This window comes from Rousettus aegyptiacus, unplaced genomic scaffold (genome assembly GCF_014176215.1).
Source record: "Rousettus aegyptiacus isolate mRouAeg1 unplaced genomic scaffold, mRouAeg1.p scaffold_m13_p_12, whole genome shotgun sequence".
Lineage (NCBI taxonomy): Eukaryota > Metazoa > Chordata > Mammalia > Chiroptera > Pteropodidae > Rousettus > Rousettus aegyptiacus.
Window position 1 is genome coordinate 92,732,912 of NW_023416287.1, and position 121,896 is coordinate 92,854,807.

The 121,896-nt window shown below is 58.3% G+C and overlaps 1 protein-coding gene, 2 long non-coding RNA genes and 1 pseudogene across 11 annotated transcripts; 2 read left to right on the forward strand and 2 right to left on the reverse strand.

The window, feature by feature from the left end:
* Positions 1–26,993: 26,993 nt before the first annotated feature.
* ZNF516 (zinc finger protein 516) lies at positions 26,994–100,063 on the reverse strand. Of its 9 annotated transcripts, XM_036230151.1 has the most exons (6): positions 97,106–97,171; positions 67,037–68,869; positions 40,052–41,347; positions 35,648–35,774; positions 34,965–35,007; positions 26,994–30,980 (listed from the first exon to the last, which is right to left on the reverse strand). In XM_036230151.1, exons 2-6 carry the CDS (start codon positions 68,748–68,750, stop codon positions 30,672–30,674), a joined length of 3,489 nt encoding a protein of 1,162 aa, XP_036086044.1. In that variant the 5' UTR covers positions 68,751–68,869; positions 97,106–97,171; the 3' UTR covers positions 26,994–30,671. The 9 variants fall into 9 exon arrangements, with proteins under 9 accessions (XP_036086044.1, XP_036086039.1, XP_036086038.1 ...); XM_036230146.1 differs by lacking the exons at positions 34,965–35,007; positions 97,106–97,171 and adding an exon at positions 99,986–100,063 and having other exon boundaries at positions 35,670–35,774; XM_036230145.1 differs by lacking the exons at positions 34,965–35,007; positions 97,106–97,171 and adding an exon at positions 99,793–99,876 and having other exon boundaries at positions 35,670–35,774.
* On the forward strand, positions 97,243–98,559 carry LOC118610061. Its single transcript, XR_004953781.1, has 2 exons — positions 97,243–97,367; positions 97,577–98,559. It is a non-coding gene; the product is annotated as an uncharacterized LOC118610061 (long non-coding RNA).
* A 7,178-nt stretch (positions 100,064–107,241) lies between the features above and the next one.
* On the forward strand, positions 107,242–107,360 carry LOC118610480 (annotated as a pseudogene).
* Positions 107,361–109,254: 1,894 nt separating this feature from the next.
* On the reverse strand, positions 109,255–114,380 carry LOC118610062. The gene is made up of 3 exons (XR_004953782.1): positions 112,329–114,380; positions 111,031–111,261; positions 109,255–109,820 (listed from the first exon to the last, which is right to left on the reverse strand). It is a non-coding gene; the product is annotated as an uncharacterized LOC118610062 (long non-coding RNA).
* Positions 114,381–121,896: the final 7,516 nt, after the last annotated feature.

Sequence of the window (121,896 nt, forward strand, 5' to 3'; positions counted from 1 at the left end):
CAGGGGACAGCGGAAGTCCGTACCCTCTTCACCCGGCTGCCCTCGGGTCACCGGGCGCCACAGCATGCCGGGGCCCCGCCACCTGCTGACTGCGCTGCAGGCGGGCACTCTTTGGGGATCGCTTTGAGGCAGAGGGAGCGCGCCAGGTCTGAGACACGCTGGCCTGCAGAACGATTTGGCGGTGGCCTGCAGGCTGCCGTGAGGACGGCAGCCCCGGCAAGACGATGCAGGAGGCGTCACCCACGACGGCCGCCCCTGGTCGGACACTCTCGGGGTGCTCGGCCACGCAGCTCGTGAGACGCTGGAGTCCCGTGGGCTGTCGTCACAGGCTCAGCGTCTCATTCTACTCTTGCCGCAGTCACTGGTGGACGGTGCCGCCATCGAAGGCCGAGCACGTCAGGCCCGGAAATACCTACAGGGGTTCGAAGACACGGAGCAGCGCCCACGCAGAGGGCACCCCGACCCGTCTCTAACCAGCGCTGAGCCACTCGCGGTGGCCGCGAAGGGGCTGCGTGTTCCACTGGACGACCGTCCCCGCAGAGCGCATTAACATCCTCAGAAAAGAAAAGCGTAGCCAAGTAAAAATTTATTTTATAGCCCCGATAGTTTGGTGAATTTTAGTAAGACTATGCTGCCTAAGGATTTAACCCAGAAAAATAGAGACTTTGTAATTGAATAGTATTTTGACGTACATTTTACATAGCTCCCCCACCCCCCATTTGGAAAGCCATGACACGACCCCTTGACATGACACTGCCCTCAACGTCTTGCCCACCGCCATGTGACCCTGTGGGCCTGGACGCCCCCTTACCTGAAGAGATGTGCAGGTAAGTGTGGGCCATTTTTTCCCCCAAAGTTTATCTGCTGTGCCAAGGCCGTCCGTTTAAAAGGCGGACCTGAAAGTCTGGCTCGGCTGTGAGTGCAAAGGAGGACGGGGCTCTGGCGGTGGCCGCAGGAAGGACATGAAGAGGAGCCACCGCTGGGGCCCAGGCCTCCACCACCCACCGCCACCCACTGGCACCCAGCCCCGCGGGCGCACCTGCCAGGGTCCCTCCGAACGCCCGGCACTGGGCTGGCGCAGAACTCCCCTTGACACGTCCCAGACGCGGGCTTGAGCGACGTTGCTCCCGGTGACCCCTGGGGCCCAGATACGCCGGGGTGCCACGCAGGGGGGGGGGGCGGCAGGGAGGGGCCTGAGAAAGCAGACGAAGGGCCCGGATGCTGAAGTGAGGGGGGGGGGGGTTGCCGGCGCCTCCAACGGAGGAAAGGCTCCTGCCACTCAGAACCCGACCGCGGAGTCCTGTCTCATTTCCACGGAGATTCAGCGTATAAACAGCGATGACACGACTCTGCGACCCGCCGGTGCGACAGACGTCCATCCCCTGCAAACGCTCCACTGCTGAACACGCACAGCACCCGAAGCCACTGGGAGACGGCGTGGCCCGGATGTCGCCGCCGAGCACGTACGACGCGGGGACTCGCGCGCTGTGCACGGCGCGTCCTGGCCCGCGTGGCGGTTTGCCCCGCCCCACTCGTCCGTCTCGGTTTCTAGGTGTCGAGGAATTCCTACACGATACTGTGACTCACGGACTCACGTGGATTTAGACAAGAAAAGGGGTCCCCTCCGCCCCCTGAGTCGTCGTCACCTTCAGTGAAGATGCTCTAGAACTATGTGTAAAAATCAAAGGCGACCCGGCTCATGCTGGGAGCAGGGGTGGCTGCAGACGCCCACGGCCAAGGAGCAGTTCTAGTGACATCTAGTGGCTGGAGCCGGCGACAGCCCCTCCCCACGCCTTCACCGCCAGGGCACAAGCTGTCACAACCTTCGAGGGCTGTCATTCCTCAGACATCAGCAGAAAGACTCGGGTCCGGTAACTGCTGCCAGGCCCCGCTAATGCCCCTGCTGGAAGCTTCTCTTCCCCGGGGGCGGAGCCTCTCCCCCCATCTGCCAGCCCCTCCCCCACCCAAAGCCCTTGAGTGATTTGTTTGCTGTTAAATCACAGTTCTGCCCTCTGGTTAAGTCACATAAAAGTCCTTTGCCCGGTAGCTGTAGGCATTCCTCGCGAGCGCTGCGCCGAGGCGGCACCCAGAAACTCCAGGGGGAGACGCCAGCCGGCGGCGCGGAAGGGGCGCCCTCAGAGCTCCGCGGGAGCTGGACTTTGCCCAGGCGCAGGGTGACACGGGGACGGCAGGGGACGGCGGCGCGACAGACGCCAGTGGACGTGCATCCGTGGGCCGCCCAGTTCGCACCGTTTGTCAGGAGCTGGGCTTCCCCAGAGAGGGACACGGGGCTTGCAAGAGGGGAGGCGTCCGCCTTGACCCCCGCAGAGGGCGGCGCAGGCTGCGGCTGCACGTGGCGGCGGTCCCGACCCCTGGGCTATGCAGGTGGCGCCCCCGTCGACGGCAGCTTCCGGGTGTGTGTGACGCCCTGCACGTCTGCCTGCCGGCCTGGGGCCTGGGGACAGGCGCGGCGGGACCCCTCTTCCTGGCACCTCCGCGGCCGGCCTACGGCGCTGGCTCCCAAGCAGAGGAGGAAGGGAGTCGGACCGCGGGCGTCTCCAGGGAACTCACCTCGAGTTTCCGAAGACAGTGAGAACCCAAAAGGCAGGATTCGAAAGGAGAAAACGTCCAGGTAACGGCCTGGAGTCTGGGGACTGCACCGTGCGACAGTCTCGTGCAGAGGCACACTCCAGCGCCCGGTGCCACGCACAGGCAAGGTGTGCGCCAGAGTCACCGAGAACCACCGGTCCGAGTCTGCGCAGCTGCTACCTGACGTCTGACAGGCAAGAAAAGTTGGGTGTTTCATGGAAAGGTCTGCTCGGAGCCGACTACGGGGCCGTCTCGTCACAGCGCCCAAACGAATTCCAATCTACATCCGAAAGAAACCGCCCGACTAGTCCAGCACGTCCATGGCTTCTGCGGGCGGTCCGTCCCCACAGCCTGCTGTCCTGTGGCCGGCGGTGGCGTTGCAGCAATATTTTTATTTTTATTTTTTGGTTCTGACCTCAGTGCTTCATGAATTGACAACAGACCCTGAATTAGTTGGTGATTTAATTTCTTCTACTCCCTGGATGTAAACTCAGTAACAAGCTGGGATGGCTCCCTGGGTAAAGCGCTGTGAGCCAGGCCTGGGGCGGCTCCTTGGGGCGGGGTGGGGGAGGGGTGGGGTGCGCTCAGCGGCATGTTGTGCGTGCAGAGAACTTCCCAGGCCTTAAACAGGTGGTGAACTGCACGAACCAGGACCCCTCCTGCAAACAAGCAGAATATTCATTTTTCTAACTAAAAGGATTCCATTCAAATGGTAGCTGAGTAATTTCCCTATAGATAGTCAAACAGCACAAAGAAAACGTTTTCAGTAAATAATTTAAATCTCTCTGTTCCACTATCAGTTCCAATAAAGATGGCAACTCAAGAAAAATGGCACGCAATCCTCACGCGCCAAAATTCTCAGTTCTTCTCAATGCATTCGTGTTCGATTAGTGGCCTATGAGAACTAGTGGACACCCCTCCCTCCTTTCCTGCTGGGGCTGGCACCCCTTCCTAATCCAAATTCTCTTTCTCAACAACCCGAGGGCCATCTAGTTCACAATATTTGTCAGTATTTTAGCAGAACGGGCGCTAAAATACTGACCAAAATTGAAACGATACACTCATTGCTATCAAAAAGCTTAAAATCAGGAGGAAGACAATAAACACATGGACGTTTTAAGTAGGACTGACAGTGAAAAGCGGGCATGACCACGAAGCAGAGCGACAGAACACGGCACCGTGACCAAATTCGGAGAACGTGGCGCTTCGGAGAACAGGAGACGCCTTCTCCAGCCCCCTCCCCGCCTCGCCCAAGGGCCCCGCAGCTGCTGCCGGAGCTAAGGAGCGCCGAGGGGAGAAGGCGAGCGAACCTAAAAGGCTCCTGATTCGCACGTTCTCAACAAAGGACGGATCTATTTTCTTCCTTCAAATGAAGGTTAACGTGAAAAAAACCGAGCTCGGAGCGCTGCGCGTCGACCTCCCCGGCGCCCCGTTGCTGCATTTCATAAAACTAACCGAATGATCGATGGTGAAGTCACTTGGGCCGTCGCCAGTAGCTATCTCCTTCTGTTCTGAGACCTGCATCCAAATTTGAGCCTGTAAAATGGCTTGGGTGATCTTAATTTGACAGTTGTCAACATTTCAAAATCATTGCCAAGTTCAACCAAATGGAAGTCTTTGATCAGGCCCGGCTCTCCGCGTGTGTGTGTGCGCGTGTGTGCGCCTGTGTTGTGTGTATCAGAGAGTTGCCAGTCTGAGCCCGAACAACACACCTGTGCACCCGTCCTCAGTCATGTCTCATTAGCGTCTCTCCACCTGACGGGTTCCGTGGGTGGGGGAGGGGAGCGGCACTTCCCCTTCAATAAGTTTGGCCCAAGAAGGAGCAAAATCTGCAGACGAAAATTTGAGGGTAGTGGATTCAATTAATGAAACATTAAAATCTGAAAATGAGAAAATTATAGCCCAGAATAGAAACTTTCACATAAAAAGGAAAGAGGCCGGAGCGGGGGCAAACGGCTCACAGCAACGGTGCAGATTTAGTGCCTGTATTTTTTCAGCACAAACATCTCAGTCTCAGCTGAATCTGAGGACAGTTGAACTGATTCGACATCAGCCAAAAAGCAATAACAAAGGAATGAGAATCATCATGAAAACAACAAGACGTTTCTGAGATTTGCCACGTACGAGATACCTGATTTGACAATGAAACTATCGGCCAACATGGAATCGCCGTGGGGAAGCTACGGGAATGAACACAGAAACCCGTCGGCGCTCCGCGCAGGGCGCGCGTCTCTGCGTTCGCGAAGGTCTTTATTCCATAACGCGCACTCACACCGGCCGAGCGCCAAGGACGGCCAGAAGGTAAAAGATATGTTTTGAGAATGTTTGTCCTTTTTATCCAGTTTCAACATTTTGGGAGGACTGTTTCTCAAAAATTCAAGTCTCCCACAGGAGGGTAGATGCCTACGTCAGAAGCCTTGTTAGATAACCGGGGGTCTAAACAGCAGGAGAGTATCTGACCGACGTTTGCGGAACACGTAAACAGCTGGTCAGTGCGCAGGAACAAAGCCATGGAGAAATACTGCTCTTAAAAGCCGAGATATGATTCTTGGTTAATACTGTATTTCCAAAACTATCACCAGCTAAATTGTACTGAGTTCATAAGTCATGAAGATATTGTCAGTTGACTTTAATGTCCTATAACCAGCTCACTGGAACAGTAACCAAGCAAAAGTCTGTGGAAGGTTCTAGATCTTGTGACGTAATCACCACCAGAGCGGTGAAGAGCTCAGTCTCCCTGGTCACACACTCTGCCATGTGTTGGCAAAGCGGGGTGCATCTGTGAAGACAGCGTAGACTCCCCCTCCCCCCTCCCCTGCCTTTTACACGAGGCCTCACGCAGGTGAGCCAAGGGCCCGGATGCCCCGGGGCCCCGCCCCATGGTGGGAGTGCAGCCCGCCTCGTGCAACGGGCAGGGGCGGCTTCGTGGGGCTGAGACGCCTGTGGACGGCTCCAACCGTTCCGAGAAGCACAGGGTCTCTGCACGTTTCCTGTGGACGGTGAATGTCTGTTTGAGGGCCTGTGACCATGATAGGCTTTCAAGACGTCTGTCGGCAACAAGAAAAGATTGTCCCCAGACACCCACGGCTGCTGCTGTCCCCGCTGGAAGCTCAGCTGTCAGGAAGAGAAGGGACCTCAGACTCTGCACTATTAAACTTGCAAAGTTGTATTCCAACATTTTCGTTGTTGTTGTTTTTAATTAAACCCTTTATTTTGAGATTATTGTGGATTTTCATGCAGTTGCAAGAAAGCATACAGAGGCCCAGCGCCCTTTGTCAGTTTCCCCACAGCACGGTGGCACGAGCAGGACACGGACACCGATTCGGTGAAGACACAGAGCCCGCTGTCCCCACCAGGACGCTCGCGAGGCGGTGGCGCAGCCACGCCCACCCTGCCTCGCCCCGCCCCACGCGCCTTTGCGAGGACCCAGACTAGGACTATAAGTCTGTCTGTATTTTCTCAGATCCACCCATGTTGTCACAAACGGCAGTATTTTGTCTTTTCTTACGCTGAGTAGTATTCCGCTGTTTAGATGCACCACGGCTTCTTTATCCAATCATCTGCCGTAAGACACTTCAGCTGTTTCCGTGTCTGGGCCCCTGTGAATAATGCTGCTATGGACATTGGGGTGCATATATCTTTACAGTCCGATAAGGGGCTAATATCCGAAATATATGAAGAACTCATACACCTCATCAATTACAAAAAAAAAATTTCAATTAAAAAATGGGCAGAGGATCCGAACAGACACTTCTTCCAAGAAGCCATATAAACAGCCAATCGCCATACGAAAAGGTGCTCAACCTCACTAGCTAGTCAGGAAACGCGAATCAAAAGCACCATGAGATACCACCTCATATCTGTTAGAATGGCTAATATCAACAGGACAAGTCATGACAAGCGTTGGAGAGGCCGTGAGGGAAAAGGAACCTTCCTTCACACACTGCTGGTGGGATTGTGAGTTGGTACAGCCATTTTGAAAACCAGTATGGAGGTTCCTCAAAAAACTAAAAATAGAATTACCATATGTCCCAGCAATCCCTCTTCTGGATATCTACCCCCAAAAATTTGAAAACATTTATCCATAAAGACATATGCACTGCGACGTTCCTTGAGGCCCAGCTTAAATGAGAGGCCTAAGCTGTTTGGTGTGTGAGTCAGGATTCGGCCAGAAAAACAGCTCCAGTAAAAGAGCCGGACAAACGGACGGTAGATAGATGATGATGATGATGATGATGATGATGATGATGATGATAACAGATAGATAGATAGATAGATATAGATAGATGATAGATAGATAGATAGATATAGATGATAGATAGATAGATGATAGATAGATAGATATAGATAGATGATAGATAGATAGATAGATAGATAGATAGATAGATAGATAGATAGATATAGATGATAGATAGATAGATAGATGATAGATAGATAGATAGATAGATAGATAGATAGATAGATAGATAGATAGAGATAGGTAGATGATAGACGATACACAAGTACGTACACAGATGAGAGAGAGAGAAGACGTACGAGCACACGGGACAGGACTTGCCTTCCATGACTGCGGAGCGGGGCACAGTCTGCAGGGCAAGCAGCCAGAAAGGCCCTGCAGGTGTGCACCTCGCTGCTGTTTGGAGTGTGGCTCAAGACTACCTGAGGCTACCTGAGGTGTCTTCTACCTGACTTCCATCCAGTGAGCCAGAGCCACCAGGACAATTCCCTTTACTTAAAGTCGACTGACGAAGGCGCCCCACGTGGCTGACGGGCCCGGAGCTCGGTGTGGACCTCGTGACACGGCTTCCCGGGGCGCGCAGCGTGAGGCCACCCAATGGCACGAGTTAAATGCTCGCGGAACTGGTCGGCCGATGGGCTTGGCAGCCCCGACCCCTCTCCCCACGTGGAGCTGCTCCCCAACACCTAGAGCAGCTGTCCCAGGTGCCCGGGAAGTCACAGTGTTTTTCAAAGATCCCCGGGGGTGGTGGTCGCTGGAGGGGGAGGCGGGGTTCTGTCCTTCCCCTTGGTAGCACATTTCCAATTTTACTCACACTCAAGATTCCACGATTATCTTCCTATTTCTCCCTTTTCCACTAAGTTTTTGTTTGTTGGTTTTATTTATCAAAACTTTTTATGATTATTATTATTATTATGGGAAAACATTGCAACTATCCCAGCCAGTTCACAAACGAAAGAAGTTATCCCAGGTTATTCTCAAAACTGCTCACCCAACTGTCACTCATGAAGACTTTTCATGCCAATAGCCTGTGGTCCTTTGAAGGAGGTAGAGTGAAAAATATTTTCTTGACTCTGGGAGAGGAACTTTAAGAAATCAGTGTTATATTAATGAAGAGTGGTTTTCCTTTTTCTACAAATAACTGTTTGTGTACATATCCTTCAAATAGCAGACCCAGATATGTAAATAACTGCACCTGTGAGAGGTTATTTACAGAAAAACATCTGTTCTATCTGGGGTCAAGATACAGAAGGAAAGTTAATTCACTTCCTAGTGTTTATACGCAGCAAAAAAAAAAAAAAAAGTCCTTTCTAAAACCTTTATAAGCTAGGGGCTTTATTTGCCATCTTTAATTCACAACAACAACCCTGCGAATCAGTCAATTTTGATCCCATTTTACCAAGAAGCTGAGGCTGGACCTCGGTGGCACCCTGCCCTTTGTTTGACAGACAAATGCACCAGTTACCCCCAGGGGGGTGGGCCACACATTGACAGAAGTGCGGATTATTGTATTTGAATATAAATGCTTGAACGTCTTTCTGATATGAGACTTCTTCCACTTAGTGACCTTGAGCCTTCCTAGAGAAAGTCTGTGTGTACGTGTGTGTGTCTTATTTTCTGAAACTGCTCAAAGTGAGTGTTTATTTAAGACCAGAAAAACCAAGTACGTGAAGCTGCTGTAGGGTTTAACTTTACCTCTTTGTTCAGATTCTCAAACTGGCTGTATGTTAGACTCGCCTAAGAGTACTCCCAAAAAAGCATTTCCTGGGCACCATCCCCAGACATTTAATTCAGTAAAAAATAATGCAAACATATGAGAAATGCAAAGCAAATTCCCTCTTAACTCCGCCCCCCCCCACACCATTTCCCAATAAAATCAAGACTAAATAGATATAGATGCCATTACCGCCACGTTCAACGCAGGTTTTTTAGTCAATGTAGTGAAATAGGAAAAAAGGAGATACAGAAAGGGGGGGGGGGGGAGTCAGAGTTTCCTTATTAGTAAATCCAAAATGATAAATCGAAAAAATCATTGACTTGGTTCTGCTACCTGGTAATACAAAAATCAATATTTATTAGCAAAATAAAAACAGGAAATGTAAAAAAGAGGAAGAAGATTCACTTCTTAATACAACAGAAACTACCAATTCCTGGGAATAGTACTAATAAGAAATACCTATATTCAAGAAAATATAAGCTTTACTGATAGATGTAAAAGAAAGTGTAAATAAATGGAAAAGCACTTTTATGATGACTCTATTTTTAAATATGCTTTTTTCCTGAATGAATTAATGCATTCCATAAATTTCCAATTGATATCTTAAGAGAATTTAAGTAAAATCTGGTTAGCTGATTCCAAATTACATCTAAAGTGAAAATTCACAAGACAACTATTGGATTTGAAGTGACCAAATATAATTTCTGCTCAAATTCTTAGCCAATTTATATATATGCAGGGGAAACTTCAGGAAAATCAGTGGAAAACAGGAGTTAAGAGGTGAGATTTTAGCAGGTGCCTATATCGGAGAAGACAAATTTGGAGTTTGAGTCTAGCCAGGTTAGTTGACTGCTAGAACATTCTTCAAAGGAATAGAATAAAATGCAGAGTCTCTGCAATATAATACCCACACTCTTAAGTACATAACTAAAAATTAGTAGACAAAAAAAATAGCCTAAAAAACGACCATGATCTAGCAAGAAAGCAGTCACTAAAAATCAGCTCCAAGATGACCTAGATATTTGAATTAGCAGAAAATGATTTTAAATCAGAGAGTACAAGTACGTTCCTAACCTTGAGGGAAAAACAGCCACGGTGAATGGGCGAAGGTGGATAACAGCAGAGAAAGAAAACTATCAAAACAACCAGACGGAACTACACAGCTACAAACGACATCGACTGGAATAAAAACTGACTTTAAATAAATAAGTAAATAAGTCAATAAATAAACTGCTGAGTCAAATAAATGAATAATAAAAAAAATAAAACTTTATGAATATAATCAGAACAAAATTTCAGTAAACTAAAAATGGATTCGTTCACTAAGGCAATCTGAATAACAGAAAATATCAAGTGATCTAACACACGTGTAACTGGAATCCCGGAGGGAAAAGCAAGAAATCTAAGAAATAATGGGCGAGATTTTCCCAATTTATTGAAAAATATCAACTTAATTATCCAAGTCTGTATCTCTGGAGAACACCAATAGGACTAAATGCAAATATAAAAAGAAATTAGAAAATTTTTTCAACTGAATGGTAATTTTAAAAAAATATCAAAAATTATTAGCTGAATTTAAAGCAGTGCTGAGAGGAAAATTTATAGATTTAAATGTTTTTACTAGAAAAAAAGAAATGTTTAAAAATAAACGATCTAAGTTTTCACTTTAAGAAGCTATAACGGAACAAATTAAACATAAAATAGGTAGGATTCAATTCTTCTGTGAACCTAAAACTGCTTTAAAAATAATCCATTCAAAAAAGGTCTCAAATAAAAAAAATTTTATGCCAATAAATCAGATAACATAGATGAACCGAACGAGGTCCTTGATGAGCACAGCTGACCCAAAGGAGCACAGAGGAAATCGAATATCTGAATAGACCTAGATGAATTTTAAAACGGCATTCATTATTGAGTAGGAAAACTCATTTCTCCTCTGTCTTTCTCCTTTACCCTCACCCACTACCACACTCACAGGACTTCTGACAGCAGCTATTGGGGGCAGGGGTGTCCCCACAAGGAGCACTTCTGTGATGCTTGGGTGTTCTGTCCTTTAACTCAGTTCGGCCCACGGCCACGCCACCCTGACCGGGCCTGATCGCGTCTGATCTCGGAAGCTAAGCAGGGTTGGGCCTGGTTAACAAACAAACCCAACCCTCAGTTGTGACACGCTCTGCCTGGAGAGATCCCACAGGCCGCGGGCTCAGTCCCACGAGACTGCCCCACTTCAGATGCCCCTCCCAGGTCCAGACTGTCGCTCGTGCTCCTGAGCGATGGGCCACACACCAGAGGTTCCCTCGCCCCCTCCTCAGGTTCGCTTAATTTCCTAGCGCATTTCACAGACTCGGGGGAACTGCTTACTTACTGTTCACTCGATAATTGCAAAAGGCGATGGTAGAGGATGCAGATAAACAGCCAGATGGAAGAGATGCGGAGCGCAGGCGCGTGGGAAGGGCCGTGGCGCGGCTGTGCCCTCCACGCGCCACTACTCCCATCGGTGCCGCTCACCTATCGGCAGGAGCTGAAGCCCGCGCTTGGAGACGGAACGGAGGCTCACCACGCACGCAGGAATCAGGTGTGGACTCCGCGTCCAGCCCCTGTCCCTGTCTGCAGAACGGAGGGCGGGGCCAGCACAACCGAGCTCCTAATCACGCTGCGTCTTCTGCTGGCCAGGCCCCCATGCAGGAGCCACCAGAGTCACCTTGCTAGAACCAGACACTGCCAACCCCCAGGAGAGTCCAAAGGGTCGAGGAGCTTCATATCAGGGACCGGCGCCAAAGACCAAGTCTTAGGACAAAAGATGCTCCTAGTGCCACTGTCACTGAGGAAGTCACAGGGTTTCAGGAGCCAGGAACGGAGCAGAGCCATCTATACTCATACACACGTCACGGGCTGATGACAGATGGTAGATCGATGATGATAGATGGTAGGTAGGTAGGTAGATAGACAGATAGGTGATGGATGGATGGGTGGGCGGATGGATGGATGAATGATGGTAGGTAGGAAGTCAGATAGAAAATAGATGTACTCTCATAATTATCAAAACTTCATATAAAGAAAATTTCAGGCCCAGATTGTTTCGCCAGTGAATTCCACCGAACACTTGAGAAAGCATTTCCAGCACGCGCTTTCAAACACAGTCGGGAGGTTGTTTCCCGAAGCGTTCTGTGAGGCCCGGATAATCATAACACAACTGGAACGACGTACTGAGAGAAAAAATGACACATCGCTCTCTTTCATAAACATGGACACAAAAAAGGGTTAGCACAGTACAAGTGAATTAAATCCAGAAATACATAAAACGTAGAGATATGCAATGTTCGCAAATTAGAATACTCAATATTGTTAAGATTTGATTCTCCACAAAGTGATATATGATTCAGTTCATTCCTGACAATGACGCCAGCATGCTTTCCAACAGAAATTTACAAACTGATCCTAAAATGTACAAAAAATGCAAAGGACCCAAAAGATGCAAAAAAAAAAAAAATTGAAAAAAAAAGAACAAACCTGATTTTCACACTACCTGACTTTAAATTATAAAGTTACAGTAATCAAAAGAATAATAAATATCACTATAAAGTTATAATAACCAAGGTATTGGCATAAAGAGAGAAAAAGAGGTTACATTTTTTAAAAATCGATTGATTCCAGAAATAGACCCACAATTCCGTGATCGACTTATTATTTAAAAAACATCAGACCAGTGAAATGGCAAAAAGACAAGTCTTTTTTTTTAATGCTTCTGCAGAAATTGGATATACATGTGGAAGAAAACACTCAACTTCTACCTTACATGCTACTCAAAAATTAGTTTGTGTAGCTCATGACTAATCATAAGAGCTAATACTATAAAGCATCTGGAAGAAGACAGAGGAAAACGCCCTCGGGATCTGAAGAAAGAGGAAGAATGTTTACACTGGGCAAGAGCGATGTGCAGAAGCCCGGATTCCCTGTCCTGAGGTTGCTGTTTACTGGTTTCGTAGCAGATTCACCAACAAAATGAAGTTTTGTTGAAGCTAATGGTCAAGTTGGCTTGCACTGCTCCAAAACAAAAACCCCAAAGTTCGCAGGAACACGAAACTTCGGGCTGGAATAAACAGCATATTGTGCAAGTGCCCACGGGAAGCGGATCCGTGTGCAGGCGAAGAATCTGATCGCAACTTATTTTCTCAAAACGGTCTCAGACTGAAATTCTTAACAGTCTCAAATATGTAACTTTGGAATATTATGCATTGTGACGTCCTATCAATAAATGATAGGACGTTTTAAAAAATGGAACTAATAAAATGCAAAGAGGGATTCACTATGAAAGACTCTGCTGAGGTTACATCAAAGTGTAAACATTTTCTTAGCATGATTTTAGCTATTTTTCTTTACCCACAGTATCAAGAATCAGTGATTCAGCTTCACAAGAGCCAGAAGTTCATGCCTCGGCCACTCGAAGGGGCCTGGTCTGGTGCCAGCCAGGCCAGAGTCTCTGTGAAAATGCTCACTGACTCTCAGGGGGCTCAAGACAAGGTCTCTGAGCGCACAGGGCACATGGCACACCAGTGTTCACGCCTCCCAGAGGGCGGAAGCCACCTGGAAGGTCCCCCAGGTGTCCCACAGAGAAGTCCTGTCCCCGAAACGCAGAGGCCACAACACACAGATGCCTCTGTGGCTTCTGACCTGCCAGGGGAGAGGCCTGCGTCTCACTCCTCACCTGCATCCAAGTCGATTGGTCGGAAAAGGGGGGAAAAGGGTTTTGGCAGAAGGTTTAAGAGGAGTCGAGTTGAGTTAAATATTTAAACGGCACTGTCTGATTCCGTATAAACTGGGACGATAACAGAGCCTGTGTGATCTTCCCGTTTGTTTTGACATTTACTTTCTGCCCCACTCTACCGGCTCATGCTGGGAAATTTTTCAAAGGTCTCAGAATCAAAAAGTAAAATTCAAATAAATGGGGGGGGGGGGATGGTTGATTTTTATTTACATTGTTTAGGATCTAGTTGCTAAGAAAAATAGGCCAAGAGAAAATCCACCCAAATTTGCTTTGAAAGGTAGAAGTGTCACCCGCCGTCTGCCAAGCCTGACAATGTCACCGAAAGCCAGAGCAGAAAAGGAATTTGAATAAGCCCAAGGGAGCACAAGGCTCAGGGGGGGGAAAATCAGGCGCTCGGGCCGCCCCCCCCCCCCCCCCCGCCCCGGAAACGGCAAGCACCCTGCGGTCTTACGGATGTCACCCGTTTGTTTTACTTGCATGGCGACCTGTGTTCTTCGAGCGTCCTATGTCAGGACAGCTGGGTGGCGCCGCTCGGGTCACAGACACGTGGGAGGAGATGGGCGTGGGCTATGCCTGGGGTGGCCGGACACGGCACAGGGCCCAGGTGGGTGGGACTCGGGACAGTCCCCAGGCGGGGCACAGGGCGGGACAGGGCAGCTCATGACAGCTGCCGTAGAGGGACCGCGCTGCACCCATTCCCTGCGCAGGCCGCTGAACCACCCGGGTCCCCAGACCGATGCCCGCAGGGCGGCGGGTGCGCCCTGCAGACACCGCGCGTGCGCACGGGCCGCCGGGATGGCCCCGGGGTGTGCAGGGGGCTCTGGGACAGCGGGCCGGTGCCACTGGGTTGGCCATGTTCCTGCGCTGTGGCAGTCGGGCTCGCTCCGGAGCCTCGCGGAGGGAGGGTGTCTCGTCAGGGTGACCGCGCGGCAGGTGTGCGGAGCTTGTGCAGGGGACCGGGCGGCAGTTGAAGGGCTGCTCAGGCGGGCGGGGACCCGGGAGGATGGCGGCTCCTGGGCCCAGGGGGCAGCTGGGGGTGGGGAGGAGCGGATGTCTCCCTGCTGCGCCTCTGCCGCTCCCCTCTCCGTCCTTCACACCCCTCAGGTCTCCAGTCCCGATTTAAATCCAAAAGTCCCCAGTGTCCCGACGGCCCGCGCCGCAGGCCGCATCACTGTGCTCCCGCAAGCATTCTCAGACCAGGGCCCGGAGAGGGCCTCAGGCAAGGAAGTGCACGTGACCTTGTCCTAAACACAGAGGAGGCCGCGTTGCGTTTCAAGAGTGACATCGAGGAAGCACAATGGCAGCCCAAAGGCGCGAGTGGCAAGTGTGGGAGCATCTCCGCCCCAGAGGGAGGACGGCGCGGAGGCCCCGAGGCGCAGGGGGCGGGGCCGCGTCCGAGGCCACGCGGCGGGAGCGCAGAGCAGGCACTGCGCGGAGCCCCGAGTCACCCGCACTGGACCGGCCAGCGCGCAGGAAATGTCACAGGGGCGTAACCGGCGGTGGGCCGATTTGTAAAGAAAACCTCTGGCCAAACACCCTAAGATATTTCCTCAGAACCTCCAGATGTGACCACCGCCCAGGGCAGTGTCCCAGCCTTAAATTCACCGAGACCAAAGCAACTCAACCGAATGACTTCGGCCACAACAAGCAAATGGAACAGACCCTCGACTGACCCGAGCTGAGATTACCGTGATTTAAAAACTAGATAGTATGGGAGGACCCCCTGGCCCTGCGGGGAGGGGAGGGGCGGAGCTCTGTTGTTTAAGGGGACGCGTTGCTCTTTGATCCCGCTGGAATCCGGGACAGCAACGGAGCTTTCTGTGCCTGCAGACACCGCCCCCGGGCGAGCACGACCTCTTGGCGGGGAGTCCGAGGCGCTGGAACAGCCCGTCCCCCGGAACAGCCGCAGCTCCGAGGGGCCGAAGGCCGCGATCCGAGGAAGACGGTTTTATCGCATTCCAAGGGATTCCACACGCCCTCCACCGGGCGGGGCGGATTCTTTAGGAAATGAAACACTCGTTTTAACAACTTTGCATGTGTTTGCATTTCTTTCTCTCATACTTGGAGAACAGAGAAATCGGAGAAATCGGATAAGTTCTCTGCTCTTCCGTCGCCCCGTGTGCGGGCGACGCCGGGAGGGGCTCCCATCCGCTTGGGGGTGAACAGCCCCGGGTGTGTGGGAAGCGCCCCCTCCCGTTCATTACTGTCACGGATTTGAAAAGAAAAAAGCAGAGGTCATTTATTAGAGGTTATTTTTCATGCGAAACACCCCGTGTTAGCTGTCACTCAGAAGCAGTTCGTGGACGCCCTCCCTCGCGTGTTAGCAGGGCTTTGGGTCACAGCCTTTTCCGGCACTTGGAGTCACCAAACCTCTGATTAGGGCAGTATTCACACACCGCTGTGCAAGTGCTCCCTGCGGGCCCCGCGGAAGGCACGAAGTGTCGTGAATTCGTTTGGCCTTTAGTCCAGACTAAGCCTGAACCCTGATTCCGAAGCAGCCTGCGTTGACCTCTATGACTTTGTCTCGTGGAGGCTTCCGGGTAAGGGGACACCAGGGAACCCTGCAGACGGGCTCGGCCTTCCAGCCGGGAGCCCCAAGCAAGGGAGGACTTCCCGGTGACCTCGCTGGGTGCCACCCATGCGAGCTACTTTGACCGACCGATGCCATTTACGTTTCTGCGTAAGACGTTTCCACGTCCACTCAGGCCCTGGTGTCATGGCCTTGGCAGGGTCTGCAATGGGGAGTGGGAGGGGGTCGGGAGAAGTGTTAGGAAGACCGCTGGACTGCCACACCATCGCCACACGGAGGGACCGCTCCGAGGTCGCCCCTGGCGATGAAGCGGCTCCGTCTGGCAGCGCAGGCTCGGCTGCCGCTTTTGCTTTGCCAAATCCCTGCCCCACCTCCCGAGACACCTGCGCTGACCTCCGCCCGGCTGTGGCTTTAGCCGCTGGCTGGGACTGCCATACTCCAGCGTGGCCGGACCCACGAACTCGATGTCGGTTTGAGGAGTGATTGGTTTTTTACTAAAACGTCACCTAGGAGAGACGCAGGTGAGCTGTGGCAGATGGAGCCCCCTCCCAGGGACCCCGAGGAAGAGGCCGTGCCTTCGCGGGAACAGAGTCACGAACGCCCCGTAGCCTGAGACTCGAGCCACGCTGTGGCTTGGAGGAGACAGATGTGCTGGTAACGGCCCATCTCCCGGGGACCCGCACTGTGGGGCGCCCGGCGTGACTTCCGGCTTCTCCCACGTTCCCTGGCAACATTCGAGGCCCCGCAAGTCTCGGCGTGGTCCCCTTCTGGGGACACCTTCCTGGAGAGGTTGGCTGACTCTGGTGACACCTTCTGCCCCCGTCTACACAGCACGACATGCGCCTGCCGACCAGGACGCTGGGCTCCGGGGTCGGAAACCACGTCTTTCTTACTTTTGTACTCAGCGTCTCAATGAAGGGACGGGGCCAGCTGTCCACCGCCTGCCGGCGCCGGACACTCTGTCCCCGACGTCAGGCCGGCCCGCGGCGGGCGGGACACACTCGGAGAGGCCATGGGCGGGACGCCTGGCTCAGGACACGGCTCACGACGGGCACATTTATGCATGGTGCCTGTGTCGTCTGGGACCCCACCTGTGGCCAGCGGACATCGCACGCCACCGGGGGAGACGCCAGTGGTCTACACGGTGGTGGCTGAGGCACCCACAGCGCTGGACCAACGGGCGCCACTGTGCGGACAGTGAGCCCTCGGAGCCAGATGGACCCCGGTCCAAACCCCGCCCTGTCACGTGTTACAGACCCCCAGTCCATACGGCGCCCCGTCACGTGCTACAGACCACAGTACAAACCCTGCCCCGTCACGTGTTACAGACCATGATTCAAACCCCGCCCTGTCACGTGTTACAGACCATGATTCAAACCCCACCCCGTCATGTGTCACAGACCCCCGTCCAAACCCCGCCCCGTCACGCGTTAGCCGGGGAACATCTGCGGAGTTCATTAACCTGTCTCAGCGGGGCTGCTGGAATCTTTACACGCCGAAGTGCAAACAACGAATTCATCCTTAAGAGGTGGTTGGTGGATATAAATAAGATGAGCCTCTGAAGAACACAACAATATGTTTCCGACTAAAATAACTCATTAAAATGCCATGAAAAGCAAGGGTGAGGGGGAAGAGGAGAGAATGAAATCTTCGAACTTGGTGAGAGGGAAAAATTCAGAAGACATTTAGTGATTCAGCTACACTATTATTAATGTTATTATTTATAAAGCGTGTTAAGTGAGTAAGACGTTTCACCAAAACAGACAATACCATGGTCTCTATTTTTACTTCACAGCCGCAGAGACGTGCGACCCGCCCCCTAACGGTCTGACAAAGTGCGACGTTCCGGTCGCATTTCAGAGCACGTGAGGGATTCACGCTGCGCTCCCGCTGTGTGCTACTTACGTTTGCGAAGTCAGTCGCTACAGACACCCTCCAAAAGCCATGAAGACGCATTAAAAGAGAGAGACGTGTTGTTGGCTTATCTTTATCCCATGACTTAAAAAAAATGATTTTAGAAGATTCCAATCAAAGCTAGAAGGACACTAGAAGGGTCAAGAAATAAAAATAAAATAATGAAATTATCTTCCAGAAGAAATTACTAGAAACACTAGTAAGTATATACCTTAGTTCTAAAGCCAAGTGTGGGCTGAGCTACGTGGGGCGACCTTCGAAGCTTGTCCCACCGCCGTCCCTCGCCCCACGGCACCCCCTGGCAGTGGACGCCGCCCTCGGACTCATCCTCGGAGGACGATGGCGTTGGAACTCAATGACCCCAAGGCGTGTCCTCCTTCGACCCCACTGTCCTCTCCCGGGACCCTGTGCGTCCAGACGGCGAGGCGGTCGGTGCTCCACGTTTCACTGCTCATGACAGACAGGCGGTCACCTTGGCTCCGCCCCCATCGAAATCAGAGCATGGACCGTCTGGTAAACGGGGCGTTTGTAAGGAGCCCTTCGGCTGAATTTCAAATTGTCAAAAATTATAAAACAGCCATTTTGTAAGTCACAGCACCACCGAGCTAATTGCAGGGACCATTTTATATTATGACACGTTCGTGACACAACACGATGGTGCCACATGCGCCTGTCAAAACAAATAAACTTTTTTTTTTTTTTAATGCAGCCTATTGCAGAGAGAGCTACGCGGATTACGGGGTGGAGGCTCTCACCTGTGGGGACGTCGCTACCTGGAGGGAAAACGGCGGAAACTTTCGGGAACTGACCGGGGAGTCAGTTGCGTGTAGACGAAAAGTCGCACCACGGAGGAGAGGGAGCCAGGTGGCCCGGGGGCCGAGGCCCAGACCCCGCCCCCAGCGCCCCTCGCCCCGCGGCCCGCAATCAGCTGTGCAGAGTCTAAGGACAGGCGTCCGAGTGGCAAAGCAACGGTCCACAGGCCCCGGCTGGATCCATTCGAGGTCACTGAAGGCGGGGATCGCCTTGGCACCCAATCATTCCCCTCTCGATTTTAACCGGCGGTAAGACAATTGGCCCCAAACCAGAATGGCAAGTAGTCAATAAACGATGCAGCCAATAACAAACAAACAAACAAACAAACAAACAAAGGGGCGGCCTGCTTTAAAAGTGTTTGGGGACACCCGCGGCGTGGCTGCGGGCCCCCGCCCTCCGCGGCGGCAGGCGCTGGCAGAGCCCTGCGGGGTCCCTGGATGAGCGTCCTCCACGGCCGCGCCCTGCAGTTCGTGTTCTCTGGGAGTCGGCTAAGGACGCTCACGACACCCCTGACAATTCGCCTCGTTCCAGAGAGACCTCCTCCCACAGATGTGGCACTAGATCACTTTCAACGTGGTAGGAAAGACCAAGCAACTTGTGACGATACAGAAAGGACACTCTGTTTTCACGCCGAGGACACGGGGCGGAGACGATCGTTCTACGTGATCTCTCGCCTTTCGGCTCTTCGCGATGGTTTCGGGCGAAGGCCTCGCGAGGACACACGAGGCACGGTGACCCTCCCTCCGGGTGGGGAGAGGCGGGTGACAGCAGACATGTGACTCCTCGTCGGAGCCTCAGATGCCCGGCCCCCCGTTAGCCCCTGGGACACCAGCGGAGCCCGCCAGTTCCTGCGGGGGCCTCGGGGACAGTGGCGTGCCCCGCTGGAAGCGAGTGCGCACTGTAAGGACCGAGCAGCGACGTGGGGGAGGAGGGCGCTGGGACCCGCCCGCCCAGGCTCCGCAAGGGCTCGGCAGCAAAGCACACCCGCCCACGCGGCCAGGCCCCAAACCGTAAAACAGGGGTACTGCCCCACCCCCGCACCTCCGGGGCCCAGCGACAGCCCATGAGAGGGACGGACCCGAGGTCCGAGGCACTTGCCCCAGTGAACACGTGCCTGACGTGCTGAGGCGGACAGCATCAGACCCTCGTCGCGACCTCCGCCTCCATTAGGGTATTTCTATCGTTAGTGAAACCTCATTTTGTGGACAGACTCAGCTTTTATCTAGAAAAATACTTAAATCTGAAAACGTAGGGAAGTCTCACGGTTTAATTACCTACATCTGACTTGTCCATCCAGAGCTGTTTTCCAGTGTCTTCCCATGATTTTGCTGCTTAACGAAGTAAAGAAACCCACAGTTGTCTGGAGTATTCATGGCAGACTAAGGTTTATGCAAAGGGCAGGCTGTGTCCTGCCCCCTGACCTCCCACCACCGTCCTGGGAGTATGGCTCGGAGACGTCAGCTGCCTTCCCGCCAGGCCTTAGCAAATTCCGAGGGACTTCCAGCCTTTCACGTAGCCTGCACTGCCCCGTCCTGGGGGCCGGCCAGAGCTGGGTGGACAGGGCCAGCGGGGTGGGCTGAGCAAACCCTCACGGCCTGGCCTGCTCTTGGCTGGAGATCTTTGAAAATAAGATCAGTTCTCGTCTTTCCACCTTTAAGACACTTCATTAACTCACACTTCCTCCACGACAGGACTGAAGATCAAGTGTGCCGACTGCCCCCCCCCCACCGCCCGCCCCAGTCTGGCCCGAGAGGCCAGCACCAGCTCTGCGCCCGCTCACACTGGCCAGCTCCCTGCTGGTTTCTACCCTTCCAGGGATAGTGAGGCCCGAGGGCCGCCTTGCGGCCTGGACCTGCACGTCTGCCCCCAGGTCCCCTCTGACTGTCCCCGGGCTGTGTCCAGCACGGCCATCCTCCTCCCCAGCCTCCTCTCCAGTGACAGTCACTACGACAGACTGGACTGTGGCCCCCAAACCCACAGCTTGGAGCCGTAATGCCCGACAGGCGGTGTGTGGGCGTGGGGCCCCCAGCCCGAGCCCTCTGCCGCCGCGGGGCCTCACGGGTGCCAGTGGCCGCGCCCACACAGAGGCTTCCCCGCCAGCCCGGTCCTCGTCTCCCCGTGGCTGCCGGGCACTCACCCCTCTGGTCTGGGGAGACGCCGCCCGGAGGCCCTGGCTGCGATCCAAAGGTCCCCCCCACGCGACTCCCAGCCTGCTCGCCACGCTCATCTCGCTGAGACCCCCCCCCCCGTGTGTGTGTGTTCACCTGACCGCCCTGTGCGGCCCCCAGAGAAACGTGTCCTCGAAAGGCCTAATGAGGCTGGCGTCCCAGGTGCCTGGACCGAGGGGGACACAGCAAGAGCTCGCGCCCGCCGGAGGGCAGCGCCCAGCACGCGTCTGCTGAGGAGAGCGGGGAGCCAACGAGCGGACTCCACACTGCCGCTTCGCCTGCATGTCCGGCCACCGTCTGCCACCTAGTGCCGCGACATGGCAACTTCAGTAGGAGCCGCTTCTGCAGGAGAAGCCAGCGCAGCTGCTGCGTTCAGGGCTCCACGGCCCCGCCCTCGCGTGGGGACACTGAGGGTCCTGCCGCGGGGGAGGGGGAGGGGGAAGGAAACCCCGGCACACAGCGCAGGCGCACGCTCCGGGGCCGGCTGGCTGGGCACGGCGCGCTTCCGGTCACACCTGTATGTCAGAGGACACCTGTCTGTCACTCCTACCCTCCACGGGAAGGTCCTGGGACAGAGCTATCTTCTGTCTCTGCCGGGGACCAGGCACGTAGAGAAGCTCTAACTGAAGAATACGCGATGACTGTGCCGCACCTCTCCTGGGCAATCCCTGAGGTCATTCGGGGAAAGTTAAAATGCATCGAGAGGACGTGACGCAGGGCACAGAAACCGCAGAGATGCCCGAAGCACGAAGCCTGGGAGGGAAACGCAACACTTACGCCCCAATGTCACAAAAACAGCGAGCCCGCAGCCGGTCACCCAGCACTGTGAGCCGCAGAGGGTCCCGGGACCCCTCAGACCTGTTTCCACCCGTGTGGACGAGAACTCCGGAGGGTGTGGTCTCTATGGGGTTTTCCAAACTCCAAGTTTTGTAACCGTCTAATTTTAAAATTAATTTAAGGCAAGTTCCTAACCAAACCGTAATGTGTGTTCACAGCAGGTATGCAGCTTTTAGGTATTTCCTTGAATTACTGTTTTCTTTCTATAGGGGGTCGTCTCAAACTGCAGGACAGAGGTCGCGAGGAAAAGCAGACACGATTCATCAACACGCTGGCCTGCACCAAGGTCACGTGAAACCCTAACCGTGCCATCACTCACACGTGTCCTGGTGAGGGCACCGCGGACCAGGCTGCCTCCCGAGGGGGCCCTGGCCCCCCGGCGGCCTGTGCCGCTCGCTGTTCTGCCGTAGCTGTGGAGTCATGGTGCGAACCGCACGGCGCCCTCTTCCTCCTCGTCAGTCTGCGGAGGTCTCGGCCCTGCGGCTGTGAGACGGCTGCCGACCATTTCTGCTGGTCAAGAATTCTCGTTGAACAGGGGACAGCAAGTCACTTTCAGAGTGTCAGATGAGCAGGGAGAGCTTCCAGGCTCCCAGAGACCGAGCGGCTGGAAGGGGCGTGGAGCGGCTTAGCTGCAGCCGGTTTCCCGCCAGGCCCCGCCTTGTAGTCAGGTTCCGCCTTGACGTTTACAAAACGCGGCCTGTGATGCCATTTGCCACGTTCTCCCTGGGAGGGACATGGGGTCCCACTGTGTGGCTGAGGGACCTGAGGCCGCACCGTGTCACGGGTCCGTCCTGGGGGCCTGGCTCTAACACGGCGCGTGGACTCGGAGCATGACGTCTCGCGCTCCCAGCTCAGAGCCCGCGGGGGGAGCAGAGGGGCCGGTTTACACTCGGGTGCTGTGACAGGTGCCTCCCGGGGACCCCAGCACACGGGCGCCTGGGGACGGGCGGGATGCGGCCAGCGAGGCTTGGGGGGAGGGCAGTCCCGACTGGGGTCTCATTGGAAGGAAGGCGCGGAAGGCGCAGTCACGGCGCCTCCAGAAGCGCGCAGGGCGGTTCTGCACGAGGACGTGTGAGGCACCGGTCTGCGCTCGGCATTTTCAAACAGTGACCGACAGTCAAGTCGCCGAGGAGCAGTCACCAGAGCGGAGAGCCAACAGGTGTCCCAGAGCCCGGGGGTCAGGCGAGGGCGTGAACGGGAGGGGACGTACCCCGAGGCCGTCCCCAGGGCTCGCGGGGGAGGGAGGCCCAGGCTGGAGCCGCGGGTGGGGGAGCTGAGCTGCCCCTCGGGGTGGGCAGGTGTGTGGCCGAGGAGGGAGGGGCTGCTCCTCCATAACGCAGCGCGGCTGGTGGCGCTGTCGCCGTTGCTGTGACGACCCCTGGGGCAGGACGCGGGGAGGTGTGCGGCGCCTGACGCTCTCCGCCCGGGACGGAGGCCACGCGCGTCCGCTCTCCCGAGGACAGGGGAGAGACACGCGAAGGACAGTGCAGCCGAACGGAATGCCCGAGGGCGGCGGGCGCGGGTGGCGCGGGCCCGGGAAGTCTCCGCGCACGTGCAGCGCTCGGGGCGGCGCCGAGGCCTCAGCGGTCAAAGCGTCGTGAGGTCTGGGAATTACCGAATCGGAACGGCCGTAGCGACAGAGGAAAAGCGGCAGCAAAACTTGGCCGAACGTAGCTGCCGAGCCTGATGATGGACATGTGGATGCGCACGCGCGATTTTCCACAGGAACAAAGTTGAAATGCAGAATAAAAGGGGAAATAATTACGACATCCAACCTCAGCATGAGACGCCTCTGTCCAGGGGGTGGTGGCCTCAAAGCCAGAGTGGGGAGGGGTCGCCGGGGGGTCCCCAGGGACCACTGGTTTAGGAAGAATGACTTCAACAGGAAGGACAGGACGGGACACAGCCGACGGGGCAGAGGGCCACAGGAAGCCGCCACCGGGCGGTGTTCTCCGGGGGAGGATGTCTCACGGGTGACAGACAGACCGCGGCGGGAGGCTAGGCCGACGGGGAGGCGCTGGCCACCAGGCGCATGCCGCCTGCACGACACGCCTGGAAGGCACGTGGGGCTTCACCATCCCCCCCCACCCGCCCCGCCCCGCCCCGCCCCACCCCACCCCGCCCCGCCCCGCCAGGCACGTTGGCTCTTAACTTACAGGTCAACCAACCAAGAGAACCCTCAGGGCCCTGAAATGAGAGATCAGAAACTCACCGGCCCACCCCTACCAGCGGAGGCCCCGCCCACCTCCTGACTGGCAGGGCGGAGGCCACGCCCCCACCTGCAGCGCCGCACGTGGCCCAAGGGAACGCGCGTCCAGGTGCTTTAGAAGATGCCACGAGTCCCACGAAGGTTGCCGTCACCGCTGGCCTGCACGCCCTCGGGGACAAGCCAACGTCCCCAACAATGGCGTGACCCCGCGTTCCCGCTGCGTCACTTTGGGGAAGCTGTCCGCCTTGTCTTTCGTCACCTGTAAAGGAGTTAATAACGCCTACCTGGAGGAGTGCTGTGCGCTGTGAATGAGGCCGCGCGGATGGCACCCCAGCTCCGGGCTCACGGGCAGCCGTCCCTTCCTGCCGGCAACCCGAGTTCACCTCTCACACTGAAAGGTGCGTCGCCTGGATGTAGACTAAGGCTCTCTGTACCAATCCTCGGCGTGACCATGTCCCTCCCGGCCTCCGTCTGTCCTACAGAAAGGACTCCCCTTGCGCCTCCGGTTGCGCTGCCCCTTGACCACTGCCTGACCCCGCTGGCATGGGTCTTGCTCTTTGAGCTTTGACGACGAGAGATGCACACAGTCACTCAGGAATGGGGCGCACACCTCTGCACAACGCAGCTGTTTTGTTGATGGGTTTTTTGTCACAGTATCTTGCCTGCTGACATACGTTGTTGATCTCTTTGCCTGAAGCCTCACTTTGAGTTAATGTCATCAAAGACTAATTGACAGTGATCTCGGTCCCTTTTCTGTGTCAGATCTGACAGCTCGCAGTATGTTCTGGATGTGGCGGGGGGGATTTCCCAGCAACGATGTCCTTAGGCAATTCCTCGCTGATGCTCACATGTCACTTTTCTCTCCCATGTCAAGATCTTCTCAGAGATTACCCGAGTCAACTAACGGTTTGATAGCAGCTGCGAATTGTTTTAATTTTCAGCCATTACCCCAATCGTTTTTTGAAACTGTTTCAGAACTTTGGGGCCAGTGGTTCTGCTCAGAGACACATGGCCATCCAGGAGGTCCTGTAGCTTGCTGGTCTCCCCTCCCCTCCCCCGGCAGCCCCCAGCGTCCTCCCTCAGCATTGGGAGAGCCCGTGTGTACGTGGAAGGAACGTGCTCGGACATCGTCCCCCCTCCTCCTCCAGGCAGGCGGCCAGGATTGGCTGAATATATTTCCAATGTCAAAAGCTTTCTGTACAATTTTTACAGTTTCTAAGAGGCCTGAAACCTGGGCTCAGACGAGGCCCGCATGCTGCCTGGTTCCGACTGGCCCCTTGGTGCAGGGGCCCCAGCGCCGACTGCCTCGGGAACGAGCGTCCAGCCCCTGCTTGACCTCCCCAGGGCCGGGCTTTGTCAGTTCCCGGGGCAGCTGGCCCCACACCACATGGCCCGGTCCTTGGGTCATCCCACGCACGACAGCACCCTGCTCCTCCCACGCCCAAGCTCCAACCTGCGTGTTCTCACGGTGCCGCTTCCCGGTCTTCGAGGGGCCCTCTCCCCCGCGAGGCCCCGGGCGCCTGTCCTGGAACCACTTGCATGTCCGCACTGCTCTCAACATGACTCCGGGACTGGAGGACGTGGCATCGGAGGCTGGGACCTCCAAGTCGGATGGGAACGATGCTTCTTGTGACCTGGGCTCTGCTCTTCTTCTGGCAAATCCGGGCGCAGGAGAGGGGAGACTGCGCTGCCCCGTCCTCGCCGGACCTGCCAGCGCCCAAGCTGAGGCCAGTCGGGCGGCCTCCGCAGACCCTGCCCGCCTCGGGGGCCCGGGCGGACTCCACACGACACTGCCTCCCACTGAAAACGGGGAACAGAGCGCCTTCTCGTCACAACCCCGTTTCACTCTGCCTTCCTCGTCCCTACAGGACAGTGACTGAGGGGCGTGTGCCTCTCATGAGCTTCCCGGTTCCACCCGCCTCCCCCAGCGTGCTGGCCCCTGGCGGGCTGCGTGTCAGTGGGCAGCGAGGAAATGAGACAGTCCAGGGACTTGTCGCACAAAGACCAGAGCACATCACGTTTCTTGCAGGAATTTTACCGATCTCGATAGTAACTCACCTGTAAGACCCGAGAACACGAATCTCGCAGGTCGGGAGTGGACCGTGTGTCCTCCAGGAGCAGGAGAGTGGGGGGGGAGCGTCTTGACGGGGGCCTCGTCCCCAGGTCTCGCGCGGTGTGCACGGCCACGCTGGCTCTTGCATCCGGCATGGTGCGTGACATGTCACAGACACAGCGAATGTGCCCTCGTCCTGCCCAACCCCCAACGGCCCAGGGAACCCCGGCATGTGGCAAGACGAGTGTGCGCCATCTGGTGACCAAGGGGTGGACAGAGGATGCACGCGGCTCCCTGGGGAAGCAGCACAGCCACCCCCGGGCCCCCGAGGCCGAGGCAAGGTGTCCGTCTGGGGCTGGGACACACGAGCATCACAGGCCGTCACCTGGAATTCCCCACCTCGGGTGACACACGGAGATGTTTTGTCACAGCTCAAGTGTGACCAGCTTTTCAGTTACATGTCACTACCCGTTAAAGAGGTGGGGTCACCACGGCCTCATCAGCCACGCAGCAGGAAGGGGCCACAACCCACCGCGTCTCAGAAGCCGCCTCTGAGGTGGTCTGCTCTGTGGGCCCCCAGCTCCTCAGGCCTGGCCACGGAGCGTGGACGGGACCAACTCGCAGCCCGCGGGGGTGCGTGGGCCCGGCCGGCCGCGGCCTATGCTGCCCGCCCACTCCCAGCAGCCGAGACACAGGCACGCCGCCCAAGTTGAAATTCCATCGGTCACCTGGGGCCCCCAGCCCGGTTTCTGCCGTCCAATCTCCAGACCCTCCGATCCGACGCTTTGATACGGCTACTCCACGTGATCCGGGATTCCTTTCGCGCCCATTCCTGGACACCCCCTGTGGCTTATACGGCAAGATGAGCTTGTGTCGGGTGCGGAGATATGACATGGGAGGGAAAAAACCCCACAAAATCACCTTCAAAAAAAAGTGTGTGTGTGTCCTGGAGTCCACAGAGGATATGGGGCACGGGACGCCCAGGCCATCTCGGCCTCCGTTCCGATGAACCACCCTGACTCACCCGAAACGCTCTGACGCCCGCAGAGTTAAAGCGCCCCCCACTTCGGTTTGCGTTCGGCCAGCAAAAATAAACACAGACCGAGAGGAGCTGTGACAGGGCTGAAGCCGCCGCCTGGAACGGGAGAAAGGTCCTACGCATTTCGACAACTCCAAGATGTTTTTATTGATTTCAAATTCCAATAGAATGAATATGCTTTATCTAAATATTTTATCACACAACTGAAACATTGAATATTTTTTCAGAAATAGTTAAATACATCAATCTAGTTACAAATTCTAATATAAAGAGTACAAAATATAATGTTATAAACTGTATTTAAAAAAAGAAATACAAATTCTATGGTCTTTTGCATTTTACTGCCTCGAAGTAGAATTAGCAAGATTGGTGAAGAATGAACCCCCTGGTCACCGCGCACGGGCCCTGGCCTGTCGTCCTTCTTTGCTCAGCGAACACCGTGCCCGTGACGAGATCCCAGCAGAGCTGCGGGCGGGGAAATGACACCGGCCTGCGGCCAGGCAGATGCCGGCGTGGGGAGGCGAGGCTGCACGGACCCCCCGCCCCCGCCCCGTGTGCGTCACTGGAACCTCTCGGGGTTTGGGGGTGCTACCTTGTCTTGTTTCCGAGGAGGAATGTGGGTGAAGAGAGCCTGGCCGCGAACACCCGGGAGGTGTGGTCTTGCTCACACGCCCCGAGAACCGCGGCCACCGCGGGCGACGCAGACGGCACGTGTCGGGGGCGGAGAGGCAGCCCGCCACCCGCGCACCCATGGCCCGCCGCACGCGAGTGCCGTCGCTAAGCCTGCCTGCGTGTGCGCCCTCGCGAGGTGCTCATGGAACGTTCTAGAACCTGTGGCAGGGCGGCCGAATTTGAACACGGCTCTTGATATGCCTTTACCTCGCCAAGTGGCCGAACGTAATTCCCAGTGCGATTTTCACGAAAACCTTCGGGAAACCAGTGTCTTTCTTGGTTTAAAAAATAAATAACTACGATGAGTGGGGCAGCCTCTTAAAGCGCTCAATACTTTTCACAACCCGAAACAGCAAACTCCTCCTAGCTTGAAAATGGGCACCGCGCGTGACCAAGGTGACGGTCACCACCCGCGACTGCCACGAGACCTCCCGGGGAGCGGGCACGTGACCAAGGTGACGGTCACCACCCGCGACTGCCACGAGACCTCCCGGGGAGCGGGCACGTGACCAAGGTGACGGTCACCACCCACGACTGCCACGAGACCCCTCGGGGAGCGGGCAGCCGAGCGACAGAACAGCGGACGAGTCCCCAGAGGAGCCGCCCAACGGCTGGCTTTTCAGAGAACGTGAACGTTCATTCTTCAAATTAAGGAGTATGAGTGAATAACCTGAAAGATTTCTACAAGCTTGTTACGTGTTACTTGGCTTAGTCGGGGGAGAGGCGAGCGGGGGGAGGACGGGGCGGGGACAGCTGCCCGGGAGCGGCACGGGCGGGGCGGGGGGGGGGGCACGCAGAGGAGCTGCAGCGTGGACAGCCAGACCCTTTACTGTCTAAATCACATTAGACGCCAACACTGTAAAAACCCCGTCGAGAATCGCGGGCACAGCAGACAGGCAGAGGTAGTAGAAACCGTGACACTCAGAGGTGACCTACAGGACAGATGGTGCAGAAACTACCATTCGGAGAAAAGCAATCAAAACATACTGGCTAAATAAATAAGAAAACACAGATCGCAGTAAATACTATGATCGAGCTGACGCTAACGCATTGGCAAGCCGTCGGGATGCTGGTGATCGCGGTGGAAGGGCCCGTCGGCCCCGGGAAGCCGGCTCTTGGCGGGCGCGGCTCCCCGGGGCCCCTCCGTCTGTTTTGCTAAGCGGAAGCCTGAGTCCACACTCAACACAGCTCACGGGGATCTGAACTGACTCGGGCGGCCCTCTCTCGGCCAGCTCCCCGGAGAGGGGTGCGGGAGGTCAACCCCCGCCCTGGATGTCACAGGGCTGCCACAGCCTGCTTCAGGGACAGGAGTGGACACGACACCTCCGTGTCACTCTGGGCACAGAATTTCCTTCAATAACTAAAACACAGGAAAGCAGCCAGGCCCGAGTCCCTAGTCCCGGGTGTTCCCAAGCTGTCACCGCTTTCAGCCAAGAAACTAAAAGCCAGAAAACACAGAAAGTATCGCTTTGCGGAAATGACAGAAATGCTCAAACGTGAGTCCACGGGAAGGCATCTGATTTCTAAGGTGAACAGAGGAATGTATCTGCAACTTTGCTCAAAAGAACTTTCCGGATCAGTATGTCGCTCAGCAGTATCTGCAAGGACCCCCCCACGCACACCACCACGGCAGGTTGCTCTGGTGTGCAGCCGGTGTGAGAACATCGGGGGACACCGAGCAAGAACTGGGTGTGTACACACACACACACACACACGGATGTGTGTACGTGAGAGAGAGTGTATGTGTGTCTGCGTGTGTACATAAGCTAGCCGGTTACATTGCATTGTTTGCAAGTGTCGCAAAGTAACCTGAACCGTCAAGTAATTTAAACTCAGTAACAAGTAGAATCCAGAACCAAACATTAACTAACAATAACAATAATAATAAAATAATTCAATGAATCGTCAGAACAAAAAAAAACCACACTCTAGGGTGTGTGTGTGGGTGTGTGTTTAAACACGTCTTTGTATCAGAAGCCCATTTTCTACAAAAACTGCGTAACCTATCACTGCATCGAGTAAACTGTCGCTCTCACCAGTATTAAAGGTTAAGATAATTTCTGTACATGTAAAATTATTGCTTTTTTAAAAAATATATTTAGCATGCTTATTTTAATCCATTTCCTGCCTTTACAAAATTTCACAATTAAAAAAAAACCTAGTAAAGCTTTTGCAAAAAATTTCACAGAACATTTTCATTCAAGGCAGCAGTAACTTTTGATAATGCATAAAATCATATGTGCAAAAATCTGAAACTCTCAGAAATATTACCGTCACACATAGTGTCACGGTGCTAGGACAAGAAAACATTTGTATCTGTGGAATACAACGTTCACTGCGTACACCGCAAGGTTTAAGATCCTTTGTTTGGGGCCTTAATCCCCACCACAGAAACTTGCATTTGCGTGACTGAGGAAGAGGTATATGCGGCCACCGGCTCCCAGGGCCTGGGGGCCTCCACGCTCTGGGAGCAGAGGTGCCCCACCTGTGGAGGGCGCCAGGCCCGCAAAGGACACACACCTGCTCACCGAGGTGCTGCCGGGACGGAGGGACAGAGGGACTGGGCGGGGGTGGTGGGGGTGGGGGGAGGCAGAAGAGTCCAGAGCCTCGGCACCCTGGTGTTCTGGGGCCAAGTCCGCCCAGGGACTCTCCCGCCGTGACTGAAATGGGCCCAGGCCCAGGGGTGCAGTGGCCGGGTGGCCTGGAGACAGGTGTCCCCTTTGTGCGTGGCCTGCAGGTGCAGCCCTGTCGCGAAGGCCCTGAGAACAGACAGCGCCCCTGACCGCCAGCTCTGGCCAGCGCCGTCCCCCCGCCCCCCACAGAGAGCAGCACCCCCAGCCTCAGCCGAGTCACCGGGCACAGGGTGAGCTGCGGGTGGAGCATGTAGGGAATGCGATAGGCCCCGGGGGACGGGGACGCGATCGAACCACGAACCACGGACTAGTGAGGGTCTTGCCGTCGGCCCCCCGCCCCAGCCTGGCCTGCACGGCAGCGAACGCACCCCGGTCCCCGCTCAGGGCGTAAACACCCGCCGGCAGGGCCCCGGACAGCCCCGCGCGCCAGCGGCTTCGCCCACAGCGCCTCGGGCCGCTTGCTGTCCCCCACACACAGAGCCCTGTTCCAGTGTCTCACACTTGTCCTGACCACACGGACGCCCCGTGCTCCTGCCGCGCCTGCCGGCACCACGCGGGGCGTCTGCTCGGAGCTCCGGGCGCGGCGTCCGTGCACGCTCCGGCGCTGGCCACAGAGCCCCCCGGTGCCCGCTCTGGGGCGGCGGTGTCTGGTCGGGAGTGTTCCCGCTGCTCCTCGGGGGGCGGGCAGGGTCGCTGCTGTCTGTCGGGACGGCCGGGTGGGCGGCTCTCGGCCGGCGCGGGGCCTGAGGTCCCCTTCCTGAGAGGCTCTGTGTGGACGGCGTCTGTGCTAGCACGGTCTCTCCCCTGGATGAGAAAAGCAGACAGCAGGAAAGGTCAGGGCTGCTTTCCGGGCCCAGGGGCAACGTCCCCCACCGACGCCCGCCTGAGACCGCACATGGCGGCCGCACAGCGGCTCCCACCCCAGACGCAGCCTCGCCTGGCCGTTCCCGGAGCTCGAGGGTGTCCACGCGCCCGCCCACTCCCCCTCCCAGGACGGCCGCCGGCAGCGTCTGCCCCGGCTCTGCAGGAACAGCGACCGAGGTAGTGAGACGGGCTGGCAGGGCTCAGAGACGCACACGTCCGGCGGGGCAGGTGACAGTTCCAGAGCAAGGCTGACTTTGGGGCCCAGCAAAGAAAGCACATCTCCACTGCCCGCCAGAACCGGGAGCACGCACCGACCTGCCTCACCCCTGCGGTGGGGAAACGGGGGCCCCCCAAAGTCAGGCAGACAACGAGATAAAAGGGAGGGGAAGTGTGAGCCCGCGGCTTTCAGGAGACGCCTGCGCACGGCACCTGGAGCATCGCGGCCTGAGCAGCGGCATTCACAGTCTGAGAACAGGGAAGATGAATCTTACTTAACTGCATTAACCTTTAGCTGAAGTCTTGATGACATGCAACCGGCCACTTGAGATGAACATGCACAAAAAAGAACCTTCGCGGAAAATTCTAGCTGGTTTCCAGCTACGCCCACAGGACCCCAGAAAGGCGGGTGGAGGGCCTGCTTGGCATAGCGAATTAAGTGCCTCTCTTCCATTAACCGTTTCGGAAAATCCCTATTTAAAATTAGCGCTGTGCTCACGACCCCCCCCCCCCATCCCCGTTAGCAGACCCGCGTGTCGACATCGAGCGGACGCCGGAATGATAAACGACGGGATCCCAGGGGGGCTGGGTGGGCGCAGCGGCACGGATGGCAGCTCACTTGAAACGCAGGGGTCAGTAACCAAACGGGCAGGGTGGGAGGACGCGGTGCAGTCCGGCAGCCAACTGAAGGGGGCTTCCACTTCCGCACGGCGGCGTCACAGAGTGGGGAGCCCCGCCGGGCGCGGGGCTCACTCAGGACCGCTGCCAGACGTCGGCACGGTGGGGACGGCCGTGCGCCGACAGAACGGGGCGCGTCGCTGCCGGGCGCCGGGCCCCGACGGTCCCCCGGACGTGGCCGAGAGGGCGCCGGGCCCCGACGGTCCCCAGGACGTGGCCGAGAGGGCCCCAGGCCCCGACGGTCCCCCGGACGTGGCCGAGAGGGCGCCGGGCCCCGACGGTCCCCAGGACGTGGCCGAGAGGGCGCCGGGCCCCGACGGTCCCCAGGACGTGGCTGAGAGCAGCGTGACACGCCGTGCGGCGACCCCGAGAGGCGGGCGGGCACGGGCATGCGTGTACCACGCGACGCACAAAGCCTCCCCGGGGACCCGCCCGCGGGTCTCTCCTGGACCAGGAAACACAAACGTGCGCTTGGCAGAGTGGAAAGGACCGGAGAGTGACGGGCTGCGGCCCTCTCCACAGAGGGCGCAGCTGTAAGTTACAGGGCTCGGAGAGTTTTTACAACTTGCTTAAAGGGACCGCGCGACCTGGACGACCCGGATGAGGGTGCTCAGTCCGTACATCCAGACGCAGAGGTGCCTCCTTCATAACTGAGGGGTGTGCGACAGCATCCTGCCTTTTAAGCCATTTTCGCTTACCGATTCGCTGGGGCGAACGTGCTCTATCCGACACAGCAGTCCCGCAAGGCTTTTGAGAACTGGATGAGATCCACCTGAGAAACCGGGGGTGGGGGGCGGACACAGCCGTGGGACGCAAGAGCCACAGAAATGCTCGAGCAGGGTGGACGCCTGGTATTTGGGCACACGCACGCTGTTTTTTCGCCCTCCGACAATGAAAAAGTCGTGAGACGATGAGAATGCTTCTAGAAAGCGTGGCTTTGCTTTTTTGCAGCTGTGTGAATTGCGGGCTTTGCGGTAATGCTGAAGGAAGTTATGACCTTTCTCTGAACATTTTAACGTTTATGGATGGACAGTGACTTCTGGAACTTATGGGGCCTGCTCGCCCCCCTTTCGTCTCTATAAGGGGTCTGTCTGAGCTGGAGTGGGGGCTGGTGGCATCTTCACGAGCAGCGCCTGCACCCCCAGGACGCAGGGACCCCTCGGCCTTCGGAGGCTGCCGCGGGTGCGGCGAGGCCGGCAGGGGCACACGTGGCGTGACACGCCCTGCTCACTCGTGCTCCCGCAACCGCCGGGGCCTCTGGAGGTGCGTCGCCTCGGAGAAAGGGCCGCCGTGCTTCGAGGTGCTGGGTGTGACGCGGGAGACGCGAGCCGAGCTTCGGGATTCGATCTGTGATGCCGAGACCCCGGGCGTGGCGCTGGGAAGGACGCGCCTGTCCTGAGCCCGCCGCCACGTGGCCCCGTCGTGGGCCGCGCCGCGCCCACAGCTCCCGCGAGGCCCGTCAGGCTGCATTTGCTCTCATGTGGCCTGTTCCTCTGATTAATGGGATTGTTTCTCCAGCTCAACTATTTTAAAATGACATTCAGAATAGTGAGAAACAAACTATTAATCGTTGTCTTTAAATCTTTGCAAAAAAAAAAAAATCAAAACTCCAGTTTTCATATTTCAGCAAATTGTCTTCTTTTAAATCCAGAAATGGGGGTTGAGGGAAAGCGTTCATTGTTCTCAGTTTTGAACTTTATTGTAAATTCTTTTAACCACACAATGGCAAAAGTTTCTCAACACCAAAACAGCCTGTTTTCTTTCTAACACCCCCAGGACAACGATACCCTATTTTCAAAAAATGTCCTTTCTAACGAGAATTTTGATGATTAGAAGAAATTAAACATTTACTCAACTGCACCAAGTCACTGTCACTGAAAACGACGACGTGCATGAAGCCCTCGCGGGTAGCAGTGCCTTGGCCCTGGGCTCCGCTGATGGCCAGGATCCTCCTCAGACGCGCGCACGGGCGGCGCGCGCCCCCGTCGCCCCCAACGCCCCGCGGCTGGACCGCGCCCGCAGCGGGGACGCCTCCGGGCCTCACGCTCCGCCACAGATGCGGAGGGACGAGACGCCGGGACCGGCCACCCGCGGCGCGCGCCTCCCCGCCCCCGCCTCGCCCTGTCGGAGGCGGCGGCGGCGGCAGGGCCCGCCTGACGCGCGCGGAGGGGCCTCACGCCCACGCTGCCCTCGCCGGCTCCCACCGGTTTCTGCCCACGGACCCGGACCTCGCACCCGCTGACCCGTCTCGCGGAGACGCAGCGGGGCACGTCACGGAGCGTCACAGCCACCCAGCCCGGGACAGCCACGCGGGAGGGCGGCGCACGCCCCGCCCCCGGCCAGGCGCCCCGCAAGGGGGACGCGGTGCCCGCGCGGGCGGCTGGCGGCGTCTTGCCCGGTCCCTGACGCCACGCGAGACCCTGCGCGCACAGCCAGGCACCGGGAACCTCGGCTCCCCGGCAGGTGCCAGCGACGGCCAAGTCCGCGCAGGCGTGTTCACACGCGCGCACACCTCACGCACGCCGCCGTGGCCCTGGGTCTCCTCTCGTCATTAAGGGCGACTGTTTAGTTACTGACAACAGCTAATTACCCGAAGTGTGCCACGCGCGGCCCGCTGTCCGGTTCGTTCTCACAGCAGAGGCGGGCGGTGCTGCCGCCACCCACGTTCCACAGACGGGGAACTCGGGGAGGCCATGAGCCTCCCGCGGTCAGAGCCGGGGCCACCCGCTCACGGCCACCTCTTCACAGGGCAACGCGGGACTCAGTGGGGCCAGTGCCCTCGGTGGATTGAAACGCTGACAGCTCTTAACACAGGGTTTTCTTCCAGGACTCTCCGCCTCTGCTCCCAACCTCGCGGTAACCTGCCTGGTGGACACTTCCCCTCGGGGCCCCAGAGGCATGCACCTCTCACGTGGGTCCCGGTGACGGAACAGGCTCGGGGAACGGGGCATGGAGCCCGCCTGCCCGGGGCGCAGCCGCTGAAGCTCGGTGACCAGGCCGGGGCCCGATCCGCCACCTGCTCAGACCTGCGTGGTTGGGGCCGTCGGCGGAGGGGGCCAGGGCGTCAGCACTACTGCAGGGACCCGAGCACCCTCAGACCAGCCCCGGCCGGTGCGGGACGCCGACGCCCCGCCACGCTCGTCCTGTGAAGAAGCCGCGCCGAGGACGTGATCAGCAGCGTGACGGGACCGTCCCGCGTGTCACTTACCACCGGGCCTGTCGCCCTGCGGCAGGCCGCTTCCCGCGACCCTTCACACTCCCGAGATAGAAGCCTCTGGCCTCCCCGTGGGTGCCGTGTGGGTCGCGCCCACCGCCCTCAGCCCGACACGGCCTCAGGCAGAGCTTTATGGAGAGGCGGGGACCCGCGTCCACCTCCAACCGGCCCAGAGGGGCCCAGGCGCTCGGCGCGGGGCCACGCAGGGCCCGCGGGGGAAGCGGAGCCGTGAGCGGGTTCGGCGGGGGCGGCGCACTCGTGTGTGAGGGGCCCGCTCCCCGGTGACGGGAGGACACTGGCCCACGGGCTCCTCGTCCTCACGCCGCACGGCACGTGCGTGCGGAGAAAACCCACCTCGGATGTGGGACCCCGGAGCGTCCAGTGCGTGGTCAGAGGGCGCGTCACCCACGCACGGCCTGCAGGGCCCGGGGCCTCGACCTGCTGGGGGCTGTGGAAGGCTAGGCCAGCGCGGAGGTCACCCCGCCCCGGGCAGGCGGACGGCGGGGACGGCCGGGAGGTACCTGAGTGAGCCCGCATGTGGGCGCGGAGGTGGCTGGGCTGGTGGAAGCGCTTCCCGCACTCCGTGCACACGAAGTCTCCCGGGCGGGCCTGCGTCCGGGGCGGACCTGCGCGGCGGTGGCCGGGGTGGGGGAGAGGAAAACACGGTTAGTCCGTCTGACGCGTCGTGACCGGACGTGCCCTCGGGCCCCGGGCGACGCTGTCGGCCTCCCGCCAGGCTCCGCTGGCGGCCCGGGCACACGCACGGCCGTGAGCGAGCGTCGATCACAGCGAATCGAAGCCTGTCCCTGTGACTCGCCCGCGGCACGCCCGTGCTGCTCCCACGTGTGCGGGCTCCGAGTGGCTGGATGCTCGGCCGGCCATCGCGGGCCCCGTCAGCGGCACGGCAGGCAGATCGAGTGGCACGGCGTGGCCGCACCGGGCACAGGGACACGGAGCCAGCAGGGCCGAGCCACCGACAGCCACCCACCAGGCCCTTGCTGTGGCCCCCACGCTGTCCCACGGGGCCAAGAGGCAACCCCCGGGAACGAGCCCTACTCAGTGCACCGGCCTCACGTGCCTTCTGCTAACCCGCTCGGCTTCGCTGGAAAGCGGACGCCGACGCCGCGGGCCTATCTGCCCGCTTCTCGCTCCCGGCCTCCGAGGAGAAGGCCGCGCTTCACGGGCGCCTCCCCCCCACCCCCCGAGGCTGCCCCGGGCCCAGGCTGCACAGGCGGGTCCACAGTAACGCCACTCAGCGAACGAACGAGAAACACAACACCGAGGAGACGCGGCAGGGGCCTTGACGCGCGTGGGGTGCTCGCCGGGCCGGGCGCTGGGGACCTGAGCCCCACGTCTGAAGGCAAAGCGCACACGGGTGACAGAGGTCCCCGTCTGAGCGGCTCCTCCCTGCCCTGATCCTGACGCCTCGGCAGGTGAAAAGCGCCTCCTCACCGTCGCGCCCGGCGGGGAAGGGGACGCACACACGGCCCGGCAGGTGTCAGAGCACCTGCCCGCAACGTCCTCAGGCCCCCCCGGCCCGCGCGGGACACGCGTGGTCGGGACACGTTCCGGCCGACACCGTCCCAGTGTCACCGCCGGGAACCCGCCAGGTGTCTTCCAGGGACACCTCCCTCCCCCTCGCGCCCTCGCAGGAAAATCCCGGCTTTAGAAGCGGCTGGTCCCCGGGCCCCACGGACACCAGGCCTGACAGCGCCGGGCCTGCGGGGCTCCCCGCCCGCCCACATCCGGAGCAGAGCCTAACGGCAGCCGCACAGGACACTCACGACGATGGCAACAGACTGCAGGGCACCCGGGTCGAGCGTTCAAAAACTAAATCGTCATAATGCTGTTTTTTAAGAAATTCTTTCAGCGATTTCCTGTCCAAACTAGCACCAGAACGTAGCACTTCTACTCACGCGTTATTGCCTTGAGCTAAGTCTGCACCGGTGTGGGCGCCGCGCCCCGCTCCCCACGCACGCACAGAGCACCCCTGCATTCCACCACCTCGTTTACTCTTGAGACCCTTGACCCTCGTGGCCGGTAACACCGTGCCCACACTTGAGCTACTGCGGAGGCCGCACGCTGGGTGTGAGCTGGACACGGGCGGGCGAACGCCCCCGACACGCCGGCCTGGGAGCCCGAGGTGCGTGGCAGGTGCGCCCGGCAGCGGGGACGGGGCCTGGGCGAAGCTCCGGGGGCCCGCCAGCCCCCTCCTGTGCGAAGGCCCCACGGGGCCCAAGAAGGGCCCCCGTGCCGCGGTGCTGACGCGCCCCCGCGCCCCGGCCGGGAGTGGTCTCCGCCTCGACACGACCGGACGCGCAGCGCTCGCGCCACCTGCCGCCGGCCCGTCCCGTCGCCCCCCGGCTTTTGTCCTGAAGCCCGCACCGACCACAGAGCCCGCAAACACGGGGGACTGTTTGTCACCGCTCTACGCTCACACCGTTTCCAGACTGAGCCACACGAACAACTACGGACAACGCAGCGCTGCTCGTCCCTCGAGGGCGAGTCGCGGCCCTCAGCGACGTGACAACAGGCCTCCCCGCGTCACTCCCTCAGGCAGGACCTCCAGCTTACTCGTGTCTACGTGAACATCACTCAGCGAGCGCGCGTGTGTGCAAAAGGTCTCCGAATTATCTGACACCTTCTGGAAAACCCGGCATGTCAGGGGCGTCTGCGAATCCTCCGTTCAACAGAACACGCAGTGCCACGGCAGGGGGGCCCGCCCAGCCCCGCACGCTCGCGCACACTCAGGGCCGCCGTCCGCCGGGAGAGTCTCTTCCCCACATCTGACCCCCGCCCCCACCCTGCGGGGAGGGGACAGTGACGCCTGAGCCAGGGGCCTGGCCGGAAGTGACCCTCACTCTGCAGATGGTGCCAGGACACGGAGCGCGTGCGCATCTGACAATGAAAACCCGAAAAGTGCGGGCGGGTTCGTGGGAGAAAGGCCAAGAACGGCTCTGAACAGCAGCAGATTAGAGGAGGCCCTGGAGGCGCGAGGCAGAACCCGAGTGACCACGCGCTCGAGCAGGAGCAGGCGCCGCACGCGGGGGGCACGACCGCTCGGGAACGCGTCCACGAGGCCAGGTCCGGCCGCGCGGGGTGCCCAGGCTGGCAGCAGGACCCGAGGCCCGTGACGGAGCGTCCGCTCTCGGCCCTGCCGCGGCTGCCGGGCCCCTCACGCGCAGAGTGCCATCTCCACGCCTCCGACGCGGGTGGAGGGGACCGGCGAGGCCCCGGAGGCCCCGGGCCGGACCGCACAGGGCCAGGGGCTCAAGCGGCAGTGGGGACCCAGGGAAGCCGGACAGCCGTGGAGTCTCCCGGCTAGCTCCGAGCGGCCACCGCCATGAGACAGGGCCAGCGAGAGGGCTGTCTGGGGGAGGGGTCCCTCCGGGGTCGGTCAAGCCACGTGGCCGCCTCGCGGGGGCCGACAAGGGTTTCAGACAAGCTGATCTCGGCCCTCACTAAACACGTCCAGGGCGACGCTAACGGCTCCCGCCCACGGACGGGGACTCCGCGACCGCTGCCCGCCACCTGCCGTCTCGAGGGCACAGTGCAGAAGGGTGAACAGAGCCTAGAGCACGCGCCTGCTTCACGGACTGGGCCCTCGCCACCTGCAACACGAGCACCTAACCCCTGCTCGGAAAATCCAAGTCTCAGAACCGTCCATTTTAAAACTTTCCAAGAAAACATTCCAAGCTACTCTAGTTCAGTTCCTGTCACCCTAACTTCGAACGCGGTTCTTTTGGGGGGGAACCAGCAGGCGGGACACTCGCCGGGTATGAGCCCGCGCGGCACGTCTGTGCGATCCCTGCAGGACCAGGGCGCGACCACCCGCGGCCCAAGCCCAGCGCCCTGAGGAGGGGCGCCGCCACGACTGGCGCGAACGTGCAGCCCGCTGGCCGGGGCGCCGCCGCGGGGAGGGCCCGGGTGGGAGGCCGCCGGCCACCAGGCACACAGGCACCGCTGGCACTCACCTGTCGCCTCGCCTGTCATCTCATGGCTGAAACTTCCCAGCTTTGCAGTTTGAGAAAGTGCCACCTAAGAACTGAGACTGGCTCCTGCCCCGCGGGGACACCCGCCACACCTGCGCCCCATTTCCTAGCAGACAGCCTGCTCGAGACCCGGGACCCAGGCCGGCCCCAAACGCGGACGCCGCCAGCACCGTCCCGATGGCTGGGGAACGCCCGAGTTCTCTCCCAGCCAAAAGCCACCTCGTTGTTCTCTAAGGGTGGCTGAGCTGGCTCCAGGTCTCCGTGGGCGCAGGCGAGGTCCCAGGGGAAGACCAGGGACTTGGCAAGGGACCTGCACTTGTCTGCCCGGATGTCGCACGTGGTGGATTTGGGTGCCTCTCCACGGACAACGGCCCCTGAACCCGGCCCGCGGCCCCCAAAGTGCTGCCAGCGTCCTGGGCTTTGACCTGGATCTGAGGCCACCGCAGCGGGTGACCTGCTGGAGGAAGCACAGGGGCACGTGTCCGGGCTGTCCACGGCCAGTCAGGACACCCGGGGGGGGGGAGCTCACGGCCCGAGCCCCCGGGAAACACCCGGCTCTCCCGGTGGGCCTGGGGTGACATGCGGACCATGAACAAGGGCATCGCGGCCGCCGCGCCAACACCGAGGTGCTGGCGGGAGAGGGGGGCGGAGCGTCAACCAAAATCAGCCCCCACACTTCACGTGGGGGGGGTCACGACCCCCGAGGCCTCGCTGATAGTGGCTGTGTGAGAAACCGAAACTTAGCCACTCCCAACGAATGGTCACGTTTCCTGGACCCAAGAGGCAACGTGCGTGCCCCGAGCAAACTGCCAGCACGGCCACCCGCTCCTGTCACAGGTCAGCGAGCAAGAGGGACCCACGCCCCACGCGGACATGGGCTGTGGGCCCGGACGGGCGGCGCCACGGCTTACCTCTGTGCTCCCGCGCGGAGCCGCTGGTGCCCCAGCTCTGGTAGAGCGCGGCGAAGTCCCTGGGGACGCACGTCTTGAAAACGCTGAGGATGTCCACGTGTTTCTCCTGGCCCCCGGGCAGCTCCTGCCGCGTGGCCTGCGGGGTGGGTGGGGCCTGCAGAGCCGCGTCCCCCCTGCAGCCCGGGCTGGCCGTGGAGGGGGGGAGGGCCAGGCCATCACCTTTCACATGCAGCTGACCCGGAGGCTGAGGGCTGAATCTGGCTTTCAGTGGTTCCGGGGCGCTGTGCTTACTTGGGGGGCCAGCGCCGGTCCCCGCCGGCGGGACAACATACTTGTCCCCCAGCCGGCAGGGGGCTGGGGGCTGGGAGCCCGCATGGGCGATGACAGTGGGTGTGGGCGTGGCACTTCTGCTGAAGCCACCGCCGCCCGCGGACCCGGGTCTGGGGCCGGCCTCCTGCTTGGGCCTGTGTGTGGGCAGCTGGGCTGGGGAGCCGGGCTGCTCGGGGCCGTGGCCGGACTTGGTCTGCCGAGACCCCTCGGGGCCGGCTGCCCAGAGTGCGCAGGGGCCCCCAGGGTGGCCCTCCCTGCTCCGAGGCGTGCCGGTGGCCCGCGCGGCCCCGGGCGTGGGTGAGCAGCTGCCGCTGGGCCCCGGCGCCCCGGCCGGCCCCTGAGTGCGCGTGAAGCGGGCGATGGGCAGCGGCTGGCACTCTTTGCCCCCGAGGGCGGGCGGGGGGCCGGTGCGTCCGCTGCGGACGAGGAACACCAGGTTGTTCCTGATGCTCCTGTGGCCATTGGGCTGGACCCACTGGGGGGCCACGGAGGTGCAGCTGATCCGGTGCCAGACACGCTGGTGCAGCCACAGCACCTCGGGGTAGTAGGTCTTGTGGCTGCAGTAGGGACACAGGTGGACGGCCAGGGCCGCCTGCAAGGAGGCGGCCAGGTCCTTGTGGCCGGGGTCGCCCCGCGTCGACAGGTGGCTGAGGTCCAGCGGGGCCAGGTCTGCAGGACGCCCGCGGCTGTGCGCGTCCCCAGGCTCCTCCCCTTCCCGGAAGGTCTGCTCTGAGCGTGAAGGGGACGCGGCGGGGCCCCTCAGGCCGGGGACGTCCCGCCGGGAACGAGCCGCTGGCGTCTTCGAGTCCACGGGGAGCCCCGCACGGCCGTCCTCCAACAGGCACACGCAGGCCGCCCCGGTGCCGTGGTGCGGCGGGCCACCGCGGCGGACGCGACTCTGGTCCCCGTTGCAGAGCACAGGCGAGGCCACGCCCTCGGAGCGGCAGCAGCGGTGTGGCTGTCCCCCTGGAGGGTCAAACGTAAAACGTGAAGTTACCACCTCGGGAGAACAGCACCAGGCCCAGCAGCGCCCCGGGCCCGTCTCTGCGGCCACAGCCCTCCTGAGTCTGGCGGGCCCTCCACGCGGCCCCGCGAAGAGCTGGCCGCACTGACCGGCCATGACGACGTGTGGAGGGCAGGAGGGGGGCTTCTTGCTTCAACTGACTGAAATGAGTCACGACCGCACAGCCAGTGGCCTGTGGGCACGCGCCCCAGCCAGCAGGGGGCGACGGCTGCTCCCGGGCCCCCGAGACGTCTCTGGAACAGTGCAAGGCTTTCCAGCGCTTGCGAAGGGCCCTCCAATGCAGGCCCCCTGGGCTCCCGTGGCGTGTCCGTCACCCGACCATTTCAAGGTAAGGAGACCCCGAGAGGCGGCTACGAGGCCCGTGGCCATGAACATAGCTCACTCTGCCTGGGGACCCCCCGCTGCCCCTGAAACAGCCACAGAGCAATGGGCCTGACCCCCAAAGGTGCCTACGACTCTCTAAAGAGGTCCAACGTTCGAGTCCAAAACACCAACGTCTCCGCTGGAGACGGGACAGGGAAGGGGTGGTGGAGCCAGTCGCCAGGCCCTTCCCGGCAGGCACAGCGGATGTGGCCCCAGCCTCTGCCTGTGGCACGTCCTGCCTGGGGGACAGCGGTGGCCTGGTACATGGGAGTCTGCCTGCCTCAGGAGAGCTATGTGATGGGACCAGGCCCTTCCCAGGTGAATGCCGCGTGCCGGTGACCGGGCCCGACCCTCCCAGCCAAGGTTCACAGCTTCTGCCAAGTCAGGCTAGACGGCCACCCAGTGCATTCAACAGGACTTCAGGAAAATTCCTTTTCACATCTGCACTGACGACCTTGGGTTTCCTTAAATCCAGCAGCCAAAACCTGGGTGGTTTACAAATGTTTCTGGTTCTCACACCTTCGTCATCGATACGCTCCGGGGAGAACTCTCTCGTCACGGCTGCCTCACAGTGAGGACACGTTAAGAAGTTAGCTTCGCAGTAATATTTTTTTTGGAGACGATAACACACCTAGGAACACAGGCACCTGTTCGCCTCCTTCCTAAGCACGTCGGGACCCGGGAGTCCCGGCCCATTCCGAAGGGACCCCCCGGAGAGCGTCCGTCGCAGGAGGCACGGTCCGCGGGGCTGGTCCGGTGAGGCGGCGCGGCCACGTCTCCCGACCGCTCTGACGGCGCGTCAGGGACGCTCGTCTGTCCCGCACGGTGCCCCGTGTCACTCGGAGGGCGGCCCGGCTGCCCTGGAGAGCCCCGCGGATGTAAAGGGCACTTCGCCTGGGACTGGGGGACGTCGCGGCCTTTCACTAACCAGACTGACGTTCGCTAGGTAGGTCAAGTCACTTTCAAACTTCCGTAGCGAGCGGCTTTGGGGCTGGGGACCTGGCGCTTCCCGAACTGAAGACAGATCTATGACAGCGCGTGGCACAGGCGGCGGGCGGCGTCCTCGTGCTGCTCCAGATGGCCTGCGCCCCCTGACGCCGCACGTCTGGGGGTGCTCAGAGCACCTGGCCAAGTCCCCGAGCGCCACGTTCCCAAGAAGGGTCATCAAATAGCACAGAACACTCAGCGCCTCTGATCACGGCACAAGGTAAGAAAGCGGGAGCAAAGGCCATCCCGAGCTACCGACATCACCCACGGGGCTGGGCAGAGCTGTCGCCTGAGAAACTGGCACCAAGAAACAGTACGGCACTGGCTTCCCGCGTCCTCCCGACTCTGGGGACAGTCAGCGTGGGGCCGCGCGATCACGCGAGGTCAACAGGAGGGCGACGGGAACCAGGGGCTTCTGCATGTGACCCCAGGAGCCCTCCCCAGCGGACGGTCTTCAGTTCACAGGTCTCCTGAACTTGAACTTCAAAAACAGGCCCCGGGTTGACTCAGATGTGCCCGGAGGCCCTTCCCGCCGCCCGGAACAAACCCGCGAAGCGGGGGCGAAGGGCTGCCAAGGACCTGTCCAGCTTCAGCGCGTCCAGGCCCGGACCGCGACAGGGCCTCACTGGTGGCCCCAGAGGGCATGGGCCTCAAGCCTCCGCCCCCCGCTCTTCGGAGCTGTTTCCGACGTCACTCACCAGGGCACTCCTCCTGCAGCGCGAACGTCCCGAGGACTGAGCTCCCCCCACCACGTCCGCCGACACGGCCCTCGCCCGCCACTGCCCCTGCCGCCGGCCGCCCGCACTCCCTGGACACGCAGCGCCTCAGAAGCAGCGGGCACCGCGTCACGCCACAGCCGACGGGCACTGTGAGCACCGTGGCATTCGACCGGGCCGGGAGGCCGAGTGGCGGGAGGTGAGCGCCCCGAGGCTCAGGTGGCGCGGGGCGCTCAGACCTGACGTCCGGCGCTGCCCAGGTGCTGCAGCGCGCGGGGGCCCGGGGGCCCGGGGGCCGCCCAGCCATCCCGGCTCGGCGCAGCACACGCGTGTGAGCCCGCACACACCCCACGGCCTGCTCGCCCATCGGCCCGAGCGCTCACGTGCAGGACCCGCACGCACCCGCGTTCCCGGCCGTGGCTCTCACGCTGCAGCACTGACGGCCACACGTCCCACGCGTGGGGCTGCCAGGCTCTGCACGCGCCTCACCGCAGGACCCGCGGCCCGAAGGCCAGAGGTGCGACCGGGGACGTACACGTGTAGGCCCCCGAGACGACGCCGCCAGCACACGCGAGCACGCCAGCAGCCCCACGCACGGCCCGGGCCCCGCTCCGCGGCCTCGCTTCGCGCCCGCCCTTACAGCCCCCGATCCTCAGCGCCCAGCATGCCAAACACAGACACGTGGGGCCCCGTCCCCCCGCCCGGCCCGTCACAGGGTCCCCGGCGGGGCGTGGCCATGGCGCCAGCTCTCCTCCTCACTGGCACACAGGAAGGGGAGCTGCATTTGTGGGGGGCCAGGGACCCCTCGCACGGCTCACGTGCACCTGGCAGCCCGGCCGCCGCCTCTACGAGCTGAGATTCCGCTTCGGCAGACGGCGCCCCGCGGCTGGTCCCGCTCGGCCGGGACGCCTATCCCCAGCCCCCAGCGGGGCCCTGGCTGCTCCTCCTGCAGCCTGCCCCTTCCCGCCCCCTCCGCTCTGCCTCCTGAAGGTTATCACTCACACCCACGAGAAAGGATTCGAGGTGTTAATTCCATAAACGTACAGGTTCTCCTGTCACCAAGCCCCTCCAGGTTCCCAGGGAGCTTGGGAACACCCCATCCGGAACTCGGGCTCTGGCAGGAGCTGGTGACAGGCAGGGCCGCTCGCCGTGGGAACGCTGAGGTCTGCGTGCTGGCTGCAGCTCTGAGCCCGTCTGCCATCATCAGTTCATAGCATCACACTGAGCTCTCGAAAGCAGGGGCTGTCCCCGACACCCGCGGGAACGGAGAGGTGAACGACAGGGAACTGCAAACACTGTTCACGGTGACGTCTGCGATCGAACTCAAACCGACAAGGTGAGTGGGGGGTGGGGGTGGCACCGTCTGAAAGGTTAAGAGGGGGGGAGAGTTCAGAGCCACTAAAATCACACAGGGAAGAGAGCTTGAGCTAGCAACGAGATTCTTAGAAAGAAAAAGTCAGTGAAGTTACCTTAATTCAAAGGAGCTTTGGGAACACGATTTCCTCCTCCCACCCCCCCAAATGGCTTCATCGGCGTCACCATGAAGTGGTCCTTGAAGCGTTTATCTGGCTTCGAATTTTTCGACTTTGTATCGCTCTCATTTTCTTTCTCAGAGGTAAACTAAGAGCTCGGGATTTGGTATTTTCCACTGTTGGTCCACAACCAAGACTCCCCACATGCGACGTCACATTTATGCAGCCGAGCGTCTTACATGTTTTATTAGACAAGTCTGGAGACCACAACCCAACTGCACAGACTTCTGGACGCTGTCCACCCCTTCTTTCTACAGGATGAAGGAGCAGAAATCGCCGAGGGCATCTGGACCCTGTGACTCAGGTTCTCAAGGGACTTACCACCCAGGCGGCCCTGCTCCTGGGACTCAGACCTGGGGCGAGGTGACCAGGGACCCAGAGGGGACACGGCAAGACCTGCCAGCACCCCTTCGCCTGAGTCCAGCAAGCGCAGGTCAAACGCACTCGTTCGGGAGTAAACGTGCTCTTCCCGCGGGGCCCTCCGCCACGTAACAGCACGTGGGACACGCAGCCGCACCTAAGGGTCGCTCGGCGCCCCGCACGCCGAATTGCGCACCGCGCCTCGCCTACCGCCCCGCACACGGCATGAACTCGCCCGGAACGGCGAGGGACGTCACGTGCGGAAACCTGAGCTCGTCCTCCGCATCAGCACGCTGGCGTCTTTTCCAAGCGACCTGACTTGGCAGATTAGACCAGCTCTGTGCGCCATGCTGCTCTGGTTTATGAAACAGGAACGAATGTGTCAAAAAGGCGGGGAATTGAGGGACACGGCCTTGGCGTCTGGGTACGGCCCCGGGAAGACGGCCCAGCTGGGGGAACCCCCGAAGCGGGAGCTCCGGTCCTCGTGAACCGCGCTCAAGCAGGAGGGCGTCCCCGGAAGAAGCTGTGGGTGTGAAGTGGCTAAAAGCCCGCGGGGCTTTTCACTCGGCACACGGACTCACGCCCTCTGTGCAGGGAAACAGAGGAGTGCTGGACGCCGCTGCCCCGGGCGGGCTCCGTCGGGACGGCCCCCTTCTGGAGGAACAAAGAGAAACAGCCAAGAGCCAAAGATCAACTCGGTGTCACGCAGAGGGCCGCAGGAGGCTCGTCCCCCAGGGACCTACTTCAGGGGCCGACTGACCAAGGAGGGTTCCAGCCCATGAGGAGGTCCCGAGGCTCCCTAGACCAGAGACATCAATGCCACCAAAGTGACAGTAACGGCTCAGCCTCGCTCCACTCTTCAGGAAAGGACAGCTTCGGTTTCCACAGGGGATGGTAAAAAATTGCTCCTGGCAATCCGGTATCTGTCAAGGACAGTTCAGTCCAATGGCCAGAAGTTTCTTTTAAAGAAGTGTTTCAAAGCTCTCCCACGTATCACGCATGCGATGAGAACCACCGAAATGACAAGAAAAGTCCAAATGGCGAGGGCACTGACAGGACTAGAATGAGGAGTCACTTGCGAAATTGTAACTTATTTACCTTAAGGGAAAAACATGTAAGTATGTCAGCACGTTAGAAACTACATTTTGATTTCTCAGGAAAAACAGTTACAGATTAAATACACAGTTTATGACAAAACAAAGTAACCATGTTACACAAGAAAACCTAAGGCTTAAAATCTGGGGAAGATTTTTTCTGAAAGCTTTCCTATTCGGTGATGACAAAATCAACAATTTAAAGGTTAATCAAATACCTCCAGTTCCGCCCACGCTTCCGGTCACTAGCCAGTCGTTTGCTACATCGTAAAATATAATCTCGAAACCCAGAACTGTTTCCTCATGCCCTGGACCATAAAAACGGGGTTCTCGTGGTGGTTTCTGTTGTTTTTGAATCTACTCCATGCTGAAGTGAAAGAATTCGAGTGCATCTTTGATGATGCTGTACTGTTCGTCCACCCTCCACCTCCAACTTCTAAGAGCAAACTCTAACTTATCTGTTCGGGAAAAATGCAAGGAAAAGAAAAATGAAAAGAACCATCACTCGAAGCTTCCCAAACCACGCTCTGAATCAACGTTTCCACTTCACACAGGTGAGAAGCAGCTCGACCAAACGTCACAAGGAACAGTCCAGGCGGGTGGTGAAGAGAAGGCGCTTGCGCCACATTGAGATTTTAGAAAGTCGGCGGGCAGGACCCAAGCAGAAGACTGGGCGGGAGCGAGCACCCCACGCTCGTTTCCTGCCCCCCTCCAGCCTCCCCCCTCCTCGAGCAGGGGTTCCGGAATCGGGCGCCATCGAGACTGCGCTGAACTTAAGCCGCCTGTGTTTTCTCCCTCGCAGGCAGCATTTTAAGAGATGTGAGGCAGCGTGAGACTCTGGAAGACAAGCAACGCTGTTAGCTTCCAGTGTGACAACAGACGGGGCCTACCGTTAATGTGGTTCAGAAGTTTTACTGCAGCTTAATCATCCTAAAATGCAAAGCCCAAAGTCTGCGCATTTATGAGGAAATTATAATGATGCTTAAAAAAATTTTTTTTTTTTATAAAAACAAAACAGATTTACCAGCACAGTCTTCAGATTGAAAGGCAAGCAGGCACGTGTCTGACTGCAGAAGAAAGGCCACCTCGCCGCCCGGGCCCTCCCCAGCAGCTCCCTCAGGCTCCAGGCGGGAGCCGCCATGCGGCACGCCACCGCTAGGTGGCAGCTGCTCCCAATTTATAACCCCCTCCCTGGCCTGCGCCCATGTGGCCCTGGGATAGCAGAGAAGGGGTTTAAGAGGCACCTACTTTTAAACGACGGGTACTCGTTAGCAAAAGACGCACACCGAGAAGTTGCTTTGAGAGCCTGCCCACCGTGCATTACCTCTCCGTGCCCTCGGCCACGGGTCAGGTGATGCGGCAGCTCATCGAAGGGTCTTTGAAGCGCATTCCGTGTGTGTGCATCCATCAACATTCAGAGGGTTAAATCGTGGAAGGCTCTGGATTGGTGATGTATGAGAATTACTTGGCAAAAGTACGTTCAGAGGAACTACTACTCCTACATGCACTTGACATGGGGGTCATGTTACAGCCTGCCTTACGGTGCACCTTCAAACGTCTATGATTTTTTTAAAAATTTACTCAATCTAATATTTGGCAATTGGCTTACAATATTTTAGTAATTTAGTGCCGGATCTGAAAACGTTTTACAGTAGGTATTTATTTTCACCTTGGATTCAAAGTTAAAACACAGGCATGTTCCAGTCCAGCGGTCCCCCACCTTTCTGGCACCGGGACCCGGCGCTCCCGTGAGAATCTAACACCTGACGATCTGAGGCGGAGCTGAGGCGGTGACGCTGGCGCTGGGGGGCGGCGGCGGACACAGAGGGCGCTTCGCTGGCCGGCCTGCCGCTCCCCTCCTGCTGGGCGGCTTGGCTCCTAACAGGCCCGGGGCTTGGGGACCCCTGCTGTAGGGAGTGTGGACGCTGTATCGAGGCTGAGAAGGTGGGCCCACTGTCTCTCACCTGGACGCTCAAGTCTGGAGGTCTGAGGCCTAGGCCCTGGGCCACCTCCGACACAGTCTAACGTGGAAAACGCCGTCATCCGGGTGAAGCCCGCCAGGGGTAACGCCTCTTCATGGGCGAGTGAGGTCCGCATGCCCAGCTCGGGACACGGCGGCCCTCCCAGGGCTTCAGGTCGGAAGGCCAGAGCGCGAGCCAGGGCGGAGCACAAGGGAGCGGGGGTCAATTGGCAACCCCCGGTGGGCGGTCCCCTCCGGTCTGCGTGGACAGGGAGTCCTGCAAGGGCATGTCTCACACGTGCGAGGCGTGCGTGGTCCTGCCCTTTCGCGCGCAGAGCTGTCAAAGTCAGTCACGGTCGCTCCTCGAGTATCACCATGTGTCCCCGACAAGGTGGACGGGGAGGTCTAGAAACAGCGCTTCCTGAGCGCTGGCGGGGGTCCGCGGCCTGCAAGCCCACGGATCGAACGCTAGCATCACGAAGCCAACCACAGGAAACAGGTGTCCCGCCCACCACCGCCTGGCCGCACGGCCCCCTCGGGGCTGCGGCTGACCCGGCGCCGAGCACGGGGTGGGCTGCGAGGCAGAGGCAGGCGGCCGGGGGACTGGGGACTGCGCGGGCAGCGGCTAGTCCGGCTGGCGGGCGCGTCCACACCAGAAGGCCGGGCGCGGTGACCACACAGCCCTCATTACAGACGTGTGAGTGAGCACGAAACACGGACTGTGTCTCCCACGCGAAGACTTCAAATTGTCCCGTGAACGTTAACTCTCAAAAGCTCCGCTCCACCAGAGACACGTGGTGGAAAGCACCGCTCTGTACCCTAATGATTCGAGCAGCTCCCCCCAAGTCCCGCCACTAGGTCGCCTCTGCGACGTCGGGCAGGCCGGTGAGGCCGTCCGCCGAAACGTGACACGCCGTGGTCACGGGCGCGTGGAGCAGCCGCAGCTCCCACTGCTCCCCTCTGCCGAGCGGCTTCGGCTTTACTCCTCACTTACAGCTCGGCGCCAACTTACCCAGTTTTTAAAAAGTCAAGACGAAGATCACACGCCCGGGGCCCACGCCGCCTCCCGGAGCTCTCTGGCAGGCCCCGGTTACTCGCGTGCGTCTCCTCACTCGGTCACGCTTCTATTTTGAGAAGTCGTTGCAAAGTCTCGTTTCTGTGACTGTTTCCCAGGAGTTCTTGGATCCGTGAATCACAAACACGGAAAGCCGAGCAGAGGGTTTGCCCCTCAAGTCAATGAGCTGGACGGCAAGAAGGTGCCCCCGGCCCGGCGCCCCTTCCCGGGCTGGCTGAGAAGGCCCTGCAGCTGCCAGGATACCCGGGGCCATAGGCGAGGGGTACGGGGGGAGAGGGGACGCGGCTGGTCCCCAGACTCTTCCCCCAGCCGGGGACGCTTCTCCACTGCCCCTTGCTACCTAGGACCGTGAAGGGTCCTGAAGAGCGACACTGGAAACGAGGATTCTCGAGCACTGACCACGCGCAGGCAGCGTCCAGACAGTGATGTGTGTGAGCGCGTGTGCTCACGTGTGGGTGCACGTGGGGGGCGATGTGCGTGTGTGCACACGTGTGGGAGGTGACGGCAGCCATCCCGGGGGGTGGGCACGGCATTGAGGACAGTCTGAGGACACAAGTCACAGCTCAGCCCCGTGCCTCCCCCTCGTGAAAGCTGTCACCCTGGCCAGCACTACCTAATTTCCTCACGGTAACCGAAGCTTCACATGTCACTGCAACGCCTGACGTGCGTTCCGCGGGGACAGCGGCGTGTCCGGCCGTTCGCGCCAGTCTCCGTCCAGGGCATCTCCGTTCGCAGGGGCCTGTGGCCCCCTCGGCCCCGGGGGGTGGCCTCAGGGACAGAGCCCGTGTCCGCGCAGGCTTGATGGGGGGGGCTTGAGCGCTGTGGCCGGGCTGAGTGTGTCCCCTGTCACCTAGAGTCACTTTACCCCCAGCAGCCGCCTGTCAAGACTCTCGCTGCTTCACTGGGACCTGGACGACGCCCTCGCCAGGCTGCCGGGTTTCTGACGCCTCCACTTACAACCTCCATTTCCCTCGAAACGCCGGCTGCTCACAACCTCACACAGAACTGAAAAACACCCGCAGGGTCGAGGGCCACACGCGACACTCAACAACGGCTGTGCTCACGGACGTTGGTGACCCATGGTGGTGCTGAGTCGGCGGTCACTGCCCTGGCGGTCGTCAGGCCAAAGCTGTGCCCCGAGCCATCAGCGGCACCTGCCTGTGGCTCCTGGGCCTCACTTCTTCACAGCCTGTGCATGTACACGCCTGGCCACACACACGTGCAGTCACGGGTGCGCACGCATGCAGTGCACACGCCTTGCAGTCACGCAGTGTCCCACAGAAGCACGGTGGCTGGGCTGGCGGGGGGCAGCAGGGGCAGCCACCGTCCAGCCAGATGGCTACGCACGAGCCTGAGCCCGGAGCGCTCCCTCGCTCCCCCACCCAGACGATTACGAAGTCCAGCACTTAAACTCAAAGGACACGCCACTCTTTAAAAGGAGGAAATGTGTCGCATGTGTCTACACCAAGGCTATTTTTAAGAGCTGGAAGCATCTGTCCATACCCTTAAAACAAAGTGACGAATTCCACGCCGCCATGAGCCGCGAGCTTAGCAGCAGGAACACGGGAGCCGTCTTTCCCGTGTTCCCAGACATCTGTCAACTTTACGATCACTAAGACAAGCACCAAAACTATAACATGAAGCAGCAAAACAAAACAAAACAAAAAAACACCATGGTTATAGTCGGAATCTAAGAAAAATTTCATCACACGCAATGTCTTCGAAAGCACCACTCCTCCGCCGAGGACCCAGGCGGGCAAGGCGCAGGCCCCTGGGGGGTGGTGGACGCCCCGGAGCCACTCGCTGAGCCAGCCCCGGGCAGCGGTCAGGACAGGGCCAGCGGCCAGGCGTCGAGGGCGAGGCCCGCGGCTGCCCGCTCCTGCCTGACGGCCTCCGCGAAGGCCCCGGGCGCAGGGACGGGTGCTGAGGAGCAGCCCAGAGAGCGCGGCGTGGCCAGGCCAGTCGCCTGTCCCCCGGCAGGGCCGGGAGCGCACCCCTCACATGGGACCCCGCGGCAAGCGTCCCTACTTGCCCCCCCCGTGTGCGGTCACCACCGTGTGTGCGTGTTTGTGTGCAGGGGTCGGTGCGAACGCCCGCAAGGTACCGCCTTTCCCTGCGGAGACGCGAGGCCCACGCCAGGCCCAGAGCGCGGGCCCGGGACAAACGGACAGCTGGATGCGACCCTCCTCGAACGCGCCCAACGGACCCGCTCCCCTGAGCTAAGGCAGCGACACAGCCCGTCGGGGGACACGGGCGCAGCTCCCTAGAACGGCCTCTGCCCAGGCGCCGCGGACAGAAGACGGCGTGACGGCAGCGTGCCCCGCGCCGCGCCCCGCGCCACCAGGCCCCCACTTGTCTTTCAGACACTCACTCACACCCCGACCACACCAGCAGGACCTAGACAGCTCGTTTCGCCACTCGAGGAGCGTGTGCGACAGCTAATCTACGTGACGACTTAAGATTTTCAGTAGAAAGTAAAAAATGCTCAAAAAAACTACAAAATACCAAATAATCTGCAGAAGGCTTCGACGTTGTCAAGAGGTTCTCAGAAACACTCCACTGAGAACACGTGTAAGGAGACCAGAGGCCGAGGGGCCACACGAGCGCTGCGCGTCCACGGCACGTTCCGGGCGCGGAACCACCACCGCACCCCCGAGGGACCCCGGAACGCCTCCCGGGCCCAGCGGTGGAGTGAGCGAGAGCCGTCCGCCCACGCAGGAAAACGCACGGCGCCGTCCTCCAGCCCCGGGGCGTGGGCGGCGGGCCCCTCGGCGGACGGGACGCCCTCGCGCACCCCCCGGGACAACGCGGACACGCCAGGTCACTGACTGCACCTCGCTGGGCCGGGGCAGGAACCCGGAGAAAGCAGACAGACGTGGCGGAGCGTGCGGGCCCCACGCAGACCCCGGCCCGGCCGGACGCGATCACTTTCCCCGTCAACGTTTAAGGCGCTGGCCTTGGACAAAACTGTTATTCGAGGACCCACGGGACAGCCCACGTGAGCAGAGGCCAGCTCCGCACTGGCATGAAGGATGGTGGAGAGCCGCGTGCGAGCCTGTTTCTCCTCTGTAACATGGGTTACGCCCACTTCGCGTGCAGCAGCCAAGCCGCCTGGGACCGCTGAGTGTCACCCCGGCATGCTGCCACCTCCCTAATTCTTCTAGGTTTTTCACAGTAAGACGAATTACAGATTCAGGAAACTTGTAAAACCAGAGCACGGCTTAATAAGTGGCTGTAAGGGGGGCACTTTCAGCTACGTGCATGGCGAGACGCTGCCGCCCCCAGGATCCCCTCCACGTGGCCGCAGCCCCCGCCCCCCACGAGGCCGCTCAGCGACCGCTCCGGCGTCCAAGCCTCCGTGCCCAACTCAAGCACCAGCAGGCCGCCCCGGGCCCGCGGCCTGGCCGCGTGATTGAGTACCAGTGCGTCTTTGCACCCCTGTGGCCTGCAGGGCCCCAAGCCACGTCTTCCCAACACTTTATTTCTAGATCACAGCCCTCGGCATGTGGGCTTCCCACAGGCTGATCCCGCCCACCCGCTACAGGGAGGCTGGTGCCTCTGACGAGGCGGCCGAGCCGCCGTTTCTAGAAAGCAGCCCTTTTCCCCAGCGGGTGATGCGGGAGGAAGCACCTCGGCCAACCCGCAACGAGGCTGCTGCATTCCGGAGGTGAGCGGGGACCTGGAACTCGGGACAAAACTGGCAGGAACAGGGGCGCCCGCCCGAGAGGAACGTGCCTCCTGACGGACCACGACTCTGTGACTACCAGGACGCTGAGCTGGCAGCAGAGTGACCGCGGCCGAGGGGCGCTGCCGGCACTGCCCCGCAGAACCTCCCCCAATGACCTTGACACTCTGCCCGTGTCCGCGGTCCCACAGGGCAGCCCCACGCGGCCACGAGATCAGTGTGGGGCACAACGTGTCCTGAGAAACACAGGTCTCGCCCCCCTAACACGTACGACACCCGACAGCCCATCAGCTACAGGCAGATCTCCTCCCTCCCGACTCTGGACGCATCTCTCCCAAAACACGGCCGGCAACGGCCTGCCCCGAGACACCACGTTCTGGACAAGAACACTTCCACGCAGCAGCGCGCGGGGCATCGCTTAGACCAAGTCCTTCTCAGCCGCCGGGGACGCGTGGAGCCGGAACGCTTCGCGTGGGATCACGGGCCGCAACATCCAGGAAAACGCAGCCAAGTGGCGGACAAAGCAAAACCGTGAGCAATCGGTGTGTCACACGCTGCTAACCCGCCACAAGGATGGAAAGTCAGAAGGAAAGGGTTGGCAAATGCAATAAAAAGCTACTGAACACGAAAACCGAAAGCGCCCAGCACAGCTGGTGAGGGAACGGTGCCTGGCCGCGGAGACCCGGCACCTGCTCTGCATCCAGTTTTTCGCGTATAAATGAGAAGCCCGCCCCACGCTCCGTCACCTGCCGGCACCGAGCACAGGGCGCGGCCGCAACACCAGGTGTGCTCACTCGGGCAGAGCGCGAAGCGCCCGGGCTCCCGTGCTCCTCCTGCACGCGCCTCCTGCAGGGCGGTTTAAATTGCGCCTTTTATTGTCATCAGGTGCTTACGTGAGGAAACGCGCAAAGCGTGCAGGTCGCCTCCGCTGCAAAACGAAACTGTCAGAACCCCAAGGGGAAGCGACCCCGAGAGCTCGCGATGAGCTGCTTGGAGGCCGCCGCGCGGGGTGGGGACCGAGGCGGCTGCGGGCGGTGGCACCAGCCGCTTCTGGAGGAAAGTGGGCCCGAGGCGGCAACTGGCGCTTCCGCTTTCCTCGGGTTGCTTTACCAGTTTGTGCAGCCATCACGTAGTTTAAGGGATTTCCCGTAACTTTTATTTTTAAATAGTTAAACACAAAGAGGTTTGAGAAACTCTGATGCCATCAGAACCACATTATCTTCTGCCCTTCCTCTGAACGAATTCACGGTGAAGTATTTATAGACACGTACGTTCCTAGGCATTTAAACTTTAAAAGCTGAATCGCTCATTACCGTTACTGTTTGCGATCCTGCTGCGAAAACCTTGTTATTCTGAAACGTCATTTTTTTTCCTCGCACTTAGCGTACTAGCACGTACTTATGATTTAACTGAAATCATCTCACCTGAAGCTGGCGTACTAGCTGATTCTCTTCAATCAGGTATTTTTTTTTCTTTTGGAAGTTTGCATCCTTAAAGTTTAACATAAGGTTTTAAAGGGGGGCTGACGGCCGGGTGGGCATCCTATCACACAACATGCACCGCCAGACAGTGGGGGCCAGGGTGGAGGCAGACACACGCCACAGAGCTGGTGGCTTCAAAGGGGGCACAGTGCTGACTCACAAGTCACTCGAACCCCCGCAGCACTGTCCGCCAGAGTCCAGTCTGCCTCTTATGCTTTTTCTCAGCTTTTCTCACCCAGAAGAGTTACCTACTCCATTGGCCGTGGAGCCGGGCAAAGGACTCATCTCCCCGCAAACTGGCTTGCTTAGGGCAATTCTGTGAAAGGTAAAACAAGTCAGTTACTCTGACTTTAGTCTCAAATTGTGGCCTTTAAAATCTTAAAATGGCAGGTCAGGAGGAGGGCCACGTAGAAGCCCACCTGCCACTCACGTCCCCAAACAGCTGACAGTGAGTCTGGCTTCCCACCTTTTAAATGAAGCGACGTGTGTACACATACACACGCACACGGACACTCAGGAGGTCACACCGACACGTGCTCACTCGCACCGCTCACCAGCCTACCATTCTCACCCCCCCACGTGTGCGCATACTCACATGCTGTCACACTCACACACACACACACGTACTCACCCTCCCAAGTGGCCACCTCCCTGCAGTGTGACTGTGTGACCCAGCACGAGAAGACAATTCCGAGCCCCGCAGAGGAACCTTTTCGCAGCAGAGCTGATGACGAATTTCAGAACTGCAGCTCTCCAAACTGCAGTCACAGAGGCCACCTTATCGGTGCACGCAAGGGTCACTGCACCCCGACAGCAGTGACAACGCACCCGGCTCAGACGCGGGCGCGTAGCTGACCCCGCCGAACGCCGGTCCTCCCTTCTCGGCACCGCTGCTCTGGACTGTCATGGGTCCCTTCATCGCCGAGGGACCGCGGTGACGAAGTCGAGGGGAAGCAGTGCAGAGGCCCGTCCACCCATGTGTCCTTCCAGGCCCGTGGCGGGTCCCCAGCACCCCAACCCGTGGGTTCTGAAGCAAGGCCAGCCTCAGCAGGGGACAGGCGCACAGGAAACATGGCCGTGACAGGAACAGCCTCCCGGGCACCGGAGTGCTGAGCTGCACCACCCCGTGCTTCTGCACGGCTCCCAGAGTGACACTCCGCTCGCAGCCACCACACAGAGAACCTGGCTGGGGGAGCCCCAGAAACACAGGCTCCAACATCCCGAGGGCAGGGCCCTCCCAGAGCTCCTGCCGGCAGCCCGGACTCCACGCTCGGCTTCCACATGGCGTGAACGCAGCCTGAGGCCTGACCACAGGCTCCTTGGAAAATGAGCACCCGGCCACCTAAAAAGGCGCAGCTTTAAATAGTCCCTCACGACCAATGAGCTCAGTTTGCAAATGAGCCCACACCTGGCAGCCACGTTTCCCTTAATGACTGGAAATTAGCTCCACTAACCATGCCGCAGGGTCAGTCTCTGCCGGCGGGTCCTCCCATGCGAGACACGCACCCACTGTGCATCCGAGGCCGGCTGCGAGCACCGCACGGCCGCTGCGTCTCGCGGAGAGCGAGGGAAAGCACGGGGCACCGCACTCCGCGGAAGCGGCAAAACCTTTGCAGCTGGAAGGCGGAGCTCACCCCGCCGGGGGAGGCCCGGGCCACGGGCGGCTCGGCCTCTCGTGCCTCACGCTCCAGGGAAGAGCCACGCGCCCCACTCTCCCACAGAGGCGAAGCAGGTGGCACTGCCCAAGCCCGTTATCACGCCGGGACGTGGCCTCGGGCACGGCCACGGTGGAACGCGCGGCACACGTGAGATGATGTCGAAGCCGCAAAGTGCCCATTAACGGCCCGAAACGAGAAAACTAAGTTACCCAAACTTACTGTTTAGAGATTTTGGTTTTTAATCTGCTGTTTAATCCAATTTCACATCATAAAACTTAATCCAAACTCGAAGGCCAGACGAGGACATGCAGCTGGTAACCTCAAAGGCAGTCACCTGTGGCGCCCACGGCACTGGCCTCACGGGCTCACGTGGAACGTGAGCGCGAGGCCCGCTTCACTAAGCGACCACCCCCCCATGTCCGTGGTAACCGAGACCAGCGTGTAACGAGGCACGTGACTCGCTGAGTCTCCATTGCTGGCAAAAACACGTGCATCTGGAAATACACGCTTCCCTCCTTCCCTGGTCGACTTAATTAACGAAAACTGACTCCGTTTCTGACTCTCCTTCCTCCAAATTAAGGGGGGAGCCGTGTCCATCTCGAATCACAGCTGTCAATGATCAGACCAAGAGGGAAGGAGGAGGGAGGCTGGCTGGGCCTCCATAAACAACACGGGAAACGCGAGGACGGAGGGCTGGGCCGCCCCACACCGAGAAACCGGCGGACTCGCACAGCGCCTCCCAACGGCGCCCACTCGCCGCCGGCCACCTTCATGGCCCGAGCCGGGACCGGCAGGCGGGCTCCGGGGCTGCCCCCGCCCCGTCCGGCTGCGTACCGAGGGCCGGGGACTTGCGTGCCCGTCCCCCACGCCCCGCCACAGAGCGGACGCACACCCTTCGGGCTGGGCACACGTCTGGGAGCACGCTCGGGCCCTGCCCCTGTCCGTCTACACACCTCCCGGCTCTCAACACTTCATTCCCCACAGCCGTGGGGACGACTCCGGGGACCGAGAAACGTTCAAATGTGGAAACGCCTCTGCCCGCACCCAACCTGAAAAAGCAAAAAGTAATCCCAAAAAGGAACGCCCCAGATTCTCAGTGATCGTCACTGTCATTTTAGATGAAGCTACATTTCCTCGAGCGGTTTAAAGTGAATCCCAGTGAAATCCAGCCATGTCGTGCGGTCACGCGCCATGGAACGAATGACATTCCAGGCGGCCACGGCCCCACAGGCGACAGTGGTCCCGCGGGTTACCACGGAGCCGAAAGCTTCCCGGGGCCCAGCGCCTGGGGGTGGGGGTGGCGCTGCTGTCTGCGCGCTCACGCCGGGGCCGCCCGTCCTGCCAAAGCGCGGCGCACGTGACGCACGTGACGCACGCGGGCGCACAGGACTTGACGACGGGCAGCGCGCTCCCGGCTGTGCGCGCCACGTCACGCTCCGCGTGCACGCCACGCTCGCGGCTATGCGTGCCACGTCACGCTCCCGGCTGCGCACGTCGCGCTCCCGGCTGCGCATGTCACGCTCCCGGCTGCGCGCGCCACATCACGCTCCCGGCTGCGCATGTCACACTCGCGGCTGCGCGCGCCCCACGTCATGCTCCCACCTGTGCACGTCTCGCTGCTGGCTGCGCATGTCCTACTCCGGCTCCTGCGCGCTCCACGTCGCGCTCCTCGTCATTCTCCTAGAGAACTCTACTTAGAAACAAACGTTTGCTGTGACCCAGGAGCCGCGGGGGCCGGCAGCGGCCTCAGGCCTCTCGGGCTCACCTGCCTCTCGGCGGCAATGTTTTCTCTCGTGCTTGACTCAAGCACGTGTTGTCCTGTCGGGTAACGGCTGTCCAGGCCACTAGCTCCGGGGGTGTGCCTGGACCGTGCGCCGCGGCGCTGTGTCGCATGCGTGACCCAGGCGTGCGCCCTGGCGTGCGGCAGCCCAGCCCATCCTGGTGCGCGCTGCACGCTGATGTTCGCGCCCGCAGACTCGCCCGAGGACGCATTTCCCAGCAGGCAGCGTGTCGCTGCGGCCGTGACCTACACTGACAACGCCAAACTGGTCTCTGGAGGCGCTGACTGGCGCTCAGGGAGACGCCGCTGTCGGCAGGAGGGTGGGGGCCGCGCCCTGAGCCAGGCCCAGGACAGGCCGCTCCGGAGGCAGGTCAGGACCCGCAGCTGCGGACAGCTCCATCCTAGCCACACTAGGAGGTGTCCGTGCTCAGCACGGCCGCCGCTCTGCATCTCAGCCTCAGCTCTGGCCCCGGAAAACTAGGATAAAGCATGTAGAGTACACAACGCAAGATTCATCTATGACAGATCAAGAGTCCCTATAACCTTATAAGAAATGGATGAACACCACATCATAAAAATGTGCGAAGAGCACGAACAGGTAAATCACGCGAGAAATACAAATAGCCAGCAAACGAAAAGATAGTGACTTTCACAGAAGCCCAAAAAATGGGCATTAAAGGAACAAAAGTATAACATTTTTCTCCTTTCAGCGGCACCTGTAGAAAAGTTATAATTACCAGTCACCGAGGGTGTGGGGTGACACACACTGTGCTGGTGGATATGGGAACTGTCACGACCGGGCAGTAGCTCCTGCAGTGTACAATGTGCACGCCCCTCGCACACGCAGTTTCTCTTGGAGAAAGCGCTCGCGAAACACTCTCCGTGTCCTCAATGATATGTGTCACCAGCACGTTCACGGCAGCACTGTTTGTGATGCGAGCCTGGAAACCACTGGAACGTCCACCCCGCTCCCCCTTCAAGCAGCTCGAGAGCGAGGCCGAGACGCTGCTGGGGACACGGCCACCGTCCCAGGCGTCGGGGAGGGAAGTCCCAACAAAACAAGCCGAGTGACCTTGACCGCTATCGAACAAGAAGATGGACATGGGCACATGTGCTCACACGTGGAAACATTTTAGAGACCAGGAGGACACAAAGTCAGTCTCCTGAGTAGCTGCGGCGGGTGAGTGGAAGGGATCCAAGGATGACGGTTTCCGGTTTGAGCAACAGGACGCAATCTGGGTCGTTGTCACCGTGGTGCTGAACAGACCTGGAGGTCTTCTACAGAACGAACACAATTCTAAAGTTGGCAGCACATGCTGGCCTCACTCGGCCCAGGCAATGCCCTTGCCTCTCCTCCTCCACCTCCCATCCTGTCCCCACGAGGGATGCGTGGACTTCAGACAGGACAGCGGAGGGGACAGCAGACGGCGAGGGAAGTGACAAGCGGGGACAGACTCTGGGCGGTCCTGCCCCCCCCCCACCTCCTGGGGAGATGGACAGACCTGAGACTCGGGTCCAGAAGCCCGTCCTCCCCACCAAAGGCTTCACAAGGCGCTGAGAAGGGACAGTCACGTGCCAGGGCAGAGGGGCTGGAGTGTCCCGGAAGGAGACAAGTCTATGGGCGTGGCAACGGCAGGCAGGCTCCAGGTGGCTGTCCTGCCACCCCGTGTTCAGTGGCTTTTGTCTGGGGTGCTGCCTCTGGCCATGGGATAGAAAAGCCCAGCACAGGTATCCCCTGAGAGCGGACAGAGCCACACGGCCATCGGGACTCAGCACGCGCAAGGCCCGGTGTTACGGGACGCCCTGTTCCTTCACTCCCCTTTGCCCGTCTGGCAGGAAGACGAGCACGGGGACGAGGCGAGGGGAGGACGGGGAGGGGGACGATGGCCTGCTGCGTGGGTGTGGGCACCGGGCGGCCAGCAGGTGGCAGGAAAGAGAGACGGGCCCCCGGCCCTGCCCCGAGCAAGCCCTGCCAGCCGGCGGCTTCGGCATGGCGCTGAAAACGCCCACGAAACTCTTCAGCAGCACACCCCACCCCCCGCACGAACATCGAATCAGATCTTTGACGTCAAAGAGAAAGATCTTTAACTCAAGAAAGGAAAAAATCTTGAAATTCTGACCCTGAATGGGCAAGAACCTTGGATATTTAACAAGCTTCAAAGACTCTCAGGGCAGCTGCTGGCTGCCAGCTTGCCAGGCGGCTCCGCCCAAGCGATTCTGTCTCCTGTCCTAACTTCCAAGGCTGCCTCTGTCGCTGGGGCTCTAACCAGTCCCTGCGGTGTGTAGGCTGTCACCGTGGAAACAGCAAGAGATTGCTCTTCGGTACAGCACAACCTGTCCAGAACCACCGCGTGCAGCTTCCCAGATTTCCAGATGGGAACCTGGCAGTTCCTTTCGTCAGCCCTGAAATTCGGGAACTCTGCGAGTCGTCTTTAGGTGACACACGTAACTGCATCTTGAGGCTACGGCTGACGCTGCCCTATCGGTCAAGGAGGCTCGTGAGCGTTAGTGCCTTGTTTCAATCTCCACAGCCCTGCCCAACACCTAATGTTATCATGTTTGGAAAAACAGTAACGTTACTTAAAAATGAAAATTTTCAATCCTGCCCACCACTACCAACCTCCGGTCTAATACCAAAATAATCTGTATAAATCACAGCTCATGAATCACGCAGAAATCATTTAAAAAAAAAAAAAAAACAGTAACACAAAAGTAAGTTTTAATTAAATCAATGGAGCTACAGTCCCTAGAAGTCAGACTGGAGACCTGCCCATTGTCAATGTCGACAATCCAGGCCGACGGATGAACTATGCCGATCGCTGGACTGGGCTACGGTGCTGAAAGAGGCTGCCATTCCCAGGCTCTCGATACCGGATTTCGGGCACGTGCGCGTGAAAGTGCCTACAGGACGGCCAAGGCCTCGGAGGCGGCCAGTGAATTACCATCTTAAATGATACGCCTCAATAACCAATTGCGTTATTAGATGAAAACAGTAATCATAGTAACTTTGGAATACAGTTTATTCGCTGGCTGAAATAATTATTCCACAGTTAGAACGTGAGTAATACTCCGATCTGGACACGTCTGGCCTCCAGTGGCCAGCCCCAATGTCTTACTGATCTGAAAATTCTCTCGTCAAGGGCTGCCTGTACGCACAAAGCAGGAGACAAGGCGCCCTGTCGACGGACCTGACGACATTGACTGCGTGCACAGACTCGGGCACCGAAAGTCATGGCCGGTACCGCCCATGCTGTGGACCGGGAAAGACCAGATCTGGCAGGGAAGGGCGGGACAGAACAAGGGAGGGCATGACAGGCGGGACAGAGTGGTCGGCTGTCACATCGAATGAGACTCTGTAAACACGGCAGGTGCGCTCGTACTGGAGCCCAGGAAAGCCTTAATTTCCCCCTCAGAGAATGCCCACTCGGCGCCGGCTGGGGCAGCTGGCGGTGCAAGGCTGAAACCAGCAGCCATCGCCCGGGAGACCAGCTGCTGCGGAGCACGGCAGGCCACCTCCACCTCGTCACGGCCACCGCCGGCAACGGCCCACATGCAGGCTGGCGGTCAGGACCCTGGATGGGGTCTGGCACCCTGTGTCCCTGAGCCTCTGCCCTCAGGTGACAGCCAGGACAGGACCTGGACCCCATGGGCCCGTTACGGTTCCAGCTCTAGCGCCAACAAGACGCGTGCACACAGGACGCCCAGGACGTGCCAGGCACACGCAGAAACACGTTAATGACAATGCCTTTCGTGGGCATCACTGTAACCATGGAAACAGGACACTCAAGGGGCCGGACTCACTGAAGACGCAGCTACTCGGTGCACGGAGAGAGAACCACAGGCTGGGCCCCGGAGCGCGCGTGCCCTCCCCCAGCCACGCCGCAGGAACAAACAGCCCAGTCGGCCTCGCATAAGACACGCGGTTTCCCCGTGCCTCAGTTTCCCTGCTGATGAAATGGGGCTAAACATCTCTCAGTTTCCTCTAAAATTCTGATTCTATCTCAGGCCCCAAAATTTTTTTCGGAGAGAGAAAAAATCAAGTGTTTGCAGTGTGCTGGCAAGCCCAAACGTCTGCACGGCATTTGTTTCGTGATACTGAGGGCCCGGATCCCATGCGGGGCTCCCGGGGCGCAGCTTCTAGAGTCCGCCCCTGTCACCGCACAGTGCATTCATTCCGGAAGGTCAGGGAATGCGGCGGTCTGTTCGGGCAGGGGTCAGCACGATCCACGCACCGGGGACCGACGTCCGGAGGGTCAGGACACCAAAAACTCATGTGCGACACTGCCCTGACCACAGCTCGGCCCTCCCCGGGGGGCTGCAGCACCCCGAGCAGTGGTCCCCGTCCGCGCGCCTTCCCGTCACCAAGACGCAAAGCACACCAGGGGGCCGCTCCGCCCGGCTGGCGAGGGCGTCCGGGATTCTCCTGAGGAGTCCGCTGTGCGTCTACACTGAGTGAGTTACATGTGAGGTTTTGCGACTCCGTCTACTCCCGACGAAACCCACCCGGGGGCTGCCACCACTCGGGGCCTGCTTGGCCTGCTGGGCTCCTCGGCCGCACATCTGTAATCTGGAATTCGCCTGCCCTCGTCCACCTCCGTCTCCATTGTCCAGAGTCCCCTCGTCGCTGGGAGCTGTGCCGGGCCTGGGGCTGGCCACGTGCTGGACAGCGTCGCACGCTTCGCCGCCTGGCCCCCGACGCCACCGCCGTCCCAGCGGCAGGTCCCTCTTACTGTGGACGTTCCCCAGCTGTGACTCAACAAGACCCTCGGGCTGCTGGTGAGGCAGGAGCCGGCCCTCCGCCTGCACCTCAGCGGTCCCACGAGCTCGTGCTGACCAGCGGGTCCCCAAAGCCCCTGGACCCGCAGAATCCCCAGCTCGGGCCCATCAAGGGTCAGTGTGTGGAACAACTCCCAGAGATGCCAGCCTTCCCAAGCCACGGACGCGGCCACATTGTCTCCCGTCTACACCCGGAACTTCCTGTCATCTCCCTCTACCCCCGTCTCTCCTCCTCGGCCCACACCCTTCTCTGTGGCATCTTAGCTCCTCGGTGGGACCAGTGACAGATCCTGTGTTAAGACGGAAGTCCCTCCCAAGCGCTGAGTCTGTGTGGGAGCCGAATGCCCCCAGCTGTGCCATGGTCCCCAGCTTCCCCGTGTGGGTTTGCCCAGGACAGCGGGGGCAGAGCGTCCACCAGCACGCCGTCTGCTCCGTCCTGAGGTCCACGTAACGGCAGCCGCCACCCCACAGGCCGGCCGCCAGGCGCTCCCCACACTCCACCTTCCGACTTCCGTTAGCGAGTCCCCCTAAACCGTCACGACGGGGGGACACGGAGAACCCTTTCCTCCACGCTGTTCTCACGGAGTCTGTGCTCTAGCCTACAGAAACGAGAACGGCTGTTCACCCCTTCTGCTGGCGCGTGACCCGGCCTGGCCCTCCCCGCTGGCCGGCGCACGGCAGTGGGCACGTGGCCGGTCTCGAAGCATCTCGAGGCGGGTGCTGGGCTCGCGTTTCACAGCTGCCAGACCGCGGCTCTCCTTCCGGTCAGGACGGAGGGGACGGGCGCGGAGACGCGGGCGTGCCGGCCTGAGCGAGGCGGCCCGTCCACGTCTGCTCGTCACCCGCCCTTCCCTCGCCCACGTTTTCCATTTCTGAAAACTCCCCTTCCGTCCGCAGGCCCCACGCGACGCTGCGGCACTCGTCCTGAGCCCCTTCCCTCCGCCAGGCCGCGCCACGCGGTCTGCCTTCCTGTGCGCTCAAGACACGCAGACACTTGCAAGTTTACGTGACGTTATCTCAAACTTGGGGCTTGACTAGCAATTAAGCTACAGTCAGCATCCAAAACTAGAGCAGGTGGGCTCCCAGTTGACGGTGGACTCGATGTGGCAGAAGAGGTCAGACCAGCGAGAAACCGTCCGAAGCCGGGGCAGCCACGTGAGAGCGGAAACGGCGCGCGGATAAGCAGTGTGTGGGGGGCGGGGTGTTCGGCAGCGAGGCGGGCTCGGCTGGCTGTGGCGGCCCCCGGCCCAGGCCGGGCCGTCGGAAGGCACGTCCCACGACGGCTCCGAGCGCAGGCGCCACGGGACGCCCCCTCCAGACGTGCTCGGCACCCCTCACTGCCCCCAGGGCGTCCGCATGCAACCGGAGAATGCCGCCCGGCCGCTTACGTGCGAAGCCACTTCCACTCGTCCCCAGTGGTGACCTCCATGCCCCCGACTCCACTCTGTGTTTGGAAGTGTCGGTCTTCACACACGTCAACTACACGCCCTTCCAACGCTGCTCCTCCCGAAGCAAGAGAGCTAACTTTTCGTGACCCGCAGACGTGTACTCTCTCTCCCCGCTGGCTCGCTTTCTCAGTGGAGGGTTAAAACCGAGCTCAGTAACACATCTTAAACGGCCAAGTTTTACTCACAACTTTGACCCTCTACAACTCCTAGTCAGAGGGCTGCCAGGTCCCAGCCTTGCGTGGAAACAAAAGCTACGTGACGAGCAGAGCTCTCCAAAGACTAAACGGTAACATGCAAAAGATGAACACTTTTATTAAAGACGTTTCTCTCCATTGATTGGATGATGCACACTGTCTCCAGACGCAGAAGCAACATTCAAATCCTTCCTCTGGTGTCAGAAAATCTTTGGGTAAAATGGAGGCACAAGGGGATGAGCTGGGAAGGTCTCAAAAGTCGGAAGCCGGGCGTCGACTGTGCTTGCGACCACGACCACCGGCCGCAGGCTGAGCAGGGCCACGGCCATCTCTTGTCTTGCGGTTCCTGTGTGTGCGCGCTAACAATGTTCACCGGTTGCCCATCGAAGGTTAAGGGAACCCAGAGTCACTTAAACACTCAGAGGTCGCAGTGACCTCTCAGTAACAGGACAGGGGAGCCTTTTCCAGAGTTGCACGCATTTTTTTTTTTTTAAGGGAACAAAAAGCACAGATCGTGAAAGAGGATCCAGATACTCATCTGTTCTTCCCGACGAGCTGCGTCCGAGGCCACACCCTGCCGACGAGGGTGTCCTGTGAGGGTCGAACCCACTCACGCATCTCTCCTCACGGACGTCACGAGCCAGCAACTTAATGCTACGTGAGACCACTGAAGGTGGCTACGACTGGAAAGTTTATTTGGGAGGAAAGATACTACCCCCTGGGGCTACAAAAAATGACCCATGCATACCTCCAACGTCCAACATTTTATGCCACTACCGTACCATAAATTTATTTTTCTAGTTTTTCAGTTAAGTTACAGTATTTTGTTGATTCCATTGTCAACATGTAAAACAACTAGCTATGTCATCTCATTACAGAATCGACTGAGATAGGACATGTCCCAAAATGTTATATAGTATAAAATATATATTCACATTAAGTAAACGATAACCTCTAAAATTCAGCGACCCTGAGAAGATAAATTCTAATCATGAAAATAGTTTGACTTTTGAGCATCTGACTTTAAAAGCACTACTGAACTAGCTCGTGATGAATCGCCGGACCACCATTACAATGGATGGGGTCAGGCCCCAGAGCTTTGGCAAGTATTAAAAATATTTGTCTTCAAAGTAATAAACAGTTGAGATTTAACATTACCCTAATATTTTATCTGACATGCTCTAAAAAGGTTGGCTTATAGAAAAGGACCAAGTCAAATACCTAGCTGCAAAAAAAGAGAAAACCAAGAACTAAAATGCCTCCCGGAGGTTGCAGCTGCGAACACCAGCTAGAAGAACCCCAAAAGGTTGATGGAATGAGCAGCACGCCGTCCGAGGACAGGGTGCCCCCCTTCTCCTTCCAATGGGAACTGCGGCCCGTACCGTGCGCTACTAATGCGCCTGGCCGGAGGCTCCCTCCAGCCTGGCCTGGCCCATAAGCGGCACCTCCCTTATCCTGGCTCAAAGAGAGAGGAAAACTCTCCTGGCTAAGTGGGGAACCTTACCAGCCCTGTAACTTGCAAGAATTGTCCAAAACAAAACAAACAAAAAAAAAACACACAAAGAAAAAAGTATCAAAATGTTTACAATGCATAAAAAGTAGGAAAATGATGAAAACAGTTGGCCAAGGCCTTTAAGTGTTTACACAGCTGCTATTTGGAAAGTAATCTGTGCCAATTAGCCGTCTCTAAACCCACCGGGCTCCCTGAACCCAGGGAGATTAATTACAACTGCACCCGGATAGGAAGGGACTCCTCCTCGGCCGCCTGGTGCCCGGGAAGGGCGGGGCAGGGGCAGGTGTGTGCTCACGTCTGTGCTGCTGCGCCCGCTCTCCTGTGCAGGGCGAGAGAGCCGGGCCTGCCCCAGCCTGGGACTGGCGAGCGGTCTGTCACCTGCTCTGCCTCAAACGAGGGACACCCAGAGAGCCAGCAACACGTGGTCACAGACGTTCGCATGTGCAAACGTGTGTGCGCAGCTGGAAATGACAGGCGCCCGTCGCACCCGCCAGCCCGTCAGGGTCACTGGGGTGCAGACCTACCTGAGCCCAGGACTGTGTGGTGCAGGACACAGGGCCACCCGGCTACAGTGCTGCTGGGCCTGGGCCACCTGGTGCAGGGCTGTCTAAGCCCTGACCCCCTGGGCATGGCTGACCTGCGGACCAGGTCCGGGGCACCTGGACTACCTGATCCTGAGCCTGAGCCACCTGCTGCAAGGCTCTGGGGGCTGGGCCGCCTCAGCTCAGAAACACCTTGGGAGGAGCTACCTGGGTAGGAATCACTGAGCCAGGCCTACCTGGGCCTAGCCACCTGGCTGAGAGAATTCTGGGCCTGAACCAACTGGGCTCAGGGCTACCTAGGCAAGGGGCCACCTGGGTGTAGAGCTACCTGGGTATGAGGCTACCTGAACCAGGAACACCCGGGCCACCTGGTGCAGGGCTCCCTGGGCTCAGACTACCCGGGCGTGCGTGACCTGGGCGCCAGGACCAGCTGGGCTGACCGCCTGCACCGGGCTGCACGCGCTCACCTGGTGCATGATCCGCCGCGCCCTCCTCTCCGCTCTCGCCGGCGGCGTCCTCTGCCAGGCGGGAGCCCGGGGAGTCGGCGGTGGCGCAGGCGGAGCTGGGGCTGCTGGGCTGCGAGGCTGAGTCGCCCTCGCTGAGGGAGCCGCAGCGGGCGCGGGGCGCGCGGTCGCCGGGGCCGTCCCTGTCTCGGCGAGCCCGGCGGTGCACGCGGGAATGCAGCACCATCTGGTGGTAGGTGCGGAAGATCTTGCCGCACTCGAAGCACTCGGAGGACTTGCCCTGGCCGGCGGGGGCAGCTGTGCGGCGGCCGGGTCGGGCGGCGGGCCGGGGGTCCGCGGGCCCGGGCGTGGGGTCCCCGGGTGCACCCGCTCTCTTGCGTGGGGGGCCCTGCACGCCCGGCTCCAGCTCGCGCTTGCGCTTCTCCTGGCTCACCAGGATGTACTCCCGCCGCTCCCTGTCGAAGGCCACATCCCCAGCCAGCGCCTCGTCCCACGCCCCGTACTTGAGGTACTCGGCAGGCTCGGCCACCTTGCCCCTGGTGGCCAGCTGCCAGGCCTGGTAGCTGTTGACCGGGTCCAGCTCGGCCACCCGCTGCCCGGCCTGTCCGAGGGCAGGTGCGCCGGCCCCGGCGGGCCGCAGGTCCAGGTACTGGAGGAAGAGCTGCTGGGAGTCGGCAGGGCCCGGCGCCCCATCCTCCCCGGCCAGGGCCCGCGTCCGGCCCGCCTCGCCCCGGCGGTGGACGGCGTTGTGTGCGTTCAAGCTGTCCAGGTTTGTGAAGAGGTTCCCACACTTGTTGCAGACTTCGTAGAGGGCCAGGCCGGCCACGATGGCCTCCTCCTGCACCACGTCGTTGATGGTGGCCACGGGGTCCAGCTCGCTGCGGGGCCTGTTCCTGCCGCCCGCCTTGGGGCCGTGCGCCTTCATGTGGTTCTTGAGGAACCATGGCTCCTTAAACCTGCGGCCACAGATGTGGCAGCCGTGGTCGAAGGAGCCACGGTGCTTTTTCATGTGCGCCTTCAGGAACCATGTCTGGCTGAAGGCCTGGCCGCACACCTCGCACGGGAACTCGCCCGGCGGCAGCTCGGGCTTGCCGCCCTCGGTGCAGGCCTCGCCGCGGGGCACCTGCGCCGTCACGTGGTCCTTCCCGACGTGGCTTAGCAGGGACTCCTCCCGCAGCGTCACGTAGCTGCACAGCCGGCAGCGGAAGGTCTTGTGCACCTGGTGCACGTGGCGCTCCAGGTCGGCCCTGCGCTGGAACCGGCTCCGGCAGAAGGCGCACTGGGCCGCCGCCTCCTTCCGGCTGCTCCGCAGCAGGATCTTGCCGCCGCCGCCCTGCGCCATGCCGTTCAGGATCCGGTTGCAGGCCGAGGTGCTCTTGGTGGGGCTGGTGCAGCCGTCCAGGCCCTCGGACACGCGCGCCTCGCCGGCCTCGGGCTCGTGGCCGTGCGCCAGCGTCCCGGTGCGGTGGCTGCGGATGTGCACCTTGAGGCTGCCCTTCTGCGATGCCCGGTGGCCGCAGTAGGGGCACTGGTAGGGCTTCTGGCCCGTGTGCTTGCGCATGTGCTGCGACAGCGAGCTCTGGAAGGGGAAGCTCTTGCCGCAGATGCAGCAGCTGTGGCTCGCGGCCCTGTCCCCGTCCACCTCGGGGCTCCGGGCCGCCCTGGGGGGGCTGGCGCCCCGCCTCAGCTCCGGCTCCGCGTCGCGGCTGCGCTCCATCCGGGCGCAGGTGTCAGGCGGGCGGCGGGGCCCGGCCTATCTCTCCATGTCCAGAGCCGCCGCCTGCTGCCCGGCGCACGCCTGTCCTACCTGCGCAGCATGGGGGCGGCAGCCAGCACCTGCAACAGAGAGGACACAAGAGCTTAGTGACGGGGTCCCCCGTGAACGGCCCCCCCAGACACCCTGCGGCACGCTCCAGACGTGGCTCCCCCGTGAACGGCCCCCCCAGACACCCCGCGACGCATTCCAGACGCGGCTCCCCCGTGAACGGCCCCCCAGACACCCCGCGACGTGCTCCAGTCCGACCAAAACCCTAAGACGCGTACCCACAGCTGCCTTCCAAGGTCGCTAATCAGGCCATCAATGATTAGTTACCGCGTGCCAATCGTTAAAACGAGCCATTGTAAATGACTGTGCGCTAAAACAATTTTTTATCAAAAAAACATGAAGCCTTGAAGATTGGCGGGAGGATCGGGCGCCCGCGAGCAGCAGCTGCAGGGCCATCACAGCGGAAATGAGGAGCCAGGAGACGCGCGAGCCGGGGGCGCGAGGCGGTGCGCGGCCGGCAAGGACGCGGGCGATTCGGGAAGAGACGCGGCCCGGCGCTGGGGGGCCCGTGGCTCCTCCACGACCTGCGCCCTGAACGGCGGCCGCCGTCCCCGCCGGCACTCCCGAGTGTGTGACCACAAGCCACTCCCTTCCACAGCAACGGTCCGTCTCCACCGCCCCCCGAGCCCGAACTCCGGACCCGCCTCGCAGCGCCCTGCTCGTCCTGGGCCCGACCCCTCTCCTGCGCCCCCCGCCTGCCCTCCCCACAGAGGCGCTCTAAACGCCGCCAGAGGGCTGAGTCCTGGGCAAAGAATTCCCTGATGGCCCCAGGAGGTCAGGCAGCCTCCCCACTTCCCACGGGTCAGACTCCCAGGGCGCCTTCCCTTCCTGGCGAGGCCGGGTCCGCCTCTCCCTGGTGACAGGAGTGTCACACTGGACCGCCATGGCTGCCCTCACGCCCGTCTGCCCCCGGAAACCGAGGGGCAGGACGCAATCGGAGCTGCTGCTCCAGGCGGCGGGGGGCGGGGGGGGGGCACGGCCAGCACCCCGGGCACAGCCCCGTGCCGACTGGGCACCATGGCGCCCCGCTGCACCTGGCACGCAGCGGGCGAGCCGGCCAAGGCCTGCGACTGCCAAGCGGGCCCCACGCACCCCGAAGGCGACTACACGCCGTCGAAACGAGAATTCCCGCCTGGCCCGCGATGAGAACGCAAGGAAAAACACCGAGCCGCCGAGAACGGGCGTCTGCGGCCGGCGCCTTTCGGGACAGCGCCGCCGGGTCCGAGCAGGACGAGCCGCCCTGGCCCCCGGCACGCGGCAGACGTGGCCGCGTCGCTGCCTCGGGCGGCCCCCCGGTGGGCAGGTTTCCTTCACAAAAGCTCACGGAGCGTGCGGAAGCCGCGTGATTCTGTCCCCGAACCAGACAGCGCGGCGACTCCCGTTCTCTGTGCAGAGACCCGAGGGCCCCCCGGAAGAGCCTGGGTGGCCAGTCCTGCTCACTCTGGGTGGTCCGGCCCACCACGTTTCGCTGACGCAGACACCGAGCCCCAGCCACAGGAGAAGGGCCCCAGGGGCGCGTGGGCACCCCGGTGCCCGCGGCGGCCGGGGCCCTGAGCACGGCACACGCCCGCCACTCCACTTTCCCACAAGGCTGCAGACCCCGCCCAGCGGGGGGGCCTGCGAAGACGCAACGCGCCCCGTGGTCTCGCCAGACGCTGCCTCCCACAGACGCACGCGAAGGCACAGCTCGGAGCCGGGTTCCGGGACCACGCGCCCCGCGCGCCAAGGGCCGGGCGCCAGCAGCGAACGGCGACCGTCCTGCCGGGAGACGGGGCCCCAGACCGGCCGCCCGGCGACCGGGACCAGTGGCCCCCGCCCCTGGAGCCGGACGGGCGAGGGGAGCGGCCAGCTGGAGCTGGACGCTGCTGGCTCTGAAGCGGCTGCAGACGCGCCGGACGGACCTCCACGTTAGTCCATCAAGGACGTGAGACGCCGCACGGTCCTCCGGCTCCAGGGGCTCTTTCGAGGCCAGGCGGCAGCTCCAGGGCCAGTGCGAGGAGACCCCGCTTCCGTGACATCCCGGTGTGGCGGCTCCCGGGGTACAGAGTGACCCGGGGGGCCCTGGTCCCCGTCAGCCAGCTGGCAGGCTTTCAGGGGGCGTCCCTCACATGGGGAGGCCTGTCTCATCTGCCTCATCCTGAGTCTGGACCCAGCATGCGGCCACGTGCCACCAAAGCCCCTGCGGGCACGTCACACCCGGCCCCACGGAGCGCCACGCGGACCCGTCACGCGCAGGGAGCAGCCGTGAGCAGCAGCGGCCCTGGCCGGCAGGGCCTCTGACGCCAGGCCACACCCGGCCCTCCCGGCCGCGGCCCAGTGACGAGGAGCGGTGGATGTGACCACAGCAGCACCGGGCCCGCTGTGAGCCTGGCAGGGTGACGGCGCTGACCCCTTCTCCCCTGGGGGCCGGGGAGGGCGCGGGTCTGCCCCACGTCTGGGAGGGCCCCTGCGCCCCGCGGCGGAGCGTCCGCACGCCCTGACGTCTGGGTTTCTGCGTCCCAGCTCATGACGCCCCTGGACACGGTCCTTCAAGAAGCCCGCAGACTGGAGGGCGCGGTCCCCATTCCTCCCCCAGCTTCCTCCAAAACCAGCTCAGCGCCTTCTCCGGAGGCCGGTGGGCCCCCCGCCCCATGCAGGAGCAACCTGGAGGGTGGTGGGGGGACCCAGCGGCTCCCCACTTCTGCCCGCCCCAGAACTAAGCCCTCGGCACACGTTTTCGAAGGACCTGAAGTATCCTGAAGGGAGAGTGACACACACAGAGATGGACAGGGCTGGAAGGGCAGTCACCGGCCCGGCCCGAACACGGCTGCCCACGCAGACCGGCGCATGGACACAGCTGGCCCCGGGGGGGCAGCCCGCTCGGGGCCGCCTTCCCGACACCCACGGGCGCGCGAGGAGGCCCGCGCACGCCTGCAGGGGAAGCCGGGGCTCGCTCGCCGCGGGCCGTCCTCGTGACCTTTCCCCTCAGCGGCCGGCGCGGGCTGTGGTTTAAAGCGGTCGCCACGTTTCCCCAAAGAGAACCAGAACGTGGTCGTCGGAACGTCCGACTTAAAAACGCGGCCCGGGCAGCCGTCCCAGGGCGAGGGCCATGGGGGTGTCGCCAGCCCCCCGGCACGTGGCCTCTGAGCAGGTGGCTTCGCCCCACGTACCTTGGTCCCTAGTGGGGAGCAGTGTGCACCCCAACACCACCAGGTGGACGCGTCGCACCACTGGGCTCCGGCCAAGCGCCTGGCAGCGCCTCGCAGCCTCTGCCCTTGCAGACGACGTGGCTGGGGGTCCCCGCGCTCCCCAAACCCAGCGACCGAAAGACAACCAGGCACACCGGACGTGAAGGAAGGGCTGGTTCTCACCCAAACCAGGGGACTGAAGACAGTGTGTCAGCGCATGGGGGAGAGGGGGGCCAAGGCCGAGCGAGTCGTGGCTGACCGAGCGCCACAGGTCGCCCAGGCACAGGCGTGCGCCCCGCCCCGCGGGGACACGTATTTTGCCTAAAATGAATCACAGTTTTGTTGTTACTGTATTACAAACGTTTTCCAAGGCTGTTGCTGGGAAGTTGCCAGACAAGACTGTAATTTAATTGTTTAGGCATAAAAATGGCCTGCTGATCAGGGTTTTAAAATAGACTTTCAATGGAGGCCTCACTGTGTGTTTCTGTAGAGATAATGAACAGTTTGAAACTATCTTTTAAAATTGCCTTACGTAAATTTTCAAAATGTTTTATTTTTAAAAAGTTAGGTAACTTAATCATGTATAAAAAATGAGAAAAAGTAAAATGTTAATTAAAATGAAAATGCATATTTATAGCATAAAATGCATTATACACAGCTAGAGTATCTTACTTCCATAACATATAGCTAAACTCTAGAAAACCGACTGAACTCGGGTAAAGGAAGCACTAGGTCCGCACAGAGAAGCGCAAGGTCACGGCCACGCTCGGGAGCCTGGCCACCCGCGCGGCGCAGGCAAAGGGAGACTCTCCCGGGACTGCCCAGCCCGCCGGGTTTGGGACAGATGCAATCTGCGGGCAGATGCTGAGCTGCCACTAACAAATCGCTTCTGGAAGCGAGGACCCGGGACCAGTCCCTCGACCTGCACGGCGCGGAGGGGCCAGTTCCCGACGCGTGTCCAGAGACGCGGGGCAGGGGGGACGGGCTCGGCCCCCGCACTGGGGAGGGGCAGAGCCGGGACCCCAGACACGGCCCGCAGGGGGGCCGCCCTCGCCGCGGCCACAGGGTCTGCAAGGGGGGCACGTGCCCCCCACCAGGACGGCTCCTCCCACCTGAGGCCAGTGCCCACGCGGGGTCACCCTGAACCGGCGGGCCGTCGCCACCCCGAGGGCCCACGGCGCGGGCGACATCTAGGGGCCTCACGACTGACCGTGACTAAGAGACAGCGTCGCGAGACCCGTAAGGCAAAGGGAAGCACGGAGGGAACACACGGCTGAACGGCGGCCTCGCCGTACGTCGGCAGGGCAGGTGGAAGCTTCTGGAAGGGCAGGGACGCCCTGCGCTGGGGAGGCGCAGCTCGGTCTCCCGGGGCAGTCCTGGCCGGTCTGGGAACGGTGCAGGCTGGACACCAAGGGCGTCCAGGGGACATGGCCACAAACACAGCGGTCCTCCTCAGCTGCCCAGCCCCCGCCGGCACCCAAGACACCCGCGTCCTGCTGGCTGTACCTCCAACTGAGTCCCGGGTCCACTGAGCCCCGCCACCTCACACCAAAACCGCAGCTCCAGAGTGGGGGCGGGGGGGGGGCAGCCCGGGCCCTGCACAGGCTCCCACGCCCCCGGACGAGGCCGCGCTCCCCACGTGGGCTTGCAGGGGCCGGAGCCCTGCACCGCCGAACGCAGGTCCCCGGACCCCCGCCAGCCCACGACATCCCCTTCCCAAGCACTCTGCATGGGCCCAGCCCCTGCACCGCATGGGCGCAACACGTCACATGCTTGTGTCTGGCACTTGTGAGCCCGGGCTCACAACACGGGCACTTCCGAATCCCCCGCCGAACCCCCCGCCGAACCCCCCGCCGAATCCCCGCCAACGCAGGGCCGGACACGAGCTGCCATCGCGCCGGGAGAGGTGGCCGAGACCGTGAGCGTCGAGGTCAGACGGCCCAGACCAAACCCAGTGCGGCCACTCACTCGGATCGGCTGAGTGACCTTGACCAACGGTCTTGACCTCTGTTCCTGACCCATTTCTTCGTCTTTAAAAGGTAAATGTTGGTAACATCTACAGTACTCGGGAGGCCGAACTTAACGCTTACACGGCACGACGCTTCGCACACGGTACGCGGTCCACGGGTGTCAGGTGGTGTAATCAGTAACTGCGGAGCACGCGAACGGCCTGCCGGGCAGCACCCAAAGGCACCTGGTCGTCAGCAGTGCTGTCTGGTCTGAGGAACTCAGAAGGACGGACGAGCAGAGGCCCGGGAAGCTAGACGCGGCCTGGCTCACTCACCGGGCCCTGGCGGGCGGCTCCGCGCAGCACAAGGGCGGACCTGCCGGCCCCAGCGCTGCCCGGCGGACGCGGCCAGGGGCCAGGCCCCAGCTAAGCAGCCCTCACCGCGGCCGAGTCGGGAGAGCCCAGCGAGAGGACCATCCGGCCCGCGCCGACCCGCTCTGCCTCCCGCCAGGCCTGCACGTTAGCAGGTGTTCACAGAGAGAGAGGAGGCAGATGCACCGAAACGCTGACCCTGCTGGACTGAGACCGGGGTATTAGTTACTCTGCTTTTAGAAATCTGGGGAGTTTTTCACAAAAATGAAGTTTAAAAAAATTACTCCCACTTGTAACCCCAGTAACACAGCTGAAAGCAGAGCAGCTCTGGGGGAGACTGAGGGGCCCCCCACCCTTCCCCCAGGCCTGCAGGAAGCTCCGAGGGGCCGTAAGGAATGAACGCCTTTGGGGAAAAATCACCTTCTGTTAATCCTATGATTTAAAATTCAAAGAAAGGAAAAATCGTCTGAATAATGTAAAACTGTTCAAACGAAACAGCATTTTATTTTGATGCTGCTCGCTCAGAGACACCCCGGCCACCCCACGCTCACACAGCCCAGCGCCACCCCCTCCAGCCCAAAGGGGCCACCCCGCGTCACGCGGGTGTTCGCGGCCTTCCCGTCGCTTCCCACGCCAGCAGTGCTGTCGAGGGTCTTCTTCCGAACCCTAAACAAACACTTCACGACCAGCGGAATATACGGCATTATCCAGGAAAAGGTAAAATAGCCTCTATTTTTAAACAGCAAACCTAGCGGAAAATCTCACCGCCTTCTGCTCTGTCAATGAAACGGACCCAAAGCAAAGCTGATGGGGTTCACACAGACTTCCCCAAATTATCCACAGTATCCGCGTCACCTGTACCAAGCTCTTATCCTGAACAAGAAACTGGGAGGCTAATTTTCAAATGACCACTGAGAGTAAGCTTCATAACAAAGCGACTCCAGCGGTTCCTTACGGCAGCGAGGCTGGAGGTGGCTTGTCCTGCACTGAGCCACAGCTGTCTGTCCAGGGGACGGCCACCGGGCTCTTCCGCAGGGCGCGCTTCCGTTCTAGCTCCCTAACCAACCACACCACGACACTAGGAGCTCTGGTTCCCCGATGCCCGCCCTGGGGTAACCTCTCTCTCTCCCTCTGGTCGCCCTCGGGAGAGAGGGCTGAGCCAGGCGGAGCCAGCTGGGGCTCGAATCTGTGACACGTGGGCCATCGGGAAGGGAGCAAAGATGCCCCTGCACAGAAAACCGCCCGCAGCAGGCAGGACCGGAGGCTGCAAAGGGCAAGTCATGGAAGGAGGGAGAAGTGGGCCCGGCCCGGCGGAGCCCTGCTGGCGGCCTCCGGGGACAGCCGCCTGCCTGGTGGGTGCCGGCCCATCACTGGGCGTCTGTTCTCGCGCAGACAATGCCCGGGCTTTCCCAGCTACACTGCGGCATTATGCGCGAGAACTCAATACATCATTAACAGCCACACGGCTTGGGGGCTGCCGAGCACAGCCTGCGAGACAACAGGCCTATTCTCCCACCCAATGGGGAGAAGGCTCAGGACCCCGCGAGTTCCTGTCCCCGCAGCCCAGTCCGCCGGGGACCAACAATCCGGGCTTACAGCCCCCAGACCGGCCCGAGTGGCTCCATGAAGCGGCCCATTCACTGCGAGGAGTCGGGACTGCCCGATGACAGGACCTCGAGGCCATCGCCCGACCAGTCAGTAATCCATTATGAGCCGACCGCACTTCCATCGAGCAAGAGGCGGAGGAAGGGCCCCAGAACCGCGCGTTCACGGGACCCCGCCCACCGCGGGAGGAGGCGCGCCACCCGCTGCGCCCAGGCCTGGGGCCGCCTCGCTGCCCCCCGCAGGCCCTCTTCTCGGCAGCCAGAGAACAACGTGCGCCCACGTTTCTGCCAAAAAAAAAAATCTCCTTTTCAAGGTAAGCCTCACACGCGCTTCGTTCGGAACAGGTAACGCAAACAGACCGCCATCGGACGGTGACCACATCCCATTTTCGGAGATTCCCTTCGCATCGCTTAACACCTCCGAGTAAATCAGAGCAAGTGCCAACACGTTGGTCCCCAAACATAACCGCGCAACTAACTGTCCCCGAGGAGGCTGCATGCGCAAACCCCACGACCTCTGAACCAGGCTCCCGTCCCCCTGTGACTCCGCCCACAGCCTCGGAGTCGGCGCCCCATTTACGGCAAAAACACTGTTCTGCAAGCAGGTTACCTTTCGTGAAGTCGTTTACCGAAATCTGTCAAAAAGGCGAAGAAGTTCCTGGTGCAGGAGAGAGGGGCCCCCTTCGCCTCCTGGTGCAAACAGGAGACCCGCTACTGACCGTGAGGAGGCGGCACTGCGTTTTCAGAAACATACAAATTAACAACACGGAAGCCGCCCAAATGTCCTTTTACCAAAACACAAAGATTGGCAGTCAGAGCTGACTTTATGGGAAAACAAAAAAAAAAGCAGGTAACACAATAAAATTACTGGTCAGGTTCAGAAGGTGTGACAAATGGGAGGGTGTGGGGGTTCTACGGCCCGGCCGGGGATCGCAGGGCCGGGTCCCCCACAGCTGCGGGCCTCTGAAAGCAAAGGCGGGTTTCTCCCGTCAGAAGAAGAGGGTCCTTCGGCTTGTTTTCTTTTGCGCTCCAAAATTGACGCACTAGGGTTACCTGTGTTTCACTATTTCCAAAGTCTGGTAATAAAGAGTGAGTTTATCAATTTACTGGTCCTTTTAAAAGTGAACTACACAAACTTAAAAAAAAAGAAAAACAAACAAGAGCCAGAGCTTGCTCCCGGTCTCATGCGGACGAATGTCCCGTTGGAGCCCTGATCCAGGTGAAAGGCAGGGGGGTGGCGGGTCACCAGCCGCCCCCCCCAGGGGCGGCCAGCCCTGCCGGGGTGGCCAATGACCTGTCAACTTTTCCATTCAGAGGCCCATTTTCCAGAAGCTTAAAACTGCATCTCCTGCAAACTGGGTGGCTCCGTCTGCCGTCACCAAGGGACCTCTCGGATTTTCAGAAAAATAGAGGAAAAAACCACCAGCCACTCATTACATGAACCACAAAAGCAGTGGGTTCTCGGTTTGACTCTTCTCACAGCCTGCAGCGAGCGAGGGGCTCTAAGCTCATGTTTCGAGGAATCCAGAAACACTGAGGACTTGGGGGCCACCAGAGCAAACGGAGATCCACACGTTTCTATTTTTAAAACAAACATGCGAGATCGAAAGGGATAAAAAAAACCCATTGAAAAGCGGCTTACAAGTTTTTACTGAGCATGAACAAAAGTGTATAAATTATCACCAAGTCAGTGTGTAATACAAAAACTTTTAATGTTTTAGAAACACCTAGCAGTGAAAACAATCATGTACAGAAATTCACCATATTTTCTTACTACGTAACACTTCCTGAACCACGGGACATAACTTTTCGAAATTTCCATTAGTCGATTGCAAAATATAGTTTAACTGAAATTTGTTTCTATAAATAAGCTGCATTTTATTCCACATAAACGAACAGCAGAAGGCAGTATTTGCCCCCCAACACACACACTGACCTACTTCCCAGCTCTTCACCTAAAACCGACATTTCTCTCCCAGTCCAAGGAAACGGGCTGCGATTAATACCCATCTAACATCATCTTGCTCTTCTGTGCTTTCTGTGAAACAGCCCAGAAGTCCCCACCGTCAAATGAAAGGAGGAACTGTGCCCAAAGACACAAAGAGAGATAATTATGTGCAGTGAGCCATGGAGCGTTCTGTTAAGCATCACCTTCCCAGGTACACTGTTTAACCCCGAAGTCGGACCCCAAAAATCCCTTCACTTAGAGCACACGAGGGAAAAAGAAACACTTCAATAATCAGTTCTACCAACGGCTCATACACATTTTCTATGAAGATACCCTGAACCGTGCTGAAAGGCATGGTTCGCAATAAAGTGTTGACGATTTTGTCTGCCACTGTGCAAACACCAGCCAGTACTTGAAGAGGATCAGAATGACGAAAGCACTCGCCTTCCCAGAATGCTTTGCTATACGGCATGCATGGACGGCAACTGACTTACACTTTCCGGATCCACTCCCACCAGGACCCACTGCAACACGACCCAGCTCATCGCCGACATGCGCGGCTGGACAGCCGAGCCTCTTAGGGAGAACAGTCCACCAGAGCACGTTTGCAAAGAGCAATTCGTGACCGGACCACGGTGTCGCATGGCCCTAGGACTCAGCCTGCGCCGCCTGTCCAGAAACATACTGTCTAGAAATACATCTTCAAGCACACTTAACGATACATCCCTGCAAGTCCTGAGTTTTGAACCAGAGAAAAGGCCACCTGTACTTTTCCTGAAAGGAACGATAAAGGACAACTGAGCAAAATTCCACGTTTCTAACTCAAATTCCCCATGATGACGTGTTTGTGTCATTGGGCTATAAAGGTTAGGAAGACGCCACCCCTGAAGCGCTGTGAGCAGCTGGGGGGTGTAGCGCCGGGCGGCCGGGGCCTGGCTGGCCCGCTCCCGGGGACCGCGGCCGCCACGGCCGGGGGCGAGCTGCTGTGGGGGCGCCCCTGCTCCACGACCCCCAGAAATGGTGCCACTGACGGTCCCCACGTGCCCGCGGGCACCGGCGTCCTCAGGTCCCAGGTCCCGCTCCCTACGTGGCCCGCACGCCAGGCCCCGCCCGCACCCCCGGTCCTAGGACGGGCCCTCCGGTCAGCTGGTCCGCACAGGCATCGCCTGGACTCCGGCCCCATGGGGCTTTGTCAGCGCTGAGCGGGGTCCCCACCTGTCTGACAACGGCTGTCCTTCCGTCCAGGCACGGGGTCCTTCGCCGCCACCAACGCCCACACGTCCTCCCCTGACCAGCCGAGTCAGGGGCTGCAGGTCAAGCCGGCACCCCACCAGAAACAGCAGCCCGTCTGCGCCCCACTGTGGACGCTCCCTTCGGTCCCCACGGCCTTGGGGACACACCCGGCAAAATGACCCCACACCTTCCCTCGGCGCGTTCAAGCCGCCAGCTCTCGGCTCGCACAACGTGATGCTGGAGGGGCGCCCCACACCTGGTCAGCGTCGCCGCCCGGGCCGCCTTCCGCCCCGAGGCCCAGGCGACACTGAGCAGGCGGCCGGGCTTCCGGAGGCCACGGGACGCCGCGCGGGCCGCACACTGCGCCGGACGCCACACGCTTCCTTCGGAGGGGAGGTGCCGGACGGCGGCGGGGCCGGGTCTGAGATCCGGCGGCGGGTGGCGCTCCTGCCCCAAACGCTGACAAGGCCGAGCTCCCGGGGTCGCCAGACACGTGCGTGCGGGGACCAGTGGCAGGGCTGGGCTCTGGCCACAGAATGGCCGCGAGTGTGACCACTACACCGGCCCGCAGCCCAGACCCACATCCCTGAACGTGAGGCGAGGTTCCGGGCGGCTGGTGACTGTCACCGGCCCGAACTGGCAGCTGACGAAAACGGGGGCCACATGTGATGCCCCGGGGGGGGGGGTGCGGCTTCCGTCCGGGTTAGCGGCACCGGCGTCTCCCGTGTCCCGGCTCCTCCCGAGACAGAAAAACTCCTCAGCAGAAGGCCGACACATCCCCGCGACGGAGCACGCGACGCCGGCTCCCAACACGTCCCCGCGACGGAGCACGCAACGCCGGCTCCCGACACGTCCCCGCGACGGAGCACGCAACGCCGGCTCCCGACACATCCCCGCGACGGAGCACGCGACGCCGGCTCCCTGCCCAAAGCTGATGACTCAGCGCTCTGCCTTCCGGAGGTGGCGGAGGCAATGGAGGGGCAGGAATGGGTTTTCACACCCTGCTGAGCTTGCTCCTGGTGACGGCTGACAGCGACCGCAGAGCCAGGCAGAGGCGCCGTTTCCAGGGGAGCCTGGCCACCAGTGCCCGCGCAGGCGGGACGGCCCCCTCGGGGGCCCCGCTCGGCCGTCCCGGTTCTCCAGGCCACAGCGCACTGACCACAGGGCCAGCCGGGCGGCACACGGGGAGCAGACGAGGCCACCGCAGCCTCCTCGCCATCGCGAGGGCCGAGGTGCCACCGCACGCGCCCGGCCTGTACCGTCTGAGGCCTGAGGGGCCCCGGGAACGGGGTCTCCCGCGGACGGTCGGGGGAGTCATCTGCCACCGCACTTCCGGCAATGGTCAGAGATCTGCTCACAGGACACTGTGCGACCCTGCGCTCCACACGCACGGGGAGGAAACGGCAAGGTCCTGGGTCCCGCGCTGGGCCCGCGGTAGGTGCCCAGGCGCGAGCCCTGTCCTCTTACGTCCCCAGACCCCGTCCCGTCCGCTGCGCCTCGGCCTGCACCCTCTGAGTGTCCGAGCAGACCACGGGGGCCGGGGCTCACGCCGAGCGGCCGGCTGCCCCGCCGGCGGACAGAAGCCCCCCCAACCCAGGCCTCGGGCACCCGGTCCCCACGTCCCGCTGTGTGCTCCCGCTGTCGCACGGCCCCAAGGGCGCCCCGTACAGACTGGACAGCGAGCTTTAAAAATGACACCTGCAAACATCTTTTAAACCCTAAAATAAAATACTCACGCGGCCCGAGCCATGAGCAGCGCGTGGAATTCTGTCTTCTCAACCCGAAATTACACACGGTGCTTACAGAATGCAGACAGACAGGTGGGGACGCACCCAAATGAGCTCACAGGAGCGTCCCCCACTGCGTGTGGCCAGGCAACCTGCCCATGTCCAGGCTCAGGGCCCGAACTCACACCGGGCCACGAAATGACCATCTCGTCGTGGAGCCTCCGGCTGGGTCTTGGCTGGAAGGAGGGGACCTTGGAGGACAGCCGGGAAGCGCCAGCCAGGGTGACCGGGAACGGGGCCCCTCCCCTCACTGTGTGGGGACCCCACCCATCACACACACCGAGGGCTGCCCTGCAGTGGCCCCCGCCTGCGGGCACCCCGACTCTATCCTGGTTTCGGGGCGTTTAAAGTTCATTCTTGAGCAGTTTTTCTTCTCCTTTAATGAAAGCATAGCGCATCCTCGTTTAGCGGCTGAGTATAAATAACCAACGTCGGCAAAGCAGGGTGAGCGGGCCCTCCACGCCGGCCTCTCCCGCCCGCAAAACGTGAATTTAGCGGCCAAGGCGCAGGGCTGGGCTGAAGCCACCGGCCCGGAATTACACTCAAAGTTACTGTTATTAAGGACCCGCTGTCCTGAGGTTTTTTTTTTTAATTACTAAAAAAAACTATACTCATTATATCTTTATACAGAGAGGACTTTTTAAAAATAGGCTGTAGCGAAGGCCTATGAATGTGTGTGCTGTGCAGACAGTTGAAGGACTCGCGATTTTCGGTCACATTATTTTCCCTTCTACACTGAAATAACCAAAAACCTCATACTACTTTCCACTGCTGCATTCGGGGTAAACGTGCTTTCATTCCATCTGAAAAGAAATTACATGAAATTGCTGGGTTGGCCAGGCGGGGAGAACCGCCGCTCAGAGAGGCGGGATCACGGCAACTCCAGTCCCCTGACCAGACGCTTCGATGTTTTTAAAAACAAAATTTTGGGTCGGGATTAAACAGAGACTTCGTTTTCTATTTCCATCTTCTGCCCTTTGAAAGCCCGGGACTCGGAAAGGCTCAGTGACACTGTGCTCGGGACTCCCAACAAAGTCGCCTTGTGCCCTCTCAACCAACATCCACGGACCACAAGAACCAGCGCAAGGCACTGCGTTACACACTCACACACTCACACGCACAACCGCAGCGAGACACACAAAGTAACACACACACGACTACGAAAAACACACACGAAATGCACAGGCTTTAGATGCTTAAAATCACGGCAAACCCTGTAACACCGCACGTTCCCTTAAAAGTCATAACAAAGCGTAAATGCTACTTACAGGCATCATTAGGTAAACAATCTATTGTGAAAAGTACCTGAAACATGCTGATCTTGAAACAGTATTCGCCTGAGAATCAGACTCCGAGACTCTGAGGCCGTCACTAGAATCCATAAACTGCTTTTTCAAAAACTTTTTCTTCTCAATGAGGCGGCCAGCTCCCCGCCAACGCTCAGCGCCTGCGTGCGGATTCCCGTTAACACTGCGCGCGCCCTGCCGCGAGCCTCCCGGGCCAGCAGCAGGAAGAAGCGTCCCTTCTTCCCCCGACCTTCCAACTTAGCTCTGGAACAAATCAAGAGTTCGAAGACGACAACTCCAGCTCGCGGCTGGGAGGCGGCGCTGCAGAAGGGGTGTGCTCCCCGCACGGGCCCTGGGGGGCCCCAGGGCGCCCCCTGCACGGGGGGCTTCTCACCGGCGCTGTGGCCCCCACGCCTCCCGTCGGCCAGCCCCGGGGGCCCGCGCCCTCCCGGCTGAGACTCCCAGACGAACCCCAGTCTCGCTCTCTGCCTCATCCGAGTGTTAATCCACTTCACTTTTTGTCACAAACATTTTACGAGCTCCCTGGGCCAAAGGCACCGGGCGTGCCAATTCACACGGAGGATGCCTCACCTACAAGTTTCTCAAACTCGGAACTCCTCGTTCTGCGAGGCTGACCCCGCCCTCGAAACGTTTCCACGGTGCTCAGCCCTGACCCGCGAGGCCCTCCCACACGCCTTCCTCCGGCCAAGCGCTGCTCTTCCCCGCGCGTCTCTGCAAGCCGACCGGCTAACAGGCGACTTTCGGACACCGCGCGGCACTCACGTCGGACCTAACGATTTACGTCGCTCCTCCCCAATCGGTTCGCCAGAAGAAATGAGAAATAGAGATGAAAATACTGTTTAGAGGGTGATTTTATCAGTGACCAGTTCGCTGCGGCCGTCGGAATTCAGCAAGGAGGGCGGAGTCACCACTCCGGTGGCCCCGGGAAAGGTGACGAGGCTGATGGGCCCGCCGGTCGGTCAGCGGTGTGAGTCGTGTGCTGTCACTGGGCAGGACGGCCCCGCGTGCAGCAGGGCTGCGGGACACCCCGCCCAGCGCTGGTGACAAGGCTGTCTGCGGAAGCTGAGTGCAGAGCGTCCTGGTACCACCTCTGCCGGCCGCCCAGACGCCCAGGGCCCACGGCCGCCGCGCTCGCCCCGCCCCACGGCGCCCGGCCTCCCTGCGCCGCAGCCCCCCCAGGGGCCCCCACCGTCCTGGACCCCCGTCCATTTCTCACCGTGGCCAGCACATCGCCAGGTCCCCAGGGGTCCACCAGCCTCAAGTCCCTCTTCCCCCGCCTCACGGCCATGTGTCCGGCCGTCAACCGACTCCCAGAGACCACCTTCCCAAACAGCCCCTCAGCTCCCGCACTGGTGAGCCCCACTGCAGGCTGCGAGGGTCCCCCAGAAACCTGCCCTCGCCACGAGACAACGTCCCGCTGCCCTGGACAGAGCCCAGGGTCCTCACGACCACCTGAGTCACGACTCGGTCCCTGATGACGGACTGGCCCTCTCGGACACCAGCCTTCGGCCGCCCCCCACCGCCTGCCACCCTTGCACAGCTTGCACACGCACGTGCACACAAACACACACCCCTGGGCCCCGTGAGACCAGCGTGCCTTGCTCTCGGGCAGGGACCGAGTCCGCACGTGGACGCGCAGCTGGCACCCTCCCTGCTCAGCGCGCTGACCCCCCAGGCCGCTGCCCTGGCCTGTCTACCTGCAAAGGCAACACGGCCACACGGAGGCCTCGGGGACTCCCAAGCAAGAAAATGAAAACGGGAAAGTCTGGCGATTACCACTGAACCCAGGGAGCATCGACGGAACCACGTCTAAATAACCGTGGTCGACATGCAACACAGGTTATCACACACGCGCGCGCGCGCACACACACACACGCAATGTAAAAATAACCAACTGGCAGGCGTGGGCTGAGGCGTCATCGCGGCGACGGGGGACGAGGGGAAGAGAGAGGAGGAAGGCCGCGGAAGGCCGCGGAAGGCCGCGGAAGGCCGCTCGTTTCTCCATCCTCCCCGAAGGGGAAATTATGTTGTTACAGAAGCTGATGAATTGAGAAACACCGTTTAAGCAAAAGTTATAAATATAACCACCAGTGGAACCGAAAACAGTACATTTGCTACATACCCTCTGATTTCAGGAATTAAAGGAAACACTTCACAGACCCATGAACAGAAAATAAAGAGAAAAAGGGGAGAAAACATAAAACAAAATAAGGTGAGTTTTTTAAATTAGGAAAGAAGGCAAAATAAATCTATTTTCCCAAAAACATAAATAGAATAGTTTACTAGAAAAGACTCCATGATGGGGTAAAAAATTAAATCCAACTATGTGTTTTCTACAAAAGACACCTGAAATTAAAGAATTCAGTAACTTGGATATGCAGACAAAATAAACCAGAAAATGTAAAGAAAAGCAATAGTGAAAAAAAAAACATTATTACAAGTTTAATTCGAGGTCAAAAAGGGACTAAATTGCACAAAAGTCATAGAACAATTCCTAATGGTAAAAAAAAAAAAGTCACAAAGAAGATAATTGTTATTGACCTTTAAGTCAAATAATACTGAATTAAAAACATAAGGCAAACACCCCAATAAATACATGGAAAGATCAGCAGAGAGAAAATGGATCTGGGAGAAGCGACCGCCCTCCCTTAAACCTGGCAGATTAAAAAGGCAAAAATAAGAGTAGAAGACTTGAATCAGAACGTAAGATTTATCGAACACGTACGCAGCAACCCCGCGCCTGCCACCTGGCTAAGGTGACACCGGAAGACAAGGCCGCGTCCCGCTGATCGCACAGACGCCGCTCACAGCCCTGCACCGGAGACGGCACAGGTCTCAGGTGCTCTGCAAGACGGCGCCGGAAGCTCACGGGGAAAACAACACCGGCGAAAGTTCAGCGTTTGCGAAGCTCTGCACTCGCCATGACAACGCGGAGGGAGCCGGTGCAGCTGCGCAGCCCCCCCCCCCCGGGCTGCCTGTCAGAACGTGTGGGGTGCAGGGAAACCCAGGGGCACAGCCAGCCGCTGCTCTTAAAGGCAGAGACGATAAATCCACGAGCAGAATGCATCACACACACACGTGAACACGTAAGCAAGACGTTCAATTTAAAAAACAGCAAAACAAACAGAAGAATTAAAAGCCTCGAATTTCAATTTTAAAAAGTTAACAAATCAGTAAAGAAGTAAAACTGACCAATAAAATCAATAACTGGTTCTTTGATAACCCACTGAGCTAAATGATTACCTGACCTAATTTAAACAAATAAAAGAGGGCAGCAGTTGGGGGAAATTAGGTTCAATGATCACCAGAATAGGGAAAATCGAAAGAACGCAATGTTTTTCAAACTCTAGGTTAATAGATTTGATAATATGGATGAAAGAAGTGGCTGATTTTTAGTAAAACATAAACATCCAAAATTCACTCAGGAATCGACAGAAAAAGTAACGAGACCAATAACAAGGGACAAAACCATGGGACCGTCACACCCGCCTCCTCCAGCCCCTCGAACGCCGAAAGATCAGTTACGTTCCCAGCCCCCTGAGAAACGACGCTGATCCAGGCCTTCCGAATGTTTCTGGAGCAAAAACGAACTCGTGTGTGGTGTAAGATAAAAACAAAAAGATTTCTAAAAAGGCAGTAGCAACACAAGGCACGAGGCTGTCACCCTGCAGGCAGAACGCCCTTAAAAGCAACAAATCGAGAAAACCTGGGTGGAAAAATCAACCAAATAAAAGAATGGGGACTCCTGAGGAAAAAAAAAAACGATCGGCAAGCACAAAGAATTGATCGAAATCACTTAAAGCGTTTCAGACACAATGAGACATTTTCCTATCGAGCTGCCAAGACTTAAGACAGGACACCGATGGTGGCAAAGGCGGCCGGCATGCACGGTGGCCGCGGCAGCGGCTTCGCTGGGAAATTCGGCAACGTCCCCGATTAAAGCGCCCTTCGTTCTAAAGCGTCAGTGTATCTGAAAGCAGCATTCCCGCAAGAGCCCTGTATCACGCACCAGAATCGTTCCCCGCCCAGGCGGTCAAAACTGCCGGCCAGGCGGGCACGCCCGGCTCCCGGGTGCTGGCCGCCCCGCTGGCCGCTCGGCCAAAACCGCCGCGGCGGGCGGGAACTGGGCCACACGGGGACGCGGCGTTGGGAAACCACCCGGGGTGTGTGCGCGCGGCCGCTCTCCGCACACCCCTTTAAAGGAGTGAGTGGTGACGTTACGACGTGTGAGTTTCCAATTTTTTAAAGTCTGCGTATGTTTTTATCCTTTGACGTTTACGTACGTGGAAAGCCTCACTGCAGTCACGGAAAGCCAAAGCATTCAGTGGCCCGGGACGCCGACCGGCGCACGCCAGGCCCTGCCAGGGCCCAGGCACGAAACGAGGCCGCGCCGTGCGGCGAGCGGCCTCACGCGGCTCCTCCGCAGACCGCAACGCTCCTGACAGCAGAGACGGCGGAGGCTTTGTCGTCCGTGAACTACGCGCTCCGCTGATTACTGGGAAGAAGTCATTCAGTTTGGGCCAGGAGAACACAGCCTGGGTATCCGGCCATCACTAATCGCTCGGACAACTACTGGCTCTCAATGAACTGATGTTACCGGCGTGTTTCCGGTACGTTCTGTCTCCTGGCTTTCCCACGCACACCCGGGCCCCCTTCACGGCGTCGACGGCTCGTGCCGAGTCTTCGGACCACTCCGTGAACTTCCACGCAACTCTTTACTTGTTTTAATCATGGCGACGTTGGTGCCCGGAGTCCAGGACGCCCCGGACGTGCGACGTGACGGTGTGGCAGACACGTCCACGGCATCGTGTGTTCACCGCGCACGGTCATGGCTCTTTCTGTCACCGCGTACTCGACCCCTTTTGAAAACCTCTGTGCGCGTCTTCAGAGCGAAGTGCTCATGTCCGTCTTTATCCCTCGTGCAGGAGACAGAGGGTTACGACGCCCGGGCCCAGCTGTCAATGCTTAGCTCCGGGCCGATAGCTGAAGCGTGTGGCTCCATCCAGCTGCCTGGAATAACGTCGCCTGCAAAGCGAATTCTCCAGAAGGGGCCTCGCTGACGTCATGGCTCGGGGACGGGATGCAGGCCCTCCGGTCACCACGGTCCCCCTCGGCTGGACGCAGGACACAGCCCGTCCTCTGAGCTCCGACCTCAGATATCTAAAGTGAAGTCACCCAAGTGACTTTCAAACGGTGACTGAACAGGCGCCTACGATTCGGCGTCCGCTCTCCTCTGACCCCCAGAGCCGCGGTGTGTCCAGGGACGGGACCCCTGTGATGTATCGTGATGCTGAAGCGCCACCCGACTAGCAGCCCCTAAGGCGACCGAGCAGCTATGAGTTTCGCATAACCAGGTAGGAAACACCTGCCCCCAGAGGTGTGGCTTAAACCACTGTCAGAGGCACTCACGAAGTCCAACTATCTCGCTGAGACACATGTGGATTGGCGACACTCTCTGAAGAATCCCAGTCCACGTTCTGGCAAACGGTGACCCGCAAACCAAAGGTCCCATTTCCCCTTGAGCAGAAACACCCCTTCCCTGAGCCACTGAGACAGAATAAGGCAGATAGCACTTTTTATCACAGCTGAACAATGCAGACTTGGACTCTGTTACCGCACCTGAGTGCTGGCCGGTCTTATTAAAAAATAAAAATCGGATGAGTGTCCCGAACACTGATACTGCGCTTCCACGAGCGAGATCATAAACAGCTTTCTAGTCTGTCTCGACACTGTCTCGTATCAAAAGCAGCATTTGGGTGACTGATAGGGCAAGAAATGGAACTTGACCCTCAATCAGAACCATAAACTTGGTGACCCGAACGTCTGGATTTACAGACAAGAAGAACAGTGTTGTCGCAAAGATTAGGACCAGCCCCAGAGCAAGGAAGCGATTTAAGCATGTCTGACCTTGAACATGGGACGAAACTGAGCCACCAAACAGAACAGCGGTCTCGAGGTGCATGTGCAGGAAGTTGAGCTCAGCGTGGCCTCTTACAACCGCGGGCAGGGCTCTGCGCTGACGGCGGGGCCCATGGGCAGCTCACCTGTGCAGGTGATTCTCCCACGGCTGTGTTCTCGCGAACCCGCCCTCATCCCTCCCACCGGGCTTCGCCCGCCTCAAGTGCGCGCCCCGCACGCACGAACTGGCCCACTGCAAAGCCCGGCGTCGGGACACCCTCCCATTCCCGCGGCGGTGACGCCCGGTAGCCCAGGGAAACGTGCGTCCCGCTCGAAAGATACCACTGACGTTGAGAATCCATCGTGCCGCGTTCGGCTCCCGCCTCCTTGAAAACACCCTCAGACGAGATCCGCTGGCTCAGATGGAGTTACCTACCTCTCCTGCTTCTGAGAAACGGTTTTCTGAACCGTTATCGTTACCCGTTGCGGGGAGGACATCTTCGCTTTTATTATTATTAACAGAATACTTAAACAACCAACTAAAAGGGACTGATGAAACCCACTTGTTGCGTCCTGGGGCGGACGGGCTTGCCTTCCACGGGGCGTCCTGAGCGCAAGCCCTTGGGCCCTGATCTGGCCCAATTCAAATCTCCAGGGCCCGGGGTCAGGGGAGAGGGTAGCAAGTTCACCTAGGGAGAATGGGGGAGGGGGGCGCTCTGCAACACGGCCCCCCCCTCCCCCCGAGCGTCCGCCAGGCAGCAGGCCAGCTCCGCCCGGGCCCCGGGGGCCTCCGCGCCCAAGCCCCCGCACAGCACCCGCGTCTGCAGGTGCGCGTCGTGCCGTGAGGTCAGCCAAACTGAAACGCGGCCAACGGTAAGCCGGGTCTACGACTGAACACGCCTCGGGAGCAACAGCTACGACTCCGGCGAGACCACAGCTCTCGCCTCCTCCACGCGGAGGCCGCCCTCCCTCCACGCGCAGAAAGGGGGCAGGAGCGGGTCCCTCAGGGGGCGAGTCGGAGTGGCCGCGAACCAGCACAGCCTTCCTTCCGCTTGCCGCGTCTCCAGGCTGCGGCGCCCCCTCCCGCGCCTAGGTGGCCACAAGGTCCCAGCCACCGCCCACCGCCCGCTGGTGCATGCACCGCGCACCATCCAAGCCTCGTCCCGTTTCACGGATGGAGGACCGAGGGCCAGGGACTCCGGATCCGGCCCAGAGTCCGCGCCGGGCAACCGGCTTCCTCGGCGGCGCCCGCGTGGGATCACAGGCTACGCCCCCGCACGACGGCCGGCCAGAGCCATGGCGTCTACCGCCGGCCGTGGCCTCAGAGGCGGGGGTCCAGCCGCAGGGAGCACTGGGCGCCCCAACCGATGGCTCTTCCAAGAGCCGGCGCGGCCCGCCTCCCGGGCCTCACGGAGGGACAGACTCCAGCCCAGCGCCCGACGCGGCCACCGCAACACCGCGCTGGCCCCTGGCACGGCTCCCTGCGCCCCTGCACCGCCGGACTCGCCGTGGCCTCCACAGCGCCGCGTCTCCCCCCGCGGCCTCCTCCAACGACGGCCGGCCTTGCCGAGCGGCGCCTCCCGACGCGACCCGGGCGCCTGCACCACCCCCCACGGGGCGTGACGGGCCAGGCCAAACCGGGGAGCACACACACGCGCCCGACCCCGCAGGCGCGGCGCTGGGAAAAGGCGACCCACGGTAAATAACACCCAACGTGTCTCCCCCCTCGTCTGCGTGAAACCCACCCCGGGGCACGAGCAGCCGGCGGCGGCACCCGCCCTGGTCACACGCCGGCTGACCACACGCACGAATCCCAGATTCCGGCCCTAGTAAACGCCGTTCGTGACCAATTTCTACATGTACTTAGCACGTGTAGTTATTAGGAAAATTAACCTTCCCTTCTAAAGTTCAAATTGTAAGCAGGCCGTAATCTTTCATCAACCTAGAAAATAACCGATAAGCCAATCTCCCTGTGAAACCATTAACAGATCCTGCTTTTCCGTCACCAGGGCAATTTACGGAGGCCGATTTTAATCCTGCCGCTAACCCGCTCATCCCGGACTCTACAGACTCGTCCCCAAGTTCCCGTTGCTATGGCGAGGACTTTCACATTCGCGATTCGCTCGCTAACAGTCAGGTTTTCTAAGTTGGCTTTAGGAAGGAGATCGTCTTCCTTGCCTCTCATTTTGAAAAGTAAAAAGCCATTTTTGAAACAAGGAGCCAGTTGAGCGCCTGGGCGGAGCCGTACTCATCCCGATCACAGCTACTTAAACGACCTTTGCTGTTGCTCGGAGGGACAAATCATGGCCACCACGCTAACGGGCACAGTGCGGAGCTGCGGCGTGATGAATCGGGGTCTCCTGGGGACACGGCCACCCACGTGCGTGACGGTGTTCTGTCCGTGTCACTGAGACCGCCAGCACGCACGCGCATCACCGAAACCCGCGTCGGCCCCACGGCGGGGACTCTGAGCGACGGCCAGGCCCACCTCTCTGCGTGGGGCGCACGTGATGAGTCTAAGCGAGTTTCCGTCCCTCCCTGAAACGGGCCAGACGGTGTGCCTGGCGCTGAACACGACGGGCTGAACCAGGGCGCGGCGCCGGGGGACGCGGCGGCCGGGACGGGGGCGGTGGAGGCGGGCCCTTCTGCGGGGCTGTGGTCAACGCGTCCCTGAGACGGCGCTGAAGAAGCCTCCCTCAGGGACTAGACGCGAGTCCATCCGGAAATGCAAACGCGCCCAGCGCCCAGCGCCCTGCGCACAGAGCGACGCCCCGAGCGGACGCGCTGCGGCTCGGCGCCTGGGTGGCCCCCGACGGCGCCGCGAGTTTCATGAAGCTACGAAACAGGACCTGTCCTCTGAGTAATCCACCCACCAGGAAAATAAAAAACAAAAAGCACATTTTTTTCCTCACTCTGGGTTAAAAACCAGTGGAATAATCAGCGAAGCAAGCAGCGAAGGCCCCTTTCCGCCCGCCCGGCCGTCGGCCTCCCTGCGGCCGGCAGGAACGGCAGCCGCTCACGGCGGGCTCCGCAGCGGCGCGGCCGTCACCCTCAAGCCACGCTGCGTCCCACGAAAACTAACTCGGCAACAAGAAAAGTGACCCTCGCTCGCTGCCCTTGAGTGTCACCGGCAGGAGAGCCGAGGCCGGGAGCGGCCGCCCCAAGCAATGCACCCTTCACTGTGCTGGATTTCAAAGAACACTCTCGAAAGCCGAAATAAATCAAGGCCCAGCACCGCACCGAGCCAGCGGGAGCATCTGGGTTAAACAGTGCCATATGGCAAGGACAGACACATGTTGCCCTTTCCGAAACAAAGGAAAAATTCCTCCACAAACACCCTTTATTTTCACATGGAGTTGAAGACAGGGATTTCCAGTGTTACTAAATGTTGCTAAATATATACACATGTATACACATATATACGTACACACATATGTATTCTTAATTCCTAGCCCTTAAGAAAAACTAGTTTTAACAGAGAACGTCAATTTTTGGAGTCTCTCTTTCACAGTGTCCTGAAAGCCAACACCACACACGTTAGCCTGCGCTCTCCAACCCAGCAAGAAAGTAACGGGACAGCTGGAACCAAGGGCTGAGTGACATCGGCGCCTCCCCAGGGTGCAAGAAACGGTGAGAGACAAGTCTACCTGCTTCTGCCGGAACGGAACACCAGATTAAGTGTCTCAAAAACAAGATGTATTAACATCCCATTCCATTTTCAACACTCCATTAAGAACTGACGACCCAACTGGATAGACTACCTGGCTCTTAAAGTGACTCTGAGAACATAAGCACTCCATTGAATTCCTCTGACCAAAAAGAAACACACACACACACGCACCACAGCAGAGAAGGAAAACCTACCAGAATGAACACATTACTTGAAGTAAACACCAATGTATCTAAACCTGATACAGTTGCTTTTTAAACAACTTACTTTTTCCATTTTCCTATGTGATGTTTTACTACTTTAAAATATATTTACATGTTCGTGTTCTAAAAATAGTTGCATTTCTAATTACTCCTGCTTTGTAATTTTCAGTCCCATTTGAAGTGAAGCCTAAACGCCAAATCTTTTTTGGAAAACTACTTTTAAGGGCTGTTGAGAGCCACAAAATTACACTTCTTTACCATTCGGATGTATGTTGCTGGAAAACATTTCATTCTGGACATAAATATGACAGCCAACGCTAGCTTTGCAAAGAAAAGCTTCAGCTGCTCAAATCACGTGCAGCCAGATTCAAGAGACAAAGAGTACACAAACGGACAGTTACAACTGCTCGTTTCTCCCAGTCGGGCTCAAATATACTTGATAGACCTTAGCGGACTGCACGAATCTCAAATGCAAGCCATGCGATTACAGCTCCCATACACGCTTCCTTCCCACACTATTTAAGTCCCTAAAATAGTCCCTTAAATAGTCCTCTGTTGAAGACAATTAATTTTAAATAAAGATACTTTGTAAAGAACTGGACGGGACTTTCTCAACATGAAAGTTTTTTTTTTTTTATCTTTGCCATGAGATCAATTTAATAAATCCTTCATAAACAAATATTTGATGTGATTCCTTTCTTAAAATGGGTTTGTGACAATTTGCCAATATTCCCGAAAACTGTTTAGATATTCGTAGCTAGCTGGAGCCCACTGATAAGGAGGACTCCCCTAAAATCACTCCCCACCTCTGGTGAGAGAGCGGAGGGAAGGCGACCTCGACTTACGCAGGGCAGAGGTCACCCCTCCACCACACAGAAGCGTCCCACACGCAGTGTCTCCTGGGCCCAGGGAGTGCTGACGTCAAGGCGGGAATCTGGAAAACGCTGTCACTGTCGTGGCCCCGAAACACAGACCCGCGGCAGGCTGCGGCCCACGTACTGTCGGCCGTGGGGGGGAGGGCTAGGGGTGACCGCTCCGGAGGACAGGCGGGAGAGGGGGCCACAGTCCCAGCAGTCAGCTAGTGCCAAGCCCTGCCTGGGAAGGGAGTCCCTACCTGCTGTTTCCCAAACCCACGGCCACAGGTGCCCAGCGGCAGGCCCCGTTCACACCTGCCTCCCAGGTGCTCCGGCCGCGACGGAAATCCACGACCCACACAGAAACGGCCTCCAAACACCACGTGGTCAGGCTTTGGAGCCCGTCCACATCCCGACACTTGGAAAACGCAAACCCACCCGAGGGGTGGTTTCTACCCACAGAGGGAGGGTCTGGGAGCCAAACGCTGTAACGCAGTGCGTTCTTCACGTTTAGACATTAATAATGCTAGGAGTGAAGGTCAAAAGTGTCCTGTGGTGAGCCGGCCGAGGCCACGCCACGTGCTGGGTGCCCTCGTGGCAGAGGAACGGGGAGGGCCACACTGGGGGGCCAGGCGGGCCCCCTCCGAGCAGTCCAGGGCCCACGGGTGTTCTCCGGACTATGGGAAGATGAGCGTTCACCACACTCGTCCCATGGCCTCCAGAACTTTCGAGGGGGAGGGATCAGGGCAGCCAGGAGACGCATTTTGGGAAGAACTGATTATGTCACAACACCTCTGTCCAAGCACTAAAATGTATAAATATTTACAGCACACAAGACGTCTGCTTTAGAAGAAGGAATGTTACCTCTACATTCAAACATTTATAATGCAGATACCTAATCGAACAAATTTTAACATTTTTCTGCTTTCTTCCATTAGTTCAATGACTTCTACTTAAACCCACGCCTATGGAGTAGCTGTCTTCGGCTAACATGTCTATCAAACACCAAGGAAAGTTATTTGTTTCCTTCACTCAGTGTAACAGAGATACTTTATTCTGCTAGAAATCCAGTTACTTTATAAGCAAAGTGTCATTTTAAGTATGTAATTAACACATGCACTTTTCACCAGTGTTGAAAATGGAATGAAACCCAAAATAATGGAACACCCTGAACATTTAGGGCCAGCACGCCGCGACAGCCGAGCACACGCGTCTGGACAGGCTCCTTCCTGCCGGGCTAATCGGCTTATATTTCAGCTTCCTATTTCTAAAGCATTAAGGTATAATGCAGTTGAAACTCTACACACAACCTCCAGGCCGGCTCGCAGCCACTCCCACAAAATTCTTTTTAAAAGATTCCTTCTGCTAAATTATGAATAAAAGTATATCCTGAAAAAAATGAATAAATAAAAATCCATAACCACCTGATAAACTGAGTATTGGTTTTTTCAAGAACGATCCATGCGTAAACGCTACGTAAATTCCCAGGTCACCATATCGTTTTTCCCTACTTGGGGAGACTGCGAACCATCTGTCAGAGCTCACCTCGTCATGAAGCATGCGTCAGAGAAGCCTCCTTTTCCAGCTGCTAACCTCAATCTCAACATCAAATGCTTCACCTGTGGGACTCCGGTATCTCCAAGTAGGACCAACTGAGGCAAATGCAGGTAAAGTGTAATTTACAGAAATGGAGACACTGTGCTTTTAGCACTGACCCGCTTCCAAAAGCATCTCTCATTCCATTCACTCCACGTCGGTGCCTGGGACAACATCCTGTCCAGTGAGAACTGTGGGCCTTCACACTGACTCATACCTAACCCAGCGAGGCGACTCTCTAAAGGTTGTTTACAAATAACAATGGGGTTAGCGCCGGTTCCGTATTCTCAGGCCAGGCCGGGTACAGTATCGGTGACACACCCCACAGCTACACACAGTTCTGCATCCAGTCTCTTTCATTCTGGGCCTTTGGGAAAGATGACTCAGACAAACCAAAGCTTTCAGAAATTAAAGCGAGCCGAACTCCTGGCTCTCCATTGTCGCACACGGTGCCCAGTGAACACACGGGCTGCTTGGTTTCATTTTAGACCGGCGGCCCCGCTCCTCCTGCTCAGCCACACTGCACATCCCCCGGGACTACGACTTGTTTAGAATGCTAATGGGATCTGAAAGTTTCAGTAAATTCAAACCCAGCAAGTTTAAGACGAAGTCCTTACTGATGAAGGAAGAAAACTGTCCCACATGCCACGTTTATATCTTAGCACCCCCGAATTCTAATTCCATTACCCAAATACTTGAGCCTTGCTCAGAGCTGTCTCTCCCAGGGCCCATTCACGATGGCATGGCTGTCTCTTGTGAAACCAAAGATGTCCTCTGCAGTAAGTAACCCAAACCTCAGCCCCAGGCGCACCCTGCCCCCAACACACACACCAGCTCCCCTCAACTGACTCCAATTCTACCAAGAGGGGAAAAATATCTGGATTCACGGGGAGGGGCATGTGGCATGTTTAACACTGGCCGGGCTCTGTAAATATAAGTAACAGCTATCCCGACGCCACAATCAAAGAATGCAAGAAAAAATGAAGAACAAACGAATGATAAAATGGGCTTTTTACGCGGCCAGGGAAAGTAGCCTATCACGCAGCACGCACACCCCACTCCTCACGGCGCACTTGGCATTCCTCACCCAAAATACTCCAATCACATTAACAGGGCGGCTGAAAAACAATCTGGAGACTGTGTGCTGGGGGACAGGCCACCTCTGCCTCCACTCCGGTCAGTTCAACGGTATTTATTACGCAGCCACAGGGGGGAGGTACTCCAATTCTTAAATCATCTTTAATCAGGATGGGAGGCTTAACGGCAGGTTCACGGGGAAAATGCGCGTTGAAGACCACCGTCTAAAGTTCCTTTTGTGACCTGCGTTTAGGTCGGCTCAGTGCGCGGCAAGGGTCCCGCAGCTCTGCCCTTTGTTACGCAGTGGACCCCGCGGGCAGGCCCGGCCCACGCCCACGGGCACCTCCGGGCTTCGGAGATGGCCCCCCAGCCCCGGCGGGCTCCTCGCCCCCGAGACCGGACCGGGGCACGCGGCAGGACACATGCCCACGCGCGGCACCCCTCGCCCAGCGCCTCCCACCCAAACCCGCGCGGGGCCCCTGGCCCGGGACCAAATCAGGTGTGAACACTTATGTAATCGTCCCGGGGGCCACGCCTCTCCCACCGCCCCACCTCCGCCAGAACAAAGTGAAGTTTAAAATAGAAACCAATTACCTGGCCTGCGCCGCGCCTAGGCCCCCGGAGCGCGGTCCGTCCCGCCCCGCGGACACCCAGGCCCACTGCAGACCCCGCCCCTCGACAGGCCCCCTCCCCGGCCAGGCCCCCGCTCCTGGTCCCCCCAGACCCCCGCCCCAGCCAGGCCCCCACTCCCCGCCCCCGCCCCGCGCTGACCCCCCCCCTCGGCCAGGCCCCCCACTCCCCGACTGCCCCACCCCCCAGTCCCCGCCCCCTCCCCTTCCCCCAGCCCGTTCCCTCCCAAGCTGGTCCCGCTCCGGCCCGCACGGACCCCGCCTTTGTTACGGTGCGAAGTTGGGCCGTGGGTCCCCGTCTCTTTCACTTCTTGGGTTACAGTGCTGGCGTGTGACGTCCGCTCCACATGACGGGGGCGGGGGGCGGGCGTTCGGGGGCGGGGGCGCAGGCCGGGCCCTCCCCCACCTCTCCGCCCAGCCCGCCCCGCCCACGGCCCGCCCCCAGGAAGCCCAGCAACAAGCGGCCACCGCCCCCCCCCGCCCCCGCCCCCGGGGCCGGCAGGTAAAGCCCCCCGCCCCGGCCCCCACCGCCCCCGCACGCGGCGCCCCAGGCCCAGCACCGCACCGCAGGAAGACACAGAAATAGGAATGATTTAATCCGGCGACACCTCCCCGCTGCGGCCCGTTCCTCCATCCCCGAGCTCGCTGGGAGGCGGTGGCGAGGCAGGATCGCGCCCAGCTCCGGCTGGGGGGAGGGCGGGGGGGGCGGAAATTGCCCGAGTGGGAGGCGCGAGGCCGGACACCGCCTCGTAACCGAGTTAGGTTCTTGTGGGGGGAGGACCAAGGTCGCTTGGGGTTGCCCACGGGCCCTCGGGCGGTCCTCGGTCCGGCCCGGCCCGGCCAGCATACAAACCGACCGGGGCGCGGGGCGCTCCCTCGGGTCCTCGGCAGGGATCTCGGGGGGGGGGGGTACACGTGGGTCCTTAACCCGTGCGCTGCAGCATCACCACCTACCCTTGAGGGAGGGGCCACGGCAACTCCAGCAGTGACACAGATGCAGCATGGCCCGGTCTGGCCCACACGCCCCCCCCACACCACCGCCCGTTCTCCCAGGGAGCTGGGGCCTGAGCGAGCCCGGACGCGCCGTGGGGCGGCCGGCTCCGCAGGCTGCGTTGCCGGGCCGCGGGACTTCCACCGACCACGGGCGGGTCGCGTTCTAGAATTTGCCGTGGACTAAGTGCCGACTTCCAGAGAGAAAACAATTTGAAGTTGCAGGGTACGTGCTGCCTTTCACTTTGTTGGAGTTCACACCAGTTTCAGCAAGCCACGGTCCTGTGCGCGCGGCGCCGGGCGAGGGGGCTCCACCAGCCAGACCCCAAGCGCGAGGGCGCTCCTGCGCGTGGGGGCGAGACGGGAAGAGCCGACTCCCCAGTCGCTGAGGGAGCAGCGTAATCACACCGCTCCTCCGATTTTCCCCTTCTGCAGGTTCCGGCTTGAATCCTGAAGCGCCCCTTATGCCCATTCTGCACGGAACCCTCGGAGGAGGTAGCGTCTCCATTTGGGCTGCTGCGTGCCCACCTAGCTGCACAGACTCGGATGAAAGCGTGTCCACGTCTACACACAGCTGTGTAATGCAGGAGCCTGAGGATGCGCGAGGCCGGTGGCACTTAAGCGTGCAGACACATGGGCGCATGCACGCGCGCGCGCGCGCACACACACTCACGCCCCAAATTACCTCCGGGAGGGAGAAAGCCGCTACGGATTGGCCGGGAGAGCCGTCACTCTCACTCAGGAGGCAGGGAAACTTTGCAAGGCTGTTTCCTTCTTTTTCCCCCTCCCTACCGTTTCATTTAATGCTAAAACAACAGCAGAGCTCTAAAAGTTCGCCATCTGCGCGGAGAGTTCGCCCTCTTTAACGAGGGGGGCGTCAGACAATATCCATTTAAATGTATTTTGTGCCTCTACAATGGATGAAAAGGGAAATTAGCAATCTCGGGAGGAGGCGGAGAGGGGGCTCCGAGTAAGGAGGAGGAGGACATCTGGGAGGGGTGGACGCAGGGTGAAGAGTTGTCCCCAACACCGAAAAGAGACTTTGACCTTTCATTTATCTCGAAACTAGAAAATGTTTTTCACAGGTCAGATAATAGCAAACGCCGGTCCTAATCTATGAACTCATTTTATTATTTAAGCATGCGCCAGCAATCGTGTTTCCTTAAGAAAGAACTGACCTATTTTTGGCTGGAGATAAACGATCATGTTAACAGATGTTAACCTTGTAATCTGTTTTTCCGTAAGCACTTTACATACCCGGGTTTCAGACCTTAAAAATAACATCTTTTCCAAAAAGACCTGACGTCACGGTTCACTCCCTGAAAAACGACTCCCCCTCTCCCGTTTTCTTCCTCTGCAGTGATTTCAAAGACATTAAATCTTATTCACTTTATAAACGCTGATTTGTTCTGCCTCAACTCCCACAGGCTTTTATTTGCATTTCAAATTCCACAGGTTACACCAGGCGCCTTTTCAAAAAAATGTAAAGCAACAATGAAGCAGCAAATGGCTTTTTGTGCATCTGGCTTAACAAGGCACAAAATGAATATATTTTAAAGGGGGCTGAGCAAGTTGATCTTTGCACACCCGGAGACCAAGTAATTCTTTACCAATAAGCCCAGCGGAACGAGTAAGATGCAGACACACAGCCCAGGAGCTCCTGGTCCCAGCTGGTCAGCTGCAGGCGCTGGCTAACGCTGACTGTAAATGGGGCTGACTTACAGCCCCACGCTCCCGGGTGAAAGGCTGGGTCCCTCCGGTCCCTAACTGCAGGGTCCACTGGCTTCCCAGTCCCCGAGGTCTGATTGTCACCGCACACCCGCCTTCCTCCTCCCACAGACCGCGGCTCTAAATACCCAACTCGGATGGCTTTTAGCAAACTTATCCATACAAAGTTTCTTTAAAAACTTGGGGCGGTTTAATCTAAATAGCAATCGTAACCATTCGGAACGTTAGTTCTCCCTGGAAATGGCAGACGGGGCGCTTTTCCAACCCCCCCCATCCCACCCCTCCCCACCCCCACCCCACCCCACCCCCGCAACAAACACCCCACAGTATTCTATTCTTGTATATACCGGGTATATACCGTGATCAATACCTCCCCCACCCCCACACCAGCCCCGCCCCAGGACAGACTGGATGCCTCTCCAGGAGTCCCGGCCACCCGAACCCCCTCTCCCCACCCCTCTCCCAGTCTTTGAGGGAACCCTCGCCCCCCACCCCCGCCCTAACTTCCCTTCCAGGCTCTCACTTCTTGAATGCCGGGGTCACTCGTACGCTCCCAGCTGATGGGCAGGCAGCCAGGAGAGGGGGGAGGACAAACGCACCCGCCCCCCCCCCGCCGCGCTCAAACACGTCCCCCGGGCAGCAGCGGTGAGCGCCCTCAGCGTCGACCCCATCAGCCAAACCCTCAGTAACCGAAGCGGCTCCTCCGGCCCACGGCCCCGCCACCCACCTGCATTAGCCGGAGCGTTTTACTTTAAAGTAAGGCAATTTGCTCTTTGTCTCCTAATGGATGCAGAGCGCATCCGAGCTCCCCTCCTCCCGCGTCGCCTTTGACGAAGTGTACAAAGCCGGAGCCTCTTCCGCGCTCGCACCCCGGCCCCCACCCCGCCCCTCCACTGCGGTAAAAACCGCCTCCCGGCGCTCACCTCGCCGCCTGAAGTTGCATCTTCCCTCTCCTGGAATCGCGGAGCCCGGCAAGTGCCGGCAGGGAAAGCCCGGCCCCCTCCCCGAGCCCCGCAGCCCCTCCCCGGCGCCCCCCACCCGCGGCGCGCGCCGCGGTCCTCGGCGCCGCGCCCCCGCCCCGCGCGCGCCCGGGGGGCCCCCCACCGTGGCCCCTACCTCGGCGGGGAGGCGGCGGTCGGGGTAGGAGGACGCGCACGCCCCGCGCGTCTGAAGGTGAAGCCGAGCGCCCGAGGCGCGGAGCCGAGCGCAGCACTAGACCGACCGCGCCAGCTGCGCCCGGGCGCGGGGGACGCGCGAGGGCGCGCGGGGCCCGCCACGCGCCGGGCCCCCTCCCCGCGCCGCCCGCGCGCGCCCCGGACGCGGCCGCCCAGCGGGGACCCCGGCGCCGGCCGGGCTCGGGGAGCCTCGCGGCGCGGGGCGGGGGCCGGGCCCGCGCGGCCCGGCGCAGGCCCGAGGCTTCCCCCAGCCCGGGAATGGTCTGCCCTGTAGGAAACGCACACGCTCCACTATTGTCTCATCAGCACAAAGTTCGGCCACACTGCGGGGAAAGTCTGGAGGCTCGCGATGACTCAGGCGCAGCTCCTTCCTCCTAGGAGCGCCGAATCCCGGGCCCAGCGCCTCGCCGTCGCCCCTTCCTCCCAAGGACTCCGCTGCCGCAGCCTCAGTCACGCGAAGCTGCTCACCCGCACACACGGACCCGCACACACGCACGCAGCCAGACGTACAGACGTTTCGGGGATGCGTTCTCCGCAGACTGAGGCACCTGAGCACTGAGCCTCGGATCCGGAGAGATTTGTGGGGCTCCTTCCGGGGGTCCCAGTGCGTGTGCATTACATACGGCCTGGGCGGGCGGGGAGGGGGTGTTACTGAACTTCCTGGCAAATGCGTTCGGGGGTCCTCAGACGCAGAGCGGGACTGGGCTGAGTCCCGAATCAAGATCAAAGTGCCCCTCCGAACACGGATTCCGTCGCAAGGAGATTCAAACGTGACTCGTTTATTTTTATCCTTGAAAAGTTAAACTCTCATTTTTTTGTTTTCCAAACTCCATTTCTTCACCGCACTTAGTTGCAATAAGTTGAGTCTGGGAACAGAAATCCCAATTTGATTCCTCAAAGCATTAATGGTATACGGGGCTGGGGCGGGGGGCGGGGGTTGCACAGAGCGAGGAAAAGGAGGAGGGAGGGCGGGGAGGGCGGGGGGCGAGCCGGCGCCGGGGATCGGGGGAGCCGAGGCCCGCGGAGGACGCACGCCGGCCGCCCCCACCGCGCACACACTGTCCTCCACTCGTGATGGCTCCGCAGTGGCCATGGACTCCGTCCAAGTCGCCGACGTCGCCCGCTCCGCTGCAGGCCAGGCGTCGCCTCCGCGGCGGCGTTCCTCGGAGCCTCACGCTCGCCGGCGCTCACTGCAGCTGCGGCTCGGGCCTCTCCAGCTTAGGGCGTTTGCAGCAGAAACTACAACCCACAGCTCGAAGGGAGGAGCTTGTGCTGCAGAGCTGGACTCTGAGGCACGGGCCATTCTGCATGCGGGCGGGCGTGTGTGTGTGCATGTGTGTGTGTGTGCGCGCGCGCGCGCGCGCCAGCGGAGGGAGGGGGAGCAGGGAGGCCCAGGGGAGGCTGGAGGGCTGAGACCCTTTGCGAGAAGGATCCGGAATCCTAAGGCGTGAGCTCCCTGTGAGAGACGACCAGCCCCGCTTGGGAGCAGGCGTGGTAAGGGTCATGGACAATCGTTGCTGCTTTGGGGCATGAACGCCTAAGTGGGCTGTGTTCTTGGACAATCAAATTTAAGTCTGATTCACAGAAAAGTATCAAAGTGCCCACAATTCATTACAATACACATTACAACTGCACAAACAAAAGTACCCTCCAATTTAACTAATTACGATAATATAAATGGCATCTATAGACATATATTATCACATCTGTATCACCCTCGAAGAGATTAAATTTGCATACTTGAAATTTTATTTTATTTATTTATTTTTGTATTTTTGAGGGTATGAGTTGATGGTAGAAATCTACATTCATCTGCATCTTGGGTCTTTTGAAAACTACAGTATTCCATGTGTTGAAAATTGACAAGTTAAATCAACTGACGGTGAGCAAAACTTCTAAACTCCTCCGCATAAAATTGTGGCTGACTCAACCTGCCTCCTTTCTGTAGCCTGAGTAGCACCCACCGGAGACTTCACTCAGGGCCGGCCTGTTCTGCGGTGACGCTGTTCTTTTAAAAGGCTCCTTTTCCTACGGTTTCCTCTGCCATGTGTGCAGACTCTGAGGACGTAATTTGAGAAAAGGGTAAGAATTACCTTCTGGAAAATGGCAGCCCGAGGGCCAGCGAGGTTTTGCTGCCCGGGAGGGGGCCGGGAGGCGAACGGTGTGGAACGGCGTTTGTACAAATCACCAGTCGTGGTTCGCTGGCCGACGACGCACCCTTAGCAGCTTGTTCCAGGGAAAACCTGGTGTAAAAACAAAATCCGTGATGAGAGTTGGCTAATCCTTAGCACGCTTAACGTTGCCGACATTTCGACCGTTTAAAATCTTCAGACATGTAAAGTAGCCATTAAAGATTAAGGGCACCGTTTCTGTACAAATGACGGATTCCTGCAAGTCCCCAGAGGGTCTTCTATTTTGAAATGTTTAGGTAAATTATAATGTTTGGGCAGAGAAAAATCGGCGCTATTGATGGATTAATGGTCGGCTATGTAGATGGCTATTTATTATTGTATAATAATAATAATTCTGGTCCACGAGCACGTGCGTTTCCCCGTTTTTGTCTCATGAATCCTTCACACAGCATTTTGGACTCTGCTCCTCCCAGCTAACAAACACGGCATTTTGGTGACATGGTGTTGGATGACTTGTTGCGGATTGTAGGTGGTGGCATGCCGGGTGGGCGCTGTTGAGAAGGTTCTGGAGGCACTGCATTAGGGAAAAGGTGCAAGTAAGAAACAAACAAAAAGAACCCTCCTCCCCCCCAAGGCCTGTTCTGTCAGAAAACTGGAAGTGAAACTCTACTATGAAATCCAAGACAAAGCGAAGCACGTTTATTAAATATGCATGCTCAAAAACTTAAGTGCACTACTTATTAGTAAATATTTAATGCTGACTCTATCTCTGTAGGAATTTATTACGATTTTCTAAATTATATCTGAGAAAGGAGAATGACATTATGTGCCTAAGTCTAGGAGTAAGCGTTAGCTCTCCAAACTAACTTAAGCTTACAGGTTTCAGAGTGGATTATGGATGAACTCGAGCTAAATGGTCAGGCCTTTATAGGGGAAGACTCCGTTAGGAGCAGCCCAGCTGCCGACTGCCTTTCTGGTGTTGGGAGTAGGTAACTGCTTCATAAGTAAATGGAAATCGACTATTTACTTCATCACCAGTGGTTTCAAAAATATCACCCTAATCCTGACGTGCCGTTCTTTCCTAAAATCTTTCCTTTCCACGGAACTCGAGAACTCCGAGAACATGCTGAACGGAGACAATGGACCTGGGCATGAGTGTAGCAGGGTGGCGTGGAACATGTGGCGGTCCCCTCCCCGCACGGCCCGCAGACGACGCTGGGACCATGTTTTAAGGAGTCTCCGCAAGATGGTTTCAGAGCCTCTGAATCTGAAAGTAACTAACGGTGCCTTCGGTCTCGGTGTAGGACACTGTCTCAGCTTGGTGTCTTCGGTTTTGATCTCTTGAAGAGGACGAATACCCTGGTAATGAACTAGGCAACATTCATGTTTTATAAACACAAACACGGCGCTAATGTGATCTACGCCCAGAGGTTACCATGTTTACGCAAGGATGACAGGCTCACTGAGCAGCTTTCTCCTGTGCAAGGTAATTTAAGGTCAGGCTGGCTGAGCGTCAGGCTTCCTCAGTCATGGTGGAGACTTGCAGGCTGTTGGAAAGACTTTGATGACGATCTCTTCTTCTCTCCACAGTGTCCAAGTCTGAAGGTGCCTCCGACAGGTAACCACACCTGAATTTTTAGACCATTTAATAACCAGCCAAGTGGCTCTTTGAGATCCTATGGAACACGTACCCATGTGTCCCACAGAGAGAATCCTCACGGCAGAAAACCGAACCGCTTCCCCGGGAGAGCAGCGTTTTGGACACTCTGTGCTGGTTTTCTGTTCAGAGAAAATGTCCTCGACGACCCTCACTACCACCCTTAGGGAAAACACGTTCTCTTTCCCAGACGGCCACGCACACGTTTAGGTCAACAGCAAAGATATCGCAGAGTTAGCGCAGCTTTGCAACTGAGGCGAAAGTGTTGCCACGAACATACTAGCAGTGAGCGCTAATATTTGGATGGAGAAAAACCTGTGATGTTAACGGATTCAGGGGCTGGATGCATATCCGGCCATTGAATGTTTTGTAACACTAATCCTGGTTCATGAGCGGCGCGGAGGAGGCACCCTTTCTCACCCCCTGAGGTTTGGGCGGCTGCATCAGGCCTGCAGGGCAGGTAGAGGGCCCTCAAATCTGTGGACTTCAACTGGAGTAGGAAACTCTTAGCGCCGCGGGCCGCAGCGTAACACAGAGCAACTGCCACAGGTGCTCGCAATGGTCAAGCAGCAAGAGGAAGAACGGAGAGCGGAGCTCGTTTAAGGAAAGACAGATTCACTGCGGAGTCCCACGCGAGAGATTTCCCATGGTGGGGGGCGGGGGCCGTTGTCCAAATACCATTCCTCATAATCCTACGGTTTGCGAATTTCTTAACCCACAGGTTGTAACCTAACACCCCACATTCTCGCAACAGCAAAGCCATTGGCTTTTTCTGCCCCGAGTCTCATTGTGTTTCGCCGTGCATAACAGATTTGATGATATGCTAAGTTTTCTGAGAGAACCAAAAACGAAATTCGGGAACCAGCAGAATCTCATCCCTGTGAGGAGGCCGGACGTGCTGGTGATGAAACCGAGCAGGGAAGAGGCACTCCGAGGCCTTGGTGTGTGGTTGCACTTGACACATCACGCAATGCCACCCGAAGGACAGGGGAATCTGGCATTCAGAGGGCCAAGGGCGTCAGAAACAGAACAGTAGTGGAAAGAGGTGGCCGGGATGCGGCGAGTGGTGGTCATGAGGAGTCAGGCCATTCGGTTGACGGGGGAGGCCACGCACGTGTTTACTGGTGACTTTCTTATTGCAGGATAATAGGCGTAACACAAAACGTACTATTTTAAGCATTTTAAGTGCGCAGTTCAGTAGTGTCACGTACACTCACAGGGTTGCGCAACCCTCGCCACACCTGTCTCCCACCTCCTTCCTCACGTCCCCCCGGGTGGCCGCCCTCCTCCTCCTCCTCCTCCTCCTCCTCCTCCTCCCCCTCCGCCTCGCGGGAGCCTGAGTGCTCGGGGACCTTGTCCAAGCCGCAGCGCACAGGCGTGTCCTTCGGTGCCTCCTAGTTCACTCGGCACCACGTCCGCTCGCTCCAGCTGGGTCAGCTCGGCCTTGAAGCGACAGATAATGGAGGCAACAACTTTGCCGAACAAATTGATTAAGGAGGTCGCCATCACCTCAACGACAATCCTCGAGACTTTTCCTTCTCCCTAAAAGGATCGCGTTATCTGGCTGTCTCTGCTGGTCTTTGCCTCCTTAGAAGCTCGGAAGACGCGCAGAAGAAAGCCCCCGCCTTCCCACTGGAGCCGCCCGGCAGGGAGCCAGCGGAGGCAGCGACGCGGTGAACACTCCCGGGCCAGCGTTTTCAGAACTCATTTGTGACTCGTAACCAGACCATCCATGCCCCAAAATGGAAAAAAGCACATTTAAAAAATCAGAAAATTAAAAACGGAAATCAATAGAAAGAAACCGGAAGTTGGGGCGCGAGGCTCCTGCAACAGGGGAATGGGTGCCGCCCGGCCCGAGGTGGCCCCGAGCTTCTGCCCCCAAGGGAAACCTCGGGTTTAGAGAATTCATCTTCCTGAGGACTAAACTGGGACAAAATGGAGTTTCTGAAAGAGAGAGTTTGCGCTCTGAGCCGCGGCAAGGCGCAGTTCTGTGTGTCGTTTCCACTGCAGTGCGATGGGACGCGACTAGGCTGCTAAGGCATTTTTTTTCGTTAATGTTTCACAGAGGCGGCATCGTCACCTACGGCCCACGATGACAGAAGTTTAGCAGAACTGTAAAATCCTGATTATTCCTACCTGCATTCATTCATTCATTCATTCATTCATTCCATTTGCTATTAACTCCAAGCCAGGCACTAGAGTAAGTGCTGATTTTACACGTCCAACTACGTGCTTACCGCGTGGGAAACCTTCGTGAGAGTTCGCGCGTTCTGTCTTCGTCCTCACGGTAACCCCGCCAGGAGCGGAACGCCCCCCACCACGCCACGGTCCAGTTGCTGAAGGACGAGCTCCGGTCCGCCAGCCCCGGGCGGCACAGGGGCGGGCGCGAAGCCGGCAGCCCTGGGCGCGGCCCCCGGGCCGGACCGCTGTGGCCGGACCGCCATGGCCTCTCTCGCCTTAGAGATAATTCCGTAGAAGCGTAAGACCGAATCTGTGTTCACGCGCAACAGGTTTAGGAACCTGCCCCGAGCTCCTGTGTCCAAGTCTCGTTCTGTGCATTGAGGCTTCGCACGTGTTAAGTTACATCACGGCCTCTGACTCGCACCTTTTGCCTCGACCAGGTGGCCTCTGTTGCTGACCACGGAGCTTTGTTAGTCTTCTGTCCCCAAAATGTGTGTGACAGGTTTGCGCAGGGACCTACTAACTGGTGAGCAGAGACTCTCTCTGAAAATCTTTCCTTTTGAACTGGTTTTCAAAAGATTTGAACTGATTTTTGAAAATATATAAAATAGAAAAAGGATAGCACAAGCCGTGGGAGGGACCAGTCGGGAAGAACGAGAGTAGAAAAATAATGAAATCGGGGTCACGGCACACTCACCCAGATAAGCGGGTGCAGCTGCACGTCTCCTGGTGCTGCGGGAGCCGCCGCCTTCCCTCCGAGCGTCCTAGCAGCCAAGGCGAAGAGGGAAACAGCATGTCGCCGAGATCCACGCCTCCTGTACAGGAGACCTGCGCCCTTTCACAGGAAAGCATTACGTCCTCGTGCTGATACCTCAGTGAAATTTCTCCCACAATTTCTCAAAAAGAAGAGACTGCGGAATGTAATGGACTGTACTCCCAACAATATTTTTACCAAACAAAAATATTCCCTGTTCCTCACTGTACTTTGGAGGCAAAACTATCAACCTACAATTTAGTAAGAATTTACATTGACTACCCTATGTGCAAAGTGGGGAAATGCAAAGTCACAATTGTGTTAAGTGTATTTGTTCAGACAAACGCAGGTTTTTTCTTAATATGCAAGTTTACCCTTGCCATACAGTTGCTGACGTAATAAATATTACAAAGTTATATGTCAGCTTATTACCTTGTTTTAAAATATGTATAAGGGTTTAGAAATGTAACCTGGCCTACGGCCACACCACCCTGAACAAGCTGAATCCCGCCTGACCTTGGAAGCTAAGCAAGGTCGAGCCTGGTTAGTACTTGGACGGGAGACCACCTAGGAAGACCAGGTGCTGTAGGTATAAAAAAAAGTTAAAAAAAAAAAATGTAACCCAAATTGAACTGCCACTCTTGGAGTGAGGGTCATCCCTAAAACTGTTCTTTTCTTACTTATCGATTTAAAAACTGTTATATTTGTAGACCGTCATGGGTACGGCCAAGCCTCGCATCCACGCCCTGGCTTACGGATGCGTCCGCACTGTCTCTGGTCGGGGCCTGTGCCGCAGGCGCCCAGCAGTGGTGTGAGGGGCCCCTGGGAAGGGGCCGTCTGGGTGCGGCCCGTGGGGCACCCCTTCACCCCGGAAACCGCGGCCCGCAGGGTCTTAAGCGCAGCCTCAGAACCTTTTGGAGTGCGTTCAGCCGTTCCACTTCCCGGCCACCCCCAGCCCCTACCATCCCCCCACCCTCCAGCACCCCTAAACCCCCACCCCCTTAAGCGCCCCCCCAACACAGTTTTTTTTAAATTGCACTTGAGTTTATTCAATTGTCTATTTTGGAACATCACCTGAGTGGAGCAGAGACGTCACTTTTAGACAAACCGATAAGACCCTTGAATTCTAGGTCTTGTATTCTTTAGGAAATATTGTTGAAACATGATCTTACTAATAGCTGAAAAGGTGGAACCATTTCTTTGGAACAATACACAGGGCCAATGGGAAGAAGCCGCGCTGGAGAAGGGCGGCGTGGACAACCGCTGGGCCGCTCTCGCGGTCTCAAACACGGGGGATGTTGTCTTGTTTCTAAAGGCAGCGACGGGCTCACACGTACCCCGATCGCGTTCTCTCCGCCTTCCACAGCACAGAAAGGATTTCCGAAGCCGAGCTGTGCTCTCGGAGGACCTCCAGCAGCGTTTCGGTGGAACGAGGCCTTTCTCCTCGCCCATCACACGCCCCCGCCCCCTCGCCGGTCACAGCTACAGGGAAGGTAATGGTGCCGACCCCCCCCCATTCCACCCCACCCAGGTCTGGACTGACGAGATGGAGCGCTCGCCGGACATCTGTACAGGGGCCTGGAAGGAGTCGGCCACCAGATGCTCTGGGAAAACGTGGAGAAGCCAAGTGAACCACAAAGTTCGCTCTGTGATCACCGCGCCCAGCAATTCCTTCCGACCTGTGACGAAAGTGTGTCTTAATCAGTCGTGTCTGCGTCTGAATGGAGCCGCAAAAGCCACCCGACTGCTCCTCGTGTGCGTGTGTGCGTGTGCGCACGTGCGTGTGTGCGTGTAGAGAATGCCACAGATACGAAGGCAGAGACGATGAATCGTAGTGAGTGTAAGACAAAAAATAATAAACCAGTAAAACGAGTGTGTTCATTGCAACGCGTCAGACCTTCCAGGGACCGAGGCGCTTGGTGCCCGTGTGTCCCCACACCGGCGCGACCAGAACCGACGACCACCGCGTCCCTTCCGAGAGCAGGGCGTTTGTCCCGCGGAGTGACCATAATTACGCATACTCGTGCTTTCTCGCTTGTTTTATTTCACTTCTGCTCACAACACAGTGTGAAACAACTCAAAATTATTGACTCCATTTAAAACTTTTCAACCCAGAGCAAAGTCGTTATGTCTCCTGGTGGTTCAGTCAATGAGAAGCAGAATCGCTCTGCATTCACGCAATGCCTCTAAGAACTGTGCGGCCAGGCCCCCAGTTCTTGACACCCCTTCATCCCCCGAGAGCAAGAAGGCGTTCTCCTCCCTGCCTGTGAGTCGGCTCCATTATGCCATTTTAAGGCACCCGGCTGCCACCAACGCCTTTTAAACAGGAGAGGGACATGACCCGGGAAGTGTTTACAGGGTTTGTGGTAGAGGAATCCGTTAGGAGGCGAGATGCCGGGAGCCCACAGATCAGGGCCTCTGGCGGGGCGAGGGGGGCTCCGCAGGGGGCAAATGGCCCAGGGTGGGGGGGGGGAGATGGCAGCGCTCGTGGCAGTCGGCGAGAAGCTCACCCAGGAGAAAGAAATGGCCAGGTGATACTGCTGCAGGTCCAGCGGGCCCGTGACAGGCTGTGAGGAGCTGTGGGGGACCAGCTGGGGCGGCGGAGGGGAAGGGTGACGGCGAGCCCAGCCCAGGCGCCAGCCCCGGCCGGAGGGGCCTTGCGGCCCGCAGAGGTCTTCCCGCCACTGCCGTCTGTCCGCACCCGGCTGGCGCCGCCACCTCCTCAGCCCCGACCTACACGCCCAGGCGCGCTCGGGGAGCGGGGTCGGGAGCATCCGGGGAACTCGTGCTGTGAGCAGGAGCCGCCACTGGACCTTCGGTTGAGACGCCCGCTCTGAGTGCCCTGGAAGGCGGAGGCTCCAACCTTGGCCCGGCCCGGGGCCGTCCCAGCCCTCCGGTCGCCGTGGGCCCCGTCCCCGTCCGGATGCGCGTTCCCGACGCTAGAGCTTGCTTTGTGCCGCCGCCCGCCTCGTGCGGCCTCCTCGAATGTGCTGGCGGAACTCACCAAGTTCGCCTGGTCTCGGAGCCTGGAGTTCGTCTTCTAAACCCCAAACTATAGGAAATCGGAACCGAAAGTACATTTAAAAAGAGAAGAGTTAGGAGAAACAGACGAGGAAAGAGAGCAGGAAAACGTGGTCTTACATTTTAATGTGTCGGTTGTAAAAAAAAAAAAAAAACTATCTAGAATAATAATCACCCCGAATCTCAAGACCGATGGAGACAGAAAACATGGTAAGATTTTTGTTTGCATTGGGTGGAAGATAGAGAAGTTTATCAATACTGGCTATTGACAGAAAGAAAGGTTCAATATATGTGTTCAAAATGTTTGAGTAACAACTAGGAAAGAAATCAGAATAAAATTTGTAAAAAACTAACAAAAACATGGAGAAAGCAGTAAATAGAAAATGCACAATGTAAGAGGCGTTAAACCATATTCGGAAGAAAAGCAAATGAGAGCGAGGCCCTAAGACCGGGTTTGAAACCTCGCTGCACGCCGGTCAGAAAAGACAACCTTCAACCAGAACAAGGAGGTTCCATGTCCATCGGGCGCATGTTAATGAAATAAATTAAATGTGGTAATAGAAACAACAGGGAAGACAACAGGCGTTCGTGATGAAAAGAAGTAAAAGGGACACGTCCAACCAATGCTGGACAGGGCAGCGTCGTGGGCTTCGACCTCCTTAACGCCGTAGCTTCAAAACGTATCGAGTAAGCGCCGACAAATGCCAAGATGATGGACAGATCCTCAGTGATACAGGGAACTTGCACAACTACCAGAAACCTCAGGTTAAGTAAACAATAATAATTATGAATAATGCAGTCAATAATCATAGGCTGAGCTAGTAAAAAAAAAAAAAGAACTCTAGTTAATGAAGAGCGAGGACGGCCTCTGCAAACAGGTAGGAAACAGTCATTGTGGGGGAAAAAAAAAACACAAAGAACTACTGATAACTTCCAAAGTGCAGAAATCACACAGGCATTATCCTGAACTGCAGTGTAAGCCACTACGGATGAACGATGCTGTACAGACAGCCAACATCTGCTGGACAAAAAGACAAAGGAATACGCAATCGAAGACAGATTTTAAGTTGTCTCATATAACTGCAAATTTAAAGATCTTAAGAGAAAAGCTTGAAGTATAAACTTTCCAGGTCCAAATTAGCCTGACCATTTAAAAAAATATGACTGTCAAAGAAACTACCTTTTTATCTGTGCAGAAATTGCGAGTTGCGTTGGTGGCCGGGGCAGGCTCCCACACTTACCTGCTGTCGAGAGGAATCAGGCACATTCTCTCACCCGAGCATCTACCGTGATGCTCGAAGTTCAAACACAAGTGTTCGTCTAACCTTTCCAGGTGTTCCAGTCCCCCAGAGTAGTTCCCGGACATGAAAATACTCCCCAGGTGTCGGCGAGTGTCTCGATTGGCCATTATCAGTTTATGAGGCTGTGAGCAAAGACGGGGAAAGAACGGGACGTTTTTCTGGAAGGATGCGCTGTGGAAGAGAAAGATACCGAAAACATCAGGTTGGAACGAACCCACGATCACCCATTTCAACTGCAAGGATGCCGTGGGTCTGTCCGTGGGAGGTCGTGAATAGCGCACTCCTGGGTTCTAGAAAAGCTAGGATTCCAAGTAAGACACCAATTAATTAGTGTAAGGTTGTTTACTTCTTTTTTCGATACCCTGGATTTATTACAAGGATATAAGGAGTGTATGAGAGCTGTAGCATGAGTCCTGCTTCGGATCCACATTCTCTTCCCGGAGCGTTTCCTGGAATGTGACGGGCTCTCCCCCTGAATGAAGGACGGCGGACCAGCCGGGCGTGTGCGTTCAGGAGCGAGGGCGCATCCCACCCTCGCAATGGACCCCAGGTCAACTCAGAATAGATCGTAGACCTAAATGCACGTGCCCAAACCATCAGGCTCTGAGGAAGAAACAAGTCGTAAATCGTCATGAACTTGGGCGAGGCAAAGCTTTCTTAGGTGCAACAGCGAAAGCAGAAAGGAAACAGATAAATCTGACCTGATCTAAATGAAAAACTTTTGTGCCTCCAGGGACACCACTGCAAACTGAAGAGAACTCAAAGAATGGGAGGAAGTATTTCCAAATCGTGTATCATATCTGATAAGAGCCCCACATCTGGTATGTATAAAGAACTCTTACGACTCGACAATTTAAAAACAAAGAACTGATTTTAAAAATGGGCAAAGAACCTGACTAGACATCTCACCGAAGAAGATGTGCAAACGGACAATGAGCCCGTGAATAGAAGCTCAACATCATTAGACATTAGGGAAATGCAAACCGAAACCACAGTAGGATACCATGTCATCCCCACGGGGACGGCTAGAATCGAAAGGCGGGTGGTCACGGCAGGTGTCGGCAAGGATGCGGTGACCTCCTTACGCGGCACCGGTAGAAGCGTAAGATGGCACAGCCACTCTGGGAAGCAGGCGGTTTCTCAAGAGGCTAAACATAGAGCCACCATGTGACACAGAAATCTCACTCCTAGATAAACACCCGAGAGAAATGATAACACATGTCCACACAAAGACACACCTGGGTGCTGACGGCAGCGTTGTTCATGATAACTGGAAGGGGGAGACCTTCCCGCTGGCCCCCCGCGGGGGAGCGGGTGGACCACGGTGTCCGTGCCCGCAGTGGAGTGCCCCTCAGCCTGCAGGACGATGCCCCTTCCTAGGTGTCACATTAGCTCAAGAGTCACTTTTTCTCAAGTCTACCCAACTCCCCAGGCCTTCTGGTCATTTAAAGAAGGGCCGATGTCACAGCTGTGAAGAGTGACAGCATGGCGTCTGGAGGAGAGAGTGGAAGGAGTGGCTTCTGGCCCTGACTTTGGCATGACTAGCTGTGTGACCCCTGGCGGGTGACTTAACTTCCCTGCGCTTTTGATAGCTCATCTGAAAAATGAGAGGCCGGAGCTAAATAAATCCTCCATCGGAATTATGTGATTCAGATTCAAAATGCCCTACGTAAACAGAAACATAATTTTGAAAATGAAACATACCGTATTCATTTATTTTTAAAAATACATAATAAAGTGTGAATCGTGGCTGTCTTGTGCATTTTTACCCTCGTTTCTCACGTCTTCCATGACACGAGCATATTTAATTTTATGCTTCAAAAAAATTTTCGTGTGTTGTATCGCATAGGTTAAAATGTGATAACTTGATTGGAATACAAGTCTGTCAAATCTATAAATACAGATGCGAGACATTTGCAACATTCTAGCAAGGCGTGGAGATATTTGACCCCCTCGGCGTCTGTAAAGTTGGGACTCCTCTACGCAGAGTCGTCTTCATTTAAACGTGTTCTTGGCTTTCAAACGGAAGGCGGTCGTTGGCGCGCAGCTTCGATTCTCGATTCCCGCAACGTGCTCGCTCAGCCTACCGTGATTTACACAGACGCCGCAGGACGGGGCGGGCCTCCTCTCTTGATAAAAAGGAACAGCCAGGAGAAACATGTACTCCCGCAGCGTCATACACAGCGCTCACTCGCACCGATGACGAGGCAAAAGCCGTGGCAATACACACGCAGCGATGTTCCCATGACGGTAATACTACAGCAGCAAAGACGGATTTCTAAACCGCACTATTACGGTGCGCGCGGAGCAGAGAGCACTTTAGCTCGGCGGAAGACGTCTTCTGCGCGTGTTTTTGCTGTGTGCATCTGTCCCCGAGAGGCTGAAGCACGGTCCAGGTGTTTTAAGAAGTGAATGAAAAGGTAGTTGAAGGTCTCAAAGTGGTTAAACAGGACAAGCGTCAGGGCGGGAGGAGGGGGTGGGGGACATGGAACAGGGCCCAGATGTGCCTCCATGTTTGCTTCCCAGGACGGGGACACTGACCAGCGTTCCTAGGCGACCTCGGCGCGCGGCCGGCCATGGGGCCACGAGCGGCTTTTCCTCCTGGAGGTGAACAGCCCAGCACCATGAGCAGGCCGGGGATAAACAGGGCTCCCTGTGTGCAGTTATAGTCGCTGCTCTGAAGACGCCCTTGTCGCTGCCACCGATTATTTCTGCAATTCGGAACACAGGAGGGAGGACACCGGGGAGGGGGACTGCGCGTGGGGTGCCAGGAGCCCCCCAGGCGCGCCCGTTTTCGCCTCGCCCCCTCACTGTCTTTGTTATTCAAATATCCTGTTGAGTAAGTACAAAGACAGGAAGTGAGTCGTCCAAATCCTCCCAGCAACTACTGAGTTTCAGATAAGCAGATGTGCCCAGCGCATTTTCTGTGGGAAAAAAACATGTTCAAGATTTCAGAAAGCTCCGACAGCGCTGCGTGAACAGCCCCCCGCTAGTACCCCGCGCGGCCCAGCGACGGCCGACTGTGATGAGTCAGCTCCGTGCTTTATCCGTGTTTCTTCCAAAACACTAAAATCTTGTCTTCGACGGTGAGAGAGACCGGGGACTGCGCGAGCGACACCCACTGCCCCGCGCGCTGTCCGGGGGCGCGCGCGGGGACAGGGGGACAGCGGGGCGCGCGCCCCATCGCCGTGCCCTCGGTCGGGCTCGGGGCTGAGAGCGGCCCTCTGCGCCGGCTCCTGCAGCAGGGCGCGCACCAGAGCCCCGCGCCGCCGCCGGGCCCGGCCCCTCGGCGCGCGCGCGCTCGGTGGCCGCGGAGATGCGGCTCGCGGGCGCGCAGGGACACTGCCGCCCCCCGCCGCCCCGGAGGACGCCCAGGCGCGCACGCAGGAAGTGGACAGGGGCCCGAAGGAGCCCTGCGCCGGGGCGCCGCGCCCGGCCGCGCGCTCGCCCGGCCCCGCCCCGGCCCCGCGCGCCGGGCGCCCAGGTTCCATTTTCTGCCAGCAACGAACGCGCCGCAGCCGCCCGCACCCCGCGGCCACCCCGCAGCCCCGCGTGGCAGAGAGCGCGGAGCCCCCTCCGCTCACGCAGGAGGTAACCGAAGCCTGAACAAACGGAACACGCTTTCTTTAAAGTTTCTCCTGGAAAGATCACGAAGTCCTGATGACATTTGAAAGAACATAAAAAATCAAATGTTGGGGGCGGGGGTTTTGCTGTGTTTCGCTATCATGTTTTCAGATGGACAATTTGCATTGAGCGCATAATCGGTTTGTTGACAACCTTTCCTCGAGACCTGCTACATTTTAAGTCATCGTAAGAGTTCAAAAATAGACACAAATGTACTGTTTCAACACGAAATCAACAACCACCTAATTTCTGGTCACTGGTTCGGCTTTGTTTTTCCTTTACTATTTTCGTTACAGTGTCGGAGGCCTGTTATTTTGAAAGCTGTGTGCACATTTATGAGCAGACCACTTCAAATAGCTATTGGTATGAAACTTAATAAGCTTAAGGAGGGCATTGTCAGGCATTTGGGTCGCAAGTCGCCCACCCCTTTCAAGTGGCATTAGCGGGTCCCAGCTTTAAAAGCTTAATGAATGAGCACGTAATGCTCAGTAGGCAGTCTTGATACAAACTACAATTGGGCCCAAAAGACAGCTTTTTAAAATTTTTTTATTTTTTTATTTATTTGATCTGCTGATTTCTCAGAATTGGGTAAACTGTTGCTGGTTGTATTGATTTATGCTAGAATCACTTGAAAACATCATTTGGCTAGCTATTTTAGGTAACCTAGCTTGATCTTTGTTCTGGTTTTTCTCAAACACTGAAAAAAAACAACAACAAATCAATGGTCCTTTGGCCACTGGAAGCCTCACCTTGATTTCACTTCTATTATGTGAAAACACAGATACACACCACAGCGCTGTTTATCTACATATGTATGGATATTATATTTATACTTATAATGGGATTTTAATAACTTTCTCTTGGTTGTGATTCTACTTTGGTTACAAGTCAATCTAGGATTCTTACCCTTAGTCTTAATCTGATGACAAACTGGTTCCTCAAGTACTACTTAATGGCCTCTCGGTTTGATACAGAAACTATTCTTATTTTCATTGGAGAGCTTTGCAACAAACAGTAGTTTATCTCTAGATCTGTCAGACTCCCAGGGAAATAATAGCTCCTGACATTTGTAGGGTTAAAATATAGGATTAATGATCAGCTTTTAATGTGCAAATTAAGCATTCATCAAAAAAGTATTCGGCCTCCCTTTTACCCATCTTTAACCTCAGATTCTCTCTTGAAATAAAAGCAGGCTGCCTCCGCCTCACCTGACAGGAGCCACATTAGAATGACACTTCTAGCTAGATTTTTAGGGTAAAATAGGAAATGACAAGGAAGACTACTTGGGAAAGTGGCTTTAGAGAAGTTAATGGTTAACTTTAAAAGCTTCAAGGCCCAGATTTCAGCCTAACAAACACAGTGGTCAGATTTCCCCTCACCGTTGGGCAGGGCTGGCCGAGATGGGAGCAGAGGGCCAGAATGGCTCCCATGTCCTAGAACTGAGAGCTCATCTTTGGCTAGTTCTGAGTAAGCTGGAAAGGACCCTTCTCCCCCGCCCCCCAGTACCTCAGCATAATTGCCTGCTTTCTTTAAGCACTTAATGACATTCTTTGTGGTCAGACCATCTTAACATTTATACAAGAGTTTTCACTCATGGCAACCTACTGAGAGGTACTTCTATACACCAAATTACACGGTTAAAACCTATAATATATTTGTGAAACTGGAAAAGGCATTTTAAATGCTGAAAGGAGCTGTGTGTTTGTTGTCTACCACAAGAGGGGACATTTATTTTGCAAACATATTTGCATGGCAGTGACGACTTTCATGGCTGACATCTCTCCTGCTAAATAGAGTCCCCCTCTTTCTTGAAAAAAGATTATTTGCCATTTTCAAACCTCGTTTTTGCCATTTTGGCAAGTTTGGGGTTTCTGTGACCCGTTTATTTATTGTAATATTCGCGATTCTCAAGTCTTTCTTTTCCCCGCTATACTGTTTGAAATGATTTCTTTGGGCTTGGTCCCTTCAGCGTAGGGCACATGGTCTCAGGACGGAGCGCCCACGGAGACTTCCAGAACGGCACACGCGGTGTGCGCACACCTGTCACACACTGTGTGATGAAGACACCCTGCGCTGGCGACCAGCACGGTTTGGGGGTCGTCCTTAATAGCGCAGCGTGCAGGGTAATGGGGAAAGCACAATGACACCACTGGGCACTTGGTTATAACCAACTGCTGCTAAATGGCTCCGGGGGAGGGGGGGGTTCTTTTGTCATTTCAGTGACAAGGCGAATCTGAATGGAGACCACTGATTCTAAGGACCTAGCAATACATTGTTAACAGCACCGCGCAAGTACGAATTAACCTCACTCATCCCCTTTTCAGGGCCTTTAGCTAGGAGGCCACGGGAGGCAGAGGGCTTATAGAAGCGTGTTTTTAAATTAAAATGGCCTTCGCTAAGGGTGACATGGATTATTAACAAACACTGGGACACACACGTGAACCTTCAAACATCATCCCTGATTTTAACCAGTAGAACCTCAGGGAGTGTCTGCGACTCCAGGGTGTTTGCCCTCAGCATTCAGCCAGAGCGCTCTGCGCCTGACCCAGGGGGACAAAGTCGGGGACTCGGGGGGGGGGGGTGCGCTGCGGTGTGGATCCCAGGGCTCATAAAAGGCACCTTTTTTCCCAGTGTGGCGGGCCTCGGCCCTTCATGCTGACCCGAGGCGCCTGTCCACCGCAGAGCTGCTCCCGCCCCACGTGGCCCTGCATGCACAGCAGCAGGTGAGCGCGCCGGCCCTCGGTCCCTGCGCCTGCGCGGGAGGGAGGTGCCTGTGCTCCTGCGGCGAGCCGGGCGCCATCCCCGGACACTCCGCCTGTGAGCGCCGCTCCGTCGGGCCCCGTGCGGGAGCCTCGGCTGAGACGAACTACTTTCCATTAGCCTCGCGCGCGCTGGCGGGAGCGCGTACACATGGCGTCGCCGTCAGGAACGCGCGTCGTTTCTTCGCCAGGGCCGATGCGACAGAAACCGGCCACGTCCACGGCGCATCCATTTTCTGATTCCGTGTCCTTATTGTCTGTTTACATGTCTTGCGTAAGGAGGGCGTGGAGATGGGTCTTCCCTCGTTGCTAGGAAACGGAGCTGAAACTGTGTTAAATATCAGTCGTTTCAGGCCCCCCTTCTGCGTCCCTCTTCTCGCCCCGCCTCCTCCGATGACCACGGCACGGACACCACGGCGTGCCGCCAAGACGTGCGGGGACAGCTCTGTCCAGGGACCTGTCCGTTTTACGCCATCGAGAACCCCGAGATGGTTTTGGGGGAAGACAGCGCGTTCAGAGGCCTTTCCCCTCAGACGATAAGCGGGCTGGCACCAGGGCGAACCCGCACGGCCTTCACGCCCTCGGGCCAGAGACTTGCTTGAAGGACGGGGGATGTTAAATTCGGAGGAGAAAATTAACTATCGACTATAGCGGGGGCGGCGATTCATTCATTCATTCTGCTGTGCTTTCTGCACCTGGTGACAACTTAGGGATGTTAAAATCACTTTAGACCTTTAAACATAAGTGAACATGGCGGTGAAAACAACTTTCAGGCATGGGAAGAACCGCTGTCAAAACCCCCTCACAGATCTGTGCTTCTGCGGAACACGAACCAAAAGATACCCGCGAATGGCAAGATGAAGCGGCCAGTTAACATTACTTTACAAAGCCATCGAAACGCCCGACGTGTGGCCCCGGAACCTCATCCGCCGGTATTTTGTTGGTGAGATAGCTTGGGGGTTTCCAAAACTTAAACAGGGTTGGACAGTTGATAAGAGCGCAGCCATATGCACACTTGTGACATAAAAGTGACAATTCGCACAGAAATCGGTTACGTTTTTCCGGAAGAGTGACCGAGACGTGTCACAAACATTAGACAAGGAAAATAAATATATTTCTCAACTAATGTTGTAGGTCCTATGTCGGATTATGATCACTTTGTATTTAGCAAAGTAACAAATGACTTATGTTTAGATGTTCCGAATAATTATTGCGTTCAGAACCTCTTTATAGATCTCCAGTCTTAAAAACACCACCGACTTCTTTAAATGAAAATGTCCATTTACTTCCTTATCAAATATTTGTCTTCCATTTTTTTATGTCCCTTAAGAGACTGATCAATGGTCCTTTAGCTAAAATCAGAGACATCGATAAAAACGCAAATAAAAGACACAAGTGATCTTGAGAAAAGCAAAGCTCAGAAGCCCGTTTATGTGCTTCTCAGATGGTCGCGTTGGCAGTTTCGTTATTTTAGAAACCATGAAAAGAACCGCGCGTTCATTTATTTATCAGTCCTCGGCTGTCTCAGAGTGTCGGAGGACCGGGGTTAGCATCTGCCCCCCCACCTCCGGGACAACGTGGAGCGGCTGTCCCAGCACAGCCTGGGACCCGGTCCGCTGCCGCCTGGTTCGGCGCCTGCAAGGCGGTGTGGGGCTGAGGACAACCGTGTTTTCAGAGAGCGCCCCACTCGCCACGTCTCCCTGCCCCCGTCGGCCTGCCCCTGTCCTCTGAGGCGCAGCTGCGGGCCTGGAGAGTAACGCGTCGGCAGCGTCTTTAAGGGGACGACGGTGTCCGCGTTGCCCCAGCGCTGGCGCTGCCACCTGTAATCCGCCCGCGGGAAGCAGGGAGAACTTCGGTCCCCTCCCAGGCAGCTGTCGCCAGGCTCCTCTGCTCAGTTAGTAATCTCCCGCAGGGCCGCCTCCCATTGGCTGGGGCCGCGCCCGGGCGGCTGCGTCTCCATGGCGATGGGAGGCCGCGCGGAGGCCCAGCGGGCGCCGGGTCCCGCCCGGGGAGGCCGGGAGGCCGCGGATTGACACCCGGTGCGGGTGCCCGCCGCGGCGCGGTGGGAAGGTCGCAGGGGCTGTTGGAACCGGAGGTAATCACTGTGCGTCATGTAAATAAATGAAAATGTCCATTTATTTCGGTGTCCAAGGAGGGACCCCGAAACCTCAGAAGTCCTGCGGACTGCGCCTCGTGGACGTGCATATGCCTGAAAGGCGCTGACGGCTGGAGTTAACCGACGCTGAAAACGCCCTGAGCACTTGCCCGCGGGGAAATTAAGACGGCAGCATTCGCCATTGGAAGTGAAAAGCCGAACGGATCGGCGATCAGCGACGCCGAGTCAGGCTTCCGACCGTGCCTGGGAAGCGCCGGGCGACGCCCGCGGGCCGCAGGTGCCAGGGCCGCGGGGGCCAGGACTGCGCGTGCGCCCGGGACGTCCGGGCGCGCTTCCCGCTGCGCACGTGGTGCTGGGAAGACAATTCGCTTCACACTGTTCGCTGCGCAGTTCGTTTTGCGCCTGTTAGACAGCGTTAATGGGACAAATTGTGGCCCGGGGGTGTGGTCGCTGGTCAGAGAAAGGGCTTTGTGCTCAGGGGCTCCATCAGTGAGACAGCAAAGACGGCCATAGTAAAAGTGATATGATGGGAGATGACTTCCATTCAGTGAACCCAATTATTAGTGCTAATTGGGGCCAGGTGAAGCATGGATAATTGAAATTCACAGATAATCCAAAAACCTCTATTTAACCAATAACTTCAAGCTTCTTTCCCATCAAACCAATTACCAGGAAAGCTAACAAATAGAAAAATGGATTAAATCGAATTTCAGCTCCCCGAAGCCCCCCACGATGACATCTTTTCACTGAAGAATTCAGAACAGCAGCGGAGGCTGGCCTAGTTACACAGAGTGCACAGCAGTCGCAGAAGAGAAGGTTATGTCCCCAAAGCGTGTTTGTCAGCCGGCTCTTCCAAACCTGGGTGCTGTGGCCGGGTTCTGCGGTGGCCAGGGGGTACAGAGGGCCGGCGGTGACCTAATGACACAGGAAATATATTTAGAGTCCTAAGTGCCTTAGTCGGTCCCCTCTGAACCCTAAACCCTTACTTATCCTCAAACCCCTAAATCTTTCTGAGCCCTAAACCTAAGATATTTTTAACTGAAGTAAAAACACAACATCAAATTAACCACGTTTATGTGGACAACGTGGCGGCCTTTAGTGCCCTCCCCATGCCCTGCAACCATCACCTCTGTCGACTTTCTAAGCATTTTCATCGCCCCCAAAAGAAACCCCTTTGGACCCATTAGAAATCCCGCTGCCACAGACCTGCGTCCCGCCCCTAAGGATTTGCCCGTTCTGGACAGTCTGTTGAGCGGAGCCACACGCAGGGCCGTGGGCGTCCGGCTTCCTTCCCGCGGTACACACAGGGTCACCCGCGCAGTGCGCTGTCAGGCCTGCTCTGCCACGGAACATGCCGGTGATCGGCGGCGCCGCAGTTCACTGGTGGACGCCTGGCGTCTCCATCACGTGGCGGCGGGCCTGACGCGGCGTCTCGCCGGACGTCTGTGGGCCGCGCGGGAAGTGGGTCGCGATGGAGACGGACGGCGGCCCGCGAGGCTCCCTCAAAGGGAACCGGGCTGGCGCCCCGACAAGTGCTGTTGGCAGGGGACGTCTCTCAAAAAGTGCCAACAGAGAAGGATCATCCAGGACAGGACACCGCGTGGAGGCGGGGCAGGGGCGCAGGAAGGCACCCGCCTTCCAGGAGAATAGGAACATTTTGACCTCGGTAAATCCACACAAAAGCGACATGAAAATTTCATATGAAGTATCCCAAAATGAAAGTTTTTAGAGCAATATATGAGTCATCACATATACCATGAATACTATTTTTGATTCCTGGCCCCTGCAGTGATGCCCTCGGTGTGACATTCTGGGTGGCGTGACAGAGGGAACCTTCTAGAACTGTCATCCATAATGTTTAGCATCCACCTCGCCCCCCCCCCCCACAAGCCAGCAAAGGGGTCAGGGCTGGCCGAGGCCTTAGGCAGCGTTTACCAAGCACTGCGGGTGCTTCGGGCGGGCGCCCCTCCCTCACAGAGCCAGCCCCCAGGTGGGGACACATACCTGCGTCCCGAGGGAAGGGACTAAGTGACGCCGTGCAGAGGTGAAAGGAGCAGAACGCATCACGGGGAGGCGGAGCCCGCCGGCCGCTTCCTCCTCGGAGGCAGCAGCCCCTGCGGGCGGCCAGCTCCATCCTGGGGGCTGACGGCCACAGCGCGAACGCGAACGGGGCGAGCGACCGGCCAGCAGAGGGAAGGCAGATTGAGCGGGAGGGGGGCCAGGGAGGGGCCGTCTACCTGGCTAGGCCAGGAAGGATGAGGAGGTGACAGCCGAGCGGACTTGCTGGCCGGCAGGGCGAGTCCCCCG

What these genes read in the sequence shown, in the direction of transcription:
- ZNF516 (XM_036230151.1), bottom strand. Translation starts at nt 68,750, where the DNA reads ATGGAGCGCAGCCGCGACGCGGAGCCGGAGCTGAGGCGGGGCGCCAGC. An exon ending in CTCCGCGCGGGAGCACAGAG is followed by an intron (nt 35,775 to 40,051) that starts GTAAGCCGTGGC and finishes ACCGCCGCGCAG; the next exon opens with GTCCGCCCCGGACGCAGGCC. An exon ending in CCGCCGACGGCCCCAACCAC is followed by an intron (nt 30,981 to 34,964) that starts GCAGGTCTGAGC and finishes TTTCTCATCCAG; the next exon opens with GGGAGAGACCGTGCTAGCAC.